The sequence below is a fragment of the Malaya genurostris genome, chromosome 2 (genome assembly GCF_030247185.1).
Source record: "Malaya genurostris strain Urasoe2022 chromosome 2, Malgen_1.1, whole genome shotgun sequence".
NCBI classification, from domain to species: domain Eukaryota; kingdom Metazoa; phylum Arthropoda; class Insecta; order Diptera; family Culicidae; genus Malaya; species Malaya genurostris.
Window position 1 is genome coordinate 293,761,833 of NC_080571.1, and position 144,179 is coordinate 293,906,011.

The 144,179-nt window shown below is 37.8% G+C and overlaps 4 protein-coding genes across 6 annotated transcripts; 2 read left to right on the plus strand and 2 right to left on the minus strand.

The window, feature by feature from the left end:
• Positions 1 to 8,413: 8,413 nt before the first annotated feature.
• LOC131430625 (transmembrane protein 65) lies at positions 8,414 to 85,625 on the minus strand. 2 transcript variants are annotated; one of them, XM_058595730.1, is made up of 6 exons: positions 84,773 to 85,625; positions 75,573 to 75,701; positions 46,066 to 46,107; positions 15,707 to 15,774; positions 10,876 to 11,079; positions 8,414 to 10,798 (listed from the first exon to the last, which is right to left on the minus strand). In XM_058595730.1, the coding sequence occupies exons 1-6, from the start codon at positions 85,200 to 85,202 to the stop codon at positions 10,652 to 10,654; spliced, it is 1,020 nt and encodes a 339-aa protein (XP_058451713.1). In that variant the 5' UTR covers positions 85,203 to 85,625; the 3' UTR covers positions 8,414 to 10,651. The 2 variants fall into 2 exon arrangements, with proteins under 2 accessions (XP_058451713.1, XP_058451714.1); XM_058595731.1 differs by lacking the exon at positions 75,573 to 75,701 and having other exon boundaries at positions 84,773 to 85,624.
• A 6,787-nt stretch (positions 85,626 to 92,412) lies between these two features.
• LOC131430627 (transcription elongation factor SPT6) lies at positions 92,413 to 97,879 on the plus strand. Its single transcript, XM_058595733.1, has 2 exons — positions 92,413 to 92,538; positions 92,597 to 97,879. Exon 2 carries the CDS (start codon positions 92,619 to 92,621, stop codon positions 97,785 to 97,787), a length of 5,169 nt encoding a protein of 1,722 aa, XP_058451716.1. The 5' UTR covers positions 92,413 to 92,538; positions 92,597 to 92,618; the 3' UTR covers positions 97,788 to 97,879.
• Positions 97,880 to 110,166: 12,287 nt separating this feature from the next.
• On the plus strand, positions 110,167 to 118,041 carry LOC131429274 (uncharacterized protein K02A2.6-like). The gene is made up of 2 exons (XM_058593326.1): positions 110,167 to 110,725; positions 114,473 to 118,041. Exons 1-2 carry the CDS (start codon positions 110,167 to 110,169, stop codon positions 118,039 to 118,041), a joined length of 4,128 nt encoding a protein of 1,375 aa, XP_058449309.1.
• Positions 118,042 to 120,081: 2,040 nt separating this feature from the next.
• On the minus strand, positions 120,082 to 137,292 carry LOC131430629 (probable chitinase 10). 2 transcript variants are annotated; one of them, XM_058595737.1, is made up of 10 exons: positions 137,136 to 137,292; positions 127,856 to 127,888; positions 127,584 to 127,792; positions 126,995 to 127,515; positions 123,994 to 126,935; positions 123,680 to 123,865; positions 123,340 to 123,619; positions 122,276 to 123,276; positions 121,633 to 122,222; positions 120,082 to 121,573 (listed from the first exon to the last, which is right to left on the minus strand). In XM_058595737.1, the coding sequence occupies exons 2-10, from the start codon at positions 127,880 to 127,882 to the stop codon at positions 120,160 to 120,162; spliced, it is 7,170 nt and encodes a 2,389-aa protein (XP_058451720.1). In that variant the 5' UTR covers positions 127,883 to 127,888; positions 137,136 to 137,292; the 3' UTR covers positions 120,082 to 120,159. The 2 variants fall into 2 exon arrangements, with proteins under 2 accessions (XP_058451720.1, XP_058451719.1); XM_058595736.1 differs by having other exon boundaries at positions 122,276 to 123,619.
• Positions 137,293 to 144,179: the final 6,887 nt, after the last annotated feature.

Sequence of the window (144,179 nt, forward strand, 5' to 3'; positions counted from 1 at the left end):
TAGGGAGTGCGTATCAAAAGTCACACAACGTTTTTTCAACTACTGCATCATATACATCGCATCATAAACGTGGAATATGAATAATTTTTAAGTAGATCCTTCTACGTGGAAAATGAAAATCGAATCATTCAGATACTCTAATAAATGTTCGCTGTTGTCCAATGACGACACTGTTATATCCGTAGTTAGTAATGGCTTAGGAGTAATCGAAGAAATACTTTGAAACACCGCATGAGAAACGTTGCAGAAAAGCGGCCTGAATTCGGTTTTAGGAAGGAAAAAGTTCCACCTGAAAGATCATGATCGGCCATGCCATGCAACATTTGTAACGGATAAATGGACGGGTCATCTGATTATAGTGAACAGACTAAACAATTGTGTTGGAAGATTTCTAAAATTTGGAAAGATGAGATTAAGTATGAACACAGGTGTGAGAATCTATCTTTTGTGACTCACATTAACTGTGCAGATTGTCATTCGGTTATCAGAGCCGGGTTACATACACTCAGGGCCGCCGAATGGGGAGGGGGAAAAGGAGGAATCCCATCGGGCCCGAACTTTTTCAGGGGCCCGGCAATTCGAAATTCAAAATTATTTTTTCATTCTTTATTACAAATCAAAATATCAAAAATCGAGACAAATTTGGTTTGTGATTTATTTTGTTAAATAATGTATTTAAAAATCTCTTGATTCGATGATATTCCCATGCTCACAATGCATTTTAATTCTTATGTTTAGGGGCCATGCCCGTAATACTGCAGTTCTCCAGGAGCCGAATTTTCTTTCGGCGGCCCTGCTTACACTTCCGTTCTGTTTGAAGATCCACATTGAAAAGAGGACGAGTTAGTTTGTGTATCGCTTACTTCGATTGAAGTTGGGTTTGTATTTCCATGGATACAAACAACATGTAACCACTTTATGTAGTATTGAATCCCCTGGTTATTAGTAACTTCGAAAAATTAGTCGAGCTTAAATTTCAAACAAGATTTATGACAGTATATTTTAACCATATGTCACAGGAAATCAATCCTTGGTTGGTAAACGACTGGACAATGCGTAATTCAGGCCCCAGTGTGGCTCTTAGCCAGTAACTCCTATCCCTACCTCCCCGCGGTGCCGGCTGGGGTACGAGCAACCTGCTGACAGGGAAGGGGGTTCTCTTTAGAGGATGTCGGAGCGTCTGTACTCCATGTTAGGAGCGGCTTCAAACAGCGTCTGTTCTGGTATCCAGCGGCTGAGTATGAAATGCTGCATCCCGTCCAGCTAAATCCAAGGTGGCAACCCCACCAACGGGATCGTCCCAGTGCTAGTTGGGACGTTAAACAGAGCAAGCACGATGATCCTCCGGCGAGACAGGGGTTGGCGTAGGCCTAATAAGCCGCCCATAAAACATTAATTACAAAATAATACAGGAGAGAATACGACCCGGAACAATCGGCAGAGACCCACGCGACGAAATAAGGACTATGATTGGAAACTTGGAACATGGAACTGCAAGTCGGCAGGTTTCGCAGGCTGCGACAGGATAATATACGACGAACTAAATCCTCGCAGCTTCGACGGCGTAGCGCTGCAGGAGCTTTGTTGGATGGGACAGAAGGTGTGGAAAAGCGGTCATCGAGCGGCTACCTTCTACCAAAGCTGTGGCACAACGAACGAGCTGGGAACTGGCTTTATAGTGCTGGGCAAGATGCGCCAGCGAGTGATTGGGTGGCAGTCGATCAACGCTAGGATGTGTAAGTTGAGAATTAAAGGCCGTTTTTTCAATTACAGCATCATCAACGTGCATTGCCCACATGAAGGGAGACCCGATGACGAGAAAGAAGCGTTCTACGTGCAGCTGGAACAAGCCTATGATGGCTGCCCACGCAGAGACGTAAAAATTGTCATCGGTGACATGAATGCCCAGGTAGGAAGGGAGGCAATGTACCGACCGGTAATCGGGCCGAACAGCCTGCATGCCGCATCGAATAACAACGGCCAACGGTGTGTCAACTTTGCGGCCTCCCGAGGAATGGTAGTCAGAAGCACCTTCTTTCCCCGCAAGGATATCCACAAAGCTACCTGGAGATCACCTGACCAACAGACCGAAAACCAAATCGACCACGTTTTGATCGACGGAAAATTTTTCTCGGACATCAACAATGTTCGCACCTACCGCAGTGCGAATATAGATTCGGACCACTACTTGGTTGCTGTATGCATGCGCTCAAAACTTTCGACGGTGGCTACCAAATTCGAAACCGAACGTCGCGGTTTAACATCGCGCGGCTCCGGGATGCTGGAGTAGCCCAAGATTACGCGCAGCAGAAGAGCAGCTAGGTGCAGCTACTCTTGAAGATGGCTGGAGAGACATCCGTTCTGCCATAGGTAGCACTGCATCAGCAACGCTAATTACGGCGGCTCCGAACGTAAGGAACGACTGGTTCGACGACGAATGTGAACAGTTAGTGGCCGAGAAGAATGCAGCTTGGGCGAGTAAGCTGCAACACCGGACGAGAGCAAACGAGGAACGATACAGACAGGCGCGGAACAGACTAAACTCGGTATCCCGTTGAAAAAAGCGCCAACAGTAAAACCGAGATCGCGAAGCTGCTAATGACACAAGGAAGTTCTACGAGAAGGTGAACCGTTCGCGCAGAGGCCATGTGCCACAGGCCGATATGTGCAAGGACACCAACGGGGATCTTCTCACGAACGACTGTGAGGTGATCGAGAGGTGGCGGCAGTATTTCGACGAGCACCTCAATGGCGATGTGGCGGAATACGAAAGTGGCGGCGCGGTAACGAACTTGGGAACGCGTGCGGAGGACGATAGACTGCCGGTCTCAGACCTCCAAGAAGTGGAGGAGGTGGTAAGCCGGTTGAAAAATAATAAGGCCGCTGGCGTTGACCAACTACCAAGCGAGCTACTAAAACACGGTGGTAATGCACTAGTGAAAGCACTGCACTGGGTCGTTACCAAGATCTGGGAGGACAAGATTTTACCGGAGGAATGGATGGAAGGAATCGTGTGTCCCATCTACAAAAAGGGCGATAAGCTGGATTGCTCCAATTACCGCGCGATAACTCTGCTGAACGCCGCCTACAAGGTACTCTCCCAAATCTTATGCCGTCGACTTTCACCGATTGCAAACGAATTCGTGGGACAATATCAGGCAGGATTTATGGGCGAACGCGCTACCACGGACCAAGTGTTCGCCATCCGCCAGGTCTTGCAAAAGTGCCGCGAATACAATGTGCCACCACATCACTTATTCATCGATTTCAAATCAGCCTACGATCGAGAACAGCTATGGAAAATCATGCACGACTACGGATTCCCGGACAAACTGATACGATTGGTCAAGGCTACGATGGATCGAGTGATGTGCGTTGTTCGAGTATCGGGGATAAACTCGAGTCCCTTCGAAACACGCAGAGGGCTACGGCAAGGTGATGGCCTTTCGTGTCTGCTATTCAACATTGCTTTGGAGGGTGTGATAAGAAGAGCGAGGATAGACACGAGTGGCACGATTTTTAGAAAGTCCGTCCAACTACTTGGTTTCGCTGATGATATTGATATTATAGCACGCAACTTTGAGAAGATGGAAGATACGTACATCGGACTAAAAGCTGAGGCCAAGCGGATTGGACTAGACATCAATGTGTCAAAGACAAAGTACATGAAAGGCAGGGGCTCGAGAGAAGATAACGTCAGCCACCCATTACGAGTTCTGATTGGTGGTGATGAAATCGAAATGGTCGACGAGTTCGTGTACTTGGGCGCACTGGTGACTGCCTAGAATGACACCAGCAGAGAAATTCAGAGACGCATATTGTCAGGAAATCGTGCTTACTTTGGACTGCGCAGGACGCTTCGATCGAGCAAAATTCGCCGTCGTACGAAGTTAACTATCTACAAAACGCTGATTAGACCGGTTATCCTCTACGGCACGAGCCCTGGACAATGCTTGCGGAGGATCAACGCGCACTAGGTGTTTTTGAACGGAAGGTGTTGGGAACCATCTTCGGCGAAGTGCGGATGGAAGACGGTACGTGGAGAAGGCGAATGAACCATGAACTGCACCAGTTGCTGGGAGGACCAACCCTTGTCCAAACGGCCAAGGTCGGGCGGTTACGGTGGGCCTGGCATGTTGTTAGAATGTCGGAGAACAACCCGGTTAAAATGATTCTCGATAATGATCCGACCGGTATAAGAAGAAGAGGCGCGCAGCGGGCAAAATGGATCGATCAAATTGAGGACGAGCTGCGGACCCTTCGCAGCTACCGAGGCTGGCGGCGAACAGCCATGAACCGAGTTGAATGGAGACGCCTCCTGTATACAGCAGAGACCCGCGTGGTCTACGACTGAAAGAATGAATGAATGAACTTGACATTGTTGGGTATAACTTCAGGCGTGTTTGGTAATCTTTGCAATAAAAATTCAGGCGTTATGTTTTAAAATGTGAAGATTTCAAATAGGAATTAAATGGGATGGTTCGATGAACATGTTTTTACGCGATTTTAATTAATGTCTCAAATGATATACATTTAAATAGCAAAACAGTGCAAAGCACGACGAATGTCTTTTAATCTGAATCTGAGCGTTCATGGCTCCAGTTTTGATATTGTGTTTCAGAATTTGAACACTTAAACAAACATCATGAAAAATCACTCGAACCTCTTGAAACAAACTCTATGTCGAATTCTTGCAAATACCACGGAACATTTTTTCCTTTTTTTTTTTTTTTTCTAAAAATCGTTTGCAAAATCGTCTTACTTAGAATATTTAGGGGAATCAATACATTTTGTGTTATTAAATCTAGACAAATTAATCAAATTGGTGTACCAAATTCACAGTCGAATTAATTTTTCGGTTTACACTTGATATCATTTTAAGTTTTAGTTAAATTTAACTACTGGACCAAAAATAACTGCTCAACGTTCAAATTTTAGCTAAAAGTTAAAATAATTCGCGAGATGGTCCAGGGCCCAAGAAAAATCTTCAGTTTGAGAAAAGGACGCCTTCGCACGAATTTGACCGTTTACCAAGATTGAATGGCTACGACAGGTTCAGCATGTCATTAGAATGCCGGACAATCCAGTGAAAATGGTTCGTATATCTAATGCAAGAGGAACAAGAAATGAAGCTCATCAATCATCATTTAAGACAAATTTCAAAATGGTTTAATAAGTTCAGTTTTGCAATGACTGAGTGGAAACATATATTGGAGAAGCCAAATCAATGAAAAACTTAACAGAAAAGATGATTTATTGGTAAAAGATACCCTCAGAGACAGAGACGTACATATGCACTACCATTTCGCTACTCTGAGCCTCATTATTATAGATCCTGCTCTAAAACACGGTTAGACATGGTAGAACGTACATCGAACATGGTCTACATCCTGGCCGTCACCCGACCGGTACCATACATCCAAACATCTTCTCTGTCAAACACTCGTCTTCTAGCTGTATACCTATTTTCCGCTCAAGCACTGAGTAGGAGAGTGTTTTTATAATCGCTTGTCGCCTTCTCTACTGGTGCCAGACGCGTGTTAAGTGGATTTGGTGCAGGCATCGTGTGATTGTGGGTCGAGTCTTTTGTCTATAGGGATAAACCAAATACCGCTACTGACTAGGAAGCCAAGACTAAGATACCAAGTGCAGGGTGGCAAGTGAATGGCGATTCCAATTTTCCGGTTTTCCCGGTGCGCGAGACAAAAAATTCTCGGTTTTTAGAACAGGCTCAAATCGCCTATGTTCAGTATTTTTTAATATTTCTAGAAATCCTATATCCAAAAGAACATCGAGAGTTGAGAAATAAAGTATTTTCTGGGTATCTCGATTTAGAAATAGGAAACATTCATTATGCCAAGTGCACATAACAAGTCGAAGGAAGGAGTCGTTCTTGGCTTTCTCATATAGATAAGTTGTGCAATCACTGCGAAAACCGATTTTGGAACCAAGGGCTGAGTGTCATATACCATTCGAATCAGTTCGTAAAGATCAGAAATTGTGTATGTATGTATGTAACGTTTTTGAGCGATCAATTTTCTCAGAGATGGCTGAACCGATTTTCTTGTGATCCCATACGAATTTTATCCGGATCCGACATCCGGTTGTGAAAAGGGTGAACAGGTGGAGATGTGCAGAGTGAAAATAAATGCTCTAATCTTGATTAGAAACTGTTTCTTCGGTTCGACAGCCTCCTTGTATCGATTATATGATTTTGAGTGCTGTTTTGTTAATTACGCTCCCAGCATTCAATATAGCATTAACAACGAAACGCAGAGCCACAAGACTTTCAAAACGTTTTTGTTTAAGTGTGAGGATTTGCGTAATAGAAGATTTAAGATTTAAATAATCCTTAGAACGACATTTAAAAACCTCATCCACATTTTGTGAAATTTTCATCCCAGCTCAATGAATTCCATCTTTATTTCGTCTGTTACCTTGCAACTAATGTTATTCGTATGTACTGGCTCTTCAAGATAAAAATTCAATCTTTTTGACTATTTCAAATTAATTCGAGGTAACAGTAGGATTCAAACAAGAAACATAGCTAGCCAGCAGACATGATAAAAGTAATAAGTCTTGCATTTCACGAAGGAAAACAGCATTAATACACAGATAAAAATATTTTGTGAATTTACATTTATTTTCATGCACATATTTGGAGCAGGCAATTGAATGGAAAGTTACATCACAAAACTTAGCGGTTTGTAAATATACAGACTAGTTCAATGAAAAACTAATCGAATCTGAATGTAATTTTACATCAATCATGGTTTTAAATCAGATTTTCGTTTCAACTGATGTCTATTTCATAGTACTATCGGTTTAAATGTCGTGTACGTTTCATCTTTTCGTTCTGTGCATTCTAAAAATCAACACATTTTATTAAGACTTCATGCTCTCTTCAATAATTCTCTTAAGTGCAGCTTTTACCTCAAATTCGATTATTGTTAGTGTTTTCTAGGTAGGTTACACGACATTTAAATCGATAGTACTATGAAATAGCCATCAGTTGAAACGAAAATCTGATTTGAAACCATGATTGATGTAATATTACATCGAGATTCGTTTAGTTTTTCATCGAACAAGACTGTATATTTACAAACCGCTTAGTTTTGTAATGTAACTTTCCATTCTATTAGCCAAAGCCTTGGTATAACAGTAGTGGAACTTGACCTTCTGTTTCAACAGACTTCGCAGCCAATTCAGAGTGTACAGAACCATTGCATGGCTGGTGCTACGATCCTACTGACACTGCGAATCCTTCCATTGCCTGCTCCAAATATGTGCATGAAAATAAATGTAAATTCACAAAATATTTTTATCTGTGTAGTCTAAAAAAAGTATACCTAAGGTTAAAAATGAACAAGAAACAATTCTCCTCCCGATTCCATCTATCAACATATACAATATTCTTTCAAATTTGAATTTTGGCGAAACAGAATAAAATCCTTCTAAAATTCTTAAAATGGACTCTTGTCGCTCTGGAAAAACAACAACAATGTATGCCTCTAGTGACTGTGATGATCTAACTTCGATTCTTTGTTGACATAATCACCCGCCTTCTTGTGAATCCTACTATGAAATCCATGGGTAATTATGTTTAATATAAATTAAGCATTAAATATTCACTGAACAAATCAAACCATCTTCTAAACCTTTCTAAGGTTTTTCAAAAACCCTCAGAAACAAATTTCAACTCTCAAAGAAGGAAATCAAATACTCATTGCAAACGGTGGACAAGGTCAAAGTCGACAGCTTTTTAAATTTTGTGAGTCCTATAGAAATCAATATCAAGAGTACAACACAAGTATTGTCTCAAGATGACTTTACTGAAACAAATTATGATGAAATTAGGACAATCATTAGCCCACTCAAAAACATGAAGGCTCCTAAGAATGTTTCATAATTTTATTAAACATGTTACCTGATATTTCTTTTGCAATCATATTATGCAAACTTATTCTGAAATTTAATAGAAATCCAGCAAAAGCATCCGTTCGATGTGCTGTTGCTGACAACAACTAAGAAATGTTTTCTGATCCATTAAAAATTGCTGCCAAACCCTTACAATTGTTGAACGAAACATGGGATGTTGGCCCCATCTCCAATGGATTGTGTACCATAAAACCTGTGTGGGACAATACGATGTTTCAAAACTTTTACTGAACTTAAACACAAAATAGAGTATGCCCTCCAACTTTTCATTTGTTTAATAAGGAAAATCATGATTTATTACGATTAGGGCTAGTAATTTTTTTCCCGGATTTGCACTAAAATTCCCGACTTTTTCCCGGTTTTTCCCGGTGAAACGAAATTCCCGATTTTTTCCCGGTCACTCGTCACCCTGCAAGTGAAATGTAGCTTAAAACTAAACCCTTTAAATAAGAAAGAAAACATTCTTCTAATCATTGGAATTTTGTATTGGTATAGTACGATTGCTTTTTATTTATTCATTTGCTGTTGTTATTACATGTAATCTCTTCTTAGTATTGTGCAGTGTTTTTACTACTGTTTATTATTATAGTTGTTTGTTTTCGGCATCAAATATACGATCTATTGTTTATTTACATTTCGTCTAGGTTTTATTGCTATTACTGGTGTGACTTGAATTTGCTGTTTTCTTAGTTGTAGAATTAAAATTCTGCAAAATGAACACACGTTTTGATTTAATACTAGATGATGATTCTGCGTTTGATTTGATTTCAATCATATTAAATCAGGATAGTCCTGTGTATACTTGATGTTTTGCCGTTGAACGGTGAATGCATTTTCGTCATGGAAGAGTCGTATATGAACAGTCGATACAGTCCATAACCTGATAACACATATCATCTACATTACTATGCCGCGTTCTTTGATACATTTAGATGCACTCGACTTATTCTTTTTTTTCCGTAGAAGACGATAAATTTTTAACAGTTGAATTAAGTAAACAGTTTTTAAGATAACTATGTTCTGCGAACTTACTCTCGAAGCATTCAGGACTCACAGAAATATAGAAAACTATACTAGTAATTCTAACTAGAAATGGCTTTCGTAAGATATTTTTCATCATCTCTGAATAATGTGTCTCTTATATTTCTTTTGCTTATACATTTTAATACCAACAATAAGAAAGCGTCTGAAAGGGGTTTTAAGGCTGGACGATATAAAAATGGAAGAAACGTTTTCTATCAGAATTCATTCTGCATTGTTAATTCTACGCACAGAAATGGTTGGCGATTAAATATTCGACTATGGTTATGTTAGTTCTTCTTGTATTGTAGCCACGTACAAATAGATGTTCATTAAAAACGATAACGAATGGAGATTTCGTGAGACCGCTTGTCTTTCACCAAGATAAGTGGATTCTGGGGCTCGTAAGAAATCAAAGCTCTGTTACCTCTGAGGAGAAAGTAATTGGAAATGCTTGATTATATTTTGGTATTCTAAATTCATTTACGAGCATTTGGCTACCGTTTGTCGTCTAACAATCACGATCATTGAGGAATTCTTATTCAAATGACGGAAAATGACATTACAACAAATTATATGATTACAAGGACCTCTCTTGTTGACCTATTCTACTGATGTTGAACTAATCCTGCTCTACATATGGTGCGATGACTACATTCACCCTGATTCTGCATCTCGATTGAATCGAAATTACGTGTTCCGATCTAGTTCGAGTTTTCTACACAAAAACTTCACTCGATCGAAATACACAATGCAAGTTTCTCGATTTATTGAAATATTTCGGTTCGAACGAAACACAGAATCGGAGCATCCAATAACTTTTTTTTTCAAAAATCCCTTAAAAGTTTAATTTACTAATCTAAATAATCAATGACGAATTTCTTAGCGATCAGAAGTTTTAATGTATTATATTGTACATGATTAACGAAGTATCCAATAATGGAGATTATTAACGCCAATTGTAAATTTTTCAGATACTTGATTCGGTGGACCCATGAATTTCTAATAATGACCTAACACTGTTTTGTCTGTATTTAGTTTAATTAGGTCAATGGGAGTATGACTAATTTCATAATCACTTGTTTCTATTTATTTGTTGGTGTTCATCTAATTTAATGGTCGGCATTGTACAAATTCTACTAGACTCTATAAAGAAAAACTTTGGAATATTTTAGAGTAACGAAGGCAAGTAAAACTATGACATGAGTCATATCCATAAAATTTGGATAGTGGGCACGCTTGGTAACAATTCATTATAATTCAATAGGAACACCTAGTTATAGTCGCTAACATGAAAAAAACCATAAACTGAAATGCAAAGAGCTAGTTAGAGCACCTTTCAATCCAATTAAGTATATGAGTGAAAACTATGTGCAACTTCTAAAAGGTGAAATATTTTACGATGACGCATAAACTAAATAATAAATACCTACAATAATAAAATCTGAATCGTTACTTCACGCAGGAAAAGTCTCGAACATGTACTGTTTGTACATTTCGGATATTGCAAACAGTAACTGGAATATAAGTACCTACATAAACGCAACAAGTGGTAGTTGTTAATATAACTTGCTTTCGATTACACACAATGTAAATAGATTAAACGAACAAGCTAAAATACAACTATCTTAAAATTGACTAAATTCGAAAATTATTCTTCCTTTTTTCGCTAAGTACTCGTCAAACTAACGGTTCATTTTTTGTCCTTTGATTCATCCGTCTTTTTCGTACTATTAGAGCTATCTTCCTCGTTCAGTTTGGTTTCCTTGTCTTCGTCCTTCTTGAAGAGCAGTGGACACATCCCCAATAGACAACCGATGGTGATGCCGATGACACGTCCCTGAAGTAATGCAAGCAAATCGTATTTGTTGAATCCATGCGTTGGCATGTTGGTGGTTAAGTGCACATTATTCTTACCATGTTTGCCGCCTGCCGACTGGATTTCATCTCGAGCTGTATCGGTGATAGTTTGGGCGGTTTAACACCACTCATCTCGGCAAGCTTCTCGATGTAGAACGCAGAACCAATACCAATCACGTCACTAATTGTGTTTCCAAGGGCGGCTGCAGCCATGGTGGAGATGCACATAAATAGGCCAAGCGTGTGCTCGATGTAGTCGCCCTGTGGGTAGTAGAATATGGAAAATTAAATCAGTAAAATATGGGTTAAAATGCTGTAATCTATGAGGTCATCTTATCGAAAGATGTTTGATCGAAAGCCAGTGGGCGGAAGTTGCTTATTGAAGGTTTCAATATATGAATTAGGGTGAGATTCGCAGTGGCCACTCACACTCCATATTACCGACGAGATTCTGTAGATGATATAATTATCCCACCATTGGGTTCCATGCTTGCTATCTCCGAACCAAAAAGTCAAACGCAAGCGCACTTTATATGCATGTTTGACTTTACTGATGCGGAATCAGGTGTAGTTTTTACGTTGATTGATGACTTTTGATGAAACCTGAACCCATTATTACACTGCAGATAACATAATTAGTACCCGATGATAATTCAATAGACTGGATACAGTATAAGCTCTTTTGTAAATTCGTTTAAGTAATATTCTGATATCTCGGTAAAGCGTACTTTTTCCGAAGTTTGGTATAATATATTGTTGAACTTGTCAGTAAATAACAAATAAGAAATGATCAAAATCAATAAAAACATTTTTGCCGAAATTTCGAACAGTGTACATTCGAATAGAATTTACTCAAATTCGGCAAAACACTTGTCATCTAATGTTGCTTCGTATGAATTGGATGAAGGAAAAATAAATTTCGTGAAAAGAAGAGTAAAAACCAAAACTGTGTGGTTTGGGCTATACTTTTTTTCGTGTTTTGAATTAAAGTAAGTAAAAACAAAAAAAACTTACCATTTGTGATAATTATTTAACACAATAATAAAGCAAAATCTACGCTCGATTAGTGAAAACTCGGCTATTCATGTTTCAATCACGATCACTTTTGCCGAGCAAACAGCAAAATTACTGCTGATAAGTTCGGCAATAATTAACAGTTAGCAAATGAGGAACAGTCGAGATTCTCAGTATTTATACATTATGAGAATCAGCAATAAAGTTAAAATGTGTAGCTTAAAAATCATTATTGCGCACAATTTTGCATGCATAAATTACCATTGCGCACAAGCTTGAACACAATACACTGCTAAAAATCTACACTTTTTTGTGAAGTGTGTTTCTAAATAAAATTCATGTTTTTAGTCGCACTAAGATATCAAGTGCTGTCCATTTGTACAACAAAAGTTTAGAGCATAAAAATAAGATGTGGCGTCATCAGTCGGTGTTGAATAGTCGTTCGCACCGCACGCGTATAGCTCTTGGTTCCTGGAAATTTTTTCTGGCTACCTAGAGTTTCATTGATTCAAGGCTTCAGTCAAGGCTACCTGAATCACCAACAGTCTTTTTAAGACTAACAATTAGTCAGCCTTTCACAAGGCTATACAAAGAGTGATATTAGAGTGACTAAGTGATACAAAAAGTGATATTAGACTGACTAAGAAATTAATCAGCCTTTTTTAAGGCTAGCTATTCAAAGAACTATTCTTCGAACTAATCAGTCTTTATTAAAACTACCACAAAATCAGTCTTTATCAAGACTTTTCCAAACTAGGAGTCTAATCGAAGACTAATTTAGTCTACTTAATTTAATTTAAAATTTCATTCATTTCAAAAATGCCTGCGTCCAACCGGAAAGGCAACAAGCCTAAGGCTAAAAATAATTCAATACGGAATAAATCACAATCCGTTATTCAACATTTTTCTAATAACATTCACGATCTTGTAGAATCTAAATGTATATTCTTCCTGAATCCGATTGTAGCGACATAGAAGAGAATTCTTCAAAAATTCCCAAAATGGACGCTTGTCGTTCTGGGAAGAAACAACAATTAATCCACATTATGTGGTTCATCGATTTGACAGGTTTACTGGAATGGGTGGTGGAGTTGCCATTTTTGTCCAACGGCAAATTAAACATCGAATTTTACCTTCTTTCAAGACTTGAAAGTTATTGAAAGCTTGGGAATCGAAGTTGAACCATTCATGGAATTTATTTCATCGCTGGAGCATATTTGCCATTCCAATGCACCGGCGAACAATTAAATTTCTTTAAAGGCGATTTGCAAAAACTCACAAGATATCGACCGAAATTTTTCGTAATAGGGGACTTAAATGCTAAGCATGTCCAGTGGAATTGTAGGCAAAATAACAGTAATGGTAAAATACTTCATAATCAACTCTCAGCTGGTTACTTCACAGTTCTTCATCCTAGTAATCCGACTTGTTTCTCTTCCGTGAAAACCCCGTCTACAATTGATCTGGTTCTAACAGATCAAAGTCACATTTGTAGTGAACCGATTACACATGCTGACTTTGACTCAGATCATCTTCCTGTAACATTCAGACTTTCCAACGAAGCTTTAATCAATCCAATTAGTTCTATATTCAACTATCATAGAGCTAATTGGTTGGATTACAGATCTCACATTGAAAATCATGTGGATCATGAAACTATTTTAGAAAATTCTGCGGACATCGACACAGCAATTGATAATTCGAATCATTACATTATCGAAGCAAGAAATCTTTCAGTTCCCAAAGCTCAAACTAAACTAAATTCTCCTATCATCGATGACAATCTTCAACTGCTCATTCGGTTGAAGAATGTTCGTCGACGACAATATCAACGTTCTCGTGATCCTGATATGAAAAACAAAGTTAAGGATTTACAAAAAGAAATTAAACATAGATTTACTCATTTGCGAAATGAAAATTTCGCTAAATAAGTTGAACAAATTAAACCATATTCTAAACCTTTCTAAGGTTCTTAAGAAACCTCAGAAACCGATTCCTGCTCCCAAGGAAGGAAATCAAATACTTCTTACAAATGGCGAAAAAGCTCAAAAACTTGCTCAGCAGTTCGAGAGTGTCCACAAGTTTAATTTGAACGTTGTGAGTCCTATTGAAAATGAAGTCTGACTGAAATATGATCATATTTCAACTCAAGTGTTATCACACGATGACATTATTGAGACGAATTTTGATGAAATTAGGAAACTTAAAAATATGAAGGCCTGGTAATGATGGAATCTTTAATATTCTTATTAAAAATCTTCCCGATGTTGCCTTGAGACTTCTGGTTATAATTTTCAACAAGTGTTTTTCATTAGCTTACTTCCCAAAAAGATGGAAAAACGCTAAAGTAATTCCTATCCTCAAACCTGATAAAAACCTAGCAGAAACATCAAGTTATCGACCAATTAGCGTACTTTCTTCTATCAGTAAACTTTTTGAAAAAATTATCTTGTTGAGAATGATGTCTCATATAAATGAGAATTCAATTTTTTTACCAGATCAGTTTGGATTTCGTCATGAACATTCAACTACTCATCAACTTGTAAGAGTTACGAACATGATAAAAGCAAATAAATCTTCTGGGTTATCCACTGGAGTTGCTCTTCTAGACATAGACAAAGCATTCGACAGTGTTTGGCACAAAGGTTTAATAGCAAAAATGTCTGATTTCCAGTTTCCTATTTATTTGATCAAAATGATTCAAAATTATTTAACTGATCGTACTCTTCAGGTTAGCTATCAGAATTGTAAATCTGAATTGCTACCCTTACGAGCAGGTGTTCCGCAGGGTTCGAGCGTAGCTCCAATCTTGTATACTAGTATACTATTTTCACTTCTGATCTTCCAAATCCACCAGTTGGTTGTCAGAAATCGCTATTCTGTGACGACACAAGTCTGTTAGCCACAGGTAGAAATCTAAGAGTGATCTGAAGTCGCCAACAAAGAAGTTTAAATATTTTAAGTGATTATCTGTCAAAATGGAAAATTAAACCAAATGCAGCAAAAACGCAATTAATTATCTTTCCTCATAAGCCAAGAGCTTCTTTTCTTAAACCAAACAATAATCACATTCTCAAATTGAATAGCTTGGAATTGACATGGTCTGATCAAGCTAAATACTTACTTTTAACGTATGACAAAAAACTCACTTTCAAGGATCACATTGAAGGAATCCAGGCAAAGTGTAATAAATATATTAAATATTTATATCCTCTTATAAACAGAAATTCTAAGCTCTGTCTAAAAAACAAATTGTTAATTTATAAACAAATTTTCAGACCAGCCATGCTTGATGCAGTACCAATTTGGTCAAGTTGTTGTTCCACCAGGAAGAAAACGCTTCAAAGGATTCAGAATAAAATTCTGAAAACGATTTTGAAGCGTCCCCCCTGGTTTAGTACAAATGAGTAACACAGACTCACAAATATAGAACCATTAGATGTAATGTCACATAATATTATAAGAAAATTCCGACAAAAATAGATACAATTTTCAATTGAATCGATTCGCTCTCTGTATTAGTTAGTAAGTTAGTATATAAGTTCTTTTTCCCCATTACACAATACAAGTAGGTTTACAATTTTCCCTACACAAAAATCACAGAATTGCGGAAGCAAATGATGTCTTCATGGTAATAACCAAATCATATATATAACATGGCTGAAAAGTCACCACTTGTGGCTGAACACCAAATTTAAATCTTAATAATTTAATTTTAACTCATATTCCAATAAATAGTAATTTAAAAAAAAGTGTGGCGTCATATGACATGAGCGAGTGTCATCACATTTGATTCGTAAGTGTGGCCATGTTGATGTCTAATGCTTTGAACATAAAACTTAATTTCGGAGCTATCAATTATGCAATCACTTACCGCTATAATCATGGTAAAATTATCCAAAAAACCGAATCCGATGAAAGGTAGAGCATTCACCAGTCCCACTGGAAAGAAAAGTAATAAAAGATACCGTAAGTTTCGAGCAAATTATTGCAAGTTCGTGCTTCTGTCGTATCAGGACCCCTCCCGAAATCTAAAACAGATATATACAGGGTCCGCCATGTAACTTTTTTTTAAACATGCAATAAAATACAAACGGTTTATCCGATTTCAAAATTTATTTTTTCACATTAAAGTACAATCCTTCCGGATAATTGTGGAATATAATTTCATTCAAATGGCTGCCTCGGCTGACCTTGCAGTACGCCATACGGTCGGTCCAGTTTTTTAGTACATTTTCGTTTGTATGCAGCTTTATTTCAGCTATGGCTGCACGAATGTTGTCCTTCAAGCCTTGAATTGTCTCTGGCTTGTCCACATAACACTTATCTTCGACAGCCCCCCAAAGATAATAAAATTTTCACAAACTTAGATTCAAACGAAATCGGATCCGACTTCCGGTTCCGGAATTACAGGGTGATATGTACCAAAACAGTGAAAATAATGTCACTCAATTTCCTCGGAGATGGCGGAGAATCGATTTTCATAAACTTAGATTTAAAAAAAAGGTCCTCAGGTTCCACATAAGATTCCTGAATTTCATCAGAATCCGTCTTCCGTTTCTGGAATTACAGGTTGATATGCACCAAAAGTATGAAAGTAGTCATAATGTGACTAACGTTTATCAAAGGGTACTGAATCGATTTTCTCCAATTTAAATACAAAATGGAAGCTACTATAGTCCTATACAAGGCTCCTTAATTTCATCCGGATCCGATTTCCAGTTCCGGAATAACAGAATGGTATATGTTAAAAATGAAAATGATGAAAATTCACTTACTTTTCTCGAAGATGGCTCAGCCGATTTTTATCAATTTAGAACCTACTGAAAAGACTTTACATGTTAAAAGAATATCCCAATTTTTGTTCAGGTTCAACTTCCGATTTCGGAGATATTATGCTTTGGGTAAAAATGTCAATTTCAGGAGTATTTTTTCATATGTTACCATATGATGAGTAGTGAATTCTTGAAATTTACTTATAAATTTCTCTAGTTTGCAGATCATGATAGTCTATGACCAAATAAGCTAATATTGGATTTTAATAAAAGCAAATTCAAGACCGAAAAAGCAATGTTCAAATTCATTCATAAATTGAAAAATCCACAACAAATCGTTTTAGCCATCTAGGATTTCTTAGTATAAGTTTGGAATCCACAATAAATTAATTTCAAAAACTTCAATATCTCTGTTTTACTAACGAACAAAATATGTCCTAAGCCTACTGCACTTTGGCACTGAATTTCACTTTAAGGCTTGTTCATATCAAACATTTAGGAAAACTTAAATTTTGAGTTATTTGTGGGTATCTCATACTGCTGAAAATTTTATCATAAATTGCTGACCATATTTTCGATACTATGGACAAAAATTGTGTTGCTGCGTTAAATCATAAATCAAATAATCATAGATTTCCCATTGTACGGAGACACTAACAGCGCTTCTAGTGAGGAACGGTTGTACTTTTTTCCATTAGCTACTGTCATAAATAAAATAAACCTAGATTCCCCAGTGTAATAGTACTGTAGTTGAGCAACCCGTAACACCAAAAGCGCCGTCTGGTGTAGAATGGGTGCGTAAATGCTCCTAAAATGCATGTATAAAGTTGCCTGCGCATTTAACACAACCGCAGTGGCTAATGGAAAAAATACACCCGTTTCTCACTAGAAGCGCTGTTAGTGTCTCCGTACAATGGGAAATCTATGTTTATTTGATTTATGGTTCTTTTCATTATTATACAGGATAAAGTAAAAAAATCAATAATTCTTTCAATGATAATTTTATTTTGCTAAGATTTTCTAAGCCATGAACAAAGTTATTTGTTATATATGAAATATTTCGCACGATTAAAATAGTCACAAAGTTTGAGTAAATTTAACTGATCAGAACTGTTCAGCTATCAAATTTTAAAGTTATAACTTACTGTATAGCACTAGAAAGAGTCAATTTTGAGTTTTCCCCCATATTTTCTTCCATATGTTGCTACAAAACAAAAACGAAATCCCTATCCTCTCCAGAAGTGGTGCTGGGAAGTTAAAATCACGTAAACCATTTTCTACTTCGAAGTGATTGAGTAAGGTGGATTAAGCTTATCATTCAGCACTTTGGGGTATTAAAGTATCAATGAATCACAATTTCGTTCCTCGTATGTAATTTCAGTCTTAATTCGAGATGGCTATATCTGTTCGATGAAATCATAACGTTTCATCAGATAGCAAAGCGTTTAACACCAATCAACTGTTGGTAATAAAGTCTAACCAGACTTTCTTGTTCTCGGTTTCGCCAAAATGGAACACGAGTCAAAAGTTTTAATGCTATTCCTATTGAATTACACTCAGAGTAAATTTTGCGAACGACAGCAAGAAATTTTCTACACTTCACATCAATGCTGGCATAGCAAAATCGAGCTGCGAATATATTTGGCAGAGAATAACTTCTTAACGACGCTCCCAAGCTTATTATTTATTCAGCTCCCAAACAGAATCATGAAACGGTGAATAAAGCTCTACCAAGCGGATGTAAAAGGAGAATAAAGGGGTTGCTTGAATGGATTTCAAGTACACTGATTTCTAGGATTTTGAGGTTTCCGAGCAATGATTGCAATACATTCTTTTCTTCAACACGGCGAGATATCACGCGCAAAATAAATGTTTAGAAATTAACCTAAACAGTTTGTCATAGTCTAATCAATAGGAACCATACATAATGCATCCGATAGATTTGCCAAACAAATCACTAAACTCTCCAACATTAGAATTACTAAATATGCCCTTTGATATATGTTTTGAAACTGTCATAATAAAATGGTTAAAAGTGGAAAGCACTGGTGCCTCGTGCCTCGACCAGGAAGGATAAATAGTGTTAGTAACATCATAGCACCAATCATGCCCTTACGTGAACCTACGAATAAACTGTGAGGTCTGTTAAAATAGAGGGTCCATTTTCCACAACTGCTGGAATGTAGTGCCCTGATTTATCATTTGTTTACTTATAAGCACAGAGATTAATATTTAATAATCGTTCAAGTATTTATATTGGACTTGTTTTCTTTTCATTGAAAAATATCCTCGAATCAGGCCCGTACCTAGGATTTCGTTTCGGGAGGGGCCCAAAGATAAAATGTTACTGAAGATTGCTGATGTACCTAATATTCGGTGTGCCTTTAAGGGGTGTATTTAACAGACACTTTTAACTTTTCCACTGGAACTGTTATTGTATTACATTTCTTTAGGTTTACTGTCTTGTTATTTTTGTAACACATGTCTGAGATCTTCTAAATAATTACAGAATCCGCAATCTAACATTTTTTTCTTAACTAGCGGTTATTTCGACATTGGAAACCTTAATGTCACTTCTGATTTGACAGAAACTTAGTTTTATCCTTCCATTGAACGAAAATGGTTGTGAAGATGCTTGAGGAACGCGTGAAAATAGTGCCAACTGGGGTTGCGATCAGCTTGAAGAAGACGCCGATTTTTTGTCAAAAAATCAGCTTCTCGGATGAGGCACATTTTCATCTCGGCGGGTATGTTAATAAGCAAAATTGTCGCATCTGGGGGACGGAAACCCGTACGTTATCATGGAGAAGCCGATGCATCCTCAGAGAGTGGCGGTTTGATGCGGATTTTGGTCTGGCGGCATCATTGGGTCATTTTTCTTCGAAAATGAGGCAGGAGCCACCGCCACGGTCAATGGCGAGCGTTACCGCGCCATGATTAGCGATTGGTTCTTCCCGTTACTTGAAGAGGAAGACTTGGACACCATTTGGTTCCAACAAGACGGCGCTCCGTGCCACACAGCCAACGCTACGATCGATCTTCTGCGCACAGTGGATCGAATCTTCGAAAATCGAATTATCAGTCGAAATTCGGATGTCCTTTGGCCGCTTCGGAGCTGTGATTTGACGCCGTTAGACTACAGGGTCCGGCACTCGAAGTGTAACCAATTAAAAAGGCCATAAATTCAGTTTGGAAAATTACTTTTACTTAATTCAAAGTACAAAATGTGTAGAAATAATACAAAATTCAGAATCAATTCTTCAGAATCAAAAACTTTTGCTCGATATGATCACCTTTTGCCTTGACTATGGCCTTGAGACGGTCAAAAAACGAATCGCAAGCTGCCCGAATGTGACTTGCAGGTGTATTTTGGCCCACTCGCGGACAATAACATTTTTCAGCGCCTCGAGACTGGTGTATCTTTTAGTTCGGACTTTGCTCTCCAAAATGGCCCAAAGAGAATAATCCATTGGATTCGCATCTGGTGAATTCTAGAGCCATTGTGTGGACGTGATGAAGTTCGGAACGTTGTTTTTCAGCCATTCTTGGTTCACTCGAGCTTTGTGAGACGGTGCCGAGTCCTGCTGAAACATCCATGGTCTGCCACCGAAATGTTTGTCTGCCCACGGCTTCAAAGCAACCTCCAGAATACTTTCCCGATAATATGTCGCATTCATCTTGACGCCAGGCTCGAAGGTCTGAAGTTGGTTACACTTCGAGTGCCGGACCCTGTATTATCTTTGGGGGGCTGTCAAAGATAAGTGTTGTGTGGACAAGCCAGAGACAATTCAAGCCTTGAAGGACAACATTCGTGCAGCCATAGCTGAAATGAAGCTGCATACAATCGAAAATGTACTAAAAAACTGGACCGACCGTATGGCGTACTGCAAGGCCAGCCGAGGCAGCCATTTGAATGAAATTATATTCCACAATAAACTGGAAGGATTGTACTTTAAAATGAAAAAATAAATTTTGAAATCGGATGAACCGTTTGTGTTTTATTGCATGTTAAAAAAAAGTTACATGGCGGACCCTGTAGAAATAATTCTATTTACCAAATGTCGCTTTTGTACCACACATGTATGCACCTGTATTGACATGTTTGGCAAATAAACAGAACAATGCACACATTCACAGTAATTTCGACATTCGGATGAGACGAGCACTCTTTTTATATGTTTACTTCATCAATGGATTTTCACACAGAAACGGGTCTGAATAGTGAATACGGATGATGATGATGATGATGATGGTGACAACTGTCGATGTCGATGCTTCTCCTAGTTCGTAATGCAATTAAGCTTCAAGCCTACACAGAATCACCATCCTGTCATACAGTTGTTCGAATTCGTAGTTCGGTGGAACACTTTACGTTTACGATGTGGAATAAAAACGATGCCGTTTCCGGCGGGCCGGTGCCAACGGATGAAACGAACCAAACCGAAATTGGAGAATCTATTAAATATGCAAACGAGTGTGATACGAGGTCCGTAACATGGCAGAATGAATGTTTGAACTCGACAGTGAAAAGAATGTGTCAATCGGACTTCATCCATGACAGATTACTGATGAGTACATGACAAGCGTACTTGACTGTTGAAACGAAAGGTTCGACATTTTTCTTCTACCATTTAAATTCTTTCATCCGTGCCAAGTGCATGTCAAAAAGTCATAAAAGCTTACCGGCTCCTGCTTGACTATCCCTTGATGGGAGGAAGTGCAGTATGTATATATCTACGATATGACTGCACTAGCTTTCATACTTCTCGCTCTTCGTGTATGGCTACGGCTTCCCTTGAAACAAAAACTTTAAGTTGTGCAAACAATTCTTTTAAGTTACTTAAATGGGTACTATCCGTTTGCTATAAATATATCAGAAAGGTTATTTTATTACGAAAGTTGATACACAAAAAAAGGATTGCCGGATGTGATGAACGTTTGCCATCACTTTTAATAAAGGACTTAGTTCCGTATACTACTGTAGTATGGATTTTATACAATTTTAGCATTGACACTTGAAATGATAATTTGATTGTTAACTAATTGCTCTGTATTTTCAGAACCTGAAGTCGAATGCGGATAAAATTCAGTCCCATAAAGACTGTACCAGAAAGTATGCACGCACTTTGATTTCGCTGTAAATAATTCACAAGTGTTAGATATTCAAATTTTATTCGATATACTGATAATGTTAGACTATAACAACAGAATATTATTCTAAACATTTGCTACTTAGCCATTGTAGACTAGCTGGCGCACCTTCTTGGAAACGTTCCTCATTTAATTCCGTACGGACTTTTGACACTTTTGACACTTTTTTCCAATCTTTTTCGAACTGTTGAATGGTTTCGGCTACCGAGACATGTTTCCTGAGATGTGCCTTCGTTAAGTCCCAAAATTCCTCAATTGGTCGAAGTTGTGGGTAATTTCGTGGATTCATGTCTTTTGGGACGAAAGTGACATTTTTGGTAGTATACCATTCTACCGTTGATTTCGAGTAGTGGCAAGCAGCAAGATCTGGCAGAAGATAACAGGAACCTTGTGGCTTCGAATCATGGGTAGAAGTCGTTTTTGTAAACAATCCTTGATGTATATTTCGCTGTTCATTGAAGCAGTGGTGATTCATGACGTGTATCAGTAAGTATATTTTGATTATTTTCGCAAATCTATAACATTGTTCGAGTTGATTCAACTATTTGCAATGTCTAAAACAAATAAAACCGATTTCAACTAACAGAATTTTGTTTCAATAACAACACCAGTTATTTCAACTAAAATATTTGTTGAAATTGAAGGGTATGTGTCCTCACTAATTGACAGCATTTTTTTTAAACAGTAAAATTAGTTGCTTCAACAATCGTTTCTGCTAATCAAAAAACAAAAATGACAGTTTAGTTAAAACAACAATCGATTAGTTGTACCAAATTTCAACCAATCGAATTCAGAAAATAAACTAATATTCTGGTTGAAATGGGATCGCGGGTGGTTCCGTGTGCTATCGTTCTCAGTGGCAGTCCGCGTTCTGTGCACCATTTGTACACAATTTTTCGACGTTGTTCTGCTGAAAGTCCACGCATTTCGAAACAAACTAATGAAAACGAATAAACAACTGCACAAGTGGTCAGAGAAGAGTGTAAACAACAGGACGCAGCCATAAAAATTGCAGGTTGGCAAGTGAATTGCCGATTTCAATTTCCCGGTTTTTTGAGATAAAAATTCCCGGTTTTTTAAATAGGCTCAAATCGCTCCTGTTTAGTTTTTTTTAAACATTTTTTAATTCAAACTTTAAACAAATATCCCATGTCCAAAAATGATAATTGTAGTAGGTTTGCTAATTGAGGATTCAAATCCTTCCAGGCATTTTGATGTATAAATAGAAAATATTCATTATAACATGTGCATAAGGCCTTTATCAAGTCATTCAGGGGTTTTGGTTACACGTAACCGATTTCTTCCGAGTGCACATGACTGTTTTTATTTTTTTTTGGTATACATATGATTGAAAATAAACCAATAAGAAACAACAATCCCAAAAACGGACGCTTGCCACTCGGAGAAAACAACAACAGTCTATGCTTGCAACTTCAAATCATTTTGCACAGAGCTTTCTTCGCTCCTTCCAGAAGTGAAAGTGGAAATCTCAGTTCGGCCGGAAAATTATAAATGGCATGATGGCCAAGGATTACTTTTATCGTATCAAAGAACGCTCTCTACCAACTCTTCACACGATTCAATCAGTGTCATCAAAGAGAGACGGATATCATCTCAGCAACAAAACACCGTCATAGTTCATATAACATAGAATGGACGCCAGTGCGAGAGCGAATTTCTCTCGATGACCTGTCTGAGAACCAAATGTTAGCCACGCTGGTGTGAGGATTCTTTCTGAAGCAACAAACGGTCGCTTATTCTCGTTTTGTGATCCGATTCTATACGGGCAGTGGATAATTGCGAGGGAATCATTTTACTATTGCCGCTTATTCTAACTATGTTCATATAACCTTTGTATAAGTTGTATGTATGAAAATAGATGTGAATGCTCCAGACCAGGGTTTTGAAATATTGTATATTGTAACCTAGGATGAGAATCATCAACTCGAATTATATGCGATAATTATCAACTTGCGATTCTCTCTTGGTAAATTCCTCACAGCGCCGATCATTGCCAGACTGTATATATTTTATTAAGGGCTGTGAAATACTCAGAGTATGAAGTGGAGCGAAGAAATGTAGAAAAAATCTCTCACAGTTCTTGTAGCATCTTCTACCAGATTGAAAATGTTGTATACAATATAGATAAATATCAAGCCGCTTTCTGCCAAATTATCGGCAATCAACAACACTGATGATGGCACAGCGAATCTAACATAATATCGTCATTGCCAGGGCTCCAGCCATGGTACAATAAATTGTTATATGGACATATACTGTTTAAATTATGTCGCTTGCAAGCACATCTGTTCAATGAACGATACCTTCAGATGAATTATCATGCTGTGATTGTGATGAAAACCATAAAACCAATTATAAACAAAGTCCTGTCAGACCAAAAATTTGAAATTTTCATGTAATAGAATTGAATATAAATCATTAGATGTACGTATACCTAAGATTTCGCAAAACCGTTCGGCTACCACGACTTGCTCTTTTAAAACACCATTTTTTTTTCTAATGTATCTTATGATCAAAAAAGAATAAGAATTTTCATTTTAAAATTCCCGCGCTTGTCCAAATGGTAAACTTTTATTCTCTCAACGTTGGTAACACTTTTATACACATTCTGTCAAATTTTGACGCATATCGTACTATTAGTTTTTATTTGGCGTCTATACAAAGATGTTGAAAAATTTTCGTGTGGCGATTTTATAATGGATGAAAATTTAGAACAACGTGCGTGCATCAAATTTTGTGTTGCAAATGGATTTAAGTGTTCCGAAACGTTGAAAATGTTAGAAAAGGCCTTTGGTGAATCGTGTCTAGGAAAAACACAGGCATACGAGTGGTATAAACGCTTCAAAGGTGGTCGTACAAGCTTGGATCATGATGAGATCCCTGGCCGCCCAACAACATCTAAATTTTCATCCATTATAAAAATCGCCACACGAAAATTTTTCAACTTATTTGTATAGACGCCAAACAAATACTAATCGTACGATATGCGTCAAACTCTGACAGAATGTGTATAAAAGTGTTGCCAACGTTGAGAGAATAAAAGTTTACCGATTGGATAAGCGCGGGAATTTTAAAATGAAAATACCGGTTTTTTTTTGATCATAAGGTATCTGTTAGTCAATAAACAATGTTTACGATTTTAATCCGTTGATGGGCAAATTAATCAAATGATAGCTGTTCAAATGCGCAATATATCGATCTGTGTTTTCCTAATAGGATTCTAAATGCTCGTAGAGTAATAAGAAAGTACGAGTACTTCATGATGAACTCTCCGCTGGTTTTAAACCAGTTTTATTTCCTATAGCTCAACTAACTTATCTTCTATGAGAAATCTTTCTACAATTAATCTGATTCTAGCAGATTGATCAATAACGTTCAGGGTTTCAAATTAAGCAATGATTAGTGCAATAAGTTATATATTCTACCAGCTGAGAACTAATCAACTATAATACTATCGAATGTAAACACTGAAATTATTGTGGGAAATATAGATATAGCCGTATATAATTTAAATCATTACGTTATTGAAGTTCCAAAAGCTCAAACTAAATTAAATTCACCTTCATCTACATCAATATCAACGTTCTAGTGATCCTACTATGGAATAGTTGAGGACCCTTAAAAGCAAATTAAACATAGATTCACTGAACAAATCAATCCATTTTCTAAATCCTTCTAAGATTCTATACTTGTCCTCAGAAACCAGTTTCAATAATTTTATTAAAATTTTTTTCTATGTTACCTTGGGATTTTGCCATAAATTTTGCAGGTGTGTTGAATACTTATTCAAAAATTTTATAAAAATCCAACAGAAGCATCCAAATTATCCTTTGTTTTCAAAATGATTATACTGTTATTGATAACAACTAAAAAAACTCTGCTGCTACCTGTTTTATTTAAAACTGCCTGCAAGCCTCTAAAAATCGTTGGACGAGACATGGGGTGTTGGCCCAATTTCCAATGGAATGTTCAACATAGAAACTGTATGGAACAATAAGTTGTTTCAGCACATGTACTGAACAATTTTGGTGAATCCAACAGAAATAGAAACCTGCAAGGTTTACAACAAACGGTACTGTGTGCCTTGGGAGTGCAGAACTAAAAACTTTACCATGCATTAAGAATGTAAAATTATTAATTCTAATCAATTTTTGTAAAAATAAAATGACTTCGACTTGGACTTGGTGCAATCGCCTTCTCCGTTGGTAGCAGAATGAGAAAGTCCGAATCGGTTTATATATTTGAGTTTGAAATAGTGAAATTTATTAAAGGTCTAAGCCCTTCAAATGGGTCAAGAAGTTCGGCTAGCCGTCATATTGCTAAAGTGTATTCAATACCGTTTTGATTGTTGTTTGCTACAAAAAATCAGAATGATTGCGTGACTCAAAAAGCACGGTTTAGACGAGTAACTAGTGCCGTATAAAAACACCTTTAAAATAAGTTATGAACTAGGTGTCATTCGTTCCAAAAACATACAAAAATAACGTATCTTTACGTAACATGAAAATAGCTTCTATCAAGTAAATTTGTTAAAACTTGTCACCAACAACAATGTAAACAATAGATGAATCAAATAAGCGATTCCATCCTATTTAAAAAAAAACAGCACGTTGTTTGAAATTGCCCGGGTTGGTGGTTCAATGCAAAGAGAGCTGGTCTTACAATCCAGTAGTCGTATATTCGACCCCCGACCTGGAAGCAAATGTTGCACATATTACACGAACTAACTCATTCACCCATCCTCGCTGCGTATATCCTGTCTATACTCATGCCCGTCTCGAACTACGTTAAACTATACACTGCACGAAAGAGAGAAGAGTGAAAATGAATAAGCAATAATCGTAGAGAACCCGAATATAAAGGGTGATTTTTTAAGAGCTTGAGAACTTTTTTAAACAATAAAACGCATAAAATTTGCAAAATCTCATCGGTTCTTTATTTTAAACGTTAGATTGGTACATGACATTTACTTTTTGAAGATAATTTCATCTGCCACAACGTCGAATTTTCAGTGAATGGGCCCTAGAAAAGTTGGCAGAAAATCCGCTTTTTTATCGACAAATTTTGTTCAGCGATGAGGCTCATTTCTGGTTGAATGGCTACGTAAATAAGCAAAATTGCCGCATTTGGAGTGAAGAGCAACCGAAAGCCGTTCAAGAACTGCCCATGCATCCCGAAAAATGCACTGTTTGGTGTGGTTTGTACGCTGGTGGAATCATTGGACCGTATTTTTTCAAAGATGCTGTTGGACGCAACGTTACAGTGAATGGCGATCGCTATCGTTCGATGCTAACAAACTTTTTGTTGCCAAAAATGGAAGAACTGAACTTGGTTGACATATGGTTTCAACAAGATGGCGCTACATGCCACACAGCTCGCGATTCTATGGCCATTTTGAGGGAAAACTTCGGAGAACAATTCATCTCAAGAAATGGACCGGTAAGTTGGCCACCAAGATCATGCGATTTGACGCCTTTAGACTATTTTTTGTGGGGCTACGTCAAGTCTAAAGTCTACAGAAATAAGCCAGTAACTATTCCAGCTTTGGAAGACAACATTTCCGAAGAAATTCGGGCTATTCCGGCCGAAATGCTCGAAAAAGTTGCCCAAAATTGGACTTTCCGAATGGACCACCTAAGACGCAGCCGCGGTCAACATTTAAATGAAATTATCTTCAAAAAGTAAATGTCATGTACCAATCTAACGTTTAAAATAAAGAACCGATGAGATTTTGCAAATTTTATGCGTTTTATTGTTTAAAAAAGTTCTCAAGCTCTTAAAAAATCACCCTTTACTAATACATTTTTCGCTGCTGTTATACTTCGTGCATGTCCGTTTTATACATTCGTTTGTAATTCGTTCATTCACTTTACTCTTCGAATTGGTTCGAATATCGTCACTGCGATGATCGTTGGTTTCCATTCTTCGCGAAGCATTCTTTATCTAATAAATTCATCCTATCTCGAGAGGTAGCAGCAATGGGAGAGTGCTGAGATATGGTTCATCACATACACATAAGACTATGGTACTAATGCAGGGGGAAATGTCTTAATTTGCTTGTTTCAAAAACAGCACGACCGATCATCGCGAATTAGGTTTTGAAGATAATCGCTGCATGAATATTCGTTCCACATTCACGTTAAGTCATTCGGGGGTATGTTCAATGCGAATAACAAATGCAAGGAATAGATGATCTTCATGCGAGCAACGCAGCAGCGTCGGCTTCGTTCGCACCCGAATATACGGACAAGTCCGAATATCAAAGCGATTATCGAACAAAGGCGAAGGGAAGCGAACGATGATCATTCGCGTTTTGGTATTCGAGCAACATTGCCTGAAAGGATTCATAGTGTTAGTTATGAAATGCTTCTGTATGCTATAAGTCAGCTGCGAAATCTGTTGAAACAGACGGGCCAGATTCCACAAAATAAATGTAATGTCAAGACTTCGCTTTGCTTGTAATTAATAAAATTAACTGTGAAGGTAAAGATATGACTTATTATTACATGCTTGTCAATTTAAATGAATTACGACGCTCCTTTTATGTGCATCTATAAAGACGTGAATTCACACGGTTCTTCCTAAGTGTGTATTTGACGCTTCTTTTATATTTTTATAGTTTATTGATTTCTTGAAAAACTTGACTTTACGCTAATCAACCTGATTATCTCTGAAAAATTTGGAAATCTTCTTGCCACAACTTTTGATTGTTTTTGTAAATTACTCGTTTAGAAAAAAACTTTGGCTATCTTTTGTCTCCATACCCCTGAAAACGAATCGTATTATTTATTCATGCGTTTTCAATTAATGATATTCCACAAAACCAAACACGAGAATTTGATTTATAGATAAGGAACCTCCAAAAATAAACTACTTTTTGCATGAGCCCCTATAATACTGATAGTTAAAAAATAGCGATACACCCATAGCGTTGCGAGCTGCTACCGCTCTATTTTTCATGCCATAATCCGCTTCCCAAAATAATCCGTCGCGAGAACGGAAACTTTACCAGTCAGCAAACAAGAATCAACTGTAATTTTTTATTTCTTTACTGAAGATTAATCCGCATGGCTGCATATGGGAGCTACGTTGAACCCCAAGAACGAAAAAACTTGGAGATTTGATTCTCCAACAAAAGCTCATTAGGATATAAAAACTTTCAGGATACGTTGGGAACAGTGCTTTTGCAATCAACACAATGTGTGACCTCTGCTACTGCTGGTTTAAACTTACACTCGAATTCGAAGTAGCATTATTTTTCTTCATACAAAAACGATGTTACTCTTGATGGTAAAAACGATCATTTCCGAGTTCCCAGTACCGAATCGGTGAGGTATAACTACAACTAATAAAACAAATAAAGTTATAACCTAACCCACGACAAAAACTTTATAGTGTGGGAGTCGTGGCACTGCCGAAAAAGTGAACATGGAATTTGATGTGTAGAAGTTCGTATTTTGGTATGTTATTTTTTACGGCTCCATAATATAAACCATATGCAACATTCCGCGCTGCAGGATTTACACAACTTAGCAGTAGATGTATGCGATTTTGGAAGCACGGAGTAAAAACTATTACAACAATGTGTATTTGACAAATTTGGAATTCATGTAAATAATTTCTAATAAGTGGTGTTTAGAATTGAACAAAAAAATGGTGTTTAGAATTGAACAAAAAAATTTCACCATGTGACCGTCTTACCCCTTTTTTGGGCAATCCAAATGTCATTTGTCACGTCACGTTCTGATCCATGCACCGACAACTGCTAAACAACTGAACATTGCAGCTTGTTTGCGAACGACGAACAAATTATCGCAGAAGCAAATTGGTTGATAACGTAAGCTGTGGATTCAAACTAAGAGCTTTCCATTCTACCGGGAGTATTGTTAAAGCGAATATGGCTTAAGGCGTTACATCTGCATGAGTAATTACTTTGTAAGTTGTGTATATGATATTCAAAACAACTGCATTCCAGTCAAAGAGCAGTGAAATGTGGTACGTAAAGAGTAAATAGTAGATATATGGTTTATCTAGTATTATCGTGCGACAACAGACAGCTTGAAAAATAAGCAGAATCAAGAGGCTTCTTAGTATAGTGAGTAGGACAATCAACTTTTATGTTCCGTACTTGGGTTCGATTTCTAACATCTGCTCATTGTGTTGATACGAGATGATCCTAATGATCACATGAATAAAAACTCTACAATTTTAACAATACACACGGTGTCAGTAATGAAAACATCGGTTGGGTTCATCCTTTCACATATAACGCACCGGTAATCGAAAATGAATAATACCGCAAAACGAACAACCATAAAAATTGTTCTGACAGTTGGCATCGCAAAGTGTTGTCATTCGCTTCAGTATGTAAGGGATCACCAGTGACACAGTGGAAGACTTGGAAATCAATGATTTGAAAATTCGGATTTTTCAATGAAGGCTTTAAAATAAAAGTCTTTTTTATCAGTTCCTATCAGAAAACAATTTTCGACACACCACATTTTTTGCAAGCCATCAAAAGATGAGATAACTAAGTGCTCACAATAGGGTAACAGAGGTATTTTGGCCCACTTTAGGATTGATTTTATTTTGGCCCACTTTGTAAAAATATCCACCAAATGCTGTAATATCTTTGAAAACCCCTTCCGCAATAGATAATTTGATGTGATTAGCTTCAAATTGATGCAACATGGGTTACTTAACATCGATTAAATCCATGAAGTTTGGTCGATAAAGTTAGGTGGGCCAAAATATATGAAGTGGCCAAAATACCTCTGTTACCCTATTTTATCCTATACCTCCCCTTGCCTATGATAACATTCGGTGAACAGTACGGCTTCGACAGATGGTTGCAAACAAAAAGATGCGAACGAGTTATAACCTAACTTAAATCGCAAAATCTAAGCTGTAGTATTTGTATTACGGTTTTATTTGGACCGATAAAAACGGAGTTGAATGAAACACTATCGCAAATGCAATGGTTATTGTTTCAAACCCCAAAATTTTCTCGAATCTACCAAACATATTTTTAGGTGAGACTCAGCATGCTTTTATAGGAAATCAAAAGATTTTTTTAACGCACCGCAAATCTTACACCTAAATATGATGAAAGCGAATTATTTCTCTAAAAAACGAACCACAACTACCATGACTCATATAACATGGGTCAACGGAAGCCGATAGAGCCAAATACATGGGTAATATCACAGACATAACTTGAGGACGTGAATACGAATAAAACTGGCATGCTTCTTTCTCACTTCCGAATATAGATAATCATTCGTATTAGATTGTGTGAATTTCGCAACTCTCATTACTTCGCTTGCAGAATTTCAACGGAGCATCAAGAGAACAGTACGACGGCGAACATGTTCCTACCATACAATTTAATAACACGGAACAAATACAGTTTTTTTAGATTTACTTAGTAGAGGGAAATATCGCATCATGCTTTGGGAATATTTTAATGGATCTAAAAAACCGCTTTGCGTGATTTGTCCAATGTTTATAACTGATATATCGTTTGTATTTATCTACACCAGAACTAAAATTCTGGACCAGAACTGAGTTGCAAAATTCAGGTTCGAAATCTATATTTAAAAAATCAGATCATATATTTAGTTCTAGAATTATGGATTTCACATTTTCATAATACGGATTCCGTATTGAATTTCTAGAACTGAATTCTAAACCTGAATTCCGAACCTTAATACCTTGAATTCAGTTCCGAAATCTAGCTCCAGAATCCATGCTCCGAATTTAGTTCCAGCATGTATTCTGGAAATGAATACTGAAACTGATTTTAGGAATTAAATTCTGAAACTGAATTGAATCCAGGTTTTGAAGTCAGTTCTGAAACTTAGGTTTGGAAATCTGAGCTTATATTTAGTTGCTGAATTCAGATCTAAAATAACAATTATGAAATTTTGTTCATGAATGTTGAAAATAAAAACCCAAAATCAGAATTCTGGATTCGAATCCCGAATATAAATTGAGGAACTAAATTCAGCTTCAAAATATGGTCAAGAAACCAATGTCAAAATGCAGAATAAGGATTCAGTTCCAGAGTCATAGTTTTTAGTTCTGAACCTGTAATCTGAAAAGCTTAGTTCTGAGAGGAGAGAGCATCACTGGGAGTGCGATGCGGTGCCCTGGTGCTGCTCTCAAAAAAGTATAATTTCAATGTGTTGTTTGATACGTATAGTTAAAAATTTGGTTGAAATAGTTATTTTGATTGACAGTACAGGTGTGGCAAGTATGTGTTTAGTAGTGAGAGTGCAATTTATTGAATAATATTGATCCGCGAAACTAAAGATGCTCAAGCGGCGGATACTGTGAATTTGCCGCCCCAAAATTCAACGATGTTAACCTGTTAACCGATCGATGCGCCGTCTGCATGTCATTGTCGGTGTTGTCGGATTTCGGCACACGGGTGGAGTTGCAATTTACGCCAGAGAATCAATTAAATTCAGCATTCAATCAAACGAAGCAGTTGGAAATAATTGGTTCTTGGGTATATCAGTTGAAAGAGGCATGCAGATGGGAAATTATGGAGTTGTTTACCACTCTCCAAGTTCAAGCGATCGCCAGTTTCTGGAAATTCTAGAAAACTGGTGGGAGAATTTCGTAGATTTTGGTAAACTAAATATTATTACTGGAGATTTTAATATCGATTGGCTCAGTGATCAAGGTTCGACTCAATTGAAACAGTTAGCAGAATTCTTCAATTTGAAGCAAACTGTGAATGAATTTACAAGAATTTCGAGATACAGTAAAACATTGATAGATCACGTGTATTCCAATTTCGACGGTGTTTATTCAAATGTGGAATCCGATTGCAAGATTTCAGATCATGAAACAATTGCAATTTCCGTAATGAGTAGCTCTAGAAATGCGGAAGATACGGTGAAAATCAAGTGTTGGAAAAACTATTCAAAGCAAACCCTATCTCGACTTGTATCAAGAAGCTTGGGTTGTACACAGTTGACTGGAAATTTGGATCACTGGGCATCTATTCTTACTGACATATTAAAAAAGTGTACTAATGAATTAGTAACTGAAAAGTATGTTAGTTTGAACAGCTCGAGTAGTTGGTACTCAATAGACCTCTTACGGTTGAAACGGGAGAGGGATAAGCAGTACAAGAGATTCTGTAGAACTAACGATGATAGTCACTGGAGTAGATATACACAAGCACGAAATATTTATTCACGGGCCCTGAAGAAGACTAGATGTGAATACATACAGAGGAAGATCAATCAAAATCAACAAAACAGCAGAGAGTTATGGAAAATTCTCAAACAGTTGATCAAGCCTACACATAGTGCATCGAAAACCATAACTTTTAACGGTATAGAAGAGCACACAGAACAAATTGTATCTGAAAAGTTCAACAGTTATTTCATAAATAGTGTTCAGCAGATCAATCAAAGTATTGAATTGGAAGGTGAAACTGTTGAAATAACACAGCCGATGAATAACTATTGTAGACTTGATGAATTTCAACCAATCACTTTTGAACAATTGAAAAATATTTGTTTCAATTTGGGAAAATCGACTGGTATTGACAATGTAAACTCAAAAGTGATACAGGATTGCTTTCATGTTATCGGACACGATCTACTGGATTTGGTAAATGAATCGTTGTACACGGGGCACGTACCAAAAGTGTGGAAAAAATCTCTGGTGGTTCCTATCCCCAAGGTTACTGGAACGGATAAAGCCGAGGAGTACCGTCCCATTAACATGCTGCACACACTGGAAAAAATTCTGGAACTTGTTGTTAAAGATCAGCTGATTAACTATTTGAACTCTAACAGTTTGCTAATACCGGAACAATCGGGATATCGTAAGGGTCACTCTTGTGAAACCGCTTTGAACCTAGTATTGGCAAAATGGAAGGAGAAAATCGAAGCCAAAGAGAGTATCTTTGCTGTGTTCTTGGATCTGAAGAGAGCCTTCGAAACAATTTCAAGACCTTTATTGTTGCAGACATTACGGCGTTTTGGCATCGGGGGAATGGCACATGAATGGTTTGAAAACTATTTATGTGGTAGATCTCAAAAGACTGTTTTTAACGATGTAGTGTCTAGTTCCCTCGGTAATTCACTTGGTGTGCCTCAGGGAAGTGTGTTAGGTCCTATTCTATTTGTTATGTATATTAATGATATGAAGCGAGTTTTACGTTTCTGTGACATAAATTTGTTTGCTGATGATACTGTTCTGTTCATTACGGCTAAAGATTTCAATGAAGCTGTTGCACATTTGAACGAGGATCTAAGTTCGCTGGTTCGATGGTTAAAATTTAAGCAACTGAAACTAAACGTCGCGAAAACTAAATATATGGTTATTTCTTCTGTTAGCACCGGTCATGACGCCAATGTGGAAATTGATGGTGAAACTATTGATCGCGTTAGAGAAATGAAGTATCTTGGAGTCATAATTGATGAAAAGTTAACATTCAAATCTCATATCAATAACGTCATCAAGAAGATTGCCAAAAAGTATGGTGTATTATGTCGTTTGAAAAATGACTTAACGACCCATAGTAAGATTCTTTTGTATAAAACAGTCATTTCACCACACATTGACTTTTGCCCATCCATTCTGTTTCTTGCTAATAACACAAAAATCTTGAGATTACAGCGACTGCGAAATAAAATCATGCGATTAATTCTAAAATGTAGTAGATATACCTCGTCAGGTTTTCTACTGAACGCATTACAATGGCTTTCAGTGAAACAGAGAATTTACTACTTAACCATGGTATTTATTTTCAAGATATTAAACGGCATGCTGCCTCGATATTTGTGTGATCGAATTGAAAGAGGAACTGATTTGCATAGGTACAATACTAGAAACGCATCTGATGCTAGAAAACCAAGCTTTCTGTTAGCCAGATCGCAAAACTCATTGTTGTACAAGGGAATAAGTTTTTTCAATTCGATGCCAAGAGAAATCAAGCGCGCAGCGACATTGGTGGAGTTCAAAAGGTTATGTATTTCACACATAAAGTCCGCTTTGTAAGCAAATATTTAGTTAGTTAGTTCAAATTTTTTAGATTTTTTATTTTTTTTACGTATTACGAAGATTGTATTTTCTTTTTCTTTTTGTTTATATATATTATTGTGAGACGAATTAAGTTACTATGTTCGGTATGATGATGATGGATTTTTAGTTTGTTTGAGAGTTAAAAATAATGAGCAGTCTACAAACGTTTGAGCCTCGCGCGCGAAGCAGGTAGTGACTATTTGGAAAGCGAATAGGACTGGCCGAAGAGCCTTAGCATTCAGTATGTTAAGTTTGCTCTTGACCTTGATCGCAAGGTTTGATTAATAATTTAAGGAATTGATTCGGGAGATTAATTGGGATCGACAGTTGTTGATGGAATTGGGCTTGGCTCTGCTCATCCGCAGTCTCGTTACTCCATCGTAGCTGATGTGTGTAGCGATGAACTGGTCCGGCGGGAAGGGCCAGGTGAATTACTGTCTGATACTGGTAAAGATATCGGGTTCGATTCCTAATGTGATCAAGGATCTTCCCGGGTTGGAAATTTTCTTGATTAACCCTGGATAGTAAATTCGAAATATTTGAATGTTATTTTGTGGTCAGTCGTTCTTTTGAAGAAGAATCAATACCTGCTAGATTAATCAGATCGTTTTCTTTTGTTTACTGGTTAAGATATGTGCAAAAATATTAATTATCATTTAGATAACTCGTTCTGCTCACACCTTTGTAGGGGTATGAGGTGGGACCATCATCATCATCATCATTTCTATGGAATGTGTGAAAGTTTACAAGTCGATCGTGTCATTCAGACTGAAGGTCTCGGACCCATTCGCGAGTGTTTTTATTTTATTCTTTCAGTGGTCGTGTTTCATCTCGCGTTGCTGACAGCAGAGCGAGCAGGAGAAACGGGATACTGGTGAGATCGTTCCTTGGAGATATTTTATATTTTTCTTACTTATTATATTTCACCTGAGTATCGAAAATCAGGTTTTGTTGAGATCATATTGTTTACCAAAACATATCCGGATCTCTTTCCCTCCCTACTAACAAATCTCTTATCCCGTGATGCTCGTGGAGATTCAGTGGTACCCGCGGTCTCTAGAAACAACGAGTATCGGACTAACATTCCTCCCTTTCCCTCAGTAGCACAACCTTTGGTCGTAGCCAGCGTCGTTATTGATCATTTAATAAAAAATTAGGAGTGAGTGGGTATGTACAGTGAAAATGATTTGCTTCTCCCAAGCATCATTTTCTTGGTTCATTGTACATTTTCACTCATTCGGTCAATCACGAAGTGCAACTACGAGCGATCTACTTCAGCTCAGCTGTAATCTGAGAAGCTTAATTCTGAAATTGAAGTCTGAAACTCAATTCAAAACCTGGAAATAGTTCAGAATTAGGTCCACCTGAAGGACCAGAATCCAGGTTCTGAATTCTGTTTTAATATTAAATTAAAAATTCAGTACTCTGCTGCTGCTGGTTAAAGGCGACTGCTGGCCACGACGTCCGAAATGCGAATGATAGCACGACCTGAGAGTTTGAGGTTTTCATTCCATGCAGAAGGTCTTTTTTGCTGATGCTGGTTGAAAGCGACCGCTTGTCACGAAGTTCACAAACGAATAAGAACTGCGACCTGAGCGTTTGAGGTTTTTACACCATTGTTGTTACTGATGTTGGTGAGAGTTCCGTCTAACGCACTAGAAGAAATGAATGATTTTCGATCAAAGTTTGACGTTTATTCATGCTTATCTCACACTGTTGAAAATTTAATCATATTTCCGATAGTATGGAGAAAAAATTATGTTGTTGGGTTAAGTACAACAAGAGATATTCACGATCAAAATTTTATTACTTTTCCAGAGGGTAAATTTTGAAAAGGAGCCCCATAGTACTGCTGCTTATGTGGTATGATAGCAGATGTAACAGTTCGTTGTAAGAGAAAACTAAAGATTGAGGAATGGAGATTCGCTTGTGTTTTTCAATACAATGAGATAACGATATACTTTCCGATGGGATTTTTTATTAAACAAACCTCAGAGCTGAGCTGAATAATTCTTTCTCTTCTTGAATCTGTGCAGTAACCTCCTGTGTACGGAAAAGACACTAACACAGCGACAACAAATAATTCAAATTTTATGTCTGATGTATATAAGATGCGTGAAAATTCAAGCAATTTCGGTGGGATCCAACCTACTTTCATCGAATAAATAAAAATAAAAAAAAATTGAATTTGGATGGGGTTGGGGACGCAGTTCATTCCTTCAATTCGACCGGTTGTGCAGTGCACGAGGTGTACATGAGGACGAGACGCCACTGCCCAGAGTAAAGTAACTCGTATTCACGACAATATCAGTCCTAAAAACCAGGATTGGATTTGATTGGAGGCGCTAGAAATTGACGATTCGTATGATACGGTTAAGATGAATTTTAATATAACACATTCGTTTCGGGCTGGTCAATTTCTTTCGAAGAGTACGTATACGTAATACGTTTCACATGGACCACACATCATCGAAAAACCGTATGTATGCATGATAAATGACATTCTCTTCTAGATTACGGTCTAGAATACTTGGTACTTTTCCAGACATTCGTCGCATTCATTCAGTTCCATACTAATGCTCAACTCATTCATCAATCATCATACTCTACTATGCGGGTGCAAAAAAAAACATTAACCAAGTAAATATTTCTTTCCTCTCAAGGTTGTAGATCTTGTGTGTAATAAAAAAAGTAGTCGATATTGCAATCATTGTTTCTTCAAAATTTGCAATGTGTAAGTAATTTTTACGTATGTAAGTATGAACCGAATGTAAACCATGAACATTGAAGAATTTTAGAACATATTTTTCCTAGGTGCCTTAGGCACCTGTCTGAGGCTTCAAAAAGAAACTGTTTTTATTGCAAATATAGCTTCGAATTCTTCTTTATTTATACATTTGTTTTGGTATGTTCTCATTCATTACATCGACTAAGTTAGGAACAATTAGAGAATATAAAGAAAGTTAGTTTTGTTGAAATTTTGTACCAAACTTTCGGATATTTTTTTCAAAATATGTAGACAAACAGAGTTAAGACCGATGCAGCAACAATACGAAATTCTCAGAAGTTAGTAGCTTAGTTCGTCTGGTATGAATTGTGCGCAAATCCCCATCCTTGGCCTATTCACGAAGATAAAATACAAAATTTTAGTAACATTCTCGATTTAATCACGCAAATACGTTAGTTCTCGAATAGAAACATTTCAACAGAAGAAGATACATGTATGAAATAACGACTTTAAAGTTTGTGAGAAAGTGCTATTCGGAGGCTGAACTCAGGCCACAAAAATTTCCGAAGCTAGCAATAGCGAAAATACTGTTTTCCAAAGTATTGGGAAAGAACAAAGCGCCTAACATGAATGCTGTGTAAGGTTGGTTTTTGTTTTCATTTGTTACCATAGCAGCCTTATAAAACAAGTAAGCATTTACAAGCTATCATATATTCGGTTGTCCATCAACTTTTCTCTCAATCGTTCATCCCATAAAAACAATCATTATTTGTTGCTTCAAGTATTCCACCGGTTAAAGTCAGGATAAAATAAATTGAATGTAATAAAAGTAATGCTTCAAGCAACGAAAAGAAATTACACTTACCGAGTATAAAGTACAAGTACGAGTGGTTTACTTCATCCGGGTTTTCAAAGATGTCGGTTCTCTACAGATTGGAGAATAACTTGATTTACAGTTTTCAGTCTTACCTCCAGGGGGGAACATTTTGGCCAATTTTATTTTTGACTATCTCACAATTCCATTGCGAACAGTGTTACCCTAGTCTATTCGCACGGACAAGCAATAAATTTTTCATTTTTCCTGAGATCGTCATATTGTATATGCATGTGGATGAACGTTTCTGCTTCGCTGATTTCGATATCAACTATCAAAGAAGGATTAATACGTTGCATCATGTGTGATGCATGTATAGTACAGAAGCTATTTTCCAATCGTTTTGCAGTTGATAGTTCATGAACATCTGTTCCGTTATGAATAATTCATAATCGTGCCATATAGCGTGATTGTGTGTATCATAGGGGCGTTGCCCAAATGTTCTAAAACTTAATATTAGTTGTTCTTTCGACAGGCGCTTGGAAAAAGTTTCGGCTGATCATAGTTGATTCGATATGCAAAAATGAAGAAATACTTTGAAATAGAAGTTTGAGAATGAATTGTTTTTATCGTTCTTAAAATGAGGTAAAATCGTATCTACCCAGAGCGGGCCACCCACATATAATGACCATGGGTTTATAGAACTTCTTTCTAGGGATATGCAACATGCATTGGTCGCCATTGACGAAAAGTGTTTTCAATTTCAAACGTCTTCGAAAAGCTTACCAAGTCAAACTTTTCGCTTCAATACCACACCAAATGGACGGTCACATACAGACTCCTTCTATGTGTGTGTTTTCAGTAGCAAAGTAAAGTTAGTTTTACTCGTTTATCGTTCAATTCAGAGCAAAATGTGTTTCGTCGTTTATTATATTGTGACACCAACTGTCATTCTCTCGGCCATGTTGGCACACAATTATGTGCATTACACGTAAAAACAAGTGGTGTTTCACATGAAGAGTAGTATAACTATAAAAACGATTTCCTTGGATATGAAAAGTTACGGGTTTAAGTACTGTCTATGTGGTGAACAGGGTGAACCAGCTGGATGTACCTTTTTTAAAATTGAACAACTCCGACATTTTTCAGTCGATTTTATCGAACAAACATAGTTTTTTTAGTATATTCTATGCCATTTATTTGTAACCAGATTTAGAATACAACATCAATTAAATGCCCACCCCATTCGAAACGCAAAAAGTAGCTCTAATGCGGTCGTTTTGCATAATATTTCGGGCTTTATCGCATCTATTTTAGTTCGTATATCAGTATATCGTAAACTTTACTTTTTGAAAAACCTCACAGAAAAACAGTCTGCTTTCGCTAAATCCGGAGAATGCCGAATATCTGTCATATTTTTAACGATAGACACGAACAGTAGAAGCGCTACGATTTCATTATACATAGATGTGTATCGATTCAGAACTGAAATGACGTTTCAGATTTGTGTTTATCTGTCAAAATCGGCTGAAAAATGTCGGAGTTATTCAATGTGGGAATAGAATTCACGGAGAGAAATCCGTTACTGCTATCATGATTAGAAAATCATGAAACCAATCATTTCAACTTCTTATGAAACCATGAGTAATAAGTCTTCTCCCATGAAAATTAATCATGATCCGGAAATGCTTTACTTGAAGAATCTGTTTCATTCAAAACTCGTAACTCCAATCGGGTAGAAACGTATATCACTTTGCACCCTCTGTATCAAGTGATGTGATCGATTGTTCAATAGATCAAAAGGCAAAAAGAAGTCATTGAAAAGCAAGAACTCCTGAGAATGTTTACTTGATCCTGAGGCCTATTCATTTCTTAATTGTGTTGTTTTACCCAACGACTGACAGAGAATTGACAACATAAAGATAATTAATCGAAAATTGACACTATAAGAGATTAAGCACGGTTACGCTTTTCATTTGGCAAACATAAATGTTACATTTTGAATGAATAAAGACTGTCCCAGAAAGTATGGACGCAACCAAAAACCGCTGCCATTTCACAACGGTTCAGAATCTGTCAATTTTTATGGCTGCGTACTGTTGTTTACACTTTTCTCTAACCACTTGTGCAGTTGTTTATTCGTTTTCATCGACGTCGATAGTTGTTTATTCGTTTTCATCGACGTCGATAGTTGTTTATTCGTTTTCAACAACGTCGATAAATTGTGTACAAATGCTGCACAGAACGCGGACTGTCACTAAGAAAGATAGCAAAAATGGAAGGAGTAAGTGAAAAAGCCGTGCGAAATGCAATCAGGAAGTTCGGTGAGGATAAACCGAAAACGGGTCGTAAAAAAGGTCCCGCTAACCCTCAGTTGGATAAACGTATACTGAAGGCGTTAAGGCAAAAGAAGGAGGTTTCAGTTCGGGATGTGGCCAAAAAAGTGGGCACTTTGAAGTCAAATGTTCTTCGTGCTAAAGAACGTTTGAATCTTCGAACCTATAAGAAGCAGAAACAACCAAAACCTAGTCCGAAACAAGAAGCATCGATCAGGCCGAGGGTTCGAAAGCTGTACAATACGATTCTTGCTGGAAATTTGAACTGCCTAATCATGGACGACGAAACCTACGCGAAACTCGATTGCAAACCCTTGCTGGGACTACAACATATACGGTGCGAGAAGGGCAAGTGTTAAACCAGTCTGAGACGTCGATTGAATTCGCAAAATTTGGTAAGAAAGCTGTGGTCTGGCAATCAATTTGTAGCTGCGGTAAGATTTCGAAACCCTTCATCACCACCGCTTCAATAAACAGCGAAATATACATGAAGCAATGTTTACAAAAACGACTTCTACCCATGATTCGAAGCCACAAGGATCCTGTTGTCTTCTGGCCAGATCTTGCTTCTAGCTTCTAGCTTCAACGGTAGAATGGTATACTACCAAAAATGTCACTTTCGTCCCAAAAGACATGAATCCACCAAATAGCCCACAACTTCGACCAATTGAGGAATTTTTAGCATTGACGAAGGCACATCTTAGGAAACATGTCTCGGCAGCCGAAACCATTCAACAGTTCTGAAAAGATTGGAAAAAAGTGTCAAAACTTGTCGCCAAGAAGTCTGTACGGAATTTAATGAGAAACGTTCGCAATAAGGTGCGCCAGCTAGTCTATAATGGCTGACTAGCAAATGTTGAGAATAATATTCTGTTGTTGTAGTCTAATATTATCAATATATCGAATAAAATTTGAATATCTAACACATGTGAATTATCTACAGCGAAATCAAAGTGCGTCCATACTTTCTGGGACAGTCTTTATATCTGAATGTATTCCCACAAATTTAATGTGACTATTGTTGTTTGAATAATATTACAAGAGCTAGCGTAAACCGAACAATTAATTGGACTGTGGATTTGGAACGTCAACTAACGAAAATCAGAAAACTTTAAACTTTTTGGTCAATCACTTTGATTAATTTGTTTCATAGATATAGCAACATAAGCTGTATTGATTCACCTAAATATTTTAAATAAGGCGATTTTGCAAACGATGTTTTGAAAAGGTAAAAGGAAATATCAATCCGAGGCATTTGCAAGAATTCGACATTCTTTTGGGAGGTTTGACTCACACATGTGTTTTCATGCAGTTCGTTTAAGTGTATAAATTCTGGAACACAAAACTGAAGCAATTAACGCAAGTAAACACGTTATTTTAAGCGTTAATTTTAATTGTTAATGATTATTTAAAATCGCGTACAAAACACGTTCATCGCACCATCCCATTTAATTCATATTTGAAATCTTCACATTTTAAAACATAACGCCTGAATTTATATTGCAAAGATTACCTTCGTAGCAGAAACACGCCTAAAGTTATACCCAACAACGTCAAGTGCGTTACGTTTAAATTTCAGCGAAATCAGTCCGAATGGATCATGATCCGAGAACTTTTCATCATGGTGTATTATCATAACATGAAAATATACTCTTTTCCCCAAATCATGACTCGTTCTGCTCATTTCTAGAATCGGAATTTTTCCGTGAATGCATCCAGATGGGGCATCGTGTAATATTTTGTAAATTTTCATTTCTGTTATTAGTTTGATTCTTTTTTTTGCATTTTTCTGTTGCGTTAGCCACTGATAAAAGCTAAGACTAAGCTCAAGAAAACTTGCGCCTCAAAAAAACAAAGTGAAAAAAACAGAAACTATTATAATATTTAAAAAAAAACGGGGCCCAGAAAAATTTGAAGAACAACGAAACCGCCTTCAACAAAAAAAAATTCAAAAATTTAGTATGCAGAATGTGTTAATTCTCTTCAACTTTTACTGGCATCATAAAAAATTTGTTTGCGAAAGGTGTCGTTTCACAACGACCTATTTCGAATGCTTGTAAGTCGGTCACTTACATTCAACGGACATCTCCGGCGTATTGGGCTCACGGAGAGCGGCCTCTGCACCTGTGGCGAGGGTTATCAGGACATCGAGCATGTCGTGTGGCCGTGCGTAGAGTATCGCGACGCCAGGTCGAAGCTACTGGAACCCTTAGGGCCCGAGGTAAACCACCTGAGGTTCCGGTCCGAGATGTGATGACGAGTCGGGATAGTTCATATATGTTTCTCATATATCAGTACCTTAAACACATTATTATCCAAGTGTATTCTGTTATACCTCGCTCAGAAAGTATAATCTCCACCTACAGGTTCGACACTAATATCCGCCCGATTCTTTCGATCCCCGTTCCTGTCCACCATCTTAATTCGAACTAACAAGATCTTTGTTTTGTCACTAACTTTTCGTTCCCCCTTTCCTCTTCTCTTCACCATCTCGATGGCAACTAATTGGATCTCTGTAGTTTTCAGACATTTTGTTTCCATACCCCCTTTTTACCACGGTTTCCACAATATTTACTACTACGGTTCTACGTGTTTTCCGCGGACCCACACGAACCGAAAGGAAGCGGCCATAGATAGTGCCATCTGGAAGACTCATGCAATATTGAATTCACCGACCACTGCCGAACACCAGCTGAAAGCTGGATTTTCGAAAATCCGAGACGACATATTCTAATGATACTAGTGTCAAGTTAGTCGTTAATTAAGATTAGAAAATACCCTTGGCAACGTAGAGCTTAAGCAGTGTGCCTAAAAATATATTATATTATTGAATAAAAAAAATCCGGTCACTTGTTAAAAGATTTATATACAGTAGTGACCGATCGATTCGGCTCCTGTTAGTGCTAGCGTGATTCATGTCAGATACGGCAGAAACAGCGAACTTTTATGCGTAGCATTTCCATTTATGGCGGCTCATCAAATGCTGGTACTAAATTAATTCATTGGTTGGCAACAGTAAAGTGCTTAAAAATTTGTCCATCCACGGATGGAAATTATTCACTCTTCATTTGACATATTTGACTTTTTCATTTTCACTTAGTAATCGAAAAATACCACATACATTTGCCTGGAAGATACACCTATGTAATTGCTTTGATGCTTAGTAGCAACAAGTTTTCTTGGGGAACTCTGTTCTGAGATTCATTTATTTATTTATTTATTTATTCATTTGGAGCAGGGAAAAGCCCTTTGGAGTTGATACTTATTAAGTCTCTACCAACAGATAATCACATCCAAATGATACATTAATTATAATTGACAAACAAACATACATAATATACTTAGCACTCACAAACTTAAATACAAACATACTAATTATACGTAATGTCTTTCTTAGGTCAAGTACTTAAAAAATACTATAAATGAGCGTCTGAGAGTAGTACGAGACAGATTAAAATAAAAAATAGTATAACAACGATTAAATATACGAATCATGCTTGATACAGGATCGTTCTTCGCATAATTCATTATAGCAAACTGTGGGACAAGAAGAGGGTTATTCCGGAAAGTTCTACATCTGATATTCATATCGAGTTGTCCGAGAAGGCTGAAGCAGTCGATGTTTCCCAGAATTAAATCGGAAACAAACATTGCTTTCGAAACATTGCGTCGATCACTAATCAACTCAAGTCCAATTAGATTACATCTAAGTTCGAATCTAGGGAGGTTATGGGGGTCTCTCCAAGGCAGTCGACGTAAGGCAAAACGGACGAATTTATGCTGCACAGATTCAATGCGTTTTACCCCTTTATGGTAATAAGGTGACAACACAACTGCAGAAAACTCAAGAACAGAGCGAACCAGGGCAATATATAATGCTTTCAAACAGTGTATATTACTGAATGATTTCGTCATTCGGAAGATGAATCCGAGATGTTTGGAAGCCTTAGAAACGATATGTGATATATGATCGCAAAAAGTTAATTTGCTATCAAGTAGGACTCCTAGATATTTAATGCAGCTTACTCTATTTAACTCGGTCCCAAGAAGCGAATAGTTGAAAATTATCGGTTTTCTTTTGCGACTGAACGTTATAATAGAACAATTTGGAGCATTTAGTACCATCCTGTTGTCCTGAAACCAAATTCCGAATAATATCAAGTTGTTGTTGAAGAAATTTAGCATCGCTTCGGCTATCAATTTTTAGAAACAGTTTGAAGTTGTCTGCGTACGAGAGCTTCAAGCACTTCAGGGAGAGATTAACGTCGTCGATGTAAAGCAGGAACAGGAGAGATCCAAGGTGACTACCAGGTGACACCAGAGGTAATGGAAAACGAATTAGAAATAGTGTCACCAATTTTTACCAACATTTTGCGGTCAACGAGATAGGACTTTATCCAGTCTAAAAATCTACCATGGAATCCAAGGTGGTTGAGTTTCGCTAGAGCGCTGATAAATCGGTATAGATAGAGTCAGTTTGATTACCCTTCTCTAAACAAACGAGATTTGTGTTTGTTGAACGCTTGGGAACGAATACATGTTGGTCGGTAGATATGTACTGTGAGCTACAACAGTGCATGAAATCCATGACAATCAGCTCAAATAATTTAGAAGGTGCACTTAATGACGCAATACCACGATAGTTGAAGATTATATGTTTATCACCTTTCTTGTGAACGGGGAATAATAGCGAGTTCATGAATTAATCTTTATTCAAGAAGTGCAATTGTAGGTCAACAAAATGGGCGTTAACGCTACCATCTTTCATTTGTGTTTATTTTAAATCAATTTCAATTACGATATTAAGACGATTTCAGGATTGGGTGAAATGACCCTTTCGGCGAAATGGCATTCGACGAAACGTCATTCGGCGAAATAACCCCTCCGGCGAAATGGCTTTCGGCGAAATGACCCTGATCCGTATTCAATAGTAAAGCGCCGTCTTAAGAACTCGGAATGATGAATCCTATGAATCAAACGGTTTCTTCCAGGTGCCATTATTATGGCAAAGAAACTATTTAGAAAATTCAAAATATCTGCAACAGAAACATGATTTATATCAAACTACTGAGCTTTCATACATAACTCGAAGTCCTAAACTAATTCCGCGGTTATGTCTCTGCCCTACTTCCAGGTTTTCAATGAAATCAATACCTACGTTGGAAAATCATGAAAAACAAAATGGTAACACCAAAAGGTTTTCTCAATTGATTTGATTCGCTGGTGTTATCGGCTCCAGCGTCAATTGCAAAATATGTCGATTTCATGATTTAATAGCTTAACTAAAAAAACACACAAAAAATTGAAACCTTGTGTGTGACATCGTTGAATTGGTTTCAACATATATTCAATACTCACATTGAAACAAGTCCCTCGGCGGTGGAGTTGGAACCGTTTCCGCTGCATGATGATGTGTAGGTTGGCAGATAAAGGAAGAAAAAAATTGTGAAAGCAAAATTAGCAGTTTTCCGATTTTTACACTCACATGGCACCCGTTGGAACCTTCTATGTTAAGTGGGTTAGTACATATTGTTTAGGCATGCAATTAGCGAACAATTATTGTTAGTGTTTTGAGGCGCACATACACACATACAAAAACGAACATGCAATGTAGCGATTAAAGGAGAACATACCTGCGGGATCCGTACAACCAATTTCGTGCACAGCTCTAAAAAATTTTAAAACAATGAGAAATCTTATGAATCAATAGTGATCCGTTGTGACGTGGATTTTTGCATAACACAATTAAATTCAATTCTCTTCATTTCAGAGCATTATGCTATGCTATGCTATGTTTTATAAAATCTACTGCTTTAATCTGTCCGATTAAAGGAGAAAGACGATTGAAAGGCAGTAGCATTGGATTACGGAAATTCAACAACGAAATTAATCATTCAGTAAAAACCATTCAAGCGAAGAGGTTGTGTTTCGATTGTACTGGCTCGTGAGTTAACGGCTGCTACCGAGACAATTCTAAGCTTCAGGTAGTTAAACTGCCCATAGCAAACGCAATATTCGGGGCGTTTCCCGACTGGAAAGCTAGCAACGAAGGCCATCCCGTTCATACGCACAGAGGTGTAGAGACACAGAGGTGCGAGAGCATAGAAGTGACGAGTCACAGAGGTGCCATCGCATAAAGGTGCGAAGACGAAGGGGTGCAAAGGCACAGAGGTGCTAAAGCAACCCAGTGCTGATCTACCAGGTACCAGAATTTGTACGCTGCGTAGGATCAAAAGAGACGGCATATATCGCGAGGTGCTACACTGCAAGCATCGCATTTGATCGCCACCAAGAGCAAAAGCACTGTACCTGGGGTCAGGTACAGCAAGTGCAGTGGTGTTCACAACGACGGCAGAGCAACTGAGATAGCAGTAAACGACAGAAGACTGCCAATTGGAAACAGCAAAAGACTGCCAATTGGAAATCGTTGGAAGAGCTTCACGTCGTTCTTCACGATAAAGGAACAGAGACATCAGCTACAAGGTAGATTTAATTTAATTTATTTTTTATTTCTTATATCTGAAATTTTACTAAACATAAGTTTTTATTTTGGTATTATTAATTTACAAAAAAAATTTAATGTAATGGATGATCTCATGGAAGATCATCCGAATCCGATTCCGGATACTAGTAAAAGTTTAAATACTCCGAGGGCTAAACATTATCCACAGGGTACCACTGGGCCATGGATAGTCTATCTTCGAAAAAAAGAAAAGATTTTAAACTTGATGCAAATTACAAAGGATTTGACATCACATTTCTCTGAAGTTAAAGAAATCTGTAAGGTTAATAGAGATAAAATTCGAGTTGTAGTTAACGACTTGAAACAGGCAAACGATATTGTAACCTGTAAATTATTTGCTATTGAATATCGAGTTTACATTCCATCGAAGGAGGTAGAAATTGACGGTGTTGTGACTGAAGCAAGTCTGACAGCAGATGATTTACTTAAAAATGGAGTTGGCCGTTTTAAAAACTCCATGCTTGAGGGAGTTAAGATACTCGAGTGCAAACGATTGTACTCAGCATCTATTGTCGATGGAAAAAAGTCTTATCGTCCCTCAGATTCGTTTCGCGTAACATTTGCCGGATCTGCATTGCCTAGCCATGTCTATATCGATAAAATTCGTCTTCCTGTTCGGCTTTTCGTACCGCATGTTATGAATTGCACGAACTGTAAAAAATTCGGACATACAGCTACTTACTGTAGTAATAAGTCCAAATGTATCAAATGTCAAGGGCCTCATAAGGATAATCTTTGCGATAAAGATGTTGAAAAATGTGTTTATTGTGGGGAAAGCCCTCATGATGATCTTTCAGTGTGCGCTGCATTTAAGCTGCGTAAAGACAAAATGAAGCTTTCTTTAAAAGCACGGTCTAAGCGCACATATGCAGAAATGCTCAAAACGGTCATACATGTCTCCCCTTTGGAAACCGAAAACGGTTTTTCAAATCTTGCGGAGCCAGAGGAATCTGACTCTGACGGAAATAGTGAAGATACCTCGTTTGTCACTCCTCAAGGGTCTGTTAAGAGGAGATTAACAAACCACAAAATACCAAAAAAGACACCTAAAATTATACCTTCAAAAAAAGATCCCCGTGTTAAAGCTAAAAAGCCAAATTTAAAACCAAAAACTGTGCCTCCTGGTTTGTCAAATTCACAAACCAATCCAGGAACTAGCTCAAGAAAAGACAATAATCCAGTGGGCTCCATTTCACATTCACCAACAGGATTACTGAAATTTTCGGAAATTGTAGAATGGATTTTCGCTGCATTCAATATTTCTGAACCTCTAAAGACCATCATAACAGCATTCCTTCCAATAGCTAGAACTTTTTTGAAACAGTTATCAGCTCAATGGCCAGCTCTTTCAGGTTTTGTATCATTTGATGGATAATTTATCATCCGCCGCAAATGATTCAATCACTGTCCTGCAGTGGAATTGTCGAAGCATCATGCCAAAACTTGATTCATTTAAAGTTTTGTTGCATAGTCAAAAATGTGATGTATTTGCTTTGTGCGAAACATGGCTTACATCAAACATAGCCTTAAATTTTAATGACTTTAACATTATACGTCTCGACAGAGACTCCCCGTATGGTGGAGTGCTTTTAGGAATTAAGAAATGTTATTCCTTTTATAGATTAAACATTCCTTCGACTTCTAGTATAGAAGTTGTTGCTTGTCAAATAAACATTAAAGGAAAGGACATTTGCATTGCTTCGGTATATATTCCTCCAAGAGCTCAAGTTGGACAACGACAGCTTAATGAAATTGTCGAAGCCCTTCCTGCTCCACGTTTGATTTTAGGAGATTTCAATTCGCACGGAATGATGTGGGGTTCCGTTTACAATGATAGCAGATCATCTCTAATATATAATATTTGCGACAATTTTAGCATGACGGTACTAAATATGGGTAGCATGACACGGATCCCAAGACCTCCTGCACGTCCAAGTGCATTAGATTTATCTCTTTGTTCGACTTCAATTCGACTAGATTGCACCTGGAAAGTATTTCCTGATTTACATGGTAGCGATCATTTACCAATCATCATCTCAATTAGCAGTAACAAAGGCATTGCTAATTCAGTTAATATTCCATATGATTTGACAAAAAATATTGACTGGATTAAATACCAAAGTAATATTTCAAGTGTCTTAACTTCAATGGAAGAGCTTCCCCCACTTGAAGAATATGACTTCCTCGTTTGTTCGATTCTGGAGGCCGCAGAACAAGCCCAAACCAAACGATTTCTTGGTCCATCGTCTAACAGAAGACCTCCAAATCCTTGGTGGGACAAAGAGTGCTCAGATGCTAAACACGCGAAACAAAATGCTTTCAAGACGTTTTTAAAACGAGGAGGAGGAACTCCTCAGAATTTTGAAAAATTCTTGGTTTTAGAAACCAAGTACAAGAACATACTTCGGGTTAAGAAATGCAGCTATTGGAGACATTTTGTGGAAGGTTTGTCAAGAGAAACCTCAATGAGCACTCTTTGGAATACGGCCAGACGAATGAGGAATCGTAACGTAGGAAATGAGAGTGAGGAGTACTCGAATCGATGGATATTTGATTTTGCGAGGAAAGTTTGTCCAGATTCCGTTCCTACGCATAGCATTGTTAGGGAGTCTTCTTCAAATGATGATTCCATTGATAGCCCCTTTTCAATGATGGAATTTTCCATAGCACTCATGTCTTGTAACAATAACGCTCCTGGATTGGACAGAATTAAATTCAACTTGGTGAAGAATCTGCCCGACCTCGCAAAAAGACGTTTGTTGGAATTGTTCAACAAGTTTCTTGAGCAAAATATTGTTCCACCTGACTGGAGACAAGTGAAAGTTATCGCCATTCAAAAGCCGGGGAAACCAGCTTCCAATCACAACTCATATAGACCCATTGCGATGTTGTCCTGCATCAGAAAATTGTTCGAAAAAATTATTCTACGACGTCTCGACACTTGGGTCGAGACGAACGGTTTGTTGTCAGATACTCAGTTTGGCTTCCGTAGAAATAAAGGGACGAATGATTGCCTTGCATTACTTTCGTCTGACATCCAAATTGCCTTCGCTCAAAAGCAACAAATGGCATCTGTATTTTTAGACATTAAAGGAGCATTTGATTCAGTTTCCATTGATGTTCTTTCAGACAAGCTCCACCAACATGGACTCCCAGCGGTTATAAATAATTATTTGCACAACCTTTTGTCAGAGAAACGCATGCATTTTTCACATGGCGATTTGGCAACAATCAGAATTAGCTACATGGGTCTCCCGCAAGGCTCATGCCTCAGTCCGCTCCTCTATAATTTTTACGTGAATGACATTGACAGCTGTCTAGTAACCCCATGTACACTAAGACAATTGGCAGATGATGGCGTGGTTTCAGTTACTGGATCCAAAGCTATTGATCTGCAAAAACCATTGCAAGATACCTTAGATAAATTGTCCGTTTGGGCTGTTCATCTTGGTATCGAATTCTCTGCGGAGAAAACAGAGCTGGTCGTCTTTTCAAAAAAGCATGATCCCGCGCAACTTCAGCTTCATATGATGGGAAGAATAATCGAACAGGTTTTGACTTTCAAATACCTCGGGGTGTGGTTTGATTCCAAATGCACGTGGGGAGGACACATTAGGTATCTGATAACGAAATGCCAACAAAGAGTAAATTTTCTTCGAACAATAACAGGGTCTTGGTGGGGTGCTCATCCGCAAGATCTAATAAAATTGTATCAGACAACGATACTTTCAGTGATGGAATATGGATGCGTTTGTTTTCGTTCCGCTGCAAATTCTCATATTATCAAACTTGAGCGAATTCAGTACCGTTGTTTGCGAATTGCTTTAGGCTGCATGCATTCGACACATACAATGAGTCTTGAAGTTCTGGCGGGAGTTCTTCCATTAAAAGATCGATTTTGGGAGCTTTCATCACGCCTGCTAATAAGATGTGATGTGCTGAATCCCATGGTAATTAATAATTTCGAACGACTAGTCGCGCTTCGATCTCAAACAAAATTCATGACAGTATATTTTAACCATATGTCACAGGAAATCAACCCTTCAAGATATATTCCTATCCGTGTCAGCCTCCTAAATGTACCTGACTCAACTTTATTTTTCGACACATCCATGCAGCGCGAAGTGCGTGGAATCCCGGACCACCTACGCTCTATGGAAATCCCAAAAATATTTTCAAGTAAGTTCAGGCATATTAACTCTGAGAAAATGTTTTACACGGACGGATCGCGAATGGAAGAAGCGACAGGGTTTGGTATGTTCAACAATAATGTTTCGGCCTCATTCAAGCTTCAAGAACCTGCATCTGTTTATATAGCAGAGTTAGCAGCAGTTCATTATAGCTTGAATGTAATCGTCACATTATCTCCAAACCATTATTTCCTCTTCACAGATAGTCTGAGTGCAATTGAAGCCATTCGCTCAAACGCTGCTGGCAAAAATGAACCGTTTTTCTTGGGTAAAATAAAACAGTGTCTGAACGACATATTGAATAATAATTATCTAATCACAATAGTTTGGGTTCCGGCTCATTGCTCCATTCCAGGCAATGAAAGAGCCGATATTTTAGCCAAACGTGGTGCTATTGAGGGTGAAATTTATGAGAGACCGATTGCTTTCAACGAATTCTATAGCGCGTCTCGCCAAAGAACACTTGCCAGCTGGCAAGCTTCTTGGGATAAAGATGATCTGGGTCGGTGGATGCACTCAATTATTCCTAAAATATCGACAAAGGCATGGTTCAGGGGACTGGATGTGAGTAGAGATTTCATTCGTGTGATGTCCAGACTCATGTCCAATCACTACACGTTAGATGCACATCTCCTTCGAATTGGACTTTCCGAGACTAATCATTGTGCTTGCGGCGAAGGTTACCGCGATATTGACCATGTTGTTTGGACATGCGTGGAGTTTCGTGATGTCAGATCTCAACTAATAAATTCCTTGCGTACCCAAGGTAGACTATCCAATGTCCCAGTTCGCGACATTCTTGCTTGTCGTGACCTTCCATACATGAAACTTCTTTATCATTTCATTAAATCCATTGGAGTTCCAATTTAAATTTTATTTTATGTTAAACTGTTTTCTCTTCCATGAGTTCAACCAATAGCCAACTATAGGATATTGAATATAAGTGGTGAACTGATACAAACAATCCTGAAATAGTTATAAGATCATGTACAAAATAAATGTATTTTATTTAATGTAATTTAAAATAGCAACTCGCTTGATAAAAACAGTGTTTAGATTAACTAATGAGTACCAACATACTAATATGATATTCGAAATGTATTAGGTTTAAACTACTATGTATTGTGGATGCCACGGCGAAGAAAAACTTATGTATATTGCCTATGAAATAAACGTATTTATGAAAAAAAAAAAAACGAAATTAATCGTAATCGTTTTCATCTGTGAGAAAGAATCTTACATATGAAATAAGAGTTGAAAGCTTTCTGTTTACTTTATATTTTTCTCAACAGCAGTTACGGTGAAAGGATAGAGAGGTTATTATTATAAAATAGAAAAACTTTAGCAATGTATGTTTGTGCAAATTGAATAAACACATTTATGGAAATGCCATTCGAATAGTTTTAAAACGGATAAGATCAAAGGAATTAGAAGCCATGCCAGTCATCTGTTGTTTAATGTTAAATTTTCTAACCTATCATGACCCACGAATAGCTTTCGGAAATTACTATTAATTAAATACACAAGAAATATAAAAATCGATTATAACCGTTTCACACAACTATCTGTAATGATAAAAGTTCCAACATAATTTATTTCACTTCCCCGATAGTCTAACAAGAGAAATCGTTTCCTTCGGACTTTTCTTGCAGACTGAATGTGACAACAACATTGATACCTTCGTTTGGTTTGAAGGTACAGCATTCCGAGCGAGATTCAAATGCCAGAACACCGTGTTTTACGTCTCCTACAATGTCAGCATTTTCTTAGACGCGAATGAAATTACAAATGCCATGAGCGAAGTGGAATCGTCTTCCATCTGCATCCGCATCCGCACAAAAAAAGGCGAGTCTCGTCACTTCAGAGATAGCTTCATTCGAATGGTAGGATCCTAGAATCATGAATTCAAGCGGATGGGAGGTGGAAACAAAATCGTTCATTTTCATCCTATTAGACGGACGAAAACATTATTGCATTGTTTTCTCGCCTTACAATGAAAGGATTGTGAATGAATCGTGTGTCTACAAGACTTAGATGATTTTGAATTAATGTATTGATTATAAAGTATAAAAATATAAATAAAAATAGATTCAAAAAATTACTAAATGCGACCGTACCGTATAATCGTATAATACATGCACGATACTTTTAGATTCCCTAAATAAAATACTTATGGTTACGCGTAATTCGGTTGTCGAATGCGAAAATCACTCAACGCTCACAAGTTCCTAATCATGCCGTGAGTTTATGGTAACATTTGATAAATAGGCTTCAAATGGGTGATTGAAAAAATGTGAACTAGATAATGTACTTTTGCTCATCTTTAATCGAGAAATACATAGATAGTTCTTAAAATAGTCAAATTCCACAGATTACAGGTTTATTACTGTAATATATTCAACATGATTTAATTTACATCATTGTCGTGGATAATTGCAGATGTAGAACAACTTCAAACATTGATCAAATCCATTAAACCGGAATCTGTTTAGTAGTACAATTGATTCACGAAAAGTTGATTAAGTATGTTTCAAATTGGCCCGGGTCAGCGCTTTTTGATATATTATATAAAAACCCCAACCGTATTGCTCTGTACTTGATTCATTCTATCTACAGCATCGTACAGGAATCAGCCGCATCCTATAGGAATCGAAAAAGAAATGGAATAAAGTAGCCCTGAGGGAGTTTAAGTTTTTCAATACGTTTGCTGAAAACCAGTTCCGTATACAGTAGAGCCCCTCTGAAAATGACTCTTCCGAAATGGTTATGTTACTTTCATCTGAAATATTTTTGATAGGATTTCAAAAATTCAAGTCATTTTCAAATCATTTAAAATTTAAATCCCAGAAAGTATGAACGCAACCAAAAAACCGCTGCTATTTCGCAATGGTTCAGAATCTGTCAATTTTTATGGCTGCGTCCTGTTGTTTACACTCTTCTCTAACCACTTGTGCAGTTGTTTATTCGTTTTCATTAGTTTGTTTCGAAACGCGTGGACTTTCAGCAGAAAAACGTCGAAAAATTGTGTACAAATGGTGCACAGAGCGCGGATTGTCACTGAGAAAGATAGCAAAAATGGAAGGAGTAAATGAAAAAGCCGTGCGAAATGCAATCAGAAAGTTCGGTGAGGATAACACCTTTGAGGATAAACCGAAAACGGGTCGAAAAAAGGTGCTCCTAACCCTCAGTTGGATAAACGTATACTGAAGACGATCGTGCAAAAGAAGGAGGTTTCAGTTCGGGATGTGGCCAAAAAAGTGGGCACTTCGTGCTAAAAAACGTTTGAATCTTCGAACTCTTGTAGGAAACAACCAAAACGTAGTCCGAAACAAGAAGCATCGATCAGGTCGAGGGTTCGAAAGCTGTACAATACGATTCTTGCTGGAAATTTGAACTGCATAATCATGGACGACGAAACCTACGTGAAACTCGATTACAAATCCTTTGCCGGGACCACAATATTATACGGTGCGAGAAGGACAAGTGTTAAACCAGTCCGAGACATCTATTGAAGTCGAAAAATTTGGTAAGAAAGCTATGGTTTGGCAAGCAATTTGTAGCTGCGGTAAGATTTCGAAACCCTTCATCACCACTGCTTCAATGAACAGCGAAATATATATCAAGGAATGTTTACAAAAACGACTTCTACCCATGATTCGAAGCCACAAGGATCCTGTTGTCTTCTGGCCAGATCTTGCTTCTTACCACTACTCGAAATCAACGGTAGAATGGTATACTACCAAAAATGTCACATTCGTCCCAAAAGACGTGAATCCACCAAATTATCCATAAAGAAAACCGTGTAATTCTGAAAATTCGCATAAAAAAACCGCATAACTCTGAACAGTGGCATCTCGTCCTTATGTGCACCTCGTGCACTGCACAACCGATCAAATTGAAGGAATTAATTGCATTCCCATCCACATTAAATTATATTTTTAAGATTTCTATTTAATCGATTAAAGCAGGTCGGATGGTACCGAATATAATATAATATGCGATTTTGTTCACAGCACAATATGCCCAAATTCACCGTAAGCCACTTGCGCTTGCAGGTCAATGACAGCCAAACGATCTTTTCATATCGCATTACCGTAGCCAATACGTGGCACTCTAAACTCGAGCCCAAAATCCAGCCTTGTGCACCGAAATCCAAAATCAAACACATCTCATATACATCCAACTAAGATTTTAAAGTATCTCTTGTCGCTGTGTGTCTTTTCCGTGCACATTAGTTACTGCACAGATTCTAGAAGAAAAGGAATTAGTTGGATTTGTTGTACTCTCTACCACGTATAGTGGCTTAAGTGGCTTATGCTTATGGCAGTTGAAAACAAATTGCTGTCTTAGTTGCAAGATCGAAGCTGTTGCATTGAAAAAGTTATCGACAGATTTGATCGACGTACAGAGTGCCGAATTCTTCTATTTATCGATAAGTTAGTTAAATTTAAAAAAGGTTCATATAAAATTCCCATCTAAAAGTGTACCATTATTTCATTGTATTGAAAAACACTAGCGAATATTCATTTTTCAATCTTTAGTTTTCACTTACAACGAACTGTTACACCTGATATCATATCACATGAGCAGTGCACAACCAGGAAATTTTGTTACGAGACCCACTGACTCTGAAACTTCGCATAAAAAAAACCGCATAACTCTGAAAGTCCATACTTTCTGGGACAGTCTTTATATATTAGAGCGGTAAAAAATAACGTGTTTTGTCGGTTACGTCACTTATTTTATCATATCTCCGGAAGCAGAAGTTGCAGTCATTTAATCTTCAAACCGGATCAATGGCCCAATAGTAGCTTTCAAAGGAGCCTTAGCATGTTAAAAACGGTTACGATCCGAGAAACTTGAGCGGTAAAAAAAACAATGTGTTTTGTCGGTTACGTCACTTATACCATTATATCTTCGGAACCAGAAGTCGCAGCCATTTGATCTTTGAATTTGATTAATGACCCGACAGTAGCTATTAAACGAGCCTAAGTTTGTTAAAATCGGTTCAGCCGTCGCTGAAAAAATTGAGCGATAAAAATGTCTTCTAAAAGTGCACACATACACATACATACACACACACACATACATACACACACGCAGACATTTTCCGATCTCGTCGAACTGAATCGAATGGTAAATAACACTATAGGTCTCCGAGGCTCCGTTCGATTGTCGGTTTTCCAGCAATTCTAATACCTTTCTATAGACAGGGGCTGGGGTCCACTAGGAGATTGATAGTACCTATTAGCTCTCTACGGACTGTACCAGCCTAGATGCCGTGTGGAATCCGGCGGAAAAAAAATGAACCAAGAATAGATCCACTGGGTTCCTGCTTCCATGTCGTAAAAGGCGACAATTGCAGGAGTTTCGTTTTCCTTTCAGTTATCAGATATTTTCAATGTTTTACTTCTGATTACTCTATTTTACTAAATCATCTCTTTATTCAACCTATCAATTTCCGTCTAGCTTCGGAGAAAATTTTTCTTAGGAATGATTTCTTCTTCCATGTTATTGATTGTCTTTCAGGATTATAAAATGAATGATAAAAATAAACCATTGCGCAAATCCGTTTATATTACAAAGTTAATAACAGAGATAACATATATCGGTATATTGAATACATAGTAAAAAAACACTTGATATTAATATTTCAAACAGTAAATTAATATTTTTCTCGGTAGCCGGCTGCCCAGATCAACTAATATAACCAATTAATAATTTTAATAAATAATTAAAATTATAAAGCGGAAATAATAAAGAATCAAGACGCGTGTGAAATCTGTTGACCTTTGTTTGGTGATTTAAAATGATTTTATAATAACTGTTTAGAATAGTTCAATGCAATGAAATAACTTTTTTGTCTAAATCCTATTCGCTCGTTTATTTTGTATCACGTAGTTTCATTTATAAAAACGTGCTTAATCCACCTAGCAGTGAGATGATACCTTTTTTTATCAATCCGCATGTGTTTTTTTTTGCATGACTAAAAAAAACGCGAAAGGTAGATGCATAAACGAGTGACTGCATACTTGACAGCCGGCTGTCCGGAGTTTTGTCAATTTCGGAGATTGTTTGTTTCGTGCATTATATTGCCAGCATAAAGTAACACATAAAACCATAATACTTTAAAACATTCTTGGTAGCCGGCTACCCAGAGCAATAAACACATGATAACATTATTAAAACATTTACTAACAAAGTATCCTATCCTGTGATGCATGTGGGAATGCAGAGGATTCCTCGGTTCCTAGTAGCAACATGCATCGAACTAACAATCCTTTCCCTCCCAAGTAGATCTGCATTCGGACGTGGCCGGCGTCGGTATTGATCAGCATGCATGGTTCAATACAGTTTGCACAGTGTGAAACAATGTGTTATTCCCAAACATGTTACTTCAAAAAATCATTTTGCAATCTCAATTGGTCCAGATCAATAACGGAGTAGCAACACACGGGCGGTCTCTAATGCTAATGCTAATGCTAATTCTAATACCTTTCTATAGAGAAATAAAAGACGATGTAAAAAGCAGTATACACTTAAACCTCCATTTACGTAACTTATATATGTATATATGCATCAATATACGTACGCATGTGTGAAAATATTTGTATTTCTTAATACATATAAATATTGGTGAAGTAGAAGCGATCATTTATATGCACGGAACGACCGAAATTAGCTCTGCGCCTAATTCGTATTACTGTTTTTGAATTAGTTGATTCTAACAACAAAATTTCCAAAATAACTATAAAATTAGTTAAAATGTAGAATTTACTGTGCTGAAAAAAACTCTTATTTTTAGAGAATGTGTTTAGTTGGCGAATATTCTGGACACAAACCAGCAATATTTCAATCCAACACGAAATTCTCATTGACAACTAATTTCGTTATTAAAATCAGAAACTTTGATTCTATTTATCTATCACCGTCATTACTGAAGGACAGCAGTGTCAAAGCAAAACAATCCATTAAAAAGCTAAAAGGGACAGTCTTGTTGAAACTGCTCGCAAATTGTTTAGATGTTTTTCGCATGTGTTACGTAAACTGTTAGTGGAAAGTGTATTTATTCAGAATTTGTGCGCACTTGAAGCGATTGTGCGTAATAATGTTTTTACGCGGAACAGTGATGTGAATTTCGAATGTTTCACTCTAATTGTGATGAAGGTTTTTTGTATCTTCAAACCTTCCGAGCTGCGCCGTCCGGTGTACTATTTGTATTCGGTTTTTGTTTTCCGAGTGCTCAAAGTTTTCAGTGAGAATGAAGAAACAGTGATTTAGAAGAAAAAAAATTCAAAAAGATGTTTACGTTTCGTTTATGTCTTTTTCTCCAACACAACATCGTATTTATACCTGCCAATATAGAAAAGACAACCGCGTCTGAATTTTTTTCGGCAGTAGTGTGCCATCTAGTGGCTAGTAGTCATTAAGGTGTTACCGTTTCGGTGACAGGGCGCCATATAGCTGCAGATTGCAGAAGCCAATTCAACCATTCATATTGGTTGAAAACAACATTATATTTCTTTAATTCAACTAAAAAATTAGTTGACTGGATATGAAGTGTGCCTTAGCTAAGAAATGACAGTACGTTTAATTTGTGAATTCAACTAAAAAAAATAGTCATTTCAACAAATATTTTATTATTATTAAGGGAATGAGAATAAAAAATCTAAATCAGCAAAAGTAAGATTTTTTTAGTTGTCTCAAAAAATAACTAACTAAAATCAGCAAATCAACTAAATTTTTCGCGAAAATGCTGATTTCGGTCGTTCCGTGTGTATAAATATATACACATATATGCACACGGGTGCGTGTGTAAGCATACATACATACATATATAAGGTTCGTAAATGGAGGTTTGGGTGTATAGTTTAAAACTAGTTTGGAAAGTTTGCAGATTTTGTTAGTTATTCACAAAGTGAACTCACTTCGTCTATACTGATTCCAAGTTTCCGGTTCAGGAAGCGTCAGAAGTAGTTATTAAAAACATTAAAATGAAATTATCATCGACTTCTTAGAGATAACTAAACCAACTTCCACAAACTCATTTTAAGAGTTTTATGATCCCATAAGTACATATTCGAAATCAAGAAGATACCACCTTCAGTTTCGGAATTACAGGGCGATGAGTGTTGAAAATTTCAAACCATCATTTAAACTGACGATCATATAGGTACACGGAGAACCCGCAGATCACAAAATTACAACATTGCAATTGTTGTTTCACGCCCTGGTTGTTTAAACTAAAATGTTGTTGATTTAACTAACATATCTGTTGATTTTGACATAACCATTCAGGTAACCGAAATTGTATTTAAATGCTGTCACTTGGCGGAGAACGAAGACAGCAAAAGGCAGAACAAAAAACCTCTTCATTTCACCAGAAGCGTTTCATATTGAAAATTTTCAATGGTAAATGAACGTCATTTATGTTAGTTACGTAGTGGTCGTTTTACGTAAGTGAAAGTATGCAGAAGAATATAACAGTTAATTGTAAAACAAGTTTTCCATGTGTTAAATAGATATTCCTACAGTATAAATGTTTTAATTTCATCTGAGAGTAATGTATTCTAAGACAGTTCATGTCAATGTTATTAAAACCGCTTAACGCTTAAAAATTTGCTGCTAAAGTGAAGTGGTACTATTTGTATTTTCTTGAAAGTGCATCTGTAGTATTAGGTTTACCAGCGAGCCATTCTGCAAGTGAAGGAAAAATTTCCTAATTCCCTGTAACCATTTTTCTGGTGAGTTCCCTTTTGAGAATTGTAATCTTTTGGTTCATTTCTATATCCTTTGTGAGTTTAGTGATAAAGATATAAGCAGTTAATTAGGTAAAATTTCGTTGTTCAAGCAGTGAACGATTAGCTGCCCCCGAAGAGGCTAACAGTAAAAAATATTTATTGCAATTGGCGTTTTAAGTTCAAATAACTGAATAATTGGTTGAAGCAACTGAGACATTTTTTTGCTTTCATGCATACAAGTAACTTTGCTGGGATTGTGTCTTTGCTCAATTGCACAAGTGACATCTCATTGAAACGTTTCATTGTTCGCTCAGGGTGTTTGGCATTGCTCAACTGAAACGTTTCATTACTTGTTGGGTGTCGTTGCTAAGCTGCCAGCACGATAAATCAAAAATGACAGATTAGTTAAAACAACAGTCGATTAGTTGTACCAAATTTTAACCAATCAAAATCAGAAAAACAACTAATATTTTAGTTGTTTTGCGATCGCTGGCTTTTCCGTGTAGCAATGAAAAGCTATGTAGAATTGAAGGATGATGGTTGAGAAATCTCGATACAGTTTTCATTGCGTTGTCTTTCTTTTTAGAAAGGATGTAGAACTGTGGGAGAATCGACTTTTAATTTGATTATTTTTCTCTCCGTTCAATTTTATCGAGGACTGATAATCCTTTTCTTACAATCTTAAGCTCGTTTGAAAGTTAGTTTTGGGTTGTGAACCAAGTTCGAAGTTCTAATTGCTTTCACTTTCGGTTCCGGAGATATAACGATATGAGTAACGTAACGTAATTATCTCGAATATGAATGCATTAGGCTCGTTTGGGACTAATATTGAGCTGTGGATCAAGCTATCAATTCCGGTTCCGAAGTGACATAATCGATAAATCGCATTTTTCCTATTTGCACAATATCAAAGTTTAAACATGTTATTGCTTATACCGGGATTGCTGCCGAATATGCGAGGTGAGCACTGAAGCGCTTTTGAGAATTTGTATAAAAAAAAACATCCCAAATTCGTGTCGAAAATTATCCTAATGAGCAATTCCAGAAATGAGTAGACGAAAAAGTGACAAAATCAGAATCGACCTTCTCCGATTTGGATGAAACTGCACATGGCAAACCATAAGTTTTGAACCGATTGAGAGGTCAATCCGACTTACGACTGAATTTTAAAAAAGGGCATATGAATTTTTGCATTTCACAAAAATTGCCTTTTTCAAATCGTTGTAACTCGGAAACCGTTAATTGTACAAAAATGGCGTTCAGGAAGAAATTGTAGGTAATCGATTGAGCACTCTAAAAAAATTTACACTGAAAAAAAAATTTTGATTTTTTTCTCAATAATTACAAATTTAATTTTTTTTTGATAATTTTTATTTTAAAGCTGTTATTAAAACCTACAAACTGATTAGTTCTTTTCGTTGTAATTCGGAAACCGTTCATCGTACAAAAACGGCGTCCAGGAAGAAGTTGTAGGGAATCAATAGGGCAATCAAAACAAAATACACACTAAAAATAAATTTGTTTTTTTTTTCTCAATAATTTCAAAATGAACCAAAAAAATAAATTAAAAAAAATCAGGGTTTCGAATTTTTTTGATAATTTTTATTTTAAAGCTGTTATTAAAACCTACGAATTGATGGCTATCCCATCCGTGATAGCTATATGAACACATTTATTGATTTTAACCTGTATAATAATATTCTACTGTTTAAATGCTTATCTTTCAACGAAGAACTTGAAATTTCGAACATATCTGTAAATTATTTTAGCTGTAACTTCTTCATTTTTCAAAAGGCACGGATGGGATAGCCATAAATCTGTAGGTTTTAATAAGAGTTTTAAAATAAAAATTATCAAAAAAAATCGAAACCCTGAATTTTAATTTAATTTTTTTGGTTCATTTTGAAATTATTAAGAATAAGAATCAAAATTTTCTTCCAGTGTAAATTTTTTAGAATGCCCCCCCCCCCCCTCCATTACAACTTCTTCCTGAACGCCATTTTTGTACAATTAACGGTTTCCGAGTTACAACGATTTGAAAAAGGCAATTTTTGTGAAATGTAAAAATACATACGCCCTTTTTTAATATCAGTCGTAAGTCGGATTGATCTCCATTGGTTCAAAACTTATGGTTTGCCATACTGAAGCTATGTGCAAAGTTTCATCCAAATTGGAGAAGGTCGAGTCTGACGATCTGCTAAGCATTTCTGGAATTGCTCACCTGTTTTTGCCTTTCTCATATAGAAAGGTTATGCAATCACTTGAAAAACCGACCAGTGAAAATTGGCCCGGAGGGCCAAGTGTCATATACCATTCGACTCAGTTCATCGAGCTGAGCAATGTCTGTGTGTGTGTGTGTGTGTGTGTGTGTGTGTGTGTGTGTGTGTGTGTGTGTGTGTGTGTGTGTGTGTGTGTGTGTGTGTGTGTGTGTGTGTGTGTGTGTGTGTGTGTGTGTGTGTGTGTGTGTGTGTGTGTGTGTGTGTGTGTGTGTGTGTGTGTGTGTGTGTGTGTGTGTGTGTGTGTGTGTGTGTGTGTGTGTGTGTATGTGTCAAATAATCTCACTAGGTTTTATCGGAGATGGCTGAACCGATTTTGACAAACTAGGATTCAAATGAAAGGTCTCGTGGTCCCATACGGAATTCCTGAATTTCATCCGGATCCGACTTCCGGTTCCGGAATTATAGGGTAAAGTGTGTTCAATATTGTACACCGTCACTTAAACCGGCGAAACAAAAAACGTAAAAAATTTTCTAAACTGGTCTCAAAACTACACAAATCGATAGTCATTATTAGTAGGCAACTAAACAACCGATTCCGGCTATCCTGGTTCCCGGTATCCGGTTCCGGAAGTACCGGAAATAGTGGTCATATATACCAAAATGGCTCTCACTCACTTTTCTCAGCGATGGTTTGACCGATTTCCACAAACTTAGATTCAAATGAAAGGTCTTCCGGTCCCATACGGAATTCCTGAGTTTCATCCGGATCCGACTTCCGGTTCCGGAATTATAGGGTAAAGTGTGTTCAATATTGTACACCGTCACTTAAACCGGCGAAACAAAAAACGTAAAAAATTTTCTAAACTGGTCTCAAAACTACACAAATCGATAGTCATTATCAGTAGGCAACTAAACAAACTGTTTCCGGCTATCCTGGTTTCCGGTATCCGGTTCCGGATTCCGGAAAGTGCATATAATAGTGAACCCATTTCGTTTTCTTAAGGATGGCTTACGCAATCAAAGCAGTTTTATTCTGTATGTTATGCATAAACAATCTCTTGGTTTCTTTCAAAACTCGAAGAGATTTTTTTTTTAATAGAATAGAATGTACATGAGAAAGGCATCATTACACCACTAGGTGGATTAAAACAGGTTTTTGTTGGCAGAATTAAAAGGAAACATTCGGCTAAAGATGGAACTTAACCATTCTCCATTCCATGAAACGGCACTACTATTACTACCTCAGAATGTAGTAACAAAGTAAAAAATAATTGTAATATTTAAATTTTTAAGCTCAGTTTGCTAAAAACAGTTCACTTTAAAGAACCGTTCTGAGCTTGAAGCTGTACCGAACAATCTAATTTTTCTTTTCATTCTCTTAGTTCATCTCAATTTTTTTATCAATTCATGAAAGAAAAATGAAAGCAACTAGCAATGTTTAACGGGTTGACATGTGAATAATTTATTCCTAAAACCTAACTAATATAATTTCTAAAACTTGTTCTATACTTTTACAAAGAACAAATATCATCCCTTTAAAAAAAAGAGCTCCTGTTCATTAATTCTTCCGGAAGAATCAATTCTTTTGAAACGAAATGTCTACCTCTATCATGCAAATCGTCATCAGCTACAACAATAGAACATCAATTGGCTGTCGACAATAGAACAACCGGTTAAGAAGAATAAAACCGGTAGTAGAAAAAACCTATCATTTCGATCGATGATGAGCAAACACTTTCACCCTGCAATCTGATGAAACGAGATCCTGTCACCGCCGGTAGCATTGTAAAATCAATACTCGTGCAAAGAGCAATCTCCTGCTTCAATTTTGCAACTCTCGCAACATCAGCGTAATGATAACTTTCCTTTCCTACCATTGAAATAGATAGGGCTACATCCGCCAACCAGCTGATGATATCCTTTATCGTGCTACAGAGTATGAGTGGCGCCAAGCTTCGACTTGGCCGTTATAAAGCTGATAAGCTTTGGGTAAAACGGCGGAACACTCAACAAAAGGGTAGATTGGGGCAAATAGAAAACAAAATAATTATATTAGTACCACCATTAAAAAATTCATTTCAAGTTTTATTAAGGTTGTTCCAGCTCGAGATAAATTGAAACAGTTTTTATCCGACGAGGTAATCTGTGAAACCGACTAAAGGATACTCCCTCGAAGCTCTAGAGGGGTGCAAAATAGATAATGGCCTCACGTCGTTATCATCATCCTCAATCATCAAAGGGATGCGGCATTGAAGGGTAAGATGTAATGTGAGAAAATCATAATAAAAATGGTTTCAAGGCGGCATTCAAAACAAAATGATCATATTACGTGTGATGCAGAGGAACAAGATTTTGGAATGATTGAAAAAAAAACTCGATATCAGCACGGGTTTTTAACTTGCCCCGATTTTCCTTGGGAAAACTCCGACAGAATAAAATTGTTGGTAGCTTCTATTAAACGAGAACGTAGCGTACACAACCCAAGATGTCTGGTCCTTGTATTCTGGGTGATTGTACAATTTATTGTTCTTTTAGGCAAAATGTTGATATACTTTCTGGCCCGTACTGGTGCGTGTAAGAGGAAACTAAGCAATCAAGATGTTTATTGGAGCAATCATCCGACATATTAATTTTGTTTCAACAGCATTTCTAAATTGCACGGATTAACGCTTCTTTAAGCTTGTTTACCTTGTGCTAGCACCAGTCTCACGAAACTTGTGGGCAGATAATTGGAATACTGGAATCCAAGTGAATTTTGTTATATCGTTTTTTTATATTTTCCCAAAACCACAAAAAATTCAGAGAGACAGTACACATTTTCAATGATAGAATTGAGAGAAAACATTGAGGAGGAATAAATTATATTTAATATCATCGCTTTTTGTACCTCTACAGCTATTCTGTAGAGTCTGTCAATCTTCAAAAGTATTTTTCTCGCTCGTCAGACTGGAGAACACCGGAAGCCGTAGAAAACTTTCCTTTTCCTAAAATAATACTTTCAACTGAAAATAATTGCATGTGGACAGATACAATAATGTCAGGCTGCTGAAAGCAGCTAGTAGACTGTAAACTAATTAAAATAATAGAAAACCCTTCTCCGGGTTAATTTGCCACCGTATGCTTAATATGTTCATTATGCTAAATCGAAGCCATGTTTTTATAGGCCATTAACTTTTTACTCAAAGGATTCGGCTTGAATAAAATATTTGCTCATTAGCCAAAAATTTGATTCTCCTCAGTCAAGCACACCGAGAACGGACATGACTTACTCGTTTTGTATTATTTCATTAATCATGTTTGAAGCTGCAGGCGGCAGAAGAAGGATTTGTTCGACGAACTGTTGCCTTTAGACCAGTGAAACGGAACAAACAAATCGTATGGATCAGGTGGCCGGATTGGAGAAATCTGGCAAACAAACAGTAAGCCGGAGTAGTCAAGAATCGAAAAGACAATCCCGTTTACCGGCTAAAAGCATAGCAACATGATACCAGCTGACGTTTTTACTTTTTTTCTCTCTGGCATCTTTCAACGTGTCAGTCTGCTCGTTTCCCGGAAACGGCAGCGTATCGCTGACAATCTTTTTCACCGGGTGAATAACATAATTTTTTTAATGTTTTGGGAGGGGTTGGAAACCTCAAAATCCTCCCTTGCATACGCACCTGGTGCAATGGCATTTCCCGCAATATAGCAATATGATTTTGTTTATAATTCACAATGGGCTACTATAAATCGAATATACTCAATAACGATTACGATTAATACAATCTTGAAATCATCGGAAGTAAAAAAACGATTCCTAATTGCTTCCTAACTCACCTAGTGGTTGTGATAATGTCCTTTACCGTGCCATCCAAACATTTTCTCCATGGAGCTTATTTTTGGCATAGATTTAGGAAGTATATTGATTCATGTTACGGATAAAAGTGTACTTCGAAGCTTACGTTGCTTATTCGGTACCATTACTGAATCTTGCAATTTTCAAACGAACCCAAAAAAGCTGAGATCGATTCCGCTCAATTCTAGAAATTTGAGCGGATAGAAAAGATTGCGATTTGTCGGTTGCGTCTATTATACGGTTTTATTTCCCAAATCGAAAAGAATACTGGACTCACCATAGGTGCCTAAATGTAGGTTTTATAAAACCTACAATCCTCGAAAGAAAATCGAAGTTATTCTACATCTCGGCTATATGCCAAACCATCTGACTGTTGTGTGACCAGAGATAAATTTGACACCTACATAATATTCTGTAATCACTTTTTAAGATCAACGTGGAAAAACAGGAAAACGGCAGTCTCAGTATTATAATACACACAAATGTTGTATACTCTCCGACGTTTCGGCCTTTGGTGTAGGCCTTCTCCAAGGAAAACTGGAAAATTTAATTGTGTTACATTGACAAAAATATGAAGCGTTGAACAAATGATACAATGTAAAAACTTACTAAAGTCTATCGTTTATAGTCAAAATGTCGATGTCTGACGCTACGTTGTCTGGTCAATTTTAGAACATGCTTTAAGATACTATGAAAACAAATGATCATTTACATAAATTCTGAATCAAAAATTATTTAAAAACAACTCTTACTACTGACTGCATAACAAATAAATGAATTACATACAGTGTCACAACTACTTAATTTAACAACTATTCTAAAGTTTTAATCATGGTGATCAAAAACAATGAGCTTATCTACGTTATTAAGTAACATTATCGTTGAAAAGTTCAGCAAAGTGCTGTGTAGAGTACAGTAGTATTGGTGTTCATCGGAGAGTTGTCATTTCTTATCGTATTTGATGGATTTGATAGAATGTAGACGACCAGCGTAAGTGGTGTGGAGGCCTTGTACATCGGTGGATGATTAACTATTTTGTTAGTATTGGAAATATGACACATTTCCAACATAGGTAATGCTGTAGATCGCAAAGATCGATCTATGATTTTTGTTTTCTCCAATGCAAAATTGTTTCCTTCGTTTATGGTGTAAAGAATGAGTGCTGTTTTGATTTTTTGATCAATGAAACACAATAAAATTTTCCAGTTTTCCTTGAAAAAAACCTACACCAAAGGCCGAAACGTCGGACAGTAAAAAACATTCGTTTGTATGATAAGACTGAGACAGCAGTTTTCCTTTTTTTACGATTATCTTCCCAGTCGAGGTCGAGTATAGCCTTTAAGATCCACTGTAGCAAAAATTCATTTACCTTACGCAGAATAATGAACGCTTCTAACCATCTATAGAAATTTGTGGTGAGCAATTCAGATTGTATCCACAAAATCTAGGGGTTCATTTCAAAGAACCGTTTAGAACTTGATAGTTCAACAGAAAGAACTAGTTCGCCTGCACCGTTAATTCGTTCTTCAGAAATTTTGAATGTTTCTGCATTAACCGTAAGAGAGCAAATAATTATATTTCGTTAGAAATTTACTTTTTAATGGAAATGCAGGAACTTTGCTGCGTATATTTAAAAAAAAAACAAACGTGCAGTTTTTCAGAGGTCGCTAATATATACAATTTCTACAGCATTGTTAGAAACTACGACCGTTTCAAAATATACAATTGGTAATACATTTTCTAATAGAATTCAATCACTTTTATCGATTTTGAAAAGATTAGAGAACTATCATACTTCAAAAAAGAACTGTAGCTTACTCATTTTTTCCAGAAGAACTAGTTCTTTTGAACCGTTCGCGAACAGCTTGCTCTAATACTAATGTACGACGAACTGATGATTTTTCTAGAAAACATCTGACAAGCGATTCACAGATGCGCACCAAACAAAAAATTCAAAGTTCTTCATATGTTCAGGAGTCTTCTCAGGTTGAATGTTGTAATTTGTGTAAAAATATAAATTATCAGTTAGATTGCTTGTTTAGCTCACACCTTTCTAGAGGTACGTGGTGGGGCCAAAGAATATTAGTGCCATTATTGATATCTTGTGATATTGTAGTTAAACTTTCGAATGCAGTGGCGTCTCGTGGGAATATCTTCGTGTTGTGCACTGATTATATTAGATGTAACAGTTCGCAGTAAGTGAAAACTAACGATAGAGGAATTAATATTCGCTTGTATTTTTCAATACAATGGAATGGATGGGATTTATTGGACTCATTTCGTATCATCGATACATTAGAAGAAATCTGCAAGCTGCACGTCGAGCAAATCTGTCAATAATGCTTCGGCGTTGCAACTGAGACAGCCAAGAATGCCACATCAAAAAAAGGTCCCGTTACTTTCAAACGCTCTGTAGGAAACTTTGCAAACTAGCAATGTGAAGGCTTTTAGAGGCCCATTATCAGTATGTGATTTATTTCAGAAATCTGTGAGAATCTGTTTCATTTTTAAAATTTGTGCTTTTTGTTAAAAATACTCAGATTAATCTGTGAACCTTGCATCTCTGAAGACAGCAATTTGTTTTCAACTGCCATAAGCATAAGCCACTGAAACCTCTACTGAAAGTGTGCATACAAGTTCTCAGTGAGCCAAACGTTACAGAGAGAAGACCAAATCTCAGAACTGAGCTCCCTCTCGTCTTGAATCAGTGCAGTAACTCATGTGCACAGAAAAGACACTAATACTGCGACAAGAGAGACTTGAAATTTTAGGTTGGATGTATATGAGATGTGTGTAAATGCACGCAATTTCGGTACAAAAGGCAAATTGCTAGAGTTCAGAGCGCCACGTATTGGCTATGGCAATAAGATATGAGAAGCGTTTAATGAATTTATGCATATTTCGTGCTGCGAACAAAAACTCTCATTATTTCCTATTCGATACCATCCGACCTGATTTCATCGAATAAATAGAGAATCTAAGAAATAATAGAATGCGGACGGGGATGCAGTTAATTCCTTCAATTTAAGCGGTTGTGCAGTGCACGAGATGCACATAAGGACGAGACGCCACTGTTCAAACGGAAAAAAATACAAATGATAATATTTTTTTTTTAATATTAAATTATTATTACTTATTTTTTTGATGACTATTGTATTCAAGCTTTTATCAAAAAGAATCAAATTAATTGTTTGTACACCACAAAATCCAATTCCTTAAATCAGTTTTATCATAGAGCAATGAGAATCCAGGTGAGTGATGGAGCCGTTCAGCAGACATAGCCCTTTCCGTCTATTATACTATTATGTTTCGCATGGTTCATTGAAGCGAACTATTTTATTCATCTCTACAACATGTCACAAAACCACATATTCTATCCGTTGCACAAATTGTTTCGTTTGTTCGATATTCAAATTGAGTTAATTAATATTCAAACTATGTAAGGTACATACACATAAGACTACTAAGCATTTCTTCTGCTAATTAGTTATTGGTCTGGGAGAAAACTAATTACTGGTTTATCGTTTGAAGCATGGTTAATCAGATACCAGCTGTAGATCACTCGAACAGACCGATTCCCGGAATTCAGTTCAAGAAATACCGAAAACAGTGCGCAAAATTAAACTACTCTGAGATATCCCAATCGATTTTTTATTTTTTTTTTCAAATGAAAGATATTTGATCCGATCCAACTTTCAGTCCAGGAATTATCGGGCGATGAGTGTTTAAAATTTCAAACGACCGTTCAAGATAATGATTCCAATACGTGAGAAAACTTCTAATAACTTGTTGATGACCAAACGATGGCAAAACCAATCGACTTCTACCACATCGGTCCCCGGGTTCCGATTCCGGAAGTGTCGGAAATTCTGATCAAAAACTCTCATGTTTCTCATGAATGACCTAGCCGATTAGCATGAACTGATATCGGAATGAAAGGTCCTAGAAGGTCATAGGCTACTGTTGAATGTTATCCGTATCCGATGCGGAATACTTAACAGGAAGAATGGTGTCAAAAATTTCATACCGTTGCTGAAAATTTACAGAAAGCATAGCTGTAAAACTTTTCTGGTAATTGACTGACCTTGATCGCAAGCAAACAGAAACAAATCCTACTGAACTATGAATCGTTTTGTTTCGCATTTTTCGTTCGGTGAAGACATTTAAAAGAGTGTATTTTAGGACACTTGGATGACTTTTAGCAAAGGCATCATACCCCTGAAAGACTACAATCTGTTGGCGGCCAGCATACCGTCAATTTGTTTTGCTTTTTCGGCACGTCAAGATAGACATGGCACTTCGGTGCAAAAAAGTGATTTGCGAATAACAAATATTTTACGTCTGCTCAGCGGTGTATGTTGAACCATTAGGTGACATTAGCATTCAACATAAACTGCTGACGCACTGATGGTGATGAATGTAAAACATTAAAATGAAAATTAGTCATGTGCACTTTAGCACAAACCGGTATACATGAGATACCAAACCCCTGAATGACAGTTAATACTTGTCAAAGAAAAATATTCCTCAAGTATATTCATTGAAGCCCCTAATATGTTTATCAAGTACAAAATCCAGTTATTATCTAAGAAAGTGCCTTTCTCATTAGCATTTCGTTAGAAATCGATGCAAATTTAAAATTGAAGTTTTTGATAATCTGTTTCCGAAACCAGAGCCCGGAGTTCGCAAGAGTCGTTTCATTATTTTTTGGTATACATATGGTTGAAAATAATTAAATAAAGAAATTAAACCAACAAGGAATAACAATTCCTAAAATGGACGCTCTCTCTAGACAGGTATTAGAATTGCTGGAAAACCGACTTTCGAACGAAGCCTCGGAGACCCATAGTGTTATATACCATTCGACGAGATCGGAAAATCTCTCTCTCTCTCTCTCTTTATGTGTATGTGTGTGTGTGTGTGTGTGTGTGTGTGTGTGTGTGTGTGTGTGTGTGTGTGTGTGTGTGTGTGTGTGTGTGTGTGTGTGTGTGTGTGTGTGTGTGTGTGTGTGTGTGTGTGTGTGTGTGTGTGTGTGTGTGTGTCGAAGATATTTGAACGCGCTCAATTTTTTCAGAGATGGCTGAACCGAATTCAACAAACTTGGGCTCGTTTGAAAGCTACAGTCGGGCAACTGATCAAGTTCGAAGATCAAATGGCTGTGACTTTTGGTTCCAGAGATATGATGGTATAAGTGAAGTAACCGACAAAACACGTTGATTTTCACCGCTCTCATATATGAAGGTGCCAATATTTTGGGATCACCTCTAATTTCTAATTTTAAATTCTCTCTAGTGCTCAAAAGTTTAAGCACCTCGAAAAATGTCCCCATGCAAAAATTGAGCCAAATCGGACATGCGTAAGAGGTGCTGCCCGGCGGTTAAGGTTTGAAAATTTTCGATCTTGAAAAAGCACCATAGGGGGGAGTACATGAAATTTCCAAAATCGAAAAATTTTTTTTTTGATTCCGAAACCCTTAAAACTACATGAAACGTCGAGATTTAGTGTCATCTAAAAAAAATTTTTTTTTGAAAAAATCAACTTTCTGGAACTTGGAAAAATTTTGATATTTTTTCTAATCAAATGGATGACACTAAATCTCTACGTTTCATGCAATTGAAAGCCTTTTGACATCAAATTTTTTTTTGATTTCGGAAATTTAATTCTCCTACATCTAATCTACATCAATATCAACGTTCTTGTGATTCTACTATGGTACAGTTGACCTTTAACCCTTTCACGACCATAAGATGTGTAGGACGAAATACTGACATATTTCGACAATATTTTAGTTATTGGGGTGTAAATTAAGAGAATATCACCAGAAAAACATAGCAGGGTGCATAAGTTTCCTATAATTTCATGGGAAATGTTTTTCCCTATGATTCTTAGAAATAAATAAAAGAACAGTTGGGTTTATTATATCGTAATTTAATTTATTGCTTTAATTGCTTTTATTATCAGAATAGTAAAATAAATAGTTAGTTATGGCATTCTACGGAACGATTTCATGGGGACGGGTATAGCGTGATGGGTTAGTCGATGCCTTTCACGCAGCACACCTGGGTTCGATTCCCAACCCCGTACATAGAGTCAGAAAGTTTTTATAACTCGAAGAGGCGAATGACATTATGGTCATCTATAATCAAAACAAAAAAAAACGATTTCATGTACTTGTGGACGTTGCACACAACACATTTACTATGTGTTCTATTTTCTATACGTCATTTTGCACAAACTTTTTAAGTGCAATAAAGATTGATAGTTCTTTTCACTTATTCGAAACACATTTGTCGTCTTGAAAATATGTTTTCTTTAACATTCAGTAACAAAAAACATCGATTTAATAGTCATTGAATTAGCTATAACGATTTTTATAGAAGGGAAACATATTTCCCTTGAGCGTTAAGGGGTTAAAAGAAAATCAAACAGATTCACTGAACAAATCAAACCATATACTACATATCTTTCTAAGATTCTATACTGGTCCTCAGAAACCTGTTTCAGCTTTCAAAGAAGGAACTCAAATACTCCCTGCAAACGGTGGATAACATCGAAGTCCACAACTTTTCCAATTTTGTGAGCCTCACACAAATATGAGCATAATTTCAAGTATTGTCTCAATATGACATTACTGAGACAAATCATGACTAAATAAGGGTAGCAAATTTAAAAGCATGAAGGCTCTTAAGAATTTTTAATAATATAACTAAAACTTTTCCCGAGGTCGTTAAATGGTGAAATAACTAAGTCCTCACAAGTTCCTATCTCATGTCTCCCCGAGCGTCTATGATGACATTTGGTCACTAGAACGGCGTCGACTGGGTGCTATCGCCTTCTGCGTTAGTAGCAGAATGAGAGGGTGCGAAATGGCTTGTAGTTTGAAGTCCATCCTAAAGTGCAATATTTATCATAGTATATTGCAACATGTGGTTCTGTTGTTTGTTGCATTATTTGTTATATATTGAATTGAATTATATTAAATTGTATTATACACTGTTGTTATTATTATTATTATCATTATTATTATTATCATTATTATTATTATCATTATTATTATTATTATTATTATTATTATTATTATTATTATTATTATTATTATTATTATTATTATTAAAAAAAAATTATATTTTGTTATGTTATAAAGGGTGATTTTTTAAGAGCTTGAGAACTTTTTTAAACAATAAAACGCATAAAATTTGCAAAATCTCATCGGTTCTTTATTTTAAACGTTAGATTGGTACATGACATTTACTTTTTGAAGATAATTTCATCTGCCACAACGTCGAATTTTCAGTGAATGGGCCCTAGAAAAGTTGGCAGAAAATCCGCTTTTTTATCGACAAATTTTGTTCAGCGATGAGGCTCATTTCTGGTTGAATGGCTACGTAAATAAGCAAAATTGCCGCATTTGGAGTGAAGAGCAACCAGAAGCCGTTCAAGAACTGCCCATGCATCCCGAAAAATGCACTGTTTGGTGTGGTTTGTACGCTGGTGGAATCATTGGACCGTATTTTTTCAAAGATGCTGTTGGACGCAACGTTACAGTGAATGGCGATCGCTATCGTTCGATGCTAACAAACTTTTTGTTGCCAAAAATGGAAGAACTGAACTTGGTTGACATGTGGTTTCAACAAGATGGCGCTACATGCCACACAGCTCGCGATTCTATGGCCATTTTGAGGGAAAACTTCGGAGAACAATTCATCTCAAGAAATGGACCGGTAAGTTGGCCACCAAGATCATGCGATTTGACGCCTTTAGACTATTTTTTGTGGGGCTACGTCAAGTCTAAAGTCTACAGAAATAAGCCAGTAACTATTCCAGCTTTGGAAGACAACATTTCCGAAGAAATTCGGGCTATTCCGGCCGAAATGCTCGAAAAAGTTGCCCAAAATTGGACTTTCCGAATGGACCACCTAAGACGCAGCCGCGGTCAACATTTAAATGAAATTATCTTCAAAAAGTAAATGTCATGTACCAATCTAACGTTTAAAATAAAGAACCGATGAGATTTTGCAAATTTTATGCGTTTTATTGTTTAAAAAAGTTCTCAAGCTCTTAAAAAATCACCCTTTATTATGTTGTATGGTATTATACTCCATTACACTATATCATATTATATTGTATTGTATTGTATTATATTATATTATTCTATATTATGTTATATCACAGAGAACAGATATACAACAGACATTTATACGTGCAAAGTCGTGTGCAACGGTAATTTTTAACAGATTTTCACTTGTATGCTTTTCACAGCTTTTTAAAAAAGTTTGTCCTAAAGCTGTTATATTGAATTATATTATATTATATTGTAGTATACTGTATTGCATTATATTATGTAATATTCACCCCTATTCTGTACGTCGATCGATTCGAAATATTCCGATCGAATGTGCAATTTCCATTCTGCATTCCGTTCGAGTTGAGTATGAACTCGAATATCATTCGTTCGAGTTGTTAAATTCTCGAACATTAATCGATAGACTTGCGTACATACGTATTATTTCTGTTCGGTTTAGAATCGTTCTAATTTGTTTATACAAGTGTGACGGTTTCGTTTACTAAGAAATGAATAATGTAAATAATATAGAACGTGTAAGTAGTGTTGACAGCTTTGATGGTTAGTGTTTGAAATTTCAAGTGCTCCCGAACGAGAGTCGATCGAATCATACAAGTCGAACGGAATAAAGAATGCAAAATTCGAACTCGAACGAAAGTGTAGATTCATTCGTATCACAAATCCGTCGGATTGCAGAATCGGGGTGATTATATTATATTGTTATATTGTATTGTATTATATTACATTTATTTTATATTAATTTATATTATATTATATTATATTATGCTCAACTATATCGACAAAGGAGAGGGGCAGGGAGCGCATCAGGGTATCTTACAAGTGAATGACTGGATGATGGAGTGGATAGCCAACCTGAGTCACGTGGGTAATTGATTTATATAGAGTAAAAATCCTATTGGGCGTAAGCAATTACATTACAATTACATTATCGAATTTCGAACGTTATGAACTTGAAGAAAAAGGGAATATATAAACAAAAATTTATCAAAATCAGCTCGAACACTGCAAAGTTTTAGAATGACGAAAAATTCATCTTCATTGTTTTCAATTGCAAATACAGCTTAGTTAATGATTATTAATAATACTGACTATTCATGCGGCGGTTTGTAGGTTTTACTATAACAAGCGTACCGTTAAATGTTACCATTCTCCAACACCATACCAATACCGTACCGAAAATCAAATTTGTTAGTATAATTTGTTAATGCTAGGTTAATCTAATTCAGCAACTGTCACAAAACAAAAGCAAGATAAATAAAAGCCAAAACTCATACCAAATTTCTTCGCCAGCCAATCATCCGGTACCGCACAGTATGAACCGGTAGGATCTACATCCCCGAGTACCGGTTTCAACTTCGAAGGTCGCCCAAATCTACTTCGCCAAACCGTAGCCGCCAACTGTCCTGCACGTGGATGTGTACGATTTGATGCAATAGGTTTCATGCAAGCAAAGAACAGAACATTAGAACACTGCCCAGCTGGCGAGAGTTACGCGGGATAAAAACATGACGGCGACTAACGAAGATTGATGAAAAACTCAGTACCTCTTGCACCTGATAGCGGAGTTCCCTTTTTCTTCTGCTGGGACTAAGAACAAACGCAGCTCATTAAGTTAGCAAGCACACGGAGAACCCTTCGATCATAAAATTGCGATATCGCAGTTTTTAATTTTTGCGATAGTTGATTTAACTAATTTCTTTTTGATTCAACCAAAATGGTTTTTGATTTGCATATATTCAAGTAGTTGAAAAATATGTTGTTTTGAATGCTGTCAAATGCCGGAGACAGTTGAAAGCAAAACAATAATCGCAATGCAAAATCAACAACTTTTTTGTTGAAATCTGTTCGCGTCGCTTCAAAATGTCAATGAAAACAACATCGATGGTTAAAGCGTTTGGTGAAATTGTGTTCATTCGATTTGAGAATTTTATGATAACAAGTGTTTATCTAACAGCGGTGTTGTGATAAAGTTAACCTCGTTTGAGATGAAAAAGATTTGGTGACAAATTAGAAAATGTTAATGAATGATCATCTCGTAATCTTTCAGGTATGCGCAAAAATTTTATGCATCAAAAATTCGATCATTATTTACTTCCAGCAGACTGTTTTATTTCCAACTGTTTGTTAACGATGATGATGTTCATGCATTAGCAATAAAACGCTTTTTGACATGAATTTAATCTATAAAAGTAACAGGAGCGAAGGGTTTCAAACGCACAGAACGCGCTGCGATTGAATGGCGCGTTTGAATTGCCGTCGCAAAATTCCAATTCCCAGCGGTTGATGCACCCAAGCTCATATAAATTGACTAAAATTATCAGTGCAAACATTAGTTAAACCGTTTGAAGGCATCATTTTAGGTAAATTTAATAATTTCGCTAATTTACTCGCCCCTCCGGGCACTTTTGCTGATTAAAAACGTTTTTCTACATCAATCATTTCCGATCGAATCAGAAGTATTTTTTTTAGAATTTAGATCTTTACTCATCTCAAAACAAACAAACAAATAAAACCGATTTATTTTTCAACTAACAGAGTTTTGTTTCAATAACAACACCAGTTATTTCAACTAAAATATTTGTTGAAATTGAAAGGTATGTGTCCTCACTAATTGACAGCATTTTTTTTCAAACAGTTGAATTCGTTGTTTCAACCATCGTTTCTACTAATCGAAAAACAAAAATGACAGTTTAGTTAAAACAACAATCGATTAGTTGTACCAAATTTTAACCAATCGAATTCAGAAAATCAACTAATATTCTGGTTGAAATGGGATCACGGGTGGTTCCGTGCATAGCCAACAATGAAATACAAATTAAGAAATCATGAGGCAGAATACACAATTCACTGGAATTAGAATTTATTTGAACATTTAAACAATGAAGGGATCTTCTTCTGCTTGAGTGCAGGCAGCTAGCAGCACAACGAGTTTCCATTAGTAGCACATCAAAAAGCAGTTTTGAGCTTCAAGCATCAATTCGACATTTTGTTTTCGTTTTACAGTGGGTGAACACAATCGGCGAAGAACAATCCCAGATATTTAAATTTTTGAAACATCTTACAGATTTTGAAAGTAGCGTTCATTTTTTCCTTTCATTGGCAGTCATTTCTCGGATACCTGTTTTGAATTTCCCATCGACCTATTGCTAAACAAACGCTCGTGAAGAGTAAAACAAACAGTAAACAAACTCTTTGGCCGTTCGATTATGCCCGGGAAAGTCAATAATGATGTTTGCTTTTCTTTTTTTTTAGGGAAGGAAAACCATTGCTGTGGAAAAATTTGTGCAAAACTTAACATGCCATCCTCTTGAGTCTTCGACAGCGATGTGCTCAAGTTCAAGTTCTTTTGAATATTTTACGACTCGTTAGAGGAATTTTTGCTGAAAAGTAAATATATTTATTTATATCTAATTGGAATACGAAACCTCATTGATTGATTTTTCCTCAACATGAACATTTTACACGGCTATGAATTCTACTGAACAAAAAGACCGTACAACTTGCCAAGAAATTATTTAGTACTATAAGGATCGAATACGAATAATGCATTTCGTGTAGTTTTTCAACCTGGTTAATAAGATGTTATTTAATTATTTTCTAGGCCAGCTAATAATATTAGAAATGAAATATGAAAAGGAGTTCAATAAAAGGAAAAGAATCACAAGAACAAAACTTCAATAAAAACAATAAGTGTTAAAGTAGATTTAGAAACTATCATTAATAGAAGAATTCATTCCTCTTAGTAGCGTAAAGTAAGTTGTTCATAAGTTTAATACTGAAAGTCGATGGCATTTTTTAACATAAGATTTTGCGACAAATTTGCAGCAACAATCTACAACTCAAGACGGACGGTCTCATACATTCACGAATTTATTGTAAATTTTAACGAACGTCAGTTGAGTGGTGAACAGGCAGATTTATGTTCAGTGAAATTTTATTAAACTGATTACTGAAGCTTCAGTTGTTTGAAAGTCAGCAAACATTCTTTCGACATTCGTGAAAATAGTTAAACGTGTATACGGAAAGCATTTCCATGCAAAATACACGTTTTATCAGTTTACTATTAGGGGTATAAATAAGTTAACAAGTGTCGTTTTTCTTCGAAATTTGAAACTTTATTGGTCTTCATCATGAATGGACAAGTGCTGATCAGCCAGACCATGCTGCATCGATCGAAACAAATAGTAATCGGAAGGAGCAATATCTAAGTTATAATGCGCGTAGGGTAGAAAATCTCATTTGAGCATTTCTAAATATGTTTTTACCGACTGTGCAACATGTGGGTGCGAATTGGCATTCGCACGTGAAGAAACGGCGTTCGACGTGCATTGGTTTCAATTCGTACGGTACCCAATTACCTACCTTTCGGTTCATTCCCATTGTTTCTAAACACTGGCAAATCGCTGGCTGAGTAACTCCGAGTGATTTTGCAAGTTCTTTATACGTTTGCGACTGGTTTTGATCCACTAATTTCTCCAATTTTTCATCTTCAAAGTTTAAAGACGCTCCGGATCGTTTTTCGTCTTACAAAACAAAATTGTCACTTTCAAACCGTTCGACCCACTTCCGACAGTCTCGATCAGCTAGAGCTTGCTCACCATACACTTCCACCAAACTACGATTCCTTTCGGCAGGCGTTTTGTTCATTTTGAAATAATGTAGAAGAACTTCCCGCAAGAAAACACTTTATTCTCCAAAAAATTCGACATAGTAAAATATGTACTGTTTATGCTAAAGCTAAATGACACATACTGATTCTAAAACTGTATAACAGTGGCTTTCCTATGCGTTGCGAATCAAAATGGTAAATCAATAACTTAGTTACACCAATTGTTAGAAAACGACACGAACTTATTTGTACACGTATTACTTAAACCTCTTTTCAAATAAATATATAATAAATACTTAATAGACACTAAACACCAAATAGACCAATTTAGCGCCAAATCGTACACAGATGAAAATATTTTGTGAATTTACATCAATTTTCATGCACATATTTGGAGCAGGCAATTGAATGAAAAGTTACTATACAGTTCTAAAAACTTTTTGAAATATATATTCATTGAAAAATCTATGCAGTCCAATTTAATTTTACATCAAATTTTTAATTCAACTTATGTCTATTTCATCATATTATTGATTTACATGTCGAGTAAATTTCATTATTTTTTTCTGTGTTTTCGGATTTTCAGATTTTATTGAAACTTTCTGAACATGTAAACTTTGTTACAAAAAATCACATAGCATACTTTTTTTTCCAAAATTGATCCAGGCTACCTTTTAAAAAGGTCCACATTTTTACCAATTTTTTTTCTCGAGTGGCTTAGTCGAAAAATGGTAAACTCTGTGTTGTATTAATGATTTTCACGAAATGAGTCAAATTTTCGAAGAAAAAAATACTCTTCGCAGAAAAAAAAAATTTTCACTTTTAATTTGACTGAAATTTTGTTCCGAGATAGGAATTTATATTCCAAGATAATAAAAAAAAAACCATTGTAGAATTGGCTCTTACACTTTATAGTCCAATTCGAACCTTTTTTACATTGTCTTTTCAACAGAAACTTATCTAAACTGCCCACACTGGTCATCATCATCTCTGAAATCAATTTTGGAAAAACAAAGTATGCGAAGTGATTATTTTGTAACAAAGTCTACATATCCAGAAAGTTTCAATGAAATCTGAGCGGGTGCTGCCAACAGTTGTTCGATTTGGTGCGACGTGCGTCAAAACTAATTACAGAGTGATATTTCTATAGAAATTTGAATAGCTAGAAACTTTTCTGATTTCAAAAAAAAAAATCAGTAGATTTTAACGAAACTTAAATGGTTTCAATGAGCTACAATAACCAAACTTCCTGCAAATTTTTAAAGACCACACCACCAGTAGATTAGAGATGGGCAACTCGCTCCTGAGCTGTTACGGTGAATCGAATCATTGAAGTGAGGTGACAGCTCACAGCTCTTTTCAAAAGAACCGCAGCTCACCAGCTCACTCATTTGCTATCCAGTTCACCGCATTATGACGAAGGGAACTTGCTACGAGCTGAACGGATCTTCGGCTCTTGAAGAGAATCAATTTAGTCGACATCAATTGAAGATAAATTAATTCGCATTGCATTCATTGCATCATTGCAAATCAATGATTCAACTTCGATCATACATATGAAAGAAAACTGGTGTATAAGAAAAACGGCGCACAAAATGAACCTTCAGTTCAAACTAAAAGAGCTAATGAGCTGATACATCGAATCGGTTCACTTTGGTGAGCTGATCGGTTCGGAGCTGCTCACCAAAATGAGCTGTTTTGCACAACTCTACAGTAGATTCCTAAAAGTAATATTTCTGTATAAAATGTTCAAAGCGACGAATGTAACAATGAGAGATTCTCTTTGTTTACTTTCTCTCTCTTAGCTATTGGCGTATTGTCGCAAAACTGAAATGTAGAGGCGTTGCTTGTTTAGAGATGATACTTTCAGCAAGAGCTGTCAAATCGGTAGGAAAATTTCTAATTACTCCACCTTTTCAACGATTTCTTATGAAAACGGGCAAATTCATTCGAAAAATCATAGTAGAAGTTGAAGAAAAAGTTTTTACTTTGAGGTGGTAATGTTGATCTTAGTTCATTGTGCGAAATCTACCGTTTATTCAGAACAGAGCATTAAACTTGGTTCGGTACCATTTTTCAAATGCCTGGAAATAACAAATAAAGTATCCGATATAAATAGTACTCGATCGCTATACATTCTAGTACTCAAGAAATCAACATTACAATGGTTTCTGTTTAAAAAATATTGATCCGAAAAAAACCTAACCTTACCCAATTTCACACATTTCCGAAGATTTTCCATGTTTAATCGTAGTTACACTAAAAAAAAGTAGTAGTAATCACTTTGAAATCGATTTTCTTCTACTCCGAGTGTAGTTTTATTGCTAATATCTATTTGTACTCTTGAATAAACGATCAAAATGTTGCAAATCACTACTGCCGATATGAAAATTTCCGGAAGAATCCTCCTTTTGTTGGTTCCATTTTTCATTGGCAGGTGTCGCTACCGGTAAATCAGCTTTGCGACAATTTGCCAATTGTGCGTTCAGTGGTGTTGAAAATTAGAAATAATACAGAAAAAAAGTATTACAAAATTTTTTTATCGAAAAATAAAATTGTGTAAGCAAAGAAATGGCTTGATAAGCAATATCTGGTATGCTCAGTTTTGCGTTTTCCCGAAAACCTATTTTTCGAAGGCCGTGAACACGATCCTGCAAAATCTACTAAGAGCAAATTCAGCAGCTAGAAGTTCAATATGGAAGATCTATAATAGAACAGAAACTAGAACAAACAAGCAAGCTGTTCTAGTTTGATTTATTCAACCAGTTCTTCTGTCAAATTTAAAACTGGTCTACGATGCCGTTCTATTTTTTGTATATTTGAAACACGAGTAAAACAGTGCTGGGGCTGCAGTTTTTCTTTTTATAAAATCCAGATTTAAATTTTGTAACTGACATAAATTATGCATCTAGAACTAAAACACTACTGAATATGCCCTAAGGTTGTGAAACACGTCGCGGTTAATTTTAACTTTTGGTTGAAATCTGACACTCGAGCGGTTATTTTGATGTTGTCAAAAATAACCCTGCTCGAAAGCATGGTTATTTTTGACAGATCGATGGTTATTTTCCGACACTGAAAAAAATCTTGTAAAGAAAATTCTAATATCAATTCTTTAGTTGAAATTATTTCCAGTGCATAATAAACCCAAATAACTTTCCATCCGTCAAACTTTGAAATGGGCCGCAGTTTTAGTTAAATTTAACTACTCGACACTAAGGCTGTGAACCATTTCGCGGTTAATTTTAACTTTTGGTTAAAATCTGACACTCGAGTGGTTAATTTGATGTTGTCAAAAATAACCCTGCTCAAGAGCATGTTATTTTTGACAGATCGATAGTTATTTTCCAACACTGAAAAAAATCTCGCAATGAAAATTCTAATACTAATTCTTTAGTTGAAATTATTTTCAGTGGAAAATAAACCCAAATAACTTTCCGTCCGTCAAATTTTGAAATGGGCCACAGTTTTAGTCAAATTTTACTACTCGACACCAAATAACCACTCAAGTGTCAGATTTCAACCAAAAGTTAAAATTAACCGTGAAATGGTTCACAGCCTAAATATCCGCTGAATTGTCAGATTTTAATCAAAAGTTAAAATTAACCGCGAAATGATACATACATTCTTGGTATAAAATGCTTCCTCCCTACATTTTTGAAATTTTTACATTTTCATATTATGGTAGTTTTTCACCTCAAAATTGACGGAAAATTTAGCGTAAGATTGCGTTTTTTTGCTTAAATATGCCACAAATTGTTAAATACTCAAAGTAATAACTAGAGAACGACGGATGCGGGAGAAATAACTCGTACTTTAAGTAAATTTAAGAACATTTTTGATTTCAGATAATTCTACGCCGAGTTATCGTGATCCCCGCGCTACGTGATTCTCAAAAGAGGTTTTGGGGAATGCTCTGTTACCGGCTTATTTTGCAATGTTAATATACGGAAATTGACCTAAATATTCTTTAAATGATGCTCTAAATGTAAAAAAAAAGTTGAATTAATTTGCTTAAGCTGTATCTTCGAAAAAAATTACAAAAAAGTGACATTGCGTTTAGACACAACATCAGAAAGTGTTTCGCGAGTATCGTTTAGTGAACATCTGCTTAGCAGTTTATGTTGACTTGCTAAGTTACACTAGTATTTCAATATAAACTGCTAACATGTCGATAAGTTGAAGACGATAAAAAAGCCTTCTAATATCCCCTAATCACCTAATTCATCCATCATCTTTTTCTTCGATGCTGCTCTATGAAAACTCGTTGAAACGTGACTAGTACAAGAATCGAAACTGAGCTGCGTTATGACATTCCGTACCACATCTTCCAATTGATTATCATTATCTTTACCAAAGACGAAACATGACCAATTTCACTTGAGCGAAAACAGATTTGTGTTTACCGTCTAGATATAAACAGATTCATCATCTAGATTCTTCGTCGCTCGATATCGAAACACGCTTGGTAGACCGGCTTGCTAGCAATAGAAGATAAACCAGAAGATTGACACTGAAGATAATTAAGTACGCTCGATACAGACGGTAAGATAGCAGAACGTGCAAATTTCATACTGCAGTGCGTATAAGATGAGTAACTTGTGGCTCGAACTGATAATGGTATACAATATAAGAGGGGATAGAGTTTACGTCAACGTTTCAGTTGCTGAAAATGCAAAACAATCAAATAAGCGAATGGTACAATCTTGGGGAGTACAATCAAAATACAGCACTTTTTCTGAACAACACTGGATTTTTGGTTATGCGATGTTTCGTATATTTAAAACTCAATTATTCCTCTTGAAAAAAAAATTTTTTTTTCTGGTTCGAAAAATTCCAAATGTTTCTTTTCAATATGCAGCTGAATATTTGAGATGAAATGAGAAATGTCCTAATGAATTACCGTGCACCCAACTCGCATCGAGTATGTATCGATAGGTAAGCAAATCAATAAACCACCGCCATACAGTGTACCAAAAGAGCATGTATTCTCGTTCGGGATACGAGTGAGTATATCAAACCAAATCAAACATTTGCTGATATTATTTTTAGCCGAAGCTCTGAGATTGATACACTGCCGGTCACATTTCTTCACCAAATGGACCGGATCTGGTATTGTCTAGTTAAAGGTAGATTTTTCTTGTTTTACTTGTTCATCGATTTCTATCTAAAATTATTTTCAATAATGACAAACTAAATAGATCTATTTATTCACCAGCGAAACAAGTCGAAAAGCATAATTAGGATAATCTCTTTTTTATATTCAAGCTGTTATATGTGCTATTGGTATTAGTTTAATGGATTAAACCTTACTTGTTCGTGTATTGTATACGCGAAGCAATGCTACGAGTACTGTCTGTAATATGTCATCGCTTAAACAAAGTTTGCGCTTGAAACAGAAGACAAGCAACAAAATACAGACACGGAGAATGTTTTTTTTTTCGTCAGGAACAGGAAAAGAGTAAACATAACGAATGCACCGCTTAAAACCAAGTTAGGTCGGTATTAACTGGTTGACTCATAACAATAATTCAGGTAACGCTTCAGGAATGTTTTGCCTCTATTGAGTAAAGGTATCTATGTAAATCTATTTTCCTTTGAGAGATTATCTTTTAAAATCTCAGTAAACATCTCTCGTGTCGACTAATTTGAATTGTCCTACATGTAAATCACAGAGGAAAGAGTCATAGTCACGAAACATCGCTAAACCATTTCCACTTCCCATCTAATTCCAATATAATTCATACTTTACAGATAGAGAGTTAAAAAGAGCAAAGTGTGGAACCAACTACAGCGACAGTCCTGTTGAGAAGCATTCGGGTAAGATGTTGGGGAAGTAACCGAAGGAGGCAGCAGAAATTTCACCTTCAAACTGAGCCTTCTGTTTGTTCGATTCGAACTGTTTGAGCGTGTTCATCAGCAATTCCCTTTCATCTTCGTTGAGGCGGTAGACCAAATCGTGGAGCTGTTCGCGCGTCAGCGTGGAGGCAGCCTGGGTGTAGCACCGAGTGCCATTCACTCCCACGAATATGAGCGGACGGCCCCTATGACTGTTGATACTGCTGAGACTGATCAGTTTACTCCTACAAGTGTTTCTACTGCTACATCTGCTTCTTTGAACCGTCGCGCTACCAGTCTTGCTCGGTGACGCTGGGCCGAACCCCAATGCTCCTTGTGGGTTTTTATCATGATTCAACACGGTTAAAACTTTAGGAACTGCTACCACGGTTGAATTCCAGGTGCACTGTTGAATCACTAATGTGGACAACCGAGATAATGGCATACTGGCACTCATTATTACTTCCTTTTCACTAACCGCTTTAGTTTCACAACTTGCACGCAGAAAATTGGGCTTCCGTTCGCTGGTATAAATTTCGCAGATATTGGCAAAATCACATAACACTTTAAACTAAACGACACTGGTTTTTTCACCTGATGTTCTTCGTTCTACTCTCATACAGCCACAACGATCCGACAGGTTTTTTTTCTTATCACACCACACAGGCTCTTCTGATAACACAATCCACAACGCACATAACACTCACGCGCCGCAAGCGAGAGAACCAACTCAACACCGCGAGAACCAGAACACTACTAATGGTGGGCTTGATTTTCCTCTCGGATTTTCCACGAGCAGGATCGTTTCTGTTTAAACCTAGGACTTTGAACAAAAGTGCCAGATTTATCGTGTTTTTGTTTTGATACACAACGCAAGTTAACTTAAGCACCCACACTTCTACAGTTTTTACTGTCAAAAAGTAATTCAAGCTGCTCTGGTGGTCACTAGATGTACTAGTAGCCTTCTTCGTTAACTTGCAAAGAAAAGTGACGAAAAATAAACCCGGTGCCCAGAGATGCAATTTATTCTGATTTATCTATAGGGACCGTGCACGAGGGCGTGGTTTAGTGGCCGGCGACGACAGCGCAAAAATAATGCTACCATAGCGACAGTGGAAAAAATAATGCTACCATAGCAAAACTTGTAAACTGAGTTTGAAAATACTTTCTAGCGTATATTCTCTGCGGATTTTTTTCCGAACCCTATGGAATTATTCGCGTGTGGTGCGAACGATTATTTAACATCGACTGACTATTACATTTTGAATCGAATTAATCATTCTGTATCCAAATACGGCCACGTCATTTTCTGTCATTGCAGTTGGATTTGTGTCTAATATTTGTCAAATTCACTCAAATTCAAACACTCAAACGATAATCTCAGCACATTAAATAATTTTTTAATGAAATTGACCGGAAACAGTGAAAAATATCTTGCTAAAACATTCTAATTTCAGACCATTAGTAAAAATTACTTCTGTGTAATTTCTTTTTATACTTTCACTCAAAGAAAATACCCCAATAAAAAGTTTAAATATTATTTAAATGAAGTAAGCTTATCTCGAAGTTATTCTTACTTTCGCTGAATTGCAATTATTACACCACTTGCTATTACTTTATTTTCAGAGCAAAATAGACCCAAATAATTTTCCATCCGTCAAACTTTGAAATGGGCCACAGTTTTAGATAAATTTAACTACTCGATAAAAAATAACTGCCCGACTGTCAAATTTTAACTAAAAGTTCAAAAATTTCGCAGGATGGTCCATACTCTTAGAATGGAGGAAGAAAATAAATTGTAATCGTAAAAAAGCTAGCAATCTCGCGAGTAGCCAGTTTGACGTATATTGAAAATACGAGTCACGAAGCTAACAACAAATAATCATTTTATTGAAACGCTGAACTGTTTTGCCTTTCTCATATGGAAAGGTTATACAATCACTTGAAAATCGAATAGTAAAAATTGACCAAGTGTCATATGCCATTCCACTCAGTTCGTCGAGCTGAGCAATCTATCTTTGTGTGTGTGTTTCTCGAAAATGACTTAATCGATGTTGACCAACTTAGATTCAAATGAAAGGTTCTACACGGAATTCTTGAATTTCATCCGGATCCGACTTCCGGTTCCGGAATGATACAGCAAAGTGTGTTAAAAATTGTGTACGTCACTTAAAGAGTCGAAACAAAAAAAGTAAAAAGTTTTCTAAATTGGTCTCGAAAGTATTCCCGGTTTTCGAATAACGACGGCAGATAATAGTCATACACTCAAAAAAGGATCTCACTTACTTTTACACTTAGTCCGGTATTCCTAATCTTAGGTTCAAATGAATGATCTTATGCTCCTACCGAAAATTAAACATATTTTTCGGTTGCAATTAAAATCATGTTAGTTGATGGCCATACGAACCAACTTCGATTATACGTTCTCGGGTTCTAGTGCCCGAAATACTTACAATAGTGGAACTCACTTCGTTTTCTCATCGATGTCAGAGAACTGTTCCATTCTGTAGGTTATACTAGTTATTGCACAAATAATCTCTTTGGTTTATTTTAAGAATCGGAGAGAAATGTTTTTAATAGTATACCAAAGTATTATATATGAGAATATGATTGATGTGAGAAAAGGATCATTACACCACTATGTTGTATTAAAACAGGTTTTTGACTGTTTTATTCAGTGTGAACATATGGTAACAGTGTAAAGCTATGGTAGAGTTTTTTCGCCTATTCGCCACTAATGGCGCTACTTGTAATCGTGCACGGTCCCTATATCGTTAAAGATTTTGAAACGCACACACACCCACTCGTTCGCGGCTTCCCACTTTATCAGATCTCAATGAATTTCGACGAGCAATTTTCATGTGGAAATCATAATGAATTCCGAATAAACTCCAACACCAGTGCAATAACCAATTCCGAATAAATTTCGCCTCCAACCGCTTGGTTCGGAAATTTATCGGAATTGAGTGAGAACAAGGGGCAAATCACTCTAAACTCTAGACAATCTCATACTAATAAACTCATGTCATTCCAAAATAATTTTCTCTAATCTCATTTAATCCCAACTAGTCTAGATAAGTTTGGGTAATTTAAAACTAATCCAACCTAGTTTTGCCTAATCTTGTTTGAAGTGTATCTGTCATTCGAGCTCCCACGCAGAGATGCCATTTATACAGATTTATCTGTATTATACAGATTTTTACATGCGTATACAGATTTAATACAGAGTACAGATTTTATACAGATTTCTCAAATTAAATACAGATTTATACAGATACCACAAAAAGTAAGAAAGAAATAATGAAACTTTTCCGTCTGAGCGTGTTTGATTGCACATATTAAAATGAAAATTTTTTCGTGCAGCGTCATGAAACTTTATTGTCAGACTGAAAAGTTGTATAACCTGACTTGACGTTGCGTATTGGGCGTTTGAATTCCAAGTCATCATTTTCAAACGAAAAAAGTATATGGATTTACAATTCAATTGTGGTTGATACCAAAAACAATTAAATTTCGTCGTTGAATGTTCTTGTCAGTGCGGCAAGGACTTACGATATAAAGGAATGCTCCTTGCATCTGCCATTCTATAACAATAATCTAATGGAACAACATCTTTAAACATCATTTTATTTCCGAAATTTCCTTCCTTTAGTGAATACAGATAAATACAGATTTTTTATATAAAGCAATGCAGATTTTCTATGAAAATATCTGTCATCTCTGCTCCCACGTTTACAGCTTCTTATGTCAAAATATTGCATTTCCAGATCTCGGCTAAACTTCTCTAATCCCATTCTAATCCAGCGAGATCCCTGCTAAACTTTTTTACTCCCGGTAGAACTTGTTTGAGTTCAGACAAAGTTTAGAGTGATTTGCCCCTTGAGTGAGAAGATGCGGACTGCATTGTCAGTTCGTTTTCATCTCATTCTTTTCCAATTTTGCACGTTTTCATGCTGATTTGCAGTTTATTTCTAAATGAAAAAAATATATATAACTGAATACATAAATTTAAGTCTTCAAGTTTTCAGGATATACATAACTAGTAAACATCACGTAATTCTTAGAATTCCAGCATAAACTGTTGAAATTCGGTAGAAATTAACCAAAAAGGCCTACTCAGCATCATCCATTTCTCTAGCTGGAGTGTAATGAAATCACGTAAGTCGCTTAACGTTTACACTAACACATTCATACGATAAATTTTCATTTGGTATTAATGAAAATCATCGCATTATGTAATTTTATTGTTAAATTGAAAGTATGAGCCCAAAGAACAGACATTTAAGCTGCGCATGATTTTGCACGCATGAAGAAGGGGAGAGAAATGTCAAAGTCGTTCGCGCCAAAATAGCAGCACTGCGCACCCATACAATTGACATGATATGTTGAATGTGATGCCGTGCGAAGGCGTTGCTGAACTTAAGATTGATTTCGCTCCAAGCTGACAGGGTCTGACGCAGATCAACTCTTTGTTTATATGTCATACACTTTTTTGCAAGCTCAAATGACAGATACACTTCAAACAAGATTAGGCAAAACTAGGTTGTATTAGTTCAAAACTACCCAAACTTATCTAGACTAGTTGGGATTAAATGAGATTAGAGAAGATTAGCGGCCCTTACACGATCATTAAAAGTGTCATTACTAAGTAATGACACTTCTGCTCAAACGCTCGTCATTACTGCATTACTGTACATCATTACTTTTTAGCATTACACGTTCATTATTAATGATGAGTATTTGTAACTATTCCAGCACGGGGCTTGTAACCAGAATAGCTTTCCCTCAGCAATTAAAGAATATTAGCAATATTCTTTATCTTCGTTTAGCCGAAAATAAATATTATTTGCCATTGAAACGTTAAGGTTTGTCATTTCCAGATTTTTTTTTAACGTACAGTTTTGAAGAGAATGTTTACTTCATGGCTGCCAAATTCTCTCATCTAATACAACTGATGATTTCAGCACTTCTACAAAAAATAAGAAAAAGAAATAATGTTGGTAATGATGGAAAATCCGGAATTCCATCATTACTCGTGTCATTACTCAACTCGCAGACCTTACACGATCATTAAAAGTGGCATTACTTTTTAGTAATGACACTTTTAATGATCGTGTAAGGGACGCTATTATTATGGAATGAAATGAAGACAAACACGAGAAAAGGTCCTAAGTGCAAATGATAATTTCTCTTTGTTTACTTTCTCTTTCGAGTATTACGGTCCAATCATCAATCTTACCATCTAACACTTCACATAGGATAATATCAAAAACCATCAACTTTTGATATGCACTGTAGAATTTGTTGGAAATTACTGGAATTTTCCGTAATAATTGAAAGAGAAAGTAAACCAAGAGAAACTGTCATTTGCACTTGGGACCTTTTCTAATGTTCATCGAGAGATGAGTTTATTAGTATGAGATTTGTTTAGAGTGATTTGCCCCTAGGTAAAACCTTTTGAATATCGGTGAAAATATGATTATTCACGTGTTTTCATCAACCGTATGATTAAAAAAAATTATATACTTGAATCGAATAGTAACATACAAAATCATATGAAAATTTGGTAAAAAATAGAACCACTGCGCATCCATACAATAGCGCTACGATCAGGCTGATGTCATGCTCATTCGATTAGATAATCGGATAGATAATTGGACCGATTATAACGCTGCGATCGGGCCGGCATCGGACAATTTTGCATCATTTATCAACCGCGTCAACCTTAAATATTGGCATTACCTGCGGCATCATCGGGCTGACATTCGATGTTCTGGAATTTACTAGGTTTAGTATGAATTTTGAATCAAAGCGCACTTCGACAAAACAACTCCGATCTGTCAAAAATGAATGAGAAACAGCAATTTTCGTTCGATTTTACTTTATACATCGAATGCGCGTTTTCGATCACTTAAGATTTGATTACGCATTTGGTATTCTAATGCTTTATTTTGACATTAACTTAATGATGCATTTTAGTCGAATTTTTATCAATACGCATTTGTGATGTATTGATACACACCGAATCTCGGCAAAACTTTATCAAGATTTGAACATCCGAGTGCTAGGCAAACATTAAAACAACTGAAATTCTCGGTATTTTTATTTGACAGATAATATACTTCTACCGAGATTTTCGGTTTTGAGAAAACTGTAAACTACCGAGATCTTCGTCGCTTTCGGAAAAAAATTACCAAAATTATCGGTGTTCAAGCATGTGAGCTAATGCCGAGATTTTAAGCAATTAATTAAAACAAAATTTCAAATATAAAATAAACATTCCAGTTAAAACTTGTTATCATTGATTTATTTATTTCAACATTATGTTGGCTGTTGAACTAATAGGCTAGGAAATGTAAATTAAGAAAAACTATGTCCCATGAATAAAATATTGCCAAAAATATACGCCGTAGAATGGGTGCACTTCCATGTTATTCACAGTAGAGAACAAAATTCGATTTTCCGCAGAAAATCAGATTCCGACTACAATGAAAGTAATGGCTCAATGAAACATTGAATATTCAAAGAAATATATCATACCGGATTACAATCAATTTCATGCAGTAGATTAGCGTTGCAAGTAAAAATGCTCTGGGGAATATGCACTAGGTAGTATTTAGTAAGTGTTCTTTTTTCATCGTTCATAAACGTTTTCCAGACCCTACCTATTCTTCACTTTCAATTTCTGTTTAAGTATAATTTGAAACAAAACAACAAGCGTGTAATTACTACATGTGTCATTACTATGACATTATTGGTTTATGTATAAATTAACACAAGTCACGATATCATAGATATTGAGGATTTTTGCAGCTTATTAGATTTTTTATCGTGACGTCACAAATGAACAAGAATTTATTCTTGACAGCTCAGCAGTTCTGTTTACAAAAAAGCTTTAAAAAAATCGAGGAACACACCCGAATAAAAAATATTGTAGAAAAACATTACGATTTGCTGTTACAAAACTTTACACAATTTTGCTTTGACCATTGAATAATATTTTAATGTTTTGTTATACACTATTCAATAATTTGTGAATATTCTTTTTACAATAGAATGTACATGTTGTCATAAAATTTTCTCATGCATGTTTTCTTGGAAAACCATCAAATATACAGTTTGCATATTGTTTGAAACACCACGTGTACAATAAATACAATTATAGAATCGTAGAAACAATATATTGAATCGTAGGAAATGAAAAAAAACTACAATAAAATGTATTGTAAGAAATAGATCTATTTGTGAATCAATTCTTTTTGTTGTAAAATCAATGGTTTATTTTTTTACGGGCATCTCAAACAGAAAAAAAGATTCCAGAAAATGCTCTTCTTATTCAGTGAATTTCTGGTAGCGTGTAGGTGCATCGCCATTGAACTGAATATATATCAAATTGTGTTCAAACCAAAGTTGCCAAACATTTTTAGTGTGTTTCTATATTTCTTATTTTTACATTCTGTATTTTTATTAAACAAAATTATTAAAGTTTATCACTTTAACGAATTCCCTAAACATAACCATGTTTTAAGAATGAAAATGAAATATGCCTTTGATCATTAAAATTGCTTTCAACATGCGATGACAACATATATGAAAAGCTATCATCTCTACTCAGCATACGCTTCCAGGTAAACCTGGAAATATGGCAACGCTGAATTTAACGTTAACAATCTGGAAGGAAAAAATTGAAAAAGTGAACACGACGTTTTCTTTTCATTGTGGTGTCATTTAATGGACGACTAAGAACAAACACGACTTTTGTTAGGCATTGTCTTTTTAAATTATTACAAAAGGTTAGTTTGAGCATGATTAATATTCCAAATTAACAAATATATTTGATTGCTATTACAGTATATAATATACAGTCGTAAACATGGCGGATTTCCTCGATTCTGAAGCTGAGGAAAGCGAGCAAGAGGATGAATTAGATCGTAAAACTTCACGAAAAAATAAAGCACTGAGTGATAGCGAAGATGAAGAAGAGGATGATGAGGATCGACTACGCGAAGAACTAAAGGATCTTATAGACGATAATCCCATCGAAGAAGATGATAGCGGTGGTGATTCCGACGCTTCTGGTGGTAAAACCAAGAGGAAGAAAAGTGACGACGAAGACGAACTTGATGATCGGCTGGAAGATGAGGATTATGATCTAATCGAAGAAAATCTTGGCGTAAAAGTGGAACGGAAACGTTTTAAAAGGTTGAAAAAGATTACGGACGAAGCAAGCGACGATGAGGAACAGATTGATAGCGGATTCAACCGAGAAGTAATTGCTGAGCAGTTGTTTGAAGGCTCCGCGGATGAGGAGGAAGACGTTCAGTCGGTTGAAAATCGTGATGTGATATTGGCAACAGCAGACAATCAAGACGACGAAGAAGATGAGGAATCGGACGCCGATGATTTCATTGTTGACGACGACGGAGTTCCCATAAGTGATAAACGAAAGAAAAAGAAACACATCTTCACTGATGCGTCTCTTCAGGAAGGTCAAGATATTTTTGGCGTTGATTTCGATTACGAAGAATTTGATAAATATGATGACGACGAATATGAGTACGAATCGGAAGTCGATGACGATTTCGAGGAAGATGGAGAAGTTAGCGAACGACCAAGGAAACCCAAAAAACAAAGTCGCAAAAAATCAACTAAAAAAACCATTTTTGATATCTTCGAACCGAGTGAATTGAAGCGGGGCCATTTCACTGATTTAGACATTGAAATTCGTAAAACTGACATACCTGAGCGAATGCAGTTACGAGATGTTCCTCTCACGATGGTACCGGAGGGAACCAATGAATTGGAAGATGAAGCCCAATGGATTTATAAGCAAGCATTCTGCAAGGCTCCGATCTCAAATCAAGAAACATTTACTCGGAAGACGTCATCTGCTATTCCCAAAATAAAACAAGCCTTAGATTTTATGCGAAACCAAAACTTGGAAGTTCCATTCATTGCATTCTATCGTAAGGAATATGTTCAGCCAGATTTGAACATCAATGATTTATGGAAAGTGTACAAATATGACGCAAAATGGTGTCAACTGGCAGCGAGAAAGAAAAACTTGCTGAAACTGTTTGAAAATATGCGAAAGTATCAGTTGGATTTACTAATGGCTACACCTGATGATGCGATTCCGGAAGACATGAGAATCATTAGAGACGATGACATTGAAAGATTGAAGTATGCTCAATCGCAAGAAGAACTGAAAGACGTGCATAATCAGTTTTTGTTGTACTATTCACATGCCATTCCGCCTATGTATAAGCATATCAGACAAACTGAAAGGAATCGTATTCAACAAATGAACGAGGCTCGAAAAATCGCAATGGAAGAAACCGATGACACGGACGATCCGAAAATCATAGACGAATATGTCCCGGATGATAATGTCAAACTCACTATTGGATCCGGTCCGTATGCCATGTGCAGAAAAGGTGGCCTTTGTGGATTGGCAAAACGATTTGGGTTAACACCAGAGCATTTCGCAGAAAACGTTCGCGATAGCTACCAACGACATGATGTCCAACAAGAGCCAGGTGATCCGACAGATACTGCTAAAGAATACGTAAATAATCGTTTTACTTCTGTGGAGGATGTATTGCATGCGGGGAAGTTTATGGTGGCGCGACAAATTGCAAAGGAACCGTTGCTCCGGAAATGTTTGAGAGAGCTGTACTTCGAACGAGCAAAAATTTCAGTTCGACCCACGAAGAAAGGAATCAAGGAGGTAGATGAAAATCATCCCTGTTATGCAATGAAATATTTAAAAAACAAACCTGTCCGAGATTTTGTTGGAGATCAGTATTTAAAATTAAAGATTGCTCAAGACGATAAGCTATTAACAATAACGATGTCCGAGCATGCTGAACTAATAGACGAGATGAAAACTCTGTACTACAAAGACGAATTTTCTAAAAATGTTCAGGAGTGGAACAAATTACGATCGGAATGTGTAGAGCTGGCTTTGAAAGCAATGGTATTTCCGGAACTGAGCAGAGAATTGCAATCCATTCTGCTGCAGGAATCGAAGGAAGCAGTAATGAAAATATGTTGCCGTAAACTTTACAACTGGATAAAAGTAGCGCCTTTTAATCCGGGATTCGAGAACGATGACAACGACGATTATGAATGGGACACATCGCGTGGAATTCGTGCTATGGGAATCGCGTTCGTTCCGGACTTTTCGCAAGCCGCGTTCGGTGCCGTGACTACTCCAGAGGGCGATGTGAATGATTATTTGCGAATTCCGCATCTATTGAAACGGAAATTTGCCCACAGAGAGGAAGAGAAATCAATGAAACAATCAGACCTGCAATCAATAATCGATTTCTTAAAAAATAAGAAACCACATGTAATTGTGATCGGTGGTGAGTCAAAAGAAGCTTTGATGGTTCAGAAAGATCTGCAAGAGTGTGTCAAGATTCTCACAGATGAAGAACAATTTCCCGAGATCCCCGTTGAAATCATCGATAATGAACTAGCAAAGATTTATTCTAATTCTATCAAAGGCTCTTCTGATTTTCGTGAATACCCTTTACTACTACGACAAGCAATTTCGTTGGCAAGAAGAATTCAAGATCCGCTAATTGAATTTTCTCAGCTTTGCACCGCTGATGATGAAATATTATGTTTACGTTATCACAGCTTGCAAGATCATCTGATAAAGGAAGAGCTTCTGGAGAATCTATACATTGAGTTCATCAATCGAACTAACGAAGTGGGAGTCGACATTAACCTTACGGTGCAGAATTCACGTACGATCAATTTGATGCAATTTATATGCGGTTTAGGACCGAGAAAAGGGTTGGCGCTTATCAAAGTGCTGAAGCAAACGAACCAGCGGTTAGAAAATCGTACTCAGCTTGTCACCGCTTGTCACATGGGTCCCAAGGTGTTCATCAATTGTTCAGGATTTATTAAAATAGATACGAACTCGCTAGGCGATAGCACCGAAGCGTACGTGGAGGTGTTAGATGGTTCGCGTGTACATCCTGAAACATATGAGTGGGCCCGTAAAATGGCAGTAGATGCACTGGAGTATGACGATGAAGATGCCAATCCGGCAGGAGCGTTAGAAGAAATTTTGGAATCACCAGAACGTTTAAAAGATTTGGACTTGGACGCGTTTGCAGTCGAACTTGAGCGGCAAGGTTTTGGCAATAAGAGTATCACGTTATATGATATTCGGGCGGAGCTGAATTCCAGGTATAAAGATCTTCGCACCCCATTCCGTACACTAACCCCGGAAGAGCTCTTCGATCATTTAACAAAAGAGACACCGGAAACTTTGTACGTTGGTAGAATAATGCTTGCTACTGTGATTGGCATTAGTCACCGTAAACCGCAGGGCGATCAATTGGATCAGGCAAATCCCGTCAGAAACGATGAAACTGGTCTCTGGCAATGTCCATTTTGTATGCAAAACGAATTTCCCGAGCTGTCGGAAGTGTGGAACCATTTTGATGCTGGAGAATGTCCCGGACAAGCAACTGGTGTCCGTCTGAGATTCGATAATGGTCTTTCTGGGTTCATACACATCAAAAATATTTCGGATAAACATGTTAAAAATCCGGAAGAACGCGTACAAATCGGTCAAACTATCCACGTACGTGTGATTAAAATAGATGTCGAAAAATTTTCCTTGGACTGTTCCTCAAAGACTTCCGATTTAACAGACAGAAATAACGAATGGCGACCGCGCAGAGATCAATTTTATGATCAAGATGCTGACAACGTCGATAGCAAAGCAGACACTGGTGCAAGAACGAAACCGCCAAGGCAGCAATATACAAAACGAGTTATTGTGCACCCATCGTTCCATAACATTTCGTATGCTGAAGCGTTGAAAATTTTGGATAAGCTAGATCAGGGCGAGGTAATTGTAAGACCTTCCAGTAAAGGCACTGATCACATTACAGCAACTTGGAAAGTGACAACCGACATCTATCAGCACATTGACATTCGCGAGGAATCCAAGGAAAATGTTTTCAGCTTAGGGCAGTCACTGTGGATTGGCAATGAAGAATTTGAAGATTTGGATGAAATTATCGCTAGATATATAAATCCGATGGCATCCTTCGTAAGAGACATCCTGGGTTATAAATATTACAAGGATACCAATGGTGGCATGAAGGACAAAGCGGAGGAAATCATTAAAGAGGAAAAGGCTAAAAATCCAAATAAAATACATTATGTTTTGTCCGTAGCCAAAAACTACCCTGGCAAGTTTCTGCTGTCGTACTTACCGCGAACAAAATTCAAGCACGAGTACATAACGGTTACTCCTGAAGGGTACAGATTCAGACAGCAGTGTTTTGATTCCATTAACTTTCTAATAAAGTGGTTCAAGGAACATTTCCGAGATCCGATACCTTCTCCGGTTAGCACTCCCCGGGATAATACGGCATCCGTACGTACCCCGTACTTTGGAACACCGAAATATCATGGCGACACTGGTAAAAAAAATACCCAGAACATGCACCAGATGTCGAGTGCGTTATCACAAACGTCAGGCAAGAGTCCACACTACGCATACACACCGGGCGACTTTGGAAGTGTCAGCAACCACGTGACTACGCCATATACTCCGAGTGGTCAAACGCCGTATATGACACCATATCAGCAAACTCCTTCTTCCCACACTCCACAGTTTGGAGCTACTCCACACAAATACCCACATGAAAATCGGTTCAGCAAAGGAGAATATGATAATTCATCTGCGCAAAATAAAACAACTCCACTGTCGCCATATTCTGAGAGCAGCATGGGTTCGTCGCAAAAACGGAATAACAATTGGAAGAAGGTAGTGAATTCCTGGACACCGAAGGAAAACCAAAGCAATCCTTTGGCTGGTTCACATAAAAGTGCTGAACAACGCCCTTCGAACGAACATCACATTGCTAGTAATTCTGGTAATCGTCGCCGTTTCAACAAACAAGAAGATTTTGCTAATCCTCGTATGGCCCGTACTGTTCCGAAATCAATCGATAACTCACACAGCACAACATTAGGTGATTCAACGCCGCTTTGGGATGAATAAAATGTGCATTATTGTTATGGATATGTCGGCGCGTTTCTAATAAAACTAAAGTTTTATGATACATAACATAATAAAAACCTGTTTTAATTCAACTATTGGTGTAATGATGTCTTTCTCCAATTCGTTCATCTTAACAGAGATTCTTTAAAAAGAATGGAACAACTTTCACATAATCTTATATGTTTGATATTATTCGATTAATTTTATAATGTTTTTCTCTTTCATATTGGGATATAGCGCTTTGAAGTAAAATCAGTTGTTAGGATGCATTACTGTTTCAAACATGCAATCAAAGTCTCACTCTTACAATTCAATGGAATCTAAACGGTTTGCGCAATTGCTTAGGTGACTTACAGCTAATGATTGTCAAATTTCGACCCATATGCCTTGCGCTACAGGAAACACATGTTAGAAACGGCACATGTCCTGGACAGTGGTTTGGGATAGATTATACCTGGGATGCTGCGAGCGGTAGCAATTTGTACCAAACTGTTGGTCTTGGAATCAGATCAGACATCCCATCGACGCCAATCAAATTGAATACTGAACTCATCGTTGCCGCAAGAATTATTCACTATCCGATAAGAATTACCGTCGTCTCTATATATGTCCCCCAAAATGTCCGAGACTTTCGTAACAAACTCGAAGCACTAGAAAACAACAATGCTGTAATCCTCAATGATGGTAGGATAACCTTCATTCGAGGACATACTACTTCGGCACTCGATCTCTCAATAGTATCAAATGACATAGTGGGGGTTTGTGGGTGGTCAGTTTTGGATGACATTGGAAGCAGTGATCACCTCCCTATACAAATTTCTTTCGACAAGCAACCAATCAACGTGTCTCGCCGACGTCGATGGGTTTTTGAGCGTGCCGACTGGAATGCATATGAACAAAGTATCGAGAATTCTCTTAACCCGGAATGCACATACTCACCAGATGCCATCGGTAATATATTGACACAAGTCGCCAAAGAATGCATTCCCCGCACAAGCGGAGTTCCTCCGAAGCGCGCCGTGTATTGGTGGTGCCCCGAAGTTGAAAAAGCAATTAAATCCCGCCGTAAGGCCCTTCGTATTTTAAAAAAGACCCTTACTCATCACCCACTGTGGAATGCTAGAGCTACCGAATTTCGAAACAAACGTAACCAGGCTAGAAAAGCAATTGTGGACGCCAAAAGTATGAGCTGGGCCAAGTTCCTTGATGGGATTCATCCCGAGACTTCAACTAGTGAACTATGGAGACGCGTTAATGCTCTGAGTGGTAAAAGAAGACACACAGGTTTTTCGATGATGATGAATGATCTGGCTACCGTACAGCCAGATGAAATAGCGAAAGCATTGGGACAACATTTTGCTTCACTGTCTGCTACCGCATCTCTGCCACCTAAATTCCTTTCCATTAAAAGTCATGTTGAATTATCTCCAGTTTTATTTTCCCCCAATTCGAGCTCAGTAGAAAATCAACCTTTTTCGGCATATGAACTGACCGTGGCTCTTTCGAAAGGACGTGGTAAAGCAACCGGCATTGACAACATCGGGTATCCTCTACTTCGACATATGCCTCCCATAGCCAAAAAAAATTTACTAGACAGTTTCAATAGGATTTGGCAAGGTGATCCATTGCCAGAATCATGGAAAACAGCCTTAGTCATTCCTATCCCAAAAAGAACCCAAGGAACCAGAACAGCCAAAGATTTTCGCCCGATCAGTCTGCTACCATGTATAGGAAAGACTCTTGAGCGAATGGTCAATCATAGACTAATTACTTTTTTGGAAGACAAGCAATTGTTGGACTACCGACAACATGCATTCCGTAAAGGAATGGGATCCGGTTCTTATTTCGGATCTCTGGCTGAAATTCTTGCTCAGGCCATGGCGGATGGCCTTCACACTGACATGGCCGCCCTAGACATTGATAAGGCATACAATACTATGTGGCGCGAAGGCGTTCTCCGTCAACTACACAGTTGGGGGATCGAAGGTAACCTTGGATACTATATCAAACGTTTCTTAACAAATCGAAGCTTTCGTGTAGGTATTTGAGGGTATCAATCAGAGATTTTTACGGAAGAAAACGGTGTTCCCCAAGGATCAGTCTTATCCGTCACACTATTTCTAATAAGCATGCAAACGATCTTCAAAGTGCTTCCTAAAGGTGTATATATTTTCATTTATGCTGATGATATTGTTTTGTTAGTAACCGGTAAAACGACCGGTCGAATTCGTATCAAACTACAGGCAGCTGTCAACGCAGTCAGCAATTGGGCAACATCCGTTGGTTTCCGCATTTCATCTAGCAAGAGTTTTGTTTCGCACTTTTGTTCCTCTTTTCACCGCGCCACGGATAGGCGTTCACATCGATGGAATGGCTATTCCATTCATCAAAGAACCCCGAGTACTCGGAGTCACTTTTGATCGAAAATTATCTTTTATCCCCCACTTCAGAAAAATTAAAAAAGATTGTGACAGCCGCAAACGATTAGTACGTACTATCAGCTCTCGTCATCCAAGGTGTAACCGACAGCTCTCGATCAATATAAGCAAATCGATTATTTTCAGTCGTATCTATTACGGTATTGAGATTACTTGTACCAAGTTACAAGACCTAACAAATATTTTGGCCCCTACCTATCACGGCCCTATTCGTTCGGCTTCCAACCTTCTGCCTAGTACACCTGCGGAGAGCGCATGTGTGGAGGCTGGAGTCCTTCCGTTACGCTGGTCGGTGGCCTTGGTGGCTTTGCGAAGGGCTCTTAGCTTTCTCGCAAGGACAGCAGGGAATGGCGGGATTTTACACGATATAGCGCACTCTATTTACAGCGAGTTCACCGGACTATCCTTACCAAAACTAGCACGTCTTCATCGTACCCGAGACCGGTGTTGGTACGACACAGCTCCCGATACGGACTCTTCTCTATCTCGCTCAATTCGATCAGGAGCCTCACCGGCTCTTGCACAGATTGCGTACCATCAATTAGTCCATCGCCGATTTTCGAATCATGTCAAAATATTCACTGATGGTTCGAAGGCAAATGAAATGCAATTTGGTTGGCACTTATACGGAGACCACCTAACGTAGCGGTAGTCATTTTCTCGGATTCTTTATCTGTTATTTCCGCCTTGAATTCCGGTGTATCTAACCACCCTTATATACAAGCAATTGAAACCGTCTGTGATTCACTTACTACAATTTGCTGGTTGCTAGGACATTCGGGAATCCGGGGAAATGAAGAAGCTGATCATTTGGCCTCTCTCGGTCGAAATTCGCGATCATTCCTCACTACCGAGGTCCCAGCTGAAGATATCATCAAAAATTTCGATAGATGTATTCATAACCATTTCATATCACATTGGAGAAGTACACAAGGACATTTACAGAAGATCAAAGGAAACCTTGAAAAGTGGACAGATCGGGAATGCCGACTAGAACAACGGATTTTATCTCGATTACGTGTAGGACACACTAGAATTACACACCCTCATTGTATATCGAATTCAGATCCTCCTCACTGCACTGCATGTGATACGAAAATCTCGGTAGAACATATATTAATAAATTGTTCTGAATTTCACAACTTCCGCCTTCGGCATCATCTGCCATCCTCGATTCGAGATGTGCTATCTAACGATCCGGATAAAGAAAAAATACTAATTCAGTTCTTAAAGGAAGCGAACATTTATGATACCTTATAGTCATGATACAACTGGCACATCCGTTTTACCATACGCGGGCCCTCCGCCATCTCTTCGTGGGTTTTGGGGAGGTCGTCCGTAGCCCGAAATATCATTAACAAGCATAATAATAATTCTTGCTGAGTGGTACCATTTTACTGATCTAGACCCTTTAACATTACCGAAAACTAAGGCAAGCTCATTAATCCATAATCTCTCACTCTATTTTTTACAGTTACATGATACGCTGCCTTCGCTAAAAACTATTGGTTTCAACGTACACCCACGAACCTTTCGCCTGACTTCCGGAGGTGTCAAGGAAACATCGTTGCAATCCAGAACACGCCCAATGAAACAGCGATATAGATTAATATGGTGATTCTTCGGAATGTCATGATTCCGACGTACATAATATTTGGGACGAAATACCTTTTTAAAATCCAGTAAAACGACATCATAATCCTATATTTCTAACAATAACAAAGAAAAAAAAACGAATTGTATCGATTATTGGGAAATGACATGTTAAATACACACTCTTCTAATTTAAGTGCAGTGAATGACCGGAAGGTTAAACTGCTAATAAAACAACAACAACAACATTACTGTTTCACAGAGCGTATGGGAGCTTATATTTTGATAATATCATATGCAAGAATTGATTTGTACCAGACCTGTTCTTGGCAGCAAATATGTTTTTTTTTTCATTAGCTCCAGAAAACCTCGTATAAACAAAGTCAGGATTCAACATTCCAATGAAGATCTTGGCTTTCTGTTCCGACAGGCTTCGCAGTCAATTCAAGGCAATTAAAGGACAGTTGTATAGTTAGTGTTATAATCCTAACACAAAAAATCCTTCCAGATCGAGTTTCAAGTATACAACTGACTTTCGAGGCCATGTCCAAAGCGGTCTTGGCGATTTGTTTTTAATAGACTTTAAAAGTAATCCTTAGCGTATTACATGGCTAGTGTTACGATCATGTTGACGTATTTTCTGTTTTGATCCGATATTACTGATTGAGCACTTCTATTTATGCAACTTACACATTCACATTGTTTGTGTATCAAGGTGCAGCTTTGACGTATCGGAAGAGTTTTTGTCATTTGGTACTCCATCGACGTTGTTTGCAGCATACAACTCCATGATTTTTTTTTGTAATGGCCAAATTCAGTCCAAGCACTCTTGCACATAAGTGTCGCTATTCAAGCCACAGGAACAAAAGGCTTGCCACACGAGACATTTCTTTGTGAACATAGAATGCTCAATGTTTTTTAACATCCCAGCTTACCTATCCCAGTTGCCGTGTAATCTTCCTGAGTTTAATTTTTTTAAGTCGACATGGATCTTTATTTTTGAAATAAAATTTTCGATTTGGGAAAGGAATATTTCTCAAAAAAAAAATCTAGATAACACCAGATTCCAGACGTTTCTTGAATATGGCAAAAAAATCCTTAGTTTTACGTTTTCTTTATGCAAATTTTCCTCCCGATACAGTCTTCCTGGCTATCTTCAAATGTTCTCCGGGCATTTTCAATACATTGGCGGCAGTTGATTTGACCGTGTTTAACCCATTATGTCCTAGCGTATGATATATCATACGCAAAACTTCCAATACTTGAATGCATGTTTACTTTAGAAGTTTAATACCTAACATCTTTACTAGAGCACTAGTTGATAGTTTACACTTCTAATTTATTACATGTCAACCAAAGATGTGTTCATGTTATCGGCAATGTTGATTTACTCCTGCTATTTGGTTTAATTTATCTAGGATATTAATTATGTAATGATACAACTGAGTTAACTGTTTAAATGAACCGTATAAGTTTTATTTCTTATAAACCATAGCAATCTTTACCCGCGCGAATAAACCAGAGGATTTCTATCTCCCACGGATAACGTTTCAAATCATTGAATACTACTTAAAATATCACGGGTTGTTTGTGGTATGTGAAGAATTCGATCATCTCGCTACAAAAGGGCTGAATGTCTTGAATAGAACATGAAAATTAGCAATATCAATCAAAAACTTGGTTTTTATGAATTTGAGAATGAATATAATGTTATTGTCATCGAACCCCTCGTCACAGATAGCTGATAACACTGCCATCCTTCCCGGAAAGTCTACCCGTTAGATTAGTAGCGAACGATAACGGTCATACACAGCGAAGACAGGTATAAGAATGAAACAATCGTCAGTAGAGAGGACTATTGTTCTCAGTTGAAAGCACGTTTTGATGCTGCGCGAATTTAATCTTTATATTCATTTACGAAAAAATCTATACTGCAGTTCCTTTGTTGAGGTTTGTAATTGATTCAGGCATTTTCTATAATTCTAATTTGTTATAACCTATGTTTAGAGATACACTTACAATTAACGTAAATCTAAATCTTCACAAAAGAGTAGTGCGTCTCTTGAACTCTAAAAGCGAAGGTAATATTCACCACTATTCATGAATTATAATGCTAATCTATAAATTAATTTAGTGATCAAAGGTGGTACGCGACCGTTATACCGATCAGAATCTTGCCTGTATAAACGACGAGTAAGGGCACTAAACGTAAGAAATTATTATAACCTCAATTAAAAACTCAAATTGAACTCAATTATTATTATTAGGAAATTAAAGTTCGGCGTGAAACGAGTGAATCTACCCATTATTGCTCCGAACGGACATATAGGGCCGCCTGCTAAAAATTTCGGAAATAACGATCTCGAACTCTTGTTACCTGGAGTAACAAATCTTTAATTTCGTTTATCATATGCAAGATGTCGGATCAAGTTAACGATAAAAAGGCTATCACCGCAGTCACCGCAACCACACAAGGTAAGAGCTCAGCTATCCAATCTAAATGCGCAAGCACAGTAGGCCCCTTCCATGACCCCCCCTCTACAAGTGCTTATAAAGAAGATCTTTTGAATTTGAAAACGAGACAAATCGTTAGAAAAGCTCTTTCGCACAATGGTGATAAGAAGAGTCAGTTTCTTGCTGGGATGATAGCCAGTGATGATGGTATTGGACGTAGCTGTAAGATGTGCAATGCAATCGACACCAGCCAAATGGTTCAATGCGATGATTGTGATGGCTGGCACCACTTGCGTGGGCGTTTCATTCGAAGTAGAGAATAGAGACCAGAGCTGCTAAATGTCACTATCAACGAGCAACTTTGCACGACGAAGATTGGAAAGTTTATGTCACTGGACTGCTGCCGACCTGGCTCTACCAATCATCATATATTGAGTGTCTGAGAGCCGATCTGTCATAACTTAAATTCTCTTGACATTATACTCACCAGGACGCTCATTGATTGCCGATGCGATTGATATTATCTTCATTTCTCCTGTCACTGCTTGATTACGACGTGACTAAATATTAATCAAGCAGCATAAACATTGAATTAAATTCATGTACACCAATAAACTCCGAAATCCGATGACTTTTTACAAAGAACAATTAACTTTATCAATTTATGTTTATGTTAGTACTCTCATGGAATTTTTTTACTTCAACAGGGAATAGGAGAATGAGAGAGAGAACAAAATGCGTCACCTGTCTTTGACTGAGAATACTTCTACTTAGTCATTGAACTATCGAGTATCTCATTTGATAGACACATTGACCGTACCGATTACAGTTGATGATGATTTTAGTCAGTCTGTCAAGGTCATTTGACATGACTGACAATTTGCAGCTCTGATAGAGACTGGAGCTGTGCTAAGTGTGAGGCAAAGAAAAGGAAAAACAGGTCTACTAAGAAAATAGGTACGGGAAAGCGAATAAAGGAGCATCCAAAGAAGCTGAACGCGGTGCCTAACGAAAGGTTAATGAAAACTGATAAACAGGCAAGGAAACCTAAATTAACAAAAGTTCAACAGGAGACCGTGAACACGGCGAGCCAACAATCGAAACCTTCGATGGTGCGGCAGAATCCTCTTAACACTGCTATCATACCACCGAAGCCTGCCTCAGTGACGTCATCGATGTTAAAGAAATCTTCGAAAGCAGTGTCCAATGCATCTGAGCCGGAATCGGCAACGTCCGCGTCGGTCGAGTCTTCGGTCACGAAAAAATCTTCCACAATGCTGTCACATCCTTCTAAGTCGGCCTCAGCAATGTCATCAGTGTCAAGAAAATCTTCCAAAATGCGTTTGGAATTGAAATTACAAAAAATAGAAGCGGAACAGACCTTGTTAATCGAGATGAAAAGGCTAATTGAAAAACGGTATCAAATTTTAGAAGAATTAGCTGACGTCGATGGACCAAACGCAGACAGTGAGAAGCAGCAACACGGTGACGGTATAAATGGAAATACAAAAGTAACGGATTGGCTGCAAGACAACGCTGATGTAAATAGTTCGCAACCCTATTCCGCTGATGCAAAATCTGACGGCGAAGCGCAATCAAGTCAAGATTGTAGGGAATCATTCCGCGTGGGTGAAGAAGAAGCAGATACAGTGAAGTCCAATTTCGACCCAAAAGAGCGATCCACTCCGAAGACCGCGAAGAAACGGTTTACCAGTAACCAACTCGCCTGCAATCTTTCCCGTAATCAGATAGCAGCTCGCCAGGTTATTCCAAAGAAACTGCCGCTGTTTAATGGGAATCCTGAGCAATGGCCGATGTTTTTCGCTACCTATGAGAGCACGACGCGGATGTGCGGTCTAATAGATGAAGAGAACATGCTTCGTTTGAGAAATTGTTTGCGTGGAGATGCACTCACGGCAGTACAAAATTTCTTACTACATCCGTCAACGATCGACAAAGCGATAAAGGCCCTTAAGCTTCGTTTTGGGCATCCGCGATATATAATTCGAGTTTTGAAGAATAAGATCATGTCGCTTCCCCCTATTAAAGGCCGATTCAATTAATAAAATGATTGATTTTGCCTTTGCTGTTCAAAATCTTTCCGTTACAATTAGCGTTTGTGGCGACGAGGAATACACGCATGATATGTCAATGGTGGATAGCTTAGTGGAGAAATTACCAGCATCTATGAAGTTAGATTGGGCCAGACATAGTAAGCACTTACAGAAGGTAAATATCTTAGCATTCAGTGATTGGATCTTTGATATGGCGGAGGACGCTAGTATTGTTGCTGACCCCCCTACAGTGCAAGAACATTTCTCAAATAAGGAAATACGCAAAGGTGCGAGAGACTTCGTAAACACACATGACGAATTTCAGGTACGGAGAATGAATCCGTCCGGATCATTGAAAAGTGGACACTGCAGAGTAACCCCAGGTGCCACACCTAAGCTCAATTTTACGTCATGTGTCGTATGCAAAGGAAATTGTACATCATTTGCCAAATGTAAGCGTTTTTTGGATCTTTCCTATGATGGGAGATGGGCGGTGATTCGTGAAACAAGAACATGTCGTAAATGCTTGAAAAGGCACAAAGGAGGATGCGAGTCTAAAGACTGTGTTGTGAATCAGTGTACCTTTAAGCACCACCCATTGCTACATAAAGAACTAATATCGGATCCGTCTGTAGCATATAATCCACGACGTGATGAGCAATCATGCAATACTCACCGAGGTGGATCAAGCTCGGTTCTTTTTCGTTATATTCTGATAGTAGTTTACGGTAACGGCGTATTGGTTCATTGTTACGCTTTTCTAGACGATGGATCATCATTAACTCTTTTAAATCAAGATCTTGCGAATGAACTCAACCTTTCCGGGGAGCCTCGCCCTTTGTGTTTAAAACGGACTGGGGGTGCCCATCGACTTGAGGAGGATTCACATATCGTCAGTTTCGATATCTCCGGCCAAAACGGAAGACGGTTTTCGCTTGAAGGTGTCCGGACGGTCAAGGACCTTCAGTTACCATCGCAATCACTCGACGTTGAACAACTTCAAGCCGAGTATCGTTATCTTCAAAAAATTCCTTTACAGTCTTACCAAAACGTTAGACCACGACTTCTGATTGGGGTGAAACACGCTAATGCCACCCTCGTGAGAAAGAGTCGTGACAGTATGGCCAACCTATCGCGATTAAGACGAACCTCGGATGGACAGTTTATGGTGGAGCTACAACAGAGCAGACAATGAATATGCTTCACTACACGTATCACGTATGCCTATGTGACCATGAAAGCGATGATAGTTTACAACAATCTATGAAAAACTATTTCAATATCGATAGTCTAGGCATAACACGCCCTGCAAGGGAAACTCGTTCCTGTGATGATGAGCGAGCCGTCAAACTTCTACAAGATCTCACCCTATTCAACGGAAAGAGGTACGAAACCGGATTACTCTGGAGACGAGACGACATCAGACTGCCAGATAACAAGCAAATGGCTCTAAAACGTTTCTACAATCTGGAACACCGTATGAAAAAGGACCGTGACTTGGCTGGTGTTATGAAGAATAAGATGGCAGAATATTTAGTAAAAGGCTATATACGGAGACTCACAAACGATGAGCTAGCGGAAAGCCATCAACGTTCCTGGTATTTGCCAGTATTCCCAGTTTCTAATCCCAACAAACCTGGCAAAATAAGGCTGGTATGGGACGCTGCTGCCACGTCGAATGGAATTTCGTTAAATTCTGTCCTGTTAACAGGACCCGATTTACTTACCCTGTTAACATCGGTTCTGTGTAGATTCCGGGAGTATCGCTTCGCTATAGCCGGTGACATACGTGAAATGTTTCACCAGGTACGCATTCGCGGTGAAGACCAGCATAGTCAGAGATTTCTGTGGAGGGACAACGATGACCAGAATGAACCAAGTGTATACGTCATGGAAGTCATGACTTTTGGGGTGTGCTGTTCCCCGGCAAGTGCACAATTCACGAAAAACCTCAACGCGGAACGCTTTAGAGGATTATTTCCAGCTGCTACGACAGCAATAATCGAGAACACCTACGTTGATGACATGCTATGCAGCTCTGAAACTGAAAAAGATGTAATTGATCTAGTAAGAACAGTCTGCTTCGTCAACGAGCAAGGCGGATTCGAAATCCGAAATTGGGCGACAAACTCTCCAACGGTTCTCTCTGCAATTTGTGGCAAGGAATCAACAGAAAAAAGCCTTGACCTTTCTTCGGATTTGGCCACAGAAAAGGTGCTTGGCATGTGGTGGAACACCAGTAGCGATTGTTTCACATTCAAGTTGAATCGATTCAGACTGGGGCAAGACCTGTTGGAAGGAACTCGTTGCCCCACTAAGCGCGAGGTTTTACGCACTCTAATGTGCATCTATGATCCGCTTGGCCTAATATCACACTATCTGATGTTCCTAAAAGTGCTACTTCAGGAAATCTGGCGCACTGCCGTCGGCTGGGATGAGAAAATCAGCCTACCATGCTTTGAAAAATGGCGAATGTGGATAAAACTTCTTCCTCAAAACGAAAATCTTAGCATTCCGAGGTGCTATAGACAGGTCACTTCAACGCGTACTGAAACAGAGATCCAGCTTCACACCTTCGTTGATGCAGGAGAGAACGGTATGGCAGCCCTAGTATATCTCCGCTACGTCGAGGGGACAACGGTCGAATGTACGCTGGTTAGTGCCAAAACCCGCGTGGCACCACTTAAGTATTTATCAATCCCAAGATTAGAGCTCCAAGCGGCTCTCATCGGGGCAAGACTCGCGGTCTCTACAATCCGTGGGCTATCTATCGAGATCAAGCGACGTGTTTTCTGGTCCGACTCGCGAAACGTGCTATCTTGGTTACGATCGGAACACCGCAAATACAGCCAGTTCGTGGGAGCGCGAGTTAGCGAAATCCTTGAGCTGACGGACGTCTCCGATTGGAGATGGATTCCAACGAAATGGAACGTTGTTGACGAAAGCACAAAATGACAACGTCAGCCAACCTTATCCAGGGACAGTAGGTGGTACAAAGGTCCCGAGTTCTTATGGACATCTGAAATTGATTGGCCAAAAATGCCTGTTAAAATAGGGAGTACATCTGAAGAACTACGCGCCAGTGTACATGCGCATTTTGAGAGTTCGTATACTGTGTTGCCAGCTAAAAATTTTTCCAAATGGAGACACTTGGTCCGTGTAACAGCATACGTTTTGCGTTTTGCAAACATCCGTAAAATGCGAATGATCGGAGTCCTGACTAGTGAAGAAATTCTTCGGGCTGAAGAATTTCACTATCGCACAGCACAGTGGGATGCATATCGCGATGATTTCTCAATGCTCACATTAGAAGGCAGGAAAGGCGCTGTAGCTAAACGAAGTCCGCTATATAAATTAAATCCCTTTGTCGATGAAAAAGGTATCCTCAGAATGCGCGGCAGAATCATAAATTGTGAATATGTGCCAATGGAAGTTAAATGTCCCATTATCCTCCCACGAGACCATGCAGTTACTAGGCTAGTCGTGGAGAGTTATCATCAAAGATTCCATCACCGGAATAATGAGACAGTTATTATTGAAATACGACAAAAGTTCAGTATTCACCGTTTGCGCAGAGTATACGGCAAAATCAGAACCAACTGTCAGCGATGCAAGATCCGAACAGCTCTTCCACGTCCACCAGCTATGGCGGATCTTCCAATATGCAGACTAGCAGCATTTACTCATCCGTTCACCCATACAGGCGTGGACTATTTCGGACCGATGGAGGTGGCAGTGGGGAGACGGGTTGAGAAGAGATGGGGGGTCCTTTTGACATGCCTTACTGTGCGCGCAATTCACATAGAAGTAGCTAGCTCTTTAAATACCGCTTCGTGCATAATGGCTCTACGTAATTTTATGTCACGTCGTGGTACTCCGGCAGTTTTCTATAGTGACAGGGGGACCAACTTTATTGGCGCAGACCGTGAGTTGAAAGTAGCTCTGCGTGATGTCAACCAAAATGCGATGATAAAAGAGATGGTATCGTCAAGTACATCCTGGCGCTTTAACCCTCCAGCATCTCCCCATATGGGGGGGAGCTGGGAACGGCTAATTCAAAGCGTGAAGCGGAACCTGTCAGAGCTGAATCTATCTCGGCGACCGTCGGATGAGGAGCTAAGAAACGCGTTAATAGAGATCGAAGGAGTTATCAATGCGCGGCCATTAACTCACGTACAAGTATTGGCCAATCGATTCTGGCGCAGATGGCTCCAGGAGTATCTACCAGAGATCACCGATCGTTCCAAATTGCATCAAAGGGTGAATCCGATAAGAGAAGGCGACATTGTGCTGATTGTGGATCCAGATCTTCCGAGAAACTGCTGGCCAAAGGGACGCGTGATTGGGACAGTAAACAGCGGTGGCCAGGTACGCAGAGTAACGATCCAGACAAACACAGGTGTGTACGAGAGACCGGCAGTCAAAGTCGCGGTGCTCGATGTAAAGTCTAAGGAAGAGTTAGCCAACCCAGGGACAGAGTTGTCGAACTGGGGGGGGGGGTGTCATCGAACCCCTCGTCACAGATAGCTGATAACACTGCCTTCCTTCCCGGAAAGTCTACCCGTTAGATTTATAGCGAACGATAACGGTCATACACAGCGAAGACAGGTATAAGAATGAAACAATCGTCAGTAGAGAGGACTATTGTTCTCAGTTGAAAGCACGTTTTGATGCTGCGCGAATTTAATCTTTATATTCATTTACGAAAAAATCTATACTGCAGTTCCTTTGTTGAGGTTTGTAATTGATTCAGGCATTTTCTATAATTCTAATTTGTTATAACCTATGTTTAGAGATACACTTACAATTAACGTAAATCTAAATCTTCACAAAAGAGTAGTGCGTCTCTTGAACTCTAAAAGCGAAGGTAATATTCACCACTATTCATGAATTATAATGCTAATCTATAAATTAATTTAGTGATCAAAGGTGGTACGCGACCGTTATACCGATCAGAATCTTGCCTGTATAAACGACGAGTAAGGGCACTAAACGTAAGAAATTATTATAACCTCAATTAAAAACTCAAATTGAACTCAATTATTATTATTAGGAAATTAAAGTTCGGCGTGAAACGAGTGAATCTACCCATTATTGCTCCGAACGGACATATAGGGCCGCCTGCTAAAAATTTCGGAAATACCGATCTCGAACTCTTGTTACCTGGAGTAACAGTTATATAAAAGTAATATCCAAAATTACAGAAATGTATGATTATAACAAACGAAAACGTTAGTTGTAATAGCTGAATTTAAGTTCATTTATTCCAGCTGAAAAGTTTGTAAATTTAAAACACTACAATTATTATCTTTATCTAGAGTTCGTTCATTTAAAACTAATTTTTCAGGAATTTGACAGAAATGCACAAGTAAAATATTTGTTATTTTTATCAAAATATTGATTGAAACAAAGAAAAATGATTATCATGTTTTGTAGTTGCAAGCAGCAATATCTGCTATTTCAAATCTGATTTTCTTTTGTCACTATTTGATTTAGGCTGTGAACCATTTTGTGGTTAATTTTAACTTTTGGTTGAAATCTGACACTTGAGTGGTTATTTTGTGTCGAGTAGTTAAATTTAACTAAAACTGCGGCCCAGTTCAAAATTTGACGGACGGTAAGTTATTTGGGTTTATTTCCCATTGGAAATAATTTCAAATAAAGAAATAATATTAGAATTCGCCTTGCAAGATTTTTTTCAGTGTCGGAAAATAACTATCGATCTGTCAAAAGTAACCATGCTCTCGAGCAGGGTTATTTTTGACAACATCAAATTAACCGCTCGAGTATCAGATTTTAACCAAAAGTTAAAATTAATTGCGAAATGGTTCACAGCCTAAAAATATCGTTGTTTGAGTTTCAAATTTTATTACTTTTACAATTTTTTTCCTTGCGTGTTACTTTATCTTTAATCATGCACATTACGTCTTTGGAACATAAAAATTTGCCATTCCGGAAATACATTTTGTTTATGCTTTTCATTACATCTTCGACTTGTTTAGTTGCATGTTCATGTTCACCCCGTCAACTCGTCTGGAAATTAATTTGAAATTCAGTATGATTTCCCAATGGATCCCGAATCAGATGCAACAACCGATTACGACTTGAATTATACCAGACCCTGTCAGCTTGGAGCGATCTCAATCTTCAGTTCAGCAACGCCATCGCACGGCGTCTCATTCAACATGTCATGTCAATTGTATGGGTGCGCAGCCCTGCTATTTTGGCGCGTACGAATTTGACATTTCTTTCCCCTACTTCTATGTATGAGATTCGATGCGGACTCACCTGAGGCGACATGCTCGCAAAAAAGGATGTTGCCAATTATATGTTCGGGAAATGTGAGAGCTGGATATCTTGTTAATATGATGTCTTTGATTATACTGAGTTCTGAATCAAATTCCAGACAAGTTAACTGTGTAACTGTTATGCCACCTAGCAGTTGAACCGCTAAGCAGACGTAAAGCTAATGCTACTTTTTAATTTTGCACCGAAGTACAAAGTTTATTCTGACGTCTCAGATAAAAACTTATTACATATATAGGACGGTGTATAGGCATTCAAGGGAAAAAAACAATTTATGGTGTAAAGCTATATATGCTCATTGTTGTTTTCTTTATATATTTCGTCTTTGACTGTCATACACTGACAAATCAAAGACGAAAAGAAAATTAAAAAAAATTTAAATGTAGAAACTTGTACGTTTCCCAATTGTGTTAGAACGATAATTGTTGTTAGATAAGTAAATTCATTTTTTGCTCGCGCATGGCAAATTCTCAAAAAATTTCCACGCCAATTAGGCAAATTTCTCAACCCATTATAACTCAGGGGCTCCCAAATTTAAACCAAATGAGCAGATATCATCAATACAATACAATAGATGTTGGGCCGAATCCCTATTAAAAATCTGCACACAGCGTCAGAAGGTTTTCCTGGCCCAAAGTGGTGAATGACTTCAAGGTTAAAACCTGTCTAATTTAAAATATAAAAAAAAACAACTTCATTTGTCTCCATTCCTTCATTTTTAATTAATAATAAGTTTTGGAGGTATTCATACTTACTTTTCTAAGTTAACATTCTACTCCATATTCACGTGTTCGTCAAATCTTAAAGGGTCCCTATCCTTAGCACTATTTTTTTGCAGCCATGTTTTTGAATATTCCACATTTCGAAGATATAACCCAATGGATTTGATTTACTGATGGCAAAAGATTTCCGAAAGACTTCAACTAATCAAAAAAATTCTAATGCTGTTGATGTTTATCGGTTAACGATATTCTTTGGAAAAAATACTGCTGTATTATTGTTATGGCAGCACTGGCGGACTGACCACGACGAGATTGACAGCATGTGTCTTCACGCGGAGTGATTTCGTAGACTCTGAGTAGAATAAAACACGTTATTTTAACGCTCTGAATTAAATGTAGTTTATTAAAATTATATAAATGTTGTTCCGTTAACCGAGTTGTAATTCGTAAGACGCAACATAATTGGCGACGAGGATAGTCGGTTAAAATAATTTCGTCGGCGTGTCGAATTTTAATAGTTCTAACCTCACAATGGCGCAAGAAGCCAGTCTTGCTGACATCTTAGCACAGCTCAGCAGAATAATGGAAAACCAACAGTTGGCGCAGAAAACTCTCCTTGAGCAGCTAGTACGGCCGAAGGACAATGAATTTCTGATTAGAGATGGGCAATTCGCTCCTGAGCTGTTCCAGTGAATCGAATCATTGAAGTGAGCTGACAGCTCACAGCTCTTTTCAAAAGAACCGCAGCTCACCAGCTCACTCATTTGCTACCCAGTTCACTGCACTATGACGAAGGGAACACGCTACGAGCTGATCGGATCTTCGGCTCTTTAAGAGATTCAATTTAGTCGACATCAATTAAAGATAAGTTAATTCGCATTGCATTCATTGCATCATTGCAAATCAATGATTCAATTTCGATCATGCATATGAAAGAAAACCGGTGCATAAGAAAAACGGCGCACAAAATGAACCTTAAGTTTAAACTAAAAGAGCTGATGAGCTGATACATCGAATCGATTCACTTTGGTGAGCTGATCGGTTCGGAGCTGTTCACCAAAATGAGCTGTTTTGCACACCTCTATTTCTGATGGAAGCACTTTCAAACACCATTACAGAATTTTCCTACGATCCCCAAAACGGAGTGGTTTTCGATAAATGGTACGCGCGGCATGAGGAAGTTTTCACCAAGGGAGGAGAAAAACTGAATGATGCTGAAAAAGTGAGACTGTTACTGCAAAAGATGAGTTCCGTAAACCACGATAGATACGTAAATCTCATTTTGCCAAAAACGTCGCGAGAAGTTCCTTTTGCAGAAACAGTTGCCACACTGAAGGAAATGTTCGGGCATCAAACATCGGTTTTTTTTCGACGCTATCAGTGTTTGCAGACAGCCAAACGAGTTGCAGAAGATTTTGTCTCGTATGCAAGTTCCGTCAATCGAGCTTGTGAAGATTTTAATATCCGGGAAATCACAGCGGACCAGTTTAAATGTCTTGTGTTTGTGGCTGGACTTCATTCTGAAAAGCATAAGGACATCCGGACACTATTGCTTGCGAAAATGGAAAACGAATCGGAGACGGATCCAATGACACTCAAAAAGCTGTTACTGGAATGCCAACACTTAGATAATCTCAAACACGACACAGCTGTTATTGAGAATCCAATGGTGAACGTGAATGCAGTTTTCCGAGGTGAACAATCCAATTACACAAGAAAATCGGGAAAAATAGATACACCAAAAGTAGCCCCACGACGTCCATGCTGGCAGTGTGGTCAAATGCATTTTGTTGCTGATTGTACGTTTTCAAAACACATCTGTCGAAGCTGCGGTAAAGTGGGCCATAAAGAAGGATACTGTGGATGCTGTTCGAAACCAGCGGTTTCTGGATCAAACAAAACGGATCCATCAGCCTCAGAAAAAAGGAAGCCCTGGAAGAAAAAGCAATCCGGTAAAACTGGGAATGCGAACGGTGTGTATGCTGTACATGATACAAATCCCAGTGGTAGGCGCAAATTCGTGGAAGTTTTAATCAACAATAAATTGATTGAACTCCAGCTCGATTGTGGATCGGATTATACGATTATTTCGTCGAATTCATTACGCCAATTTGGCGATCTGAAGACAAATCCTACGAGTTTACGGGTGGTAACTGCTGCAGGCAAACCGCTTCCACTCGATTTAGAGTTTCGATGTGCAATAACATTCCGAAGCATCACGAAGCAGTCGGTGTGTTATGTGACATCAGTTGATGGATTTAATGTTCTCCGAAGTGATCTCATGGAAGCATTCGGGTTGTACGACATTCCGATCAACTCTTTTTGCAAGCATCTAAAAGCAGATATGGATCCGGAAGAGTACAAGCAAGTATTGAAGGCGGAATTTCCAGCTGTTTTTCAAGATGGACTTGGACTTTGTACGAAAGCAAAGATCCAACTGTTCCTGACAGCAGGAGCAAAACCAGTTTTCAAGCCAAAACGACCGGTACCGTTTCATTCACAGCGGCTCGTCGAAAAAGAACTTATCCGGTTGCAGAACATGGGAGTACTTGAACGAGTAGATTTTTCAGCCTGGGCCGCACCTATTGTTGCAGTTCGAAAGGCTCAACGAGACGCCGATGGAGATCCAATTGTTCGTATTTGTGCTGATTTTTCAACGGGACTGAATGCAGTATTAGAAGCGAATAAGTATCCACTTCCCACTCCTGATGACATCTTCGCAAATTTGTCAGGTAGTCAGTACTTTAGTGTTATCGATTTGTCGGATGCCTATTTGCAGATGGAAGTGAAGGAGGATTCACAAAAATTATTGACAGTAAATACTCACAAAGGATTATTCAAGTACAAGCGTCTTCCGCCAGGGGTCAAAGCAGCACCTGGGGCATTCCAAAAAGTCGTCGACAACATGCTTGGTGATCTGGAGGGAGCTGAAGCGTTTCTTGACGACGTACTCGTTTTTGGTCAAACGCAAGCGGAGCATGATAGCAACCTTAAACGAACACTGCAGCGAATTCTGGAATATGGTTTTCGGCTCAAGATCGAGAAGTGCAGTTTCAAAATGACGCAGGTGAAGTATCTGGGAGTTATCGTTGATCGCAACGGTATTCATGCAGATCCGGAGAAGGTTAAAGCTATCGCACAAATGTCTCCACCGAGAGATGTTTCACAGTTACGTTCATTCTTGGGTGCAGTGAATTATTATGCGAAATTCTTAAAAGAAATGCACCAGCTTCGTAGACCTCTTGATCAGCTGTTAAAGAAGGATATGAAGTGGAATTGGAGTGAAGAATGTCAAAATTCTTTCGATCGGTTCAAGGAATTGTTGAATTCAGATTTGATGTTAACACACTATAATCCATCGCTCGAGATAGTCGTGGCCGCTGATGCCTCCAGCACTGGCATTGGGGCCAACATCAGGCATAGATTTCCGGACGGCTCTGAGAAGGTGGTACAGCACGCTTCAAGATCGTTGACACCGACAGAACGAGGTTATGGACAAATCGATAAAGAAGCATTGGCACTTGTTTACGCCATTACAAAGTTTCATCGTATGCTTTTGGGACAACGTTTTGTTCTGGAGACTGATCACAAACCTCTTCTACGTATTTTCGGATCGCACAAAGGAATACCGGTTCACACATCAAATCGATTGCAGCGACTGGGTCTAACGTTACTATGCTACGATTTCAGTGTAGAATATGTACCTACTATGAAATTCGGGTATGTAGATGTACTTTCCGGGCTTATAAGTTCAGCAGTAAATACGAAAGAAGAATATATCATCGCTAGTGTTCGTCTGGAGGAAGACATGGCGACAGTCCTGGAGGATTCAATAGCTTCTACTCCAGTGACGGCTGTAATGATCGCCACAGCCACACTACGGGATAAAGTGCTAAAACAAGTGAAGAAGTTTTTGGAAACCGAATGGCCGGAATCGTTAGGGGTAATCAGTGATCCTGATGTAAAGACATTCTTCAATCGCAAAGACGGGCTGGGACTAGCTCAAGGCTGTATTCTGTTCGGAGAGCGAGTAGTAGTTCCAAAGATCTACCAAAAACGAATCTTGCAGCGGTTACATTACGGGCATCCCGGCATAGTCAGAATGAAGAGCCTCGCTCGGAGTTTTGTCTATTGGCCTTGTATCGACCGGCACATCGAAGAAGCAGTAAAGCAATGCACGGACTGTGCCGCTGCAGCAAAATCACCACCACATGTTGCACCTGTGGCATGGCCTGTTCCACCGGGACCTTGGCAACGCGTTCACATCGATTATGCGGGGCCAATTGATGGTTTATATTTCTTTGTCATAGTTGATGCATTTTCTCGATGGCCGGAGATATATTCATCGTCTACGATGACGGTGAAGGTAACGATCCAAAATCTACGAAACTCTTTTTCACGGCTTGGATTTCCGATGGTAATAGTGTCGGACGATGCAGCTCAATTTGTCTGTGATGAGTTTGAATCATTTTGCAAAAACAATGGTATCAAACATATGTTGACTGCTCCTTACCATCCGCAATCTAATGGACAGGCGGAACGTTTTGTAGAATCAATGAAAAGAGCTATGAAGAAAATAAACAAGGGAGAACCCCTCCAAGAAACACTCGAGGTTTTTCTAGCAACTTATCGTGCAACGCCAAGTGAAACCACTGGACAAAAATCTCCAAGTGAACTCAGATATTAGGCAGTCTGGAGAGAGATGCCGATGCGTCGGTTCTTACCTGGTGACTTGGTATATGCAAAGGTGTACAAACGAAATACCTGGTCCTGGGAACCCGGGAAAGTCGTTGAGAAGCTGGGAGTAGTGAACTATAATGTGTGGATAGTTGGGCAAAGGCCAAAGTTAATTCGTTCGCACATCAACCAACTTCGTACCCGTTTTGAAATGAAAGATGATTTGCACCGTGAGCGAACAGAGAGTGATCATCATTTTCCATTGAGCATTCTGCTAGACGAGTTTGGCATCAGTCAACCAGGAGTAATCGTTTCAGAGGAATCTGTTTCACCTATACTGACAGATAGCAATGATAAATCTGAACATCCGACGACTCCAAATACGAGTGGTTCAATAGTTTAAAAACCGAGTCGTATTCCAACACCTGTTTCATCCTGTACAACTAGGGGACGATCAGTGCGTCTTCCGCCGAGGTTCGAGCACTACGTGATGACTTAAAGGGGGAGATGTTATGGCAGCACTGGCGGACTGACCACGACGAGATTGACAGCATGTGTCTTCACACGGAGTGATTTCGTAGACTCTGAGTAGAATAAAACACGTTATTTTAACGCTCTGAATTAAATGTAGTTTATTAAAATTAAATAAATGTTGTTCCGTTAACCGAGTTGTAATTCGTAAGACACAACAATTATCACACCGTATGAAATATCATACTTTCAAATGTTAACAATAATTTTTTATTGTTTAACATATATTGTTGGAATTTCACTTCTGAAATAACTAATTTAAATCTTTGGCTATGGTTTGTAAGAAGATGGAACCAGTACCTATGGTTTCGAACATAAGATTAACACGAATATGTTGCTTACTTTCCTTTTATCATTTGTGTGAACTTTGCAAGGCTGGCAAAAATCTTGAAAATAAGTTTTTTACAGTGCTGTGGGACAAATGAAAATTGAATACATTTGAACAAACGTTGAATGATCGACACATACTAGCAAATGGTTTATTAAATCCATAGTTTGTTCTAGCACGAGGGATTCTGAAGAAAGAGTTTAACCGCAAGTTACGACGCAAGTTATTGAAGCTTAGCTGTGGAAGAAGATCCACACAATCAATTCGGGATTGGATCAAATCCGCAATAAAAAAGGCTTTGGAAGTATCCCGGCGAACTGATAACAAATCAAGGTTGATGAGTCTACAACGATTTTCGTAGCTTGGAATGTTGGCTGCATCTCTCCATGGCAGACGACGCAAAGCAGAACGGACGAATTTCGCAGCTTATCGGTTTGATAATATGGTGCCCAAACAACGACAGCGTACTCAAGGGTAGAGCGGACTAAAGCGCAATAAAGCGATTTCAGGCAATATACGTTGTTGAAGTTTTTTGAAACGCGGAACATAAGTCCTAGCATCTTAGAAGCTTTAGATATATTATACTCAATATGATGTTTGAAATTGAGCTTAGAACCTAATAACACTCCTAAATCCTTGATTGATGAAACTCGTTCCAAGACCGCTGTCGAAATAGAGTAGTCATACGTGATCGTGTTTCGTTTGCGAGAGATTCAGATGACGGAACGTTTTGAGGCGTTTAGTACCATCCTGTTAACATTGCACCAGTTATAGAATACTTTAAGAGCGGATTCGACCAGGAAGGATAAGTTGACTGTCGACGCGTCTTCTTCGGAACAAACTGATCGATTGAATTAAAAAATTTATTTTATAACTATTCTGTTCATTGCGATCTTGTCTGTAAACCAAGTAATCTTTACCAAAAATTTGTTTCGATAAGGTGTTAAAATTCAGCCAGGTTTCGATAAATACGTATATAGCTCTAGTAAAGCTGTTAGGTATTAAACTTCTAAAGTAAACATGCATTAAAATATAGGAAGTTTTGCGTATGATATATCATACGCTAGGACATAATGGGTTAAGAATTACACACACATTTACAGCATTAGAACAATTTTTAATGTTCCCAAGAACCCAAAATGATTTCAAAAGTGTCCTGGAAATTTCGTACTAATAAGAAATGCTTTGTAATTTTTGTTTGAATCAGTTCTTTTCTTCGATGTCGCATCTGAGCAGTTGGTAGTTTATTGTAAATCTAATTACTTAATATTAGGTACAGTTTTCGGGGCGTTTGGTTGTTATCCTACCCAATTCCTGGTTCATCGTCCTAAGCAAAGGATGTCTACCACATCCACAGCGCCCTCTGAAATCGTCTAAATCCAACGCCCAGACCATTCCACCGCCTAGATTCATTCGCTTCAAGTACTGTGTTTTCCGTCGAATCTCATCAACATCGTCGTAAGAAACCCATTGATTTCCACGGTAAGCATACGGACCAATTCTACCTTCCTCATCTCGTTGGACAGCCCATCCGTTTTGGTTAACTTTCTCACATATTTCATAATAGGCGAGAAATCCACCAGCTCGCGTAAATTCACCCGCTTCACCTGGTCCATAAGATTTTTCATTCAGTCCGTTACGGGTGGAATCGGCCAGTGAAAAAGATTGTCCATAAAGAGGCATTCCCATGACTAGTTTTTTGGAAGGCGCTCCTTTTTCGATCCAGTAATTGATAGAGAAGTTGGCATTGAAATAATCATAGGTATCTCCAGGGTAATAATATAATGGTGCCACGTGACCAGTTTGCTTATCCCAATTTCCATGAAAATCATACGTCATTACAGCAATCCAATCAAAATATTCCGCAAGAACAGGAACTTCGTAGCCCGCGTCAATAACCATTTTACTGGGAGAAACTGCGGCTGAAAGCAACCATTTTCTTGGGCGGAATTCTACCGCCAGTTCCTTTACTAGATCTGCAAACCCTTGTTTTTCATCTGGAAAACCTTTCTGACAGTCAACTTGCCAGCAAACTGGATATTCCCAATCCAAATCGAGTCCGTCGAAATTAAACTTCTCAATGAATTCAACCGCTTGTTTAACAAACCTCGCTCGAGCGGACGGATTTCTTACTAATTTACTGTATTTATCGCCCAAAGAATCGTTCCATCCACCCAAGGCAAGCGTTACTTTCGCTCCGTTACGTTTATGCTCCACAACTCGTTCGTAGAACTGATTATCAATATCAGCCCATGAGTCATGCGTTTTAATGGTTAAGCTTTCTCTATCGAGTACCGCGAATCCATATACTATATGAGTACATAGATTATCGTCGATATGGTCTGGTGTGTATTTCCCATCACCTTGCCGATACCATGCCCAGTTTGTGAAGTAGCAGACAACCTTATAATCGTTTCTCCCCGTCAACTGAGTATCGGGGTCCGTTATTGGGGGCCGCGTTGGTCTCTTGGAAGTTGTTTCAGGTGACCACCAAATCGTAGTGCTTCTAGTGGTAGTACGTTTTGGTGGGGCAGTAGTAGTTGTAGTTTTTCTTGTGGTAGTCTGGTTCGTAGTCGTAGGTTTTCGGGTGGTGGTCGATGGTCCGAATGGTTCCTTGATCTGACAATTGCTGTTCTGAGGCCAATCACAATGGCCATCGTTCCAGTACAAACCCCCCGGACAGCTAAAACGAAAAGCACGGGTTATTCAAACTGATAAAATCTGAGCAGTGATGTAACTTACGTTTGTTCATACAGCTTGCCATACTGACAGATGTAATACTTTCTACAATCTGATTGGTGAGGAACGAATAGGCGTCCATCGGTGCAGCTTTGTTGATTAGATATTTCATTGAACTCTTCGTACTCGAACGATTCCGTGGTTGTAGTTATGGGTCTCGTTGGTGTTGGTCGTCTAGTGGTAGTCGTAGGCTTTTTGGTGATAGCGGAAGTAGTTCTGGTGGTTGTAGTAAACGTTGGTCTGGTAGTGGTTTTTTGAGTTGTACTTGTTCCAGCCGTTGTGGGTCGAGTCGGTCCTGATTCTGTTTCCAGAAGACATCTTGGCCCAGGTCCTGGATAGTTTCTCAGTACTCTGTTGATAGTTCTTAGTAAAGTATACTCTTCACAGTCACAAGAGTTACGGAAATCGTCAAGATCCAATGCCCAAATCATAGCACCACCGAGACCCATTGCCTTGACATACTCACTTTTATGGCGTATCATAAATTGGTCATCAAACGACACCCATTGGTCACCTTTGTATGCATAAGGACCCATTCGTCCTTTACGATCTCGTACAACTGTCCACTTTTTGCTCCTAATGTTGGTACATATCTGAAATATAAATTTCTATAGTGTGCTATCTATTTTGGATGCCGGTAACCTACCTCATAATACGAAAGGAAACCCCGAGCTCTGGTATATTCTCCAGCTTCTCCACCGCCGTAGGTTTTTGCGTTAAGATCGTGGTTCTTCACATCTGCGAGAGAGAATGACTGTCCATACATTGGCATTCCCATAACTAACTTACGTGGGTCAGCTCCTTCGCCAATCCAATAATGAATCGTAAAATTGGCATTAAACGTTTTATCAAAATCATCAGGATGCTCGTACATTGGAGCAACGTGTCCAGTTTGCTTGTCCCACTGACCATGATAATCATATGCCATCACGGCAATCCAATCCATGTAGTCAGAAAGTGTCACCACATTGTAACCTGCATCAATGACCTTTTTGCTGGGAGAAACAGCAGATGATAGCAGTAATCCTTTCGGTTTAAATACTTCGGACAACTCAATGACCAAATTGGCAAAATTATCTTTCTCATCCGCGTGACCTTTAGTGCAGTCAACTTGCCAGCAAACTGGATACTCCCAATCGAGATCTAAACCATCGAATCCATATTTCTCGATGAATTCTACGACGTTGGAAATAAACTTGCTCCTTGCAACGGCACTTCGCACTAATCGGCTATACTTATCACCAGCCGAATCATTCCAACCTCCGATTGCTACAGTTACCTTTTTTCCTTTCTTCTTCCATTCTACAACACGCTCGTAAAAGCGATTGTCAATATCGGCCCACGAGTCATGAGGCTTTATTACCAATTTCTCACGGTCCAACACAGCGAAACCATACACGATGTGCGTACACAGGTCTGGATCAATATCTTCTGGAACATATTTCCCTTTGCCCTGGCGATACCATGCCCAATTGGTGAAATAACAAACAACTTTGTAGTTATAATCTAGTTCAAGGGCTATTTCTTCTTGCTCAGAATTATCTGTTGTTTCATGATGATGATGATGATGATGATGTTCGTGATTAGAATTTGTAGTTACTGGTGCAATACCCTCTTCCGGTTTGTTTGTTTCTGGGACTACGGAAGCTTCAAAATAATTTAACATTACCAAAAATTTACCCTGATAGAATAATTGAAAAAAAAACTTACGAACATCTTCCACCCCTTTTGGTGGATCTCTAAGCCCTTCTCGAATGGCTGTCAACAAAGGATGGTGACCCTGCCCGCAACGATTTTTGAAATCATCTAAATCTAGGGCCCAAATCATGCCACCACCAAGATTCATTGCCCGAATGAATTGAACTTTTCTTAGTAAGGCTTCTTTGTCATCGAAAGATACCCATTGGTTGCCTTTGTACGCAAACGGCCCCATTCGTTTCAGGTCGTCCTGAACAACGACCCACTCTTTGTTCTGAATTCGATCGCAGATCTATGAATCAGAAGAAACGAAAATTAATTAGTTGGTCTTTGGTGTCGATTCTTCACTAACCTCATAGTACGCTAGGAAACCCGCCGCACGAGTGAATTCTCCCGCCTGTCCAGGACCAGGAGCTTTCGCATTTAAACCATTTCTTTTGGTATCTGCCAATCCAAAGGACTGTCCATACAGCGGCATTCCCATGACCAATTTCCTAGCTGGTGCCCCCAATTCGATCCAGTAGTTGATAGAGTAGTTCTGAGGATAACCATTATTTAAACAATACATATTTATAATAAATCTCAATATTGGAACCGTTCAATAGCCAGAAATATTTGCTCATCAAGAAGCAAACTTTTCCGTCTGTTTTACGGTGAGTTTCATACCGCATTGAAGAACGAAATTTCATCTTCTGGATGGTAGTACAGCGGTGCCACATGGCCTGTCTTTTTATCCCACTGGCCGTGGAAGTCGTACGTCATAACAGCAATCCAGTCGAAGTACTCAGCTAAGGTCGGCACATCGTAACCAGCATCAATAACTGTTTTACTGGGTGATACTGCCGCAGAGAGAAGCCATCCCCTTGGTTTGAATTCCTCTGATAATTCCCGTACCAAGCTGGCAAATCCTTCTTTTTCATCAGCGTAACCTTTCTTACAGTCGACCTGCCAACAAACCGGATATTCCCAATCTAAATCCAATCCTTCGAATCCATACTTTTCCAGGAAACCAACCACGTGTTGGATAAACTTTGACCTAGATGCTGCACTTCTCACCAATCGGCTATATTTATCACCGGCGGAATCATTCCAGCCTCCAATTGCCAGCGTTACTTTGACCCCTTTCTCCTTTGCCGCTACGACTCGTGTGTAGAATTTGTTGTCGATATCAGCCCAAGAGTCATGTGTCTTGATTGTCAGAGAGGAATAATCAAGGACGGCAAAACCGTACACAATGTGGGTACAGAGATCCGTTCTTATGTGATCCGGTGTATACTTTCCGTAACCCTTCCGATACCAAGCCCAGTTGGTGAAGTAGCAAACCATTTTATAGTATCCCGAAAGCGGCTCAAGTATGGGCCTTTCTGTAGTCGTGGTGGATGTTGTCGTCGTTGTTGTTGTTGTTGTCGTGGTAGTTGTCGGCTTACTGGAAGGACGATCGATATCCTGATCCACCTCGTGATGATGATTACTTTCCTCTTCTGAACTGGTCTCTGTACTCTCAGATGTTGGATTTCGATGGCACTTCGCATTAATTGGCCAGTCACATATCATCTGCGCCTGATTCCAATGTAATCCATTTGCACAAGTTGCAGCTTCCAGCCGTCCCCAATTACAGATCAGATACTGTGTGCAGTCCCCGGGATAAGGAACAAAGTTTTCGTCTTCACACGGATCGTCTACAGAAAGTATTTTCAATTCTTCAAAATTGGCGTACTTTGCTAACAGCCTAAAGTACTGTGGTCGACTGATGCAATTTACATTGTCCTCCCAGTCGCAGCTCTTTTCGTTCTGGTTCCAGAACAGTCCTGGTCCACATTGCTGGGAGATCTTTTTCTCGTTAACACAAATATAGAAACTATCGCAACTTTTATGGGGATAATATTGTCCATTGACACATTTATCAGTCGGTTTTTGAACTGGTTTTTTGGTGGTCGTTACTGGCTTCTTTGTGGGTCTAGGTTTATTAGTAGTCGTTTGAGGTTGACTTGTTGTCCATCTGGAAGGATGCGTCGTATATCTAGTTGTCGTTGTCGGACGTGTGTATCTGGTGGTAGTGGTTGTTCGTCGTCGCGTGGTTGTTGGTGTTTCTGTTGTTGTGGTTGTAGTTGGTGTATCGGAAGGAATTGCGTCCACTGAATCCCTCGTGCATTTCGCAGATGACGGCCAATCGCACAGACTAGCAGCTTCATTCCAATGAAGCCCCCCTGCACAAAATTGTTGCCGGAATTCTCCGTACACACATCGATAATAAGAATTGCAACTACGTTGATGTGCTTTATATTGATTTGATTCACATGGTCCACCCTCGGTTAGTTCGGGTTGAACTAGTCCCGGAGCGGGAATAGTTGTTCCAACAGTAGTAGTTGGAGGAACGTATGTAGTCGTGGTAGTAGTTCTTCTAGTAGTTCTAGGTGTGGTAGTAGACCGACGAGTCGTTGTTGGTCTCTCAGTTGTGGTTGTTGTTGTTGTTGCCGTTGTAGTGCTTGTAGATCTGGTTGTCGTTCGCTTCGTAGTTGAAGGTTCCTGCCATGTTGGCCAGGATGTAGTAGAGACGGTCGGTCCACCACCATTGTCTACACCAATAGTCATTTCAGCGGGAGAAGGAGTTGTCGGTTGAACAGGCCGGGTACAGTCGCTTGCTGTAGGTTGAGGAGTTTTCAATCGTCCAAATGCCCGATTTATAGCACTTAATACAGGATATCGTTCCTCACAACATCTATTCTGGAAATCGTCTAAATCGATTGTCCAGGCAGAAATACCTCCATATCCCGCTTTCATCACATATTGAGCTTTAACTGTTACCGATACCGGATCATCATATCCTACCCATTGATCGATGTAAGTAGCGTACGGTCCGGACTTTAGTGAGGAGTCTCTTGCGGTCTTCCATTTTCGTTTTCTTACCCTTTGACATATTTCGGAATAGGCTAACATACCCGGCTGCTTGGTGTCCTCGCCGGCATTTCCAGGCCCGGAAGAAGGGGTATCAAAACCAGCGACTTCATTACGGTTCCTACTTCGTGTTAGCGTAAAAGTCTGGCCGTAAAGAGGAACACCCATGATCAGTTTATCTTTTTGAGCACCCATTTTAACCAGCAACTGCATGGTATAATCAACATTGTACTGAGGATACTTGTCTCCTGAATTCCCGTACAGGGGACTTACGTGCCCGGTTTGCGATTCCCATGATCCGTGGTAATCGTAGGTCATGACAGTCATGAAATCAACAATGTTCGATAGCTGAGCAATTTCATAAGCCTCGGTGATAACTTCTTTATATCCTGAAATACTCATGCTAACGATGAGTTGCTCTTTGGCGAATTGCTGTTGCATTTCCATCATCAATTTCGTGAGATTCGGTTTATCGCGGGATGGACCTTTGGAGCAATCACTTTGCCAACAAACCGGATAGTTCCAATCGAAATGCAAACCGGAGAATCCATATGTTTTCAGTAAATAAATAGCATTTTGAATGAAATTCCTGCGATTCTGGGGCGAGCTTACCATAGTAGAATACTTATTACCAACTGAATCAGTCCAACCACCTATTCCTAGTAGAACAGGAATTTCCGATTTACCTGCCCGAATAGTTCGTCTATACATATCTGTAATGAGTTTGAACGTGAAATTATTGTTTTTTGTACGTGACCAGCCAAATGCTTACCATTTTCGATATCCGCCCATGGATCAAACTCCTTCATGGTCAAACTGATTGGATCCAGAGATGCAAACGAGTAGACTATATGCGTGCATAATTTGGTGTCGATCTGCTCAGGTATGAACTGAGCTTCGTCCTTTCTGTAGAATGCCCAGTTGGTCATATGGCAAATAACCTTATAATCGTCTCTGCTTTGTTTGAGACTTGCAACCCTTTGAATATGATTGTACTCCACCATGGGTAATTGTTTCAGCGTGTTCACGTCCACAAGCTGTTGATACGGTGATCCGAATCTGAAGGGCTGTGGATTTTTCTTGTCGTATTGTGTAGGGAATGAATAAGCTGCATATTTGTTCTGAAAAAGCGGATTCGATGGCACTCGGAAGTCTAGAACTTCGGCAGAATCAATTCGTTGTTTCTCCTTTGCCACTACCGACATAACATCACTAACGACAACCTCAATGGTGTTATCCATATCCAAAATACGAAACTCAACTGCGTCACGCAGCGGTAGATGTTCATCAACTCTAGGGCGGGGAAATTTTAGTGATGTACATGATTAGCTATTACCGTAATGTTTAAAGAAATAACTTACAGGTTTGCCGGAATGCTCTCAACAGCGCTTCTTAGTGGTAGCGATTTCGTTCCGAAGATATCATCCTGTGTGAAGGCGGCCGTTTTTTGTAATCCATGTGATGGAACCGCTTCCACGCTGTCTCGCCGGAATGAAACGGCTTCCGGTTGTACATTCCTGTAGGCATTGGTACCGATCGCTGTCCAACAAACCACAAGGACAACGAGCGTCTATAAAAATTATTAATCATTGGTACGTGACAAAAATGAAAATCGTTTGACAAAGCATCTCACCGGCTTTAATTTCATCCACTTAGTCATGGTGTGCTACAGAAAATATGCAAGAAATTAGTCATTGTTGTCTGGTTGTATGTTTGGTGAAATGGATGTGTCGCAGTAAGCTGAAAATACGTTCTACGAACGCAACTGATAAGACAAATTCAGGGATCCAGTAACGAGTAATTATTATTCTAATGATGTAATGTCAGCTAAATTTTGAGACGTTATATAAATAAAGTTTGTCCACTGTACAATGCGAGCCTATAACCATTTTTTATTGCCTCCGTATTATTTACTCGAGCAAGTCCATTATATTCAAAAGCCGGTGATTCGATCAGCTGCCTACCCTTGATTTGAAACAGCATCTGAGAGCCCGCCTGTCGCTGCCGATAAAAGAAAAAACACAACCGCCAGTGCGAAACCAGTTTCGAGGAGCACGTGCTTGATCTTGAAGTTTTGTATAGAATGATCGACACATAAGCAACGCGGTGACAGCATATATAAGAAATTTGTAGTATATGGAAGGTAGGTCGTCAGTCTAGAGCTTCACAACCGGTACCGTTACGCGTCATCATAGATGAAAAAATGAAATGAAAACAAACACACCTCCCAGTGGATTCATTCATGCTTTCATGTTCATTCGCGTTCGAATAGCGAAGAATAAGTTGAGCATTGATACAATCTTATTACGTTTGATGAGAAAGGCGTAGGAACAGAATTAATTAAGCCGTTTTGATTTACAATTGGTTGACCCAAACAGCTTTTTTGCCAACTATTTTGGTAAAATATTTTATTTTTGTCAGAAGTATTTTTATAAATGAATGGATAAACACGATTTTGTTATGTGGATAATGTTTTTTATATATGAGTGCTTCACAAAAATCGAAAACAAATTCTAAGTAAACAAACACAGGTTTTGAACAAATTCGAAAAAAAGCTGTTGAACATTGCTAGCACACCCGTTGAAAAATTTAACGGCGATTTTGATATCATTTTTTGAGTAATACTTTCACAAGCATAATCCAACTCTTCAAAACCAGGGCCGGTGAAACATGTTAAGCCCAGGTGGATAAATTTGCACAGCGGGGGAAACGTGCCAGTATATCGAGGTATTCAATTCTAATGGCAATATTATTTAAATGCGACATAATAGTTTTTTAATGATTCTATTTATTATTCCGAGGTATACAAAATATTCGTATTTTTCTTTAATATTGATAACATTATTATTGTTTTCCATTCAAAATTTCAGGTGGGTAGTACTACCCATTGCTTCAAACTATGTATTTTGAATGATGAACGACAAAGAAGTTGGTTACTAGGTGTGTCAGTAAAAAAACGCAAGATTTTTAAATTGATATGCATGTTGAGTGTAAGCAATAGATTCAAAATACCTTATTCCAAGTAGTTACCTTTGGAAGCTATATTTTTACCATCTTTTCACCAACTTACGAATACCACGTTGAAATAACTGCTAATCTTTTAGTAGTGATCCCGTCGTAAAGCCATTTTTCCACATCCTTATAAATAGTGAAATACTGTTCAGAAAGTTCGCGAGATATTGATGAAAACAAATCATAGTCGGAAGGAGCCAAGTCTGGAGAGTATTACGTGTGGGATATGATTGTTTTCGACCGCTTTCGTTGTGTGGGCGGAGGATTTGTCGTGCTTCAAAATGTCTATCATTTCTTGTGGAGTATTCCAGTCGTTTTTAGTTTTACCTTTTTTTATAAATATAAAAAATAGGTATAGAATTCGCTCAAACTTTAGAAATTTTTTCCGAGGCCCGGAGCGCCAAGTGTCATATACCAATCGATTCAGCTCGACGAACTGAGCAAATGTCCGCGTGTGTATGTGTGTGTCTGTATGTGTGTTGTCAACTAAGAGGTCGAGATATCAGAGATGGCTGGACCGATTTTGATCAAACTAGTCCCAAATGCAAGGTCTTCCCGTCAACCTGAACGCTATTGAATGGTTTTGAGATCGGATGTTTACTGTTTGAGTTATACAAAGTTTTATGTCAAAATTTTCAGGTTTTTGACAGTATCTGTTACATTTGACTTTGAAAACAGAATATGTTTCCAGCAGAGCTAATAAAAGTCATTTTCATTGACTGAAAAATAAACGAAAATGACAAGAAATTATTGTCACTCTCAGTTTCGCTTGCAAACTATGAGAACGAAATCCATGTCCAGTCAATGACATAAGCGGGACAGTAGTTTCAAAATTGTGTTTTTTCTTTCATTTGCCCTTTCAGTCATTTGCAGTTTTCAGTGAAAATCCCATAGTATGCAGTGTCGATATTCAACCAAAGCTGTGAGAATTGAAAACGACAGAAAAAGGTTTCACAATAAGTTTTAACTGTTTATGCTCGAATTTGTAGTAGTTTTGGTTTCCAAAGAAGTTCTGGGATGTAATTACTTCGATTTGCCATATTTTAGTCACTTTTTATAGCCAAGCGTCACATATTTTCAATACACCGATGCAAGAATGAAAATTTCAATTCTGCTGTTGCTACCTGAAGACGTTAGTTTGGTTTCGTCTTGTCATAGAGGGAAGAGTGACGTTGGCAATTATGCTCTCTCATTTTTTCGATGAGAAACTAAAATGCTTCGTCTCTCTTCGTTTGTTCTGGTGTCGGTCATTTGCGAATGAGACAGTAAAACATTGAAAATGATACTGCTGAAATGGTTTCTTTCATTGAGAATGTGTGACAATTTTAAGCTCTGGTTTCCAGACTTAGATTCCACACGGTAATAGCTATCCAACAAGCCGTAGATTGGTAAAATCCGTCCATTTTAACGGAGATATCGATATCGACTTTTTCCCCTATTCCAGCAGTAGGAGTTTTGAGCGCTGTATGACAAAGCAATGCTTGGGAGTAACGTGAAACACGATTTTTTAATACTGTTACATACAATTGTTTCTAAGTATCAAAAAGACTGTGTACAGTATTCTTTTTCATGACATTTTGCCTCGGACCGATTTTAGCACGGTTCGTTTTTGGCAACATAATTGTTCGAATATGACATATGTAAACCAAATGATGGCAGCATTTTCCAGTTGAAAGCATTTCCATAATTATATTGATTTAAACTACTTACAGCAATAAATGCTGGAAGAACATAACCATATACCATTCGAATCAGTTCGTCGAGATCGGCAAATGCGTGTGTGACAAATAATTTCACTCATATTTTTTCGGAGATCACTCAACCGTTTTCTACAAACTCAGATTCATATGAAAAGTCGTATGCTCCTAAACAATGCTCCTGAATTAAGTTTGGATCCGATTTCTGGTTCCGGGATTACAGGATGATATGTGAAACGAAATTAAAATTCTGGACCCATTTTTCTCGTAGATGGCTGAACCGATCTAAAATTCAAATGAAAAGTTTTAAGATCCAGTAAAACATCTTGCTTTTTAGTCAGATCCAATTTCCGGTTTAGGGGATACAGGATGATTAGTATAAAAATGTCTATTTCACATAAATTAATCAGGTTTATCGGGTTTGCAGATTTGGATAGTCGAGAACCAAATAAACTTATTTCAGTTTTAGTGATATTCAGTTTTCGATTCGGATTTAATTCGCCCTACGATTTCTCAAAGATGTTTATACTGATTTTCAAACATTTTGAAACAAATGTAAACTAAACAGCTACTCAGGTGAATTCATCTGACTTCGGCTAGACCGATTTTCGAATTCCGGTTCCAGTATCGAATCGTTTCTCAACGCTCAATCGTTTTGTAAAAGAAAAGCCTGATCTACAAAGACAAAATTAATTAATATTATCCAATTCTGACTTCCGATTCTGGAATTACAGGATGATGATTTTTTAAAAATTCAAACCGGTATAGAAAATGACAATCCCGAAAAGCTTAAAGGTGGACTCAAAACTATTGCAATTTATTCGTCGTATATCCATACGAATCGGTTTGGGTTATGCTGGTTCCTGAATACCGGCCCTGGAAGTACCTTAAATTACCGTAAACTCTAAGTGGAACTTACTCCGACATATAATGGAATGTTTAATCGATTGTCACACTTTTAGATTCAAATTTGATCCGATTTGCAGTTTCGATATTACAGAGTTATGAGTGAATAAAATCTCAAATTGCCACTTAATTCGACGGTCATTAAAATAATGTCATGAGAACTGAAACACCGAAGAATATTTATGCAAAAAACACATGCGGATTGATAAAAAAAAGGTATCATCTCACTGCAAGATGGATTAAGCACGTTTTTGTGATAAGAATTGTAAATCTGCCTTAAGGCCAGGTTCCTAAAAAACCTGTTTACTCTTAATGCCACTTTTTGTTTGAACAGTATTTTAAAATATTATACTTTTTACATATAAAAGTACTTATAATCAACTTAATAAACTCTTTTTTTCTTCTTATTTTTCCAATATGACGGTTCTGAAAACAGCTGCTCAAACTCGTTCGATTTAATCAATGTTGACATCCATCTACTTCTCAGAAACCAATCATCGGAAAGCGAGAAGCAAAACAATTTCATATTCTGTATCAAATTGGCTATGGTCGAATCTAGGATGAAAAATTTTCTAAGAAAAACAAAATGGTACCCACTTTTCGATTTTCGATTCTTTCTTGCACTTTTAACGGGTAATAATGGTTTTTAAATAACAATGAATATATTTTGATTGTAGTTCCGACCATAGAGAGACATCTAACGAGTACAGTGCCGATTGGTTCACGTTGATACGTGCAATAGTTTTGGAATACGAGTAACATGCAGTTTAATAAACGTGGTTTCTAGGCAAAGCCGAACAAAGTTTTATTTGCAACTAATTGTGACACAGAAAATTTCATTTTTAGATTTTTTGAAAATTGTGTGGAGGAACCTGGTCTTAAAAAGCTCGTAGTTTAAGACACCTTCTTAATCCTAGCAAATGCGGGGGGTGGTGGTGGTGGCGCACTTTTCTTTATAATTTTTGAGCATTCTCCACCTTTTGAACCCCTACTTCCCCCCTTGAAGACCCCCCCCCCCCTCCGGCCTTTTGAACCGCACCCCTCCTAAATAATTCGTGCGCACAGGCCTGTTTAACCTCGTTTTCTTTCCGTAGCGATCAGGATTTGCAGTTGATGTTAATGGTTGGTCAGAATGACCCAAAGATTATTACTTTTCAAAATAAATTCATTTTTCAACCTTTGTTTCATATTTAGAAAGTGAAATTTCGCTCATCGTTTTCCACATTTCCAGCTGTCTATCATTCAGCTCATGAGAAACGCATTTTCTCACCTAATGATTTTTTTTCTTGAGGTGTAGATAATCAGAAATGGCATTGAGACTAATGTTTATTCTTTTCAGTATTTTTTTTTTCAATTTGGGTATAGTCTTTGTTTAACAAACCGTGCAGTTCTGCATCTTCAGAAATTTTTTATTGCTCCGTGTGTTCTATGTCTTTCACTCTGTAATCTCAAATATTAACTCATTTAAATCCACCTTCACACGTCGCGATCGATAGATCATGTTCCTCATGAGCTACAACAGGGTCTAAATGATGAAAAAAATCATCATTTTTGTGATGTTTTCCAGAATTATCATTCAAAAAAATAAATTCAAATGTTTTGCATGATAAATCATTCGAACAACATTTTGTTTTTTTTTCGTGAAAAAATATTGATAAAAAAGTCGATGAAGGGGTATTTTTGAGAACGCTTCTTAAAAATCATGATTTGCGGTGTCCACTGTATCTCAGCGCAGACTAATCAGAAGTGAACAAATGAACGCAGCATAATTAGAGTAGAAGTTTTTCTAGACCCCAACGTATCTGTTTGTTTTTAATTTTTTGAATTTTTGGTGTTTGTTCAAAGTGAAAACTACGATTTTTCACGAAAAAAATCCGCCATTTTGTAGCTGGTAAACCTCCTCAAAGTAACAAACAATGAAAAGGAAAACGTTGGGGTCTGGTCTGGTGTGTGCGAAATTTGAAAAAAATTGGTGCAGTAGTTTTTGAATGACGATGGACACGGACTTTCAAAACCTGCTTTCGAGGAAAGCGCGTTTCAAGTTTTTTGTCTATAAAATCAATGGAAACAATTAATTACTCCAAGGGAGCCCATAGGGTCTAACATTTTCAAAAAATCATATATTTTTTTTATAATTTATTATAAGGAAACATTTCAAGGATGTTTTGTCAAGTTTTGAAGACAATCGAAGTAAGTCTTGGGCCTGTGCGCCGAGCTCTTGCTTCTTCGTAGAATGAGATACCCATAGATAAAGGTCCATAACTTCCAGAGTTTCGTTCCAATAGGCTTGAAAGTTTCACAGGAAATTCTTGAAATGTTATAGTAAAATAAAAATATGAAGAAAATAATAAATGATTTTTCAAAAGTGTTAGACCCTACCCGCCCCTTAATCTACAGTCTGTTACATAAGAGCGTGGTCACGATTATTCGCGATCGGTAAAGTGGAATGATTAGATTTTTTTAACACAGAGGACAGTAGTTTCCTTGATGCAATACGATAATTAATCAGTTGGCTATTGTTTACAAATCGATTTCAGCATTTTTCCAGAATGAAGCAGTATTTTTGTGCTCGCACCCGAAAGGTCCAAAAATGACCCAAATTGCCGCAGCGAAATACATGAAAAAGTCGAAACAGTATGTGAGTAAGTGGGTGAATCGTATTAAAGAGGTAGAAAATGTCGACGACTTTCCAAATCGCGGTTCTGTCGGTGTATTGGCGGAAAAAGACGAAAAAGTGATTTGTTTTTGAAGAATCCGACATTAACTTTACGCGAAGCTGAAAAATATATTGACCAAAAAAGGATCAAATATATCGTACGGAACTGTTCGCAGACATTTGATCGCAAATAATTTGAAATTTCGAAGTACTTTGCAAAAACAGATGTTGAGTGAAAATCATATGGAAAAACGTCTTGAATGGGCAAAGGAGCAAAATGGTGTCGTGACCTTGGATTGGCCCTCTCAGTCGCCCGATGCCAATCCAATTGAGAATGTTTGGGATTAAATGAAGATGAAGCTAGGGAAAAACCGACCACACAATTTGAAACAGCTTGTTTGCCGAATTCCCGCAGTTCGTCCCGGGTTGGCGGTTCAATGCATAGGACGCTGGTCTTACAAGCCAGTTGTCGTATGTTCGAGTCCCGACATGGAAGGATTCTTAGTGTCAGTAGGATCCATAGTAATAGCCATGCAATGATTCTGTACACTAAGAATCGGTTGCGAAGTCTGTTGAAACAGAAAGGTCAAATTCCACAAAAGGAATGTAATGCCAAGACTTTGCTTTGCTTTGCTTGTTTGCCGAATTCACAAATTTGAAGATCGCTTTCGGAAGAATACACGCAAAATCTCGCTCAAAGTATGCCTCGAAGGCATCCAAGGTGTTCGGTTACCGACACCCCAGTTTTTTCGACAAATCGTGAAAAATTGTCTGTGATATTCAGAGATGCCACATCTGAAAATTGGTATGTAAATTATCAAATTTCGTTGCTAACTTGCTAACCTTTTTTCGTCTTAAGACTTTTTACAGTCTTTTGACACTTCGATTGTTTGCAGACATTCGTCAGAATTTACAGACTTTTGCAAATTAGCGCGACTTTTTTTTGCTAGCTAAACTTATTATATTAAGTGGCGTCTCTGGTGATATGCAACACGTGGACAAGGTCACCATCAGGCAATGAAGACTTTTGTCCAAAGCGCCGCCGAAAAGAATAAATTCTGTTTTTCCTTTGAATAATTGCAGCGATTTTTAGCGAAATTTCCTGGGATGACGGTAATCGAACACCTTTTTAAAATGGTCAAAATTGATCACTTTACTAAATTGATAAAAAGGGTTTTCAATCAAATGAATGAACTTAGTTCCTTAATCAGTTGTTAGCTTGGGACTTTAGCTTTCCATTGATGTATATATGTCCGCATAATGTGCACTTAGTTGGAAGTTAGCTTAAAATAAAAGGATGCCGGTAACCGAACACTCTCCCCTACCTTGTTTGTCACTGGCAGCCAAAACACTATTTGCAGAAGTCCAAGCAAGACAATATAAATTAAATCCAACATTCTTTTCACAAAATCTCTAGATATTTTGGCATTGTTAAGACTAATAAAGACGAAGCAATATCTTGTCCTAAATACGTAAAATATTTACAAAATTGCAACAAGCATTGCGCAGTGAGTCATACTACTCTTTAATGTATTCTATCTGGGTTCGATTCCAAATCCCGTACTTAAGGCAATGAGAGACGAATGACCTTGAACTGAAAAATGTGTTCATGTGGTTCAAATTTTATTGAACAATTATTCAAGAAAAAAATTGAAAAACATTAGTCATTGTAACAGTCAACATTGATTCACTTGTCACTCGTGATCCAAACAACTTACTATAGTCCACTGTTCATATTTTCAGTGTCAACGCACTTTTGTGTACATTCTTCTAGCTGAAACCAGTTCGATGCTCCGCATAAGTTAATTGATCAACATCCCGCTATAAACAGACCGAACGAGTTAGCAAAAATAAAAATGTTGCTCCACGCTTGTCAATATAATGCGAATATATCCTGGGATGAATTTTTAATATCCACACACACACGCACACACATCTGTCCGTTCCTTCGCGTCGTGCTGAAAGCTAAGAATTTCAGCAGCATGTTGGATATTCGCTTTCTTTTAACCCAACAGCAGCTTAACAAAAACAGTGTCACTCGCGGCTTATAACGGTACTCGTTCCGCGATGTCTCTGGCGTATCGACTACGTCACTTATTAAGAATTCAGTAATTCTGTTTGCAGACCACGACGCAATCACTATTCGGCACACTTTTCACCACAATTTAACGGTAGATCTCGATTCAATCAATATGGGGATACACCAATTCTTTGTTTAGTATCAGCTACTACTGTGAACAAGAGTTGATGAATTCATTGTATAGTAGAACTGTAACTGAAACGAAGTTCACTTCCGCCATATATCTTTGCTAAAGTGCAACGGCTAATCTCGCACGCGTTGCATGCTAAGCGGAAGGCCTTGCTATGCGTACGTACTTCGAAACATACCTCAGACAATAGGGCATCTTATGTGCTTATGTCAAGTACAGAACAACTCGCGATTACAATACGGCAATCGAACTTGCTATGCCTACTGAATAACAATTATCACACCTCAAACCATGCGCTTAAGAGATATCCCATATTCGGGACAAGTATACTACTATCATTTTCTTCCTTCTATCAGGTCAAGCACTTTTGTACCTACACGTAATAAATTAAAAACCAATCACATCCAAGCACAGATAATTTATGATACTAACATATTAGATTCACTGTAATCCAAAGTTGGCATTGATGATCCAGACGGTTGTCATTTCCTTACTACTTTCGGTCCTCCAGGAGTGCGGTTGGTAATCAGCAGACACTTTTCGAATTCGGACTCACGCGAAAACAACGGGAACGGCGACGATCACGACGGACAACGAAAGACTAATTCTTATTTACGCCGGCCGCTTACTTTTATACTCGATCGGGATGCGGACGGCACTGGAAGAACCGTGAGCGTGGAGTGGCCAGGATGAGCGATTAAACTTGTTCTGTGACAAACGGATTTTTTTATATTTATTTTGTTTCGAAAAAGCCACTTTCGTTGATTGATTCATTCACAAGGGACAGGATGGTTCTTTGCTTTGCCATTCTGTTAAATTGTATGGTTTGACAAATATTAAAACTTTCGCTTTAGAAGTGTTTAGGACATCAAAAGTGTGGCTCAAAATTTGCTTATACTCTTACGTTTCGAGTTATTCGCTGAACAAATTGCATACTCTATAAATCATTCGATATAGTGGCGAGAATTCTTCAAAATTCTTTGCTTGTTTTTGAAAATTTAAAAAGACAACTCCTTTCCAGCCATATGACACCGATAGGTTCGCAACAGCCATTTGAAAATACACCGATTACGTTGAGCCCCTCGCATTTTGAGCCCCAAACACTGCGATGTTTTGATATTCATCGCGACACTCAAATTGTGAAAATTATTTCCACTTGATGTCCAAAAACACTATCTGCTGTATTTTAGGTAAACCGACAAGTTATTGTGAGAGAGTCAACCCAAAATTCTCTAATTTTCGTGCAATAAACAAGGTAAAACGTAAAACAATTAGATTACTGATTGTTTATTTACGTTGCCATCAGCTGAGTTTGAAGTTCCGATTTTGATCTCATCAAGATGGAATCGTCAGAGGGTGCCGAAACTTTCTTCTAGCGTGATAACATCTTTCTTCAATATGATAGGCGAATTGCGCCAAAATTGAAGATATGCAGTTCATTCAGAAGCCAATAAATGTATTTCAAGGCACTGACTGTGATATTTTATTACTTCAAAACAGTAAAACTTCATTCAATTCAATTGAAACTGAATGTGGAACACATTGACGATCACCCTACTGCAGTAAACTTCATACTCTAACACACACAACGTTCGCTGACGTACCTAACGGGCAGCATTCAGTTCATCACTCGTTTCTCTTCCAATCGAAGCTCAGTTTTACCTCCGTCAGTTGATCTCTTGAAGTAACAAAATATCTCTTTCAATAGTGTGAGAGCGGCCTTCAAATGAGGTTCATGTAAACATTCGAATTGGTGCAAGATAATAGATGAAAGACAAATTAGATAGATGCAATATCGTTTACAGAATAGACATAAATTAATAGTTTCCTCCCTCAGTTTTCATTTTTTAATACTTTACTCCATTTAAAATTCTATTCATTTGAACTTGCTCACTACCAAGAGCGAAGACAATAAAGCCGCTAGACTACTTGGCACTTGAAATTGAGCAAGCAAAACTTCAAATAACTAGGTACGATTATTTAACTGACGATGAATTCTGGGAGCTTCACTTGTAAATGGCAGCTTAAGTCAAATGAATTAGTAGGAATATGCTGACGGTCAGTGGCCATAAATTTCATTTTCATCTTATATTATTCGATTGAAAATTAAATTTTACCGCACTGCTTTGAAATATGGATTTTTCTGAAGCGAAACGATCGGTAATTAAGTTGATTACCGATCATTCTGTAATTGCTGAACTGTCAATCAACTTCCGTAAACTGTAAACCAAAAAGATCCGGTAATTTTTTTTGTGTTTGTGTATTTTCAAATTAAGGTCTTTCGGATTCGGATTTTTCTTTCACTGAAACGAATAAAGAAAATTCCAACCTGTTGTGGCTATGGCTTTTTTCCACGAAAAAAGTAAAAAGTGCCAAATGTCCCGGTTAACCGCAATTATGAGCGCCGTCCAAAACACTGCACAATCCGTCGAGTCCACCAGAAATACGAAGTGATTCGAAATTATTTTCTGCCTATAAGTGAACAAAAGCTTTGAGTGGTTCTAATGTTTTGTTGAAAACTTTAGCACCTGTACCTCAATCCATTCGATGAACCCTTCAAGATTTTCTTTGTTTGGTTAATAAAAAGATACTTACTGAAAATTTTAATAACTGTTTGGCAGTCAGTTTCACGACAATCAGTTTTCACAGAAGTTCGATTATTGGAAGATAATTTTACCATACGGATAGCATGGTTTTTACTGTACTCAGCGACTATTCAGATTTACCTTATGAATTGTATATCTATTTACAGAATTCTGTAAAAAATGGCATATTTTTTTTTTTGTAAAATAAAACTCACGTATCGTAAAGTAGTAATTTTTGTTGAATACCGTAAGTTCTCGTCAAAAATATTACGAAACAAGGGAAGTAAATCTTAGTGTGTATGTACGGGGTTTCTAGTAATTATGGAAGTTTCTTAAGAAGGTATCAAATGATTTTTATTTTTTAGTTGGTATTGGCATTCTTTCACTTTTCACAATAATAACATCTTACATAGTTGAAGCACAGAGAACAGACACCCAGGTAAATGTGTGTAAGATATTTAACGAGTGTTTGGCAAAGTGATCACCAAGTAGCAATTCGCCTAGAGAGGCTCTTCGAGCAGCCCAGCATCCTCTTATGAGCAGGCACGGCAACAATAGGGGGGGGGGGGCAAGGCACTTTTTGCCCCCCACCCCCCCCCCCCCCCCAGATTTATTGGAGGGACCCCCCAATATTTTGACAACTGGAATAAATATTAGAAAATTTGCTAGAGATATCTTATGATATAACACTTTTTTCTGTTATCCCCGTAGTTGGTCTCCGTAATCCTTCATATTTCTTAACTTAATTACTAAAATTTTATAACTAATATACTACAATGTGAAATGTGCTATACTTTACCACTTTCGAATATTTGTTATTACTGGAATAGTAGGGAAAATGTTCGTGATTTTTACTTGGTTGCTTTTTATTTGCTCTAACCTCTCCGTTTCTTTTATAAAAATGCGTTATACATTGCAAAGTTCAATGATCTGCAGTAATATTTTTTTATGCCCCCCCAATATTTCATGGAACTTACCGCCCCTGCTTATGAGCTCTTGAATTGCACACAATGGTAATTCATGCATGCAATTTTCACTTGTATGATTTACGCAGTTGTTATTTTTAAGTTGGTACAAGCTTGGATGTCTGTTCTCTGTGGTTAAACTAAGCAGTACACTGATCTCGAAATAACTGGACGTTGAGTATTGAACAGACACTGGTCAATGGTGACATTTACGAACCTGAGTGAATTATTTTGTCGATTTTTCTTATCATATGGTTAAAGTCGAGGTTAAATAACCTTACAATTAATCGATTTTGCTTCATGCCACTATTGTGTGTTGAGATGGGAGTAGGTGAATTCAGTGCTTTTTTGTCCCCAATGACATGGATCACGAATTGCCCTGAACTATGTTCTATCGAAACCTATTGGACCATGACACTTGATGCGGATACATTTTTTTTATTATTTAAAGAATAATTTTTATTCAGGCTTATTTGCGTACAAGCTTTACTGTAGATGCGCCTTGTTGTACATTGTTTGCAGTTGCTGGTTGGTTGGATGGTAAGTTTCAACTGTAGGTGGTGTACTTTGTTCTATAGGGGATACTGATGGTTTCGTTGAAGAGCATGCTTCATTGTTGTTTGTGGTTGTCACAGGTGTACTGGGGTTGTTTGGGGTTGGTATGAAGGAAGCACCGTTGTCCTTTGGTTTAGTTGTCTCCTTGTCCAGTTTATCACATGGCTTACCGTAGTGAACATGTGGCCATCTGATTGTCATAGGTAACAAGTGATTCTTGTATCCTGACCGAAAGTTACATAAGAAGGTATAGGCCTCTTCAAGTGCATGCGTAACAAACGTACGCCATTTAGAATACCGGAGAAAAAGTTCTTTCACTTTTCTTTTTCGATAGAATCTCTCCGTATTGGGATATAGTTTTACGAATATAAGGATTGATTACGCTTGAGGGAAGATCATGCACACGCACTTCTATAGCACTATCTTCCATATAAAGACTGTCCCAGAAAGTATGCACGCAACCAAAAACCGCTGCCATTTCGCAATGGTTCACAATCTGTCAAATTTTATGGCTGCGTCCTGTTGTTTACACTCTTCTCTAGCCACTTGTGCAGTTGTTTATTCGTTTTCATTAGTTTGTTTCGAAATGCGTGGACTTTCAGCAGAACAACGTCGAAAAATTGTGTACAAATGGTGCACAGAACGTGGACTGTCACTGAGAAAGATAGCAAAAATGAAAGGAGTAAGTGAAAAAGCCGTGCGAAATGCAAACAGGAAGTTCGGTGAGGATAACACCTTTGAAGATAAACCGAAAACGGGTCGAAAAAATGGTCCTGCTAACCCTCAGTTGGATAAACGTATACTGAAGGCGTTCGAGCAAAAGTAGGAGGTTTCAGTTCAGAATGTGGCCAAAAAAGTGGGCACTTTGAAGTCAAATGTTCTTCGTGTAAAGAACGTTTGAATCTTCGAACCTATAAGAAGCAGAAACAACCAAAACGTAGTCCGAAACAAAAAGCATCGATCAGGCCGAGGGTTCTAAAGCTGCACAATACGATTCTTGTTGGAAATTTGAACTGAATAATCATGGACGACGAAACAGCCGGGATCACAATATTATACGGTGCGAGATGGGCAAGTGTTAAACCAGTCCGAGACATCGATTGAAGTCGAAATTTGGTAAGAAAGTTATGGTCTGGCAAGCAATTTGTAGCTGCGGTAAGATTTCGAAACCCTTCAACACCACTGCTTCAATGAACAGCGACATATACATCAAGGAATGTTTACAAAAACGACTTCTACCCATGATTCGAAGCCACAAGGATCTTGTTGTCTTCTGGCCAGATCTTGCTTCTTGCCACTACTTGAAATCAACGGTAGAATGGTATACAACCCAAAATGTCCTTTCGTCCCAAAAGACATGAATCCACCAAATTGCCCACAACTTCGACCAATTGATGAATTTTGGGCATTAACGAAAACACATCTTAGAAAACATGTCTCGGCAGCCGAAACCATTCAACAGTTCAAAAAAGATTGGAAAAAAGTGTCAAAACTTATCGCCAAGAAGTCTGTACGGAATTTAATGAGGAACGTTTGCAAGAAGGTGCGCCAGCTGGTCTACAAAGGCTAAGTAGCAAATGTTGAGAATAATATTCTGTTGTTGTAGACTAATATTATCAGTATATCGAATAAAATTTGAATATCTAACACTTGTGAATTATTTACAGCGAAACCAAATTGCGTCCATACTTTCTGGGACAGTCTTTATACTGGAATGTTGTACTTAATGTATTCGTGCTCCACATAGTGCACGTTGTATTGTCTTTTGCGAATTGAATTGCATCCAACTCTTCAAAAAACTGGATGTAAACAAAATTATTTGTCGTATTGCATTGAAGTAAATGCACACGTTTAATGTCAAGATGCATTTGCTCCTTAAGCAAACCTTCAAGTTCCCGTATCAAAGGTGGCATTACCTGAAGTCAACAACAATTGTATTCTTTCGTGTCGCTGGTAGCTTTCGTTCGTTTGGTTCACTCAGTTTTCGAGGTCGTTCTATTGTTCACTACACAATACTGTACTTGGTTTCTTCCGTAGCGAACGTAAGCGGTTTTGTTTTATCGACTGACTTGGATGAGATGTGAAAACGAACCGATGCGGATACCTGATTACCCGGGTCTGATGGATGAGTGAGCAAAACAAAATCTTCTGGTAAGACTTCTTGGTGATTTTTTCAACAATCTTAAATATGCACCTCAATTCACTTAAAGCTTTAAAAATATTTATAGACCGATGGACATCGAACGTCATTCTACCATGTAATTGTCTCCAAGATCCTACACCGGATCAACTCTTAGCAGAATCGTGCCATGAACATTAACATGAACATGAACAAATATGGTGGGGTGCAACACCTGGAGCGTATTAAGGGGTTATATATAAAGTTGAGGAGAAAAAGTGGGCTGAATTGATGATTTTTTCAAGTTCAAGTATATAAAACTGTAAGACGATTCATTTGAATCTAAGATTGTTATAAATTCTTCAGACATCTCTAAGAGATCAGTTTGAGTTCAATATAAGAGTTTTTGATCACTATTTCCAGTACTTTCTGACCCGGAACCCAAAGACCTTTACAACCGAAGTGCGTTGATTTGATAATCAACTAAAGATTTATTCAAACTAGAGTTTAAGTTATGTGAATAAAACTAAAACCCCATTAAAACTTATTTGTACACCCATTGCATTGAGTTCATTCATAGGAATTTAAAAACTACCGCAAACTTAAAACCTGCACTAAAAATAATTTGCACTCAAAGCATTTGAACTATCACTTCTTGTAGAACACATGAAATTCATGAAAACATACATTTAACTCATGAAATAAGTATAAAAACTATTGATATTTAGTGGAAACCATGCTACATTTATCTGAAATGCACATCAAAACGATAAGATATATCGTTACCTCTAGATTCTATATAAATTTCATATGAATGTCACATTGTTTTCCACATAGATTTTAATTGAAACACAGTAAACCGAACCAAGTGTTTTGCACATACATTTGTGCTGTAGTCATTTCCTCTAGAAAAAGAAGTGTTTAACACATGTAGTTCGATTCAATAGCAAAACACACCACATCCAAAGCAAAAAAACTTTAAAGCTAAGAGAAAAATAATCTCATCTGTGAATTTGCACATGAAATCTTGAAACAAATCGCTTGGTTATGTATTGAAATGAAAAAGCTCATTAAATTGAAGTGCTATTTACATATGAATCGATCGTGCAAATTTTTATCAGTGTGGTTAATTGAGCTCGATTTTGCCGGAGAGCTGCTTTCTTTTTTTTTATTTTACAGCATCTTTACAGGAGGGCAAAGTACTTTTTGCTCATCCAAACATTTATTTGAGTGGCCATGTCCCCCCCAATAT

Coding starts and splice junctions, on each gene's coding strand:
- LOC131430625 (XM_058595730.1), bottom strand. CDS start 85,202: ATGAGTGCCAGTATGCCATTATCTCGGTTGTCCACATTAGTGATTCAA. Junction 75,702..84,772: donor ACAGAAGGCTCAGTTTGAAG/GTGAAATTTCTG, acceptor ATCCACGTGCAG/GACAGTTGGCGGCTACGGTT. Junction 46,108..75,572: donor TTGGCTGGCGAAGAAATTTG/GTATGAGTTTTG, acceptor ATCATCATGCAG/CGGAAACGGTTCCAACTCCA.
- LOC131430627 (XM_058595733.1), top strand. CDS start 92,619: ATGGCGGATTTCCTCGATTCTGAAGCTGAGGAAAGCGAGCAAGAGGAT.
- LOC131429274 (XM_058593326.1), top strand. CDS start 110,167: ATGGCTCTACGTAATTTTATGTCACGTCGTGGTACTCCGGCAGTTTTC. Junction 110,726..114,472: donor AACGATCCAGACAAACACAG/GTGTGTACGAGA, acceptor ACACCATTACAG/AATTTTCCTACGATCCCCAA.
- LOC131430629 (XM_058595736.1), bottom strand. CDS start 127,882: ATGACTAAGTGGATGAAATTAAAGCCG. Junction 127,793..127,855: donor AGTGGATGAAATTAAAGCCG/GTGAGATGCTTT, acceptor TAATTTTTATAG/ACGCTCGTTGTCCTTGTGGT. Junction 121,574..121,632: donor GGCAAGCTGTATGAACAAAC/GTAAGTTACATC, acceptor TTTTCGTTTTAG/CTGTCCGGGGGGTTTGTACT.